A 121896-nucleotide genomic window follows, 5' to 3' on the forward strand; every position below is an offset into this window, starting at 1 on the left:
GGATGCATTACTATTTCCGGGCAAACAATATCACCGAAAATGAGCGCCAGGTGGTCATATTGCTCACCGCCTGTGGCCCGCATACGTTTGGGGCGATTAGGAGCCTTACGTACCCAGCTGCGCCGGACACCAAAACGTTTGATGAACTTGTGAATATAATGGGGCAACATTTTAACCCAACCCCGTCCACGATAGTCCAGCGTTAATGGTTTAATACCGCTGAGAGGACCCCTGGAGAATCCCTTGCCGATTTTCTATCCAGGCTACGCAGGATTGAGGAGTACTGTGACTATGGCCACCCAGAGAAAGTTGTTAGCGGAGCCAACATTGACTTTTCAACAGGCCATTCAAATAGTATTGTCCCAAGATAGCGCAGAGCGAGGAGTACAGGAGCTACAGGGAATGGAAGTGCATGCCTTGGGGCGCAACCCCTTCCGTCCAAAAACGTCCCCCTGAGGTACCTTGGGCGAGGCAACGTCCGGACCGACGCCAGTGGCGGTCGGACATTCCTCCCCGAAGGGAGCCTTCTCCAGAGCCAATGGATGAGGAGCCATGTCCGTGTCAGACTTGTAGGCGCCGACCCCGTCGCGGACGGCGGTCCTGGGGGCGCCAGAGGCGCCGTCGTTCCGACCGAAACTGGGACCAGCCCAGGGGCCGTAACTGGGACCAGCCCAGAGGCCGTACCTTCCATGTGGATGAACCTGCGGCGACTACTCCTGAGGACGTGGAGACAGAGGACGACTGCCTGCAGCTGCATTGTGTGGCAGCTCCCCGTGTGGCCCCCATTAAGGTGACAGTACGGGTCAATGGCCACCCGCTTGAGATGGAGTTGGATACTGGCGCAGCGGTTTCCGTGATCGCCCAGAGGACATTTGACCGCATCAAGCAGGGTATACAGACCCTTACATTAACCGACACACAGGCCAGGTTGGCCACCTACACGGGGGAACCATTGGACATTGCAGTAACTACAATGACCCCTGTTGTCTATGACGCCAGGAGGGGTGTTTCCCACTTATCGTGGTGCGCGGCCATGGGCCCAGCCTGTTGGGTCGGGACTGGTTGCGCCATTTGCGGTTGCAATGGCAGCACATCCTCCAAACAGTTTCTGAAGGGTTGACTGAGGTGCTAGGACGATACCCAGATGTATTCCAGCCTGGTTTGGGGAAAATAAAAGGGGCCGTAGCCCGTATCCAAGTTGAACCAGGAGCCACGCCGCGCTATTTCCGGACGCGCCCAGTGCCTTACGCCTTGCTCGAGAAGGTAGAAGGGGAGCTCACTCGTTTGGAGAGTTTGGGTATTATCAGGCCCGTCCATTTTGCTGACTGGGCAGCACCAATTGTACCTGTAATGAAGCCAGATGCTACAGTTCGCTTGTGTGGCGACTATAAACTTACAGTGAATACGGTTTCCCGACTCGACCGATATCCAATGCCTCGCATAGAGGATCTCTACGCGAAACTTGCAGGTGGACTCTCGTTCACAAAATTAGATATGAGTCACGCCTACCTGCAGTTGGAGCTGGACCCTGCCTCCCGACCATATGTAACGATTAATACACACCGGGGCCTGTATGAATATACACGGTTGCCCTTTGGAGTATCCTCTGCCTGCGCAATTTTTCAACGTGTTATGGAGGGCATTTTGAGAGGTTTACCACGTGTGGCTGTCTACCTAGATGACTTTTTGATTACAGGGACGTCGGAGCAGGAACATTTGGAAAATCTGGAGGCTGTCCTTAGACGCCTTTCAGAGGCTGGAGTCCGTTTACGTTGCACAAAGTGCGTATTTCAGGCAAAGGAAGTAGTCTACCTAGGTTATTGGGTGGACCGCGAAGGTCTGCACCCCGTCGCAGAGAAGGTGCATGCAATTCAACATGCCCCCGCCTGACTGACACTTCACATCTTCGTTCTTTTCTCGGTCTCGTAAACTATTACGGGAAGTTCCTCCCCAATCTGACAACTACGCTGGCCCCTTTGCACCTTCTGCTAAAGAAATATCACAACTGGGTTTGGGGTCAGCCGCAAGAAACCGCTTTCCGGCGGGTAAAGCAACAATTGTCGTCGTCTGGGTTACTAACCCACTATGATCCTGGAAAGCCTTTGCTCGTCACATGTGATGCATCCCCGTATGGTATTGGGGCCGTCCTGTCCCACAAGATGGAGAACGGGGCCGAGCGACCGATAGCTTTCGCCTCCCGCACATTGACTGCAGCGGAGAAAAAGTACGCGCAGATCGAGAAGGAGGGCCTGGCAGTGGTTTTTGCGGTGAAACGCTTCCACCAGTACGTGTATGGCCGCCATTTCACTATCGTGACTGATCATAAGCCCCTGCTGAGACTTTTCAGAGAGGATAAGCCAATACCGCCCATTACTTCTGCACGGATCCAGCGCTGGGCTTTGTTGCTTGCTGCATACAAGTATTCTCTGGAGCACAAACCAGGTACGCAGATAGCAAATGCCGACGCACTGAGCCGATTGCCTTTATCGACCGGCCCCATGTCGACCCCCAAGACCGGTGAGGTGGTTGCAACCCTAAACTTTATGGACACCTTGCCTGTCACGGCATCACAGATCCGTGAGTGGACCCAGACGGAGCCAGTCCTGTCAAAGGTTCGGCACATAGTCCTGTATGGTGGGCAGCATAGACAGCTCCCAGGCGAGTTGCGGGCATTTTCCTCCAAGCTATCAGAATTCAGCGTGGAAGACGGCATCCTCTTGTGGGGGACGCGTGTGATTGTCCCGGAAAAAGGCCAGGAGCTGATACTAACAGACTTGCACAATGGGCATCCAGGCGTGACCAGAATGAAAATGTTGGCCCGGAGTTATATCTGGTGGCCAGGCCTTGACACCGACATTGAGAAGGTGGCCCAAAACTGCTCCATTTGCCAGGAGCATCAGAAGCTTCCGCCGGCCGCGCCCCTACATCACTGGGAATGGCCAGGGCGGCCTTGGGCACACTTGCATGCAGATTTCGCAGGCCCTTTTCAAGGATCCATGTTCCTTCTACTAATTGACGCCCAGTCCAAATGGCTAGAGGTGCATAAGATGCAGGGGACAACGTCCTGTGCAACAATTGAAAAGATGCGTTTATCGTTTAGTACGCATGGTCTCCCCGAGGTGCTGGTCACGGATAACGGCACTCAATTCACGAGTGAGGAGTTTGCGAGGTTCACGAAGATGAACGGCATCCGCCATATCCGCACTGCCCCTTACCACCCGGCTTCAAATGGGTTGGCAGAGCGCGCAGTGCAGACATTCAAAAGAGGCCTAAAGAAGCAGTCTTCTGGATCAATGGACACGAGACTGGCTCGCTTTTTGTTTACGTACAGGACCACCCCCCATGCGGTGACTGGGGTAGCTCCCGCAGAACTCCTCATGGGCCGGAGACTTCGCACCCGCCTTAGTATGGTTTTCCCGGACATTGGCGCAAAAGTACGCCGCACACAAGAACGGCAGGGACAGGGATTTTCTCGGCATCGGCCGATTCGGCAGTTTGCGCCCGGTGACCCAGTGTTCGTTCGGAATTTTGCTGGTGGTGCCCAATGGGTTCCTGGTGTAATCTTTCGCCAAACGGGCCCTATATCTTACCAAGTGCAAGCCCAGGGTCGTCTCCAGCGAAAACATGTAGACCACGTTCGGTCCAGAAGACCATCCCCTCAAAAGATTCCCCGCCCCCGGAGCTCATTTCTACAGCCGCAGAGACCAGAGACAAGGGAAGGTAGTCCTCACAATCTTCCACTGGTGCCTCACTCGAAGCCTGCGCAGGCCGTTACGGGACCGAATGGAGATAGAGACGCTGACATGACGGAGGCAGCAGACTCTGACTCTGAGATGGAGACACAGGATGCATCTGAGGGGGAATCCTCGGGTCCACGGGCCGTGGATGTACAACCGTTGCGCCGTTCATCACGGAAGCGCCGGTCTCCGTCTCGTTACACACCACCTGATCCAGCACCGCGTGCAAATGGTGTCCGGCCTGCGGCCAAACGAGTCTGACTCCCTCCTTCGCCAGGGTCTTCGGTGAATTCCTTGGACTTTGGGGGGGGAGGGATGTTATAACCTGCCTACTTACCATTGGCTGGGGACTAATAACTATCCCACAATCCTGTGGGAGTATGAGCTTCCCCAATTAGGGGGGCGGAGAAACCGCTAGTAAACTCCTAGTATAAATAAAGCTAGCCAGTTCAGGAACCAGCAGGAAGGAGTGTGTAGCAAGGGAAGTTACCGCTACTGTTATGTATATATGTTATAGTAAATAAATGTTATTACTTTGTATCCTTAAAACTCGTGCTGGATTCTTCGTGGCCCTTACAAAAGCGGGATTGTCCATCCCGCCAGCCCTGTTTTCTGGGGCAGTACGCCCCCGCCGGCAGCGGGATCCTCCGTTCCGGCTGCCGGATAATGGGGTTTCCCATCCTGGCCATCCCACGCCGTCGGGATACCCCGCTGGTGCGGGTGTGCTGCCGGCAAAGTGAAAGATCCTGCCGACAGACAATCCCACAGGAAATATCTTGGCATTAGGTCTTCCACGCTGAGCCTTTGGACAACATCTGGACACTGAACGTGACACCGAGTTTCATGTGTGCTGCTTGACCTGAGGAGATACCTCATGTGACCAGGATTTCTGGTCGCAGTGTCTCTCCCTGTTAGCCATAGTTCAGTGAGTAACATGTAACCCCTACCCCCTCACCCAACCTTCATTCAGAAAGTCATCGGTTCAAATTCTGGTCAGGAAACTTGAAAATCTAGGCCAACACTCCCCATGCAGTACTGAGAGAGTGCTGCACACGCACAAACACACAGAAACATGCACACTGCACCTTGGTTTTGATTAAACTTCTTGCTGGAAATGTGAAGTGTTGGATTTTGCTGTTGAAAGCCATTTCTTGGAGCTTTAGTGCAGAGTGAGTCTCACGTTTAACAAGTAGAAGTCCTGAAATGATCAACGTTGCTCTCAACGTCAGCCCAGCTTCTGTTCTATTCCAGGCAGCAAGGGCCAGCTGGGACACGGCTGAAACATCCATCAATGACACAGAATGCTGAGGAGGCTCTGCTGCACTCAATTCACCAACTTAGCACATCCTCACCTCCTGTGCTGACTGCTCCAGGCTTCTGGTGGTGAGGAGATTTGCTGTAATCCCTTCATTCAGGGGCCAAACCATCGAAGCCAAAACTCGAGTTACAATCCTGCGTCTCTGTGTGCAAGCAACCTCTCACCAGGGGAGGAGGACCCAGGAGGAATGAGTTCTTCCTATTCATAGAATTACATAGAATTACATAGAACATACAGTGCAGAAGGAGGCCATTCGGCCCATCGAGTCTGCACCGACCCACATTAATCCCTCACTTCCACCTTATCCCCGCAACCCAATAACCCCTCCCAACCCTTATGGACACTACGGATAATTTATCATGGCCAATCCACCTAACCTGCACGTCTTTGGACTGTGGGAGGAAACCGGAGCACCCGGAGGAAACCCACGCAGACACGGGGAGAACGTGCAAACTCCGCACAGACAGTGACCCAGCGGGGAATCGAACCTGGGACCCTGGCGCTGTGAAGCCACAGTGCTAATCACTTGTGCTACCGTGCTGCCCACTATTCATATACCTCTCCCTCAATGAGGAAATCGAGGCGATGCCACATTGGGAGCCAATGAGGATCAATGAGTACAGGGGTGTTGTGAATGGGATTCAGGGTACAATGAAGCATTTGTAATTTTCACAATTTAACATGTTGCCATTTCTAAAACAACCGCGCAGGTCGACGCACAAAATACCCCCTAAAATAACAACAGACAGCTCAGATTCTTACAGGGCTTGAAATTATAGATGCTGAGAGGCTGATTTAATTTGGCTGTAAAGTGCAGAACTCGGTGGCGTAGGGCTGGAGTTTGGTGACAGAGACGGGGAGCTCGTCAGGAAATTTCTTGACTTGCCAGACTCGCCTTCATTAAAAACGTGTGGTTTTGGCTCTGTGGTTTGGGGGTGTGGGGGTGATGGTGGGTGGGTGGATGCGGAATGGAGTTGAGCCTAACGATCTTGGAGGCAGGGCATAAACGGCCACAAAGTCGCAGGTGAGTTCCGGGGTGAGCTGATTAGAAGGCCTGTCTCTGGGACTGTGTCTCAGTTGGTAGGCCCTCTAGCCCCGCCCAGCCTCATGGCCCCTCATACCCTCCATGCTAATTCCAGAGCCATTCATCCAGTCTGCACCATGGGCAGGCCTCAAGCGCAAAGAAAAATTAAACTTAAAACAATCTTATCCACTTGATAGTAAAAAAAACTCCCATTCATAAAATCCATTCAATTTTCAATCTCTTATAAAAACAAACAAACTTCTATTCAGTAGGCACATCAAAGACAACTAACCCTCGAATAGTCTCTTTCAACTGTCAAACTGTGAATTCAGAATCCCCTACTGAGATATTTGTAGCTTTTAAAACTCAGCCAAACATTCATGATGGCACAATGATAACTTTGGGGAAATGCCAACAAGAGCTTTACTGAAACTGCGTGATTAGATTTTTAAAAATAATGAAATGAAAAAAAATGAAAATCGCTTATTGTCACAAGTAGGCTTCAATGAAGTTACTGTGAAAAGCCCCTAGTCGCCACATTCCGGCGCCTGTTCGGGGAGGCTGGTACGGTAATTGAACCGTGCTGCTGGCCTGCCTTGGTCTGCTTTCAAAGCCAGCGATTTAGCCCTGTGCTAAACAGCCCCTACACCAGCCAATGATGCAGTCCAGCAGAGGGTGTTTTTTTAAAGTTTACAGAGCGGGCATTTTAAGAATTTCCCATCATGACAATTAAACAGATCCACCCTTCAAAAGCATTTATGTCTACTGCAGCCATCTGTCACTTCTACATTTTGGGTTAAGGTCCTTTCAGCAGCCAAAATGGGGTTTGTTTGAACTCAGCACTTGGCCCTGCTGACTTCTGGGGCTGGATTCTCTCCCCCCCCCCCCACCCCCCACCGCACCACATTTCTGCCCTGACCCGGCGGGATGCTCCGTTACCGGCCTGTCAATGGGGTTTCCCATTGTGGGACAGTCCCACACCATCGGGAAAGCCCCGGGCGCCGGCAAAGCGGAGACTCCCGCCGGGGGAGAATCCCGCCTCCAGTTTCCCACCTGTGTGTATCACTCCCTGCCCCCTTTCCTCTCCTGGCAAAAATTCGGATCGGTTGGAAATGGAAGTGGGACTTCCGCATCCAGGTTCCTCCCGCCATTTTTAGACGGAAGAGTCGCAAAGACTCCGTAAAAATTCAGCACACATTCTCAGAATTAGGGGTTCACCATTTCTGACTGAAATTAAGATAGGTTTTTGTAATCTTTGAAATTCTCGACCGCAGAGAGCTGGGAGGGCTCATGTGCCGGATGTCATGACGGAGATAACAGATTTTTGGACATTAAGAGAAGCAAGGGAAATAAGGAGAAGACAGGAAACTGGGGTTCAGGTCGAAGGACAGTCATGATCTTATAGAACGGAGGAGCAGGTTTAGAGGGTTGTGTGGTCCTATTCATTGACGGGCTCCATCAGTTTTAGGATGACAATACATCTGTGCCAGTCAAACTGTAAGTTGGAGGATGGAGTGAGGGTTGGACAAGTGTTACATATGAGTCCTAGTTTAGAAACTTGCTCTCTATAAACCCACTGGCATTTCAGTTTGAAACATTTTTCCACAGCCTGCTTTAAGACAGGAGAATGGGGATGAGAAAATATTAGCCATGATTGAATGGGGGAGCAGACTCGATGGGCCGAGTGGCCTAATGTCTTATGGTCTTATGGTGTGTCGAGATACGAGTGGATGAAATAGCTAACCAGGTATCCAGGTTTAAAAATAATTCTCTAAACATCCAGATGGAAGGAAGTTCATGGGCTAACAGTGGTTTGAAATCTTGTACCTGCACTGTCCAAATATAGGCTCTGCGAACTATACATTGAAGCGATCTTGGTAAATTCTAGTCTTGTCCTTCCGTTGAGATGGGTGATTCTGGCTCTCCCTCTCTCCTCAGGATTCCTGTCAGATTCCAGGCTCTTGGAGAATTGATGAGTTTCACAGAAAGTTCCCCAATAAGAAAAAGGGGAACGATCTAAACGGGAACATTATACAAAACATTGCTTGGGCCACAACTGGAATAGTGAGATCAGTGTGGCTTCAGTAGTGATGTATATACAGAGACATGTAAAGAGTTAATTATTACATCTTAGTGGAGCACAACCACTAGAGGGCAACACTAGATTCTACGATATATATGGGCGGGATTCTCCAATTTGGCGGCAGAGTATCCACGCCGTCAGAAACGCCGTCATGTTTCAAGATGGTGCGAACGGGCCGCTGGGAGTACCGATTCTGTCTCCTACAGGGGGCCAGCCCGGCACTGGAGCGATTCGCACCACTCCAGCTGCAGACCCCGGCGCGAGCTGTGCGCCGCGAGATCCGCGCATGCGCAATTGCGCCGGCGCCAACATGCACAGTGGCCTCCTTCAACGCGCTGGCCCCGACGCAACATGGCGCAGAGCTACAGGGGGCGGCGTGTAGGAAAGGAGGCCCCTAGCCACAGAGGCCGGCCCGCCAATCGGTGGGCCCCGATCGTGAGCCAGGCCCCATCGGAGGAGGAACCCCCCCCCCCCCCCGGGGACGGAGCCCCCCCGACCTTGCGCGCAGAGTTCCCGCCGGCTGCGACCAGGTGTGGACGGTGCCAGCGGGACTCAGCCTTTTTAGAGCGGCCGCTCGGCCCATCCGGGCCGGAGAACCGGCAGCTCCGCCGTGCGGAGAATTGCGTGCCGGCGTCGGGGCGACGTGTGCAGTGGTGGGGATTCTCCGGCCTGGGAGAATCCCGCCCATGAGAACTCAAAGCATCTTGGGGCTCTTCCAACCAGAAGTTACTAGACAGCAGAGTGTTCGAGAGATAGAACACAGCATAGTTGGCACATGAAGTTTAAATTAGTTCATACTTTAATATAGATTACTTGATTACTAGTTATAGTTCTGTAGAGTGTGCAAACTCAGTATTAATCAATACGTTATTCAATAAATCTGTTTGCTTTAAGCTGAAAATTGGTGGCTCTTAAGAATCATACCATCAGACCATTTTGGATATATAAAGCAAAGAGTAATGACATATTGTCAAAGAGTAATCAACAGCTTCCTCATTAGACAAAGACTATTAAAGACATGCAAAACAGAGCAGATACTGGGGCACAGTTCTCCGTAATCGGCGCGATGTCTGCCGACCGGCGCCAAAAACGGCGCAAATCAGTCGGGCATCGCGCCGCCCCAAAAGTGCGGAATCCTCCACATCTTGAGCGGCTGAGCCCTAACCTTGAGGGGCTAGGCCCGCGCCGGACTGACTTCCGCCCCGCCGGCTGGCGGGAAAGGCCTTTGGTGCCCCGCCAGCTGGCGCGGAAATGACATTGCCGGGCGGCGCATGCGGCGGGACCGTCAGTGGCCGCTCACGGCATCCCCGCGCATGCACAGTGGAGGGGGTCTCTTCTGCCTCCGCCATGGTGGAGACCATGGTGAAGGCGGAAGGAAAAGAGTGCCCCCACGGCACAGGCCCGCCCACGGATCGGTGGGCCCCGATCGCGGGCCAGGCCACCGTGGGGGCACCCCCCGGGGCCAGATCGCCCCGCGCGCCCCCAAGCCCGCCCGCGCCACCTTGTCCCACCGGTAAGAGAGGTGGCCTGGCCCGCGATCGGGGCCCACCGATCTGTGGGCGGGCCTGTGCCGTGGGGGCACTCATTTCCTTCCGCCTTCGCCATGGTCTCCACCATGGCTGAGGCAGAAGAGACCCCCTCCACTGCGCCGGCGGGACAGGCATTCATTCCAGCAGCGGGACTTCGACCCATCCGGGCCGGAGAATCGCCGGGGGGGGGGGGGTGGCAGGCCAACCGGCGCTGCGCAATTCCCGCCCCCGCCGAATCTCCGGTGCCGGAGAATTCGGCAACCGGCAGGGGCGGGATTCACGCCAGCCTCCGGCGATTCTCTGACCCGGCGGGGGGGTCGGAGAATCCCGCCTCAGGAATGGGATACTACACTTATGAGGAATGTGTGGGAAATATTCGTTACTGTTCCCACTGGAACAGAGAAGGCTCAGACAAGATTTAATGAGGTTTTAAATTAGGCAGAACTTTGATCGAATGAATAGGGAAAGATCCTTTCCTCTGGAGTCAGTGATGAGGAGTCTTTGATATTTATTGTGAGAAGCTGGGAGTCATTTCTTTATTCAGAAAGCTGTTAAAGAGTGAAATTAGTTGATAGAGGGAGTAGTTGAATATGAATGATTGTACCTTTCAACATTTGATAAATAATTTAATAATTCCATCAACTGGCAGCACAGCGTTGATGGCCCTGGGTCACTGTCCGTGTGGAGTTTGCACATTCTCCCCGTGTTTGCGTGGGTCTCACCCCCACAACCCAAAGATGTGCCGGGTGGGTGGATTGGCCACGCTAAATTGTCCTTTAATTGTAAAAAAAAATTAAATTTTTAAAAAACTGTTACTGATAAGAGGAAGCCAGTTATGAGGTGACGTTTGATAAGGCTTCAGGTGACTCTATCCCTGGGTCTTCTTGCACTGAACAAGTCGCCTTAACATGTGGAGCATGTTACAATCCCATTTGGTGTTATAACTCGATGGGAAGATCTCAGAATGTTCAAAGGGCCTCAACTTTTAATCTTTTTGTATAAAAGGTGGAGGAACAGAGTCCACAGGGTCACTAATTACTTATAACAACAAACAAAGAACATTTATTAAACATGAAAAGTTGGATTATTTTACAATACTCCTTTACTTTCCCCCCCCTTTAGTCTAACAAGTTCACACACATATTTTAAGATTAACAATGATTGGAAAATGCATCTTTTTAAAAAAATATATTTTATTCAGATTTTTTTTGGCCAAACAAAACAATACAAAGGTTTTCCTTTTTACAACAGTAAAACAGGATAAATAACAGTGGCCTTTTTTTAACAAATAAATAAATAATATATAAACTAAACGGCAGCTGCCCTATCAAAAATAATAACTCTCCAGAAATAAAATCAAACAATCCAATATACATATTGCACTGAGTGCCTAATTTGGTGCATTTGAGTGCGATAGTGAGAGTTTGGTGACCGAGGGAGTTAGGTGAGGAGGGAGTAAGGTGCTCCTTTCATTTTGTTTCCGACATTTCCGCAAAGAGTGCGAAGAGAGCCAGGAGTTTACAGAAAGTGTAGCTGACTGGGAGTAGGGTCGGAGGGTGGAGATCTAGTTAGTCCAAAGGGCAGCTATATTCTGTCAGGTAAGAGGGGATGGAGGCTAGGCCAGTTACATGCTCCTCCTGTAGGATGTGGGTGGTGAGGGATACCACCGGTGTCCCCACTGACTATACCTGCGGGAAGTGCACCCAACTTCAGCTCCTCAAAGACCGTGTTAGGGAACTGGAGCTGAAGCTGGATGAACTTCAGATCATCCGGGAGGCAGAGGGGGTGGTGGAGAAGAGTTACAGGGAGGTAACCACACCCAAGGTACAGGACAAGAATAGCTGGGTTACAGTCAGGGGGAAAAAAACAAACAGGCAGAAAGTGCAGGGATCCCTCGTGGCCATTCCCCTTCAAAACAAGTATACCATTTTGGATGCTGTTGGGGGGGATGACCTACCGGGGGAAGGCCCTAGCGGCCAGGTCTCTGGCACTGAGTCTGGCTCTGGGGCTCAGAAGGGAAGGGGGGAGAATAGAAAAGCAATAGTTGTAGGAGATTCAATGGTTAGGGGAATAGATAGGAGATTCTGTAGTCGCGAGCGAGACTCCCGGAAGGTATGTTGCCTCCCGGGTGCCAGGGCCAGGGATGTCTCGGATCGTGTCTTCAGGATCCTTAAGGGGGAGGGGGAGCAGCCAGAAGTCGTGGTGCACATTGGTACCAACGACGTAGGTAGGAAAAGGGGTGTGGAGGTAATAAACAAGTTTAGGGAGTTAGGCTGGAAGTTAAAAGCCAGGACAGACAGAGTTGTCATCTCTGGTTTGTTGCCGGTGCCACGTGATAGCGAGGCTAGGAATAGGGAGAGAGTGCAGTTGAACACGTGGCTGCAGGAATGGTGTAGGAGGGAGGGCTTCAGGTATTTGGATAATTGGAGCGCATTCTGGGGAAGGTGGGACCTGTACAAGCAGGACGGGTTGCATCTGAACCAGAGGGGCACCAATATCCTGGGAGGGAGGTTTTCTAGTACCCCTCGGGAGGGTTTAAACTAATTTGGCAGGGGAATGGGAACCGGATTTGTAGTCCAGCAACTAAGGTAGCTGATATTCAGGACGCCAAAGCGTGTAATGAGGCAGTGAGGAAGGAAACACTGACAAAGGAGAGTACTTGCAGGCACGGAGATGGGTTGAAGTGTGTATACTTCAACTCAAGAAGCATCAGGAATAAAGTGGGTGAACTTAAGGCATGGATCGGTACTTGGGACTACGATGTGGTGGCCATCACGGAAACCTGGATAGAAGAGGGGCAGAAATGGTTGTTGGAGGTCCCTGGTTATAGATGTTTCAATAAGATTAGGGAGGGTGGTAAAAGAGGTGGGGGGGGGTGGCATTATTAATTAGAGATAGTATAACAGCTGCAGAAAGGCAGTTCGAGGAGTATCAGCCTACTGAGGTAGTATGGGTTGAAGTCAGAAATAGGAAAGGAGCTGTCACCTTGTTAGGAGTTTTCTACAGGCCCCCCAATAGTAGCAGAGATGTGGAGGAACAGATTGGGAAACAGATTTTGGAAAGGTGCAGAAGTCATAGGGTAGTAGTCATGGGCGACTTTAACTTCCCAAATATTGAGTGGAAACTCTTTAGATCAAATAGTTTGGATGGGGTGGTGTTTGCGCAGTGTGTCCAGGAAGCTTTTCTAACACAGTATGTAGATTGTCCGACCAGAGGAGGGGCAATATTGGATTTAGTACTGGGTAATGAGCCAGGGCAAGTGATAGATTTGTTAGTGGGGGAGCATTTTGGAGATAGTGACCACAATTCTGTGACTTTCACTTTAGTAATGGAGAGGGATAGGTACGTGCAACAGGGCAAGGTTTACAATTGGGGGAAGGGTAAATACGGTGTTGTCAGACAAGAATTGAAGTGCATAAGTTGGGAACATAGGCTGGCAGGGAAGGACACAAGTGAAATGTGGAACTTGTTCAAGGAACAGGTGCTCCGTGTCCTTGATATGTATGTCCCTGTCAGGCAGGGAAGAGATGGTCGAGTGAGGGAACCATGGTTGACAAGAGAGGTTGAATGTCTTGTTAAGAGGAAAAAGGTGACTTATGTAAGGCTGAGGAAACAAGGTTCATAGAACATAGAACATAGAACAATACAGCGCAGTACAGGCCCTTCGGCCCACGATGTTGCACCGAAACAAAAGCCATCTAACCTACACTATACCATTATTATCCATATGTTTATCCAATAAACTTTTAAATGCCCTTAATGTTGGCGAGTTCACTACTGTAGCAGGTAGGGCATTCCACGGCCTCACTACTCTTTGCGTAAAGAACCTACCCCTGACCTCTGTCCTATATCTATTACCCCTCAGTTTAAGGCTATGTCCCCTCGTGCTAGCCATTTCCATCCGCGGGAGAAGGCTCTCACTGTCCACCCTATCTAACCCTCTGATCATTTTGTATGCCTCTATTAAGTCTCCTCTTAACCTTCTTCTCTCTAACGAAAACAACCTCAAGTCCATCAGCCTTTCCTCATAAGATTTTCCCTCCATACCAGGCAACATCCTGGTAAATCTCCTCTGCACCCGTTCCAAAGCCTCCACGTCCTTCCTATAATGCGGTGACCAGAACTGTACGCAATACTCCAAATGCGGCCGTACCAGAGTTCTGTACAGCTGCAACATGACCTCCTGACTCCGGAACTCAATCCCTCTACCAATAAAGGCCAACACTCCATAGGCCTTCTTCACCACCCTATCAACCTGGGTGGCAACTTTCAGGGATCTATGTACATGGACACCTAGATCCCTCTGCTCATCCACACTTTCAAGAACTTTACCATTAGCCACATATTCCACATTCCTGTTTTTCCTTCCAAAGTGAATCACCTCACACTTCTCTACATTAAACTCCATTTGCCACCTCTCAGCCCAGCACTGCAGCTTATCTATATCCCTCTGTAACCTGCTACTTCCTTCCTCACTATCGACAACACCACCGACTTTAGTATCGTCTGCAAATTTACTCACCCACCCTTCTGCGCCTTCCTCTAGGTCATTGATAAAAATGACAAACAGCAACGGCCCCAGAACAGATCCTTGTGGTACTCCACTTGTGACAGAACTCCATTCTGAACATTTCCCATCAACCACCACCCTCTGTCTTCTTTCAGCTAGCCAATTTCTGATCCACATCTCTAAATCACCCTCAATCCCCAGCCTCCGTATTTTCTGCAATAGCCTACCGTGGGGAACCTTATCAAACGCTTTGCTGAAATCCATATACACCACATCAACTGCTCTACCCTCGTCTACCTGTTCAGTCACCTTCTCAAAGAACTCGATAAGGTTTGTGAGGCATGACCTACCCTTCACAAAGCCATGCTGACTATCCCTGATCATATTATTCCTATCTAGATGATTATAAATCTTGTCTCTTATAATGCCCTCCAAGACTTTACCCACTACAGACGTGAGGCTCACCGGTCTATAGTTGCCGGGGTTGTCTCTGCTCCCCTTTTTGAACAAAGGGACCACATTTGCTATCCTCCAGTCCTCTGGCACTATTCCTGTATCCAATGATGACATAAAAATCAAAGCCAATGGTCCAGCAATCTCTTCCCTGGACTCCCAGAGAATCCTAGGATAAATCCCATCAGGCCCCGGGGACTTATCTATTTTCAGCCTGTCCAGAATTGCCAACACCTCTTCCCTACTTACCTCAATGCCATCTAATCTATTTACCTGGAGCTCAGCATTCTCCTCCACAACATTATCTTTTTCCTGAGTGAATACTGACGAAAATAATTCATTTAGTATCTCGCCTATCTCTTCAGACTCTACACACAACTTCCCATCCCTGTCCTTGACTGGTCCTACTCTGTCCCTAGTCATTCGCTTATTCCTGACATACCTATAGAAAGCTTTTGGGTTTTCCTTGATCCTTCCTGCCAAATACTTCTCATGTCCCCTCCTTGCTCGTCTTAGCTCTCTCTTTAGATCCTTCCTCGCTACCTTGTAACTATCCATCGCCCCAACTGAAACTTCACACCTCATCTTCACATAGGCCTCCTTCTTCCTCTTAACAAGAGATTCCACTTCTTTGGTAAACCACGGTTCCCTCGCTCGGCACCTTCCTCCCTGCCTGACCGGTACATACTTATCAAGAACACGCAATAGCTGATCCTTGAACAAGCTCCACTTATCCAGTGTGTCCAAAACTTGCAGCCTACTTCTCCACCTTAACCCCCCCAAGTCACGTCTAATGGCATCATAATTTCCCTTCCCCCAGCTATAACTCTTGCCCTGCGGTGTATACTTATCCCTTTCCATCCTTAACGTAAACGTCACCGAATTGTGGTCACTGTCCCCAAAGTGCTCACCTACCTCCAAATCCAACACCTGGCCTGGTTCATTACCCAAAACCAAATCCAATGTGGCCTCACCTCTTGTTGGCCTGTCAACAAACTGTGTCAGGAAACCCTCCTGCACACACTGAACAAAAAACGACCCATCTAATGTACTCGAACTATATCTTTTCCAGTCAATATTTGGAAAGTTAAAGTCTCCCATAATAACTACCCTGTTACTTTCGCTCATATCCAGGATCATCTTCGCCATCCTTTCCTCTACATCCCTAGAACTATTTGGAGGCCTATAGAAAACTCCCAACAGGGTGACCTCTCCTTTCCTGTTTCTAACCTCAGCCCATACTACCTCGGAAGATGAGTCCCCATCTAGCATCCTCTCCGCCACCGTAATACTGCTCTTGACTAGCAGCGCCACACCTCCCCCTCTTTTGCCTCCTTCCCTGAGCTTACTAAAACACCTAAACCCCGGAACCTGCAACATCCATTCCTGTCCCTGCTCTATCCACGTCTCCGAAATGGCCACAACATCGAAGTCCCAGGTACCAACCCATGCTGCCAGTTCCCCTACCTTATTTCGTATACTCCTGGCATTGAAGTAGACACACTTCAAACCACCTACCTGAACACTGGCCCCCTCCTCCGACGTCAAATCTGAGCTCCTGACCTCTATACTCTCATTCTCCCTTACCCTAAAACTACAATCCAGGTTCCCATGCCCCTGCTGCATTAGTTTAAACCCCCCCAAAGAGCACTAACAAATCTCCCCCCCAGGATATTTGTGCCCCGCAGGTTCAGATGTAGACCATCCTGTCTGTAGAGGTCCCACCTTCCCCAGAAAGCGCCCCAGTTATCCAGAAATCTGAATCCCTCCCGCCTGCACCATCCCTGTAGCCACGTGTTTAATTGCTCTCTCTCCCTATTCCTCATCTCACTATCACGTGGCACGGGCAACAACCCAGAGATAACAACTCTGTTTGTTCTAGTTCTGAGCTTCCATCCTAGCTCCCTGAAAGCCTGCCTGACATCCTTATCCCCTTTCCTACCTATGTCGTTAGTGCCAATGTGGACCACGACTTGGGGCTGCTCCCCCTCCCCCTTAAGGACCCGGAAAACACGATCCGAGACATCACGTACCCTTCAGACAGGGCATTGGAGGGATACAAGATAGCCAGGAGGGAACTGAAGAAAGGGATTAGGAGAGCTAAGAGAGGGCATGGACAATCTTTGGCGGGTAGGATCAAGGAAAACCCCAAGGCCTTTTACACATATGTGAGAAATATGGGAATGACTAGAGCGAGGGTAGGTCCGATCAAGGACAGTAGCGGGAGATTGTGTATTGAGTCTGAAGAGATAGGAGAGGTCTTGAACGAGTACTTTTCGTCTGTATTTACAAATGAGAGGGGCGATATTGTTGGAGAGGACAGTGTGAAACAGATTGGTAAGCTCGAGGAAATACTTGTTAGGAAGGAAGATGTGTTGGGCATTTTGAAAAACTTGAGGATAGACAAGTCCCCCGGGCCTGATGGGATGTATCCAAGGATTCTATGGGAAGCAAGAGATGAAATTGCAGAGCCGTTGGCAATGATCTTTTCGTCCTCACTGTCAACAGGGGTGGTACCAGGGGATTGGAGAGTGGCGAATGTCGTGCCCCTGTTCAAAAAAGGGACGAGGGATAACCCTGGGAATTACAGGCCAGTTAGTCTTACTTCGGTGGTAGGCAAAGTAATGGAAAGGGTACTGAAGGATAGGATTTCTGAGCATTTGGAAAGACACTGCTTGATTAGGGATAGTCAGCACGGATTTGTGAGGGGTAGGTCTTGCCTTACAAATCTTATTGAATTCTTTGAGGAGGTGACCAAGCATGTGGATGAAGGTAAAGCAGTGGATGTAGTGTACATGGATTTTAGTAAGGCATTTGATAAAGTTCCCCATGGTAGGCTTATGCAGAAAGTAAGGAGGCATGGGATAGTGGGAAATTTGGCCAGTTGGATAACGAACTGGCTAACCGATAGAAGTCAGAGAGTGGTGGTGGATGGCAAATATTCAGCCTGGATCCCAGTTACCAGTGGCGTACCGCAGGGATCAGTTCTGGGTCCTCTGCTGTTTGTGATTTTCATTAATGACTTGGATGAGGGAGTTGAAGGGTGGGTCAGTAAATTTGCAGACGATACGAAGATTGGTGGAGTTGTGGATAGTAAGGAGGGCTGTTGTCGGCTGCAAAGAGACATAGATAGGATGCAGAGCTGGGCTGAGAAGTGGCAGATGGAGTTTAACCCTGAAAAGTGTGAGGTTGTCCATTTTGGAAGGACAAATTTGAATGCGGAATACAGGGTTAACGGTAGAGTTCTTGGCAATGTGGAGGAGCAGAGAGATCTTGGGGTCTATGTTCATACATTTTTGAAAGTTGCCACTCAAGTGGATAGAGCTGTGAAGAAGGCCTATGGTGTGCTCGCGTTCATTAACAGAGGGATTGAATTTAAGAGCCGTGAGGTGATGATGCAGCTGTACAAAACGTTGGTAAGGCCACATTTGGAGTACTGTGTACAGTTCTGGTCGCCTCATTTTAGGAAGGATGTGGAAGCTTTGGAAAAGGTGCAAAGAAGATTTACCAGGATGTTGCCTGGAATGGAGAGTAGGTCTTATGAGGAAAGGTTGAGGGTGCTAGGCCTTTTCTCATTAGAACGGAGAAGGATGAGGGGCGACTTGATAGAGGTTTATAAGATGATCAGGGGAATAGATAGAGTAGACAGTCAGAGACTTATTCCCCGGGTGGAACAAACCATCACAAGGGGACATAAATTTTTTTTTTTATAAATATTTTATTGAAAATGTTTGGTCAACCAACACAGTACATTGTGCATCCTTTACACAATATTATAACAACACAAATAACAATGACCTATTTTATAAACAAAAAATGAATAAATAATAAATAACAAAAATGAAAACTAACCCTAATTGGCCTCATCACAAGTAACACTCTCCAAAAATATAATTTAACAGTCCAATATATAATTATCTGTCGCAATGACCTATACATATTATACAGTATATATTAACAACCCTGAGAGTCCTTCTGGTTCCTCCTTCCCCCTCCCCCCCCCACCCCCCCCCCCTCCCCTCCACCCCCTCCCCCCGATCCTGGGCTGCTGCTGCTGCCTTCTTTTTTCCATTCCATCTATCTTTCTGCGAGGTATTCGACGAACGGTTGCCACCGCCTGGTGAACCCTTGAGCCGACCCCCTTAGAACGAACTTAATCCGCTCTAGCTTTGTAAACCCTGCCATGTCATTTATCCAGGTCTCCACCCCCGGGGGCTTGGCTTCTTTCCACATTTACAATATCCTGCGCCGGGCTACTAGGGACGCAAAGGCCAAAACATCGGCCTCTCTCGCCTCCTGCACTCCCGGCTCTTGTGCAACCCCAAATATAGCCAACCCCCAGCTTGGTTCGACCCGGACCCCCACTACTTTTGAAAGCACCTTTGTCACCCCCATCCAAAACCCCTGTAGTGCCGGGCATGACCAAAACATATGGGTATGATTCGCTGGGCTTCTCGAGCACCTCGCACACCTATCCTCCACCCCAAAAAATTTACTGAGCCGTACTCCAGTCATATGCGCCCTGTGTAATACCCTAAACTGAATCAGGCTTAGCCTGGCACACGAGGACGACGAGTTTACCCTGCTTAGGGCATCTGCCCACAGCCCCTCCTCGATCTCCTCCCCCAGCTCTTCTTCCCATTTCCCTTTTAGTTCATCTACCATAGTCTCCCCTTCGTCCCTCATTTCCCTATATATATCTGACACCTTACCATCCCCCACCCATGTCTTTGAGATCACTCTGTCCTGCACCTCTTGTGTCGGGAGCTGCGGGAATTCCCTCACCTGTTGCCTCGCAAAAGCCCTCAGTTGCATATACCTGATGCATTCCCTTGGGGCAACCCATATTTCTCGGTCAGCGCTCCCAGACTCGCGAACTTCCCATCCACAAACAGATCTTTCAGTTGTGTTATTCCTGCTCTTTGCCACATTCCATATCCCCCATCCATTCCCCCCGGGGCAAACCTATGGTTGTTTCTTATCGGGGACCCCCCCAAGGCTCCAGTCTTTCCCCTATGCCGTCTCCACTGTCCCCAAATCTTCAATGTAGCCACCACCACCGGGCTTGTGGTGTAGTTCCTCGGTGAGAACGGCAATGGGGCTGTCACCATAGCCTGTAGGCTAGTCCCCCTACAGGACGCCCTCTCTAATCTCTTCCACGCTGCTCCCTCCTCCTCTCCCATCCACTTACTCACCATTGAAATATTAGCGGCCCAATAATACTCACTTAGGCTCGGTAGTGTCAGCCCCCCCCTATCCCTGCTACGCTGTAAGAATCCGTTCCTCACTCTCGGGGTCTTCCCGGCCCACACAAAACCCATGATGCTCTTTTCAATCCTTTTAAAAGAAGCCTTCGTGATCACCACCGGGAGGCACTGAAACACAAAGAGGAATCTCGGGAGGACCACCATCTTAACCGCCTGCACCCTCCCTGCCAGTGACAGGGATACCATATCCCATCTCTTGAAATCCTCCTCCATTTGTTCCACCAACCGCGTTAAATTTAACCTATGCAATGTGCCCCAATTCTTGGCTATCTGGATCCCCAGGTAACGAAAGTCCCTTGTTACCTTCCTCAACGGTAGGTCCTCTATTTCTCTACTCTGCTCCCCTGGATGCACCACAAACAACTCACTTTTCCCCATGTTCAATTTATACCCTGAAAAATCCCCAAACTCCCCAAGTATCCGCATTATTTCTGGCATCTCCTCCGCCGGGTCTGCCACGTATAGTAGCAAATCGTCCGCATACAAAGATACCCGGTGCTCTTCTCCTCCTCTAAGTACTCCCCTCCACTTCTTGGAACCCCTCAACGCTATCGCCAGGGGCTCAATCGCCAGTGCAAACAATAATGGGGACAGAGGGCATCCCTGCCTTGTCCCTCTCTGGAGCCGAAAATATGCAGATCCCCGTCCATTCGTGACCACGCTTGCCATTGGGGCCCTATACAACAGCTACACCCATCTAACATACCCTTCTCCAAAACCAAATCTCCTCAACACCTCCCACAAATAATCCCACTCCACTCTATCAAATGCTTTCTCGGCATCCATCGCCACTACTATCTCCGTTTCCCCCTCTGGTGGGGCCATCATCATTACCCCTAACAGCCTCCGTATATTCGTGTTCAGCTGTCTCCCCTTCACAAACCCAGTTTGGTCCTCGTGGACCACCCCCGGGACACATTCCTCTATTCTCATTGCCATTACCTTGGCCAGGATCTTGGCATCTACATTTAGGAGGGAAATAGGTCTATAGGACCCGCATTGTAGCGGGTCCTTTTCCTTCTTTAAGAGAAGCGATATCGTTGCTTCAGACATAGTCGGGGGCAGTTGTCCCCTTTCCTTTGCCTCATTAAAGGTCCTCGTCAATACCGGAGTGAGCAAGTCCACATATTTTCTATAGAATTCAACTGGGAATCAACTGGGAATCCTCGATCGGTCCAGCCCTGGATCAAGCACCGTATTGAAATCTCCCCCATTACCAACTTTCCCGCCTCCAGGTCCGGGATACGTCCCAACATACGCCTCATAAAATTTGCATCATCCCAGTTCGGGGCATATACGTTCACCAGAACCACCGCCTCCCCTTGCAATCTGCCACTCACCATCACATATCTACCCCCACTATCCGCCACTATGGTCTTTGCCTCAAACAGTACCCGTTTCCCCACCAAGATAGCCACCCCCCTGTTCTTCGCATCCAAACCCGAATGAAACACCTGCCCCACCCATCCTTTACGTAGTCTGACCTGGTCTATCAATTTCAGATGCATCTCCTGCAACATAACCACATCTGCCTTTAATTTCTTTAGGTGTGCGAGTACCCGTGCCCTTTTAATCGGCCCGTTCAGCCCTCTCACGTTCCACGTGATCAGCCGGGTTGGGGGGCTCTTTACCGCCCCCGCCCCCCCCCTTGTCGACTAGCCATCCCCTTTTTTAACCCAGCTCCTCACCCGGTTCCCACGTGCCCGTATATCCCCCCGACGGCGCCCTCCCGCCTCGCCCACCCCATCCCATAGCAGCTCCCCCTTCTCCTTAGCAGCAGCAACCCAGTTAACCCCCCCTCCCCCCGCTCCCCTCCGCTAAATCCCTTCCTTGCGTAATTGCACCCCCCATGTTGCTCCCAGAAGTCAGCGAACTCTGGCTGATCTCGGCTTCCCCCCTTGTCCTCGGCCCCCACTGTGCGAGGCCCCCTCCTTCCTGCGTCCCTGTTCCCGCCATAATTACCATAGCGCGGGAACAAAGCCCGCGTTTCCAACTCGGCCCCGCCCCTAATGACCGGCGCCCACAGTTCCCCATACTCCCCCCCCCCCCAACATGGGGAAGAGAGAAAAGTTACAGGATCGCAAGATTAACAAACTGAAAAATCATCCCCCCCCTTTTTCCTCGCCCCACAAAATCACCCCACCACTTTGTCCCAAAAGTTATTTCTCTCGCCAGACTATTTCAGCTTCTCGTCCACAATGAATGTCCACGCCTCTTCTGCCATCTCAAAGTAGTGGTGCTTCCCTTGGTGTGTGACCCACAATCTCGCCGGTTGTAACATTCCAAACTGGATCTTCTTTTTGTGAAGCACCGCCTTAGCCCGATTAAAACTTGCCGTCCTTCTCGCCACCTCCGCACTCCAATCCTGGTATACGCGGATCACCGCGTTCTCCCACCTGCAGCTCCGAGTTTTCTTCGCCCATCTTAGGACCATCTCTCTGTCATTATAGCGGTGAAACCTCACCACTGTGGCTCGAGGTATTTCTCCTGCCCTTGGTCTTCGTGCCATAACTCGATAAGCTCCATCCACCTCCAAAGGGCCCGTTGGGGCCTCCGATCCCATTAGCGAGTGAAGCATCGTGCTCACATATGTCCCGACGTCCGCCCCTTCTACGCCTTCGGGAAGACCCAGAACCCTTAAATTCTTCCTCCTCGAATTATTCTCCAGTACTTCCAGCCTTTCCACACACCTTTTGTGTTGCGCCTCGTGCGTCTGTCTTCACCACTAGGCCCTGTATTTCGTCTTCATTTTCAGCAGCCTTTGCCTTCACGACCCGAAGCTCCTGCTCTTGAGTCTTCTGCTCCTCCTTTAGCCCTTCAATCGCCTGTAATATCGGGGCCAACAACTCCTTCTTCAATTCCTTTTTCAGCTCTTCCACACAGCGCCGCAGGAACTCTTGTTGGTCTGGGCCCCATAACAAATGGCCACCTTCCGACGCCATCTTGCTTTGAGCTTGCCTTCCTTACCGCTGCTCCAGAGGATCCTCCACAATCCGGCTGCTATCCTCTCCTTTATCCATGCGTGTCCGGGGGGATTCCCTTCTAGTTTACCGCACCGTGTTTTTGGCCGTTTAAATTGCCGTTGGGGCTCCTTTTAAGAGCCCAAAAGTCCGTTCCACCGGGAGCTGCCGAAACGTGCGACTTAGCTGGTCATCGCCGCACCCGGAAGTCCTCTGGAAAATGCATCTTAATCTACAGTGGTCTCTTTCACTCACAGTCTCTTTTAATCAGACAAGATGACTGTGGTAAGGCAAACTCCTCTCTGAACAGAAGTGAATGTCTGTGGAGTCCCCCCAAATCCCTCCCCAAATGATTCTCTTTTTAATTATTTTATTGCAGTTTTTCATTTTATGCACTGTTCAGTAGAAAAGGGTATGTGCATCGGGTAAAATATACAATCATTTTCCATTGGTATCGACCCACCTTCCAGAACACCCCCTCCTTAGTCCCCCCCCCCCCCTCCCCGCACCCTCCCATTTGTTGATTGGCCCCGCCCCTCCCCATCATCTTGTTTTTGCTGTTTCTTTGGGGATTGTGTTCTTGGTGGCCTTCTTCTGGGCCCAATAATATCCGTTTTGGTCTTTCTCCAGCCTCCCCCTCCTCTCTCACTGCCCCCCCCCCCCCCCCCCCCCCCCCGTCTGTTCCCTGCTGTCCCGTTGGCTCCCGTGCCAATTGGAATCACAATTGGAATTGAAACCAACCCCCACACATACAAACACCTTTGCCCAGCATGAATCTAACTCTAGGTTTTACCCTTCCAGGCTCAGAAACATTAAATCAACCCCAATTAAAACTATACTTTATTTCTAATGTTTACCAATACAAATATAAATCCCTTAAAATTACCTTTGTTTTCCTAACAAGCAAAAAGTCTAAGCTCAGTGGGTAGCCTTCTCTTCTCTTAATCAGGTGCTTGTGAGTTCAAGTCACAGTCCCAAGACTTGAACACACAATCTAAGCTGCCACTCCTATGCAGTACTGAGAGAATGCTGCACCATCAGAGTTACGATCATTTGAATGAGATGTTAAGCTGAGTCTGTACCTACCATCTCAGATGAGTGTGAAAGGCACTATTGGAAGAGAAGACTTCTCACCTGTGCTCTGGGCCAATATATATCTTTCAATCAACATCATTAAAAAAAAACAATTATTTCCCATTGCTGTCTGTGCCATCTTGCTATGTGAATATTGGCTGCTGTGTTTCCAAAATTACAAGAATTTCTTTTTTACTTTAGAGTACCCAATTTATTTTTTCCAATTAAGGGGCAATTTAACGTGGCCAATCCACCTACCCTGCACATCTTTGGGTTGTGGGGGTGAGATCCACGCAGACACGGGGAGAATGTGCAAACTCTACACTGACAGTGAATCTGGGCCGGGATCAAACCCGAGTCCTCAGTGCCGAGAGTCAGCAGTGCTAACCACTGTGTCACCGTGCTCTGCCCAAAATTACAAGAATAACTGCCACTTCAAAAGTATGTCAATGCCTGTAAAACATTCTGGGATATCCTGAGATGGTGAAAGGTGCCACGGGTATCCAAATCTTTGATTCATAATTATATTAAATCCTAAGTAACTTCTGTGCTGAGCCCGACCTCCACCCATTCGAGTCACCCACCCGGAATGAGTTGAAAGATGGGCTGATTTTAGCCTCTGGCAATTTGAGTTTGTTTCTCCTTGAATGAACCGTTCTGTTTTCTGCAGACCTCTAGCTGTTGTAGAGCAAGTGCTCAGTGCCTGTTGTCTCCAGGCTGCTGTCCCAGATTGGTTTGACATCTTTGGTAGAAAGAGCAGTACAGGTGACACTGGGAAAACCAGCCTCATAACAATCTGGGGCTGTTGCCATTTTCCCGACAGGCTGGAAATGTCGGTTGGGTGATCGTAATGTGTGGCATGTGGTCTGAGCAGGAAGCATGGGTGTGGGTTTTAGCTGCTGACTGTCGAGTGTAAAATGGCATGATGAATACTTTCACTATTGTTCGTGTAATATATCAGCTCTTGGAGTGAATCAGGGGAACACCCCCTCAAACCTCAATACCACCCGACCATCACAGGCAACGGGCAAATATCACGCAGAAAGTCAGAGGGAAAGAGACTCACAGCGACTTAGATGGGAGACAGCAAAAAGAGGTTGAGAGATAGAAGGAGGCACAGGAAGGAGAGGGACAGAGATATTGAGAGAGAGACAGAGAGGGAGGCAGGGGTAGGGGGAGGGGCAGAGACAAACAGAGCCTGATCGCCTCAAATCTATAAAACTTACAAATGGAACCTGGGTTGAGTCTGTATCTGACCTGGCCATAGTACCAACATCCGGAATCCAGTTGTGAAATAATTGTATTATATTTGCTTCTGTTTCTGAGGATTAATTTTCTTTCCCCCGACACAACGTTGAGAAATGTTCCTCACACACTGGGTTGAAACTAAAGTTGTGACCACTGATTTTCTGCATCTTACAGCAGGGACACTAATACCCGGATAACCTGTTACAGAAACCTGGTTATTGTCCAGCTCAAATATATGATTGAAGAAAAAACCACATTTAATGTCAAGAGTTTCCGGTAAAGAATGGTGAGAAGAGTGAAGCTAAATCGAAATAGTTCCTGTTTTTAAAAATAAGTTCTTGTCTTGCACTGATATCAGGAAGTTGCTGTGATGGAAATGATGTCACTCATTCCCCATTCTGTTAAATTTCAGCTTCAGATATGAGTCAGGAAAGGTTCAAGTAGGACACTGTCAGCAAGCTAACTCTGAGATTTCTGGCTGAGTTACTGCAGAAATGCAGCAGCAGATTAACACTCCTGCACTCCTCTCTCCCGGGTATTCTCTCAGATTGCCTTCCTCCCTCTTTTTTATCTCACACCTTCCTTCTTGCTCTCCCTTGTGTTCTGCCTGGTGCTTCCTTTCCTCCTTGTGCCTACTTGCCCGCTATTCCCTCTCTGTTTCCTCACCTCACTTGTGCTGTCTCCTGAACTCTGTTTCCTATACCCCCCCCCCCCTTAGATTGGGGCGGTAGGGACAGCGCATTGGTGTGGGGTCGGGTGAGGATCAAAGTATTGCAGGGTAGGTGGGGAGGATATGCAGAGAGCGGCTGGGGGGTGTCATGGTTGGGATACAGTTCACAATGGCTGACAGTAGCCCAAATTATTTTCATGGCGTGTTCCTGCTACTCTAGGTGTTGGCCATATTCTTAGAAACTTAGAAAATAGGAGCAGGAGGAGGCCATTCGGCCCTTCGAGCCTGCTCCGTCATTCATTATGGCCATAGCTGATCATCCAACTCAATACCCTGATCCTGCCTAACCTCATAACCTTAAATTTCCTCTGCTCCAAGTACTACATCTAACTGCTTCGCTTGAACGGCCTCGCTGCGCCTGACAAGCAGTGCGCCGAGGCACAACATGGCCAATAGAAGCCGGGAGACCCCCAACCTCGGGATCCACCCAGCTTGCAACACCTCGTGACATTTAACGTGATCTGGCGAGACGTTGTGATGTGAATCCCACCCATTGTGGGCGGGATCGCTTTTTGGGACAAATCTGCATATTAGAGCGAGACAAAGAACAAGAACAATAGAACAGTACAGCACAGGAACAGGCCATTCAGCCCTCCAAGCCAATCATGATGCCTGTCTAAACTAAAACTTACTGCACTTCTGGGGTCTGTGTCCCTGTATTCCCATCCTATTCATGTATGGGCTAAATCGCTGGCTTTGAAAGCAGACCAAGGCAGGCCAGCAGCACGGTTCAATTCCCGTACCAGCCTCCCTGAACAGGCGCCGGAATGTGGCGACTAGGGGCTTTTCACAGTAACTTCATTTGAAGCCTACTTGTGACACTAAGCGGTTTCATTCATTTCATTTCATCAAGACGCCTCTTGAACATCACTATCACCTGGGTGGAACGGTGGCGCAGTGGTTAGCACTGCTGCCTCACGGCACTAAGGACCCGGCCCCATGTCACTGTCCATGTGGAGTTTTTACATTCTCCCACTGTCTGTGTGGGTCTCACCCCCACAACCAAAGATGTGCAGGGTAGGTGGATTGGCCACGCTAAATTGCCCCTTAATTGGGAAAAAATAATTGGGTACTCTAAATTTATGTGAAAAAAACATTGCTATCGTCCCTGCTTCCACCACCTCCTCCGGCAGCAAATTCCAGGCTCCCACCACCTTCTGTGTAAAAACGTCCCTTGTACAGCTCCTAGTGGTCCTAGGATAAATGTGCTAAATTGGGGGAAGGCTAATTATAACAATATTAGGCGGGAACTGAAGAACATAGATTGGGGGCGGATGTTTGAGGGCAAATCAACATCTGACATGTGGGAGGCTTTCAAGTGGCAGTTGAAAGGAATTCAGGACCGGCATGTTCCTGTGAGGAAGAAGGATAAATACGGCAATTTTCGGGAACCTTGGATGACGAGAGATATTGTAGGCCTCGTCAAAAAGAAAAAGGAGGCATTTATCAGGGCTAAAAGGCTGGGAACAGACGAAGCCTGCGTGGAATATAAGGAAAGTAGGAAGGAACTTAAGCAAGGAGTCAGGAGGGCTAGAAGGAGTCACGAAAAGTCATTGGCAAATAGGGTTAAGGAAAATCCCAAGGCTTTTTACACGTACATAAAAAGCAAAAGGGTAGCCAGGGAAAGGGTTGGCCCACTGAAGGATAGGCAAGGGAATCTATGTGTGGAGCCAGAGGAAATGGGCGAGGTACTAAATGAATACTTTGCATCAGTATTCACCAAAGAGAAGGAATTGGTAGATGTTGAGTCTGGAGAAGGGTGTGTAGATAGCCTGGGTCACATTGAGATCCAAAAAGAGGTGTTGGGTGTCTTAAAAAATATTAAGGTAGATAAGTCCCCAGGGCCTGATGGGATCTACCCCAGGATACTGAAGGAGGCTGGAGAGGAAATTGCTGAGGCCTTGACGGAAATCTTTGGATCCTCGCTGTCTTCGGGGGATGTCCCGGAGGACTGGAGAATAGCCAATGTTGTTCCTCTGTTTAAGAAGGGTAGCAAGGATAATCCCGGGAACTACAGGCCGGTGAGCCTTACTTCAGTGGTAGGGAAATTACTGGAGAGAATTCTTCGAGACAGGAGCTACTCCCATTTGGAAGCAAATGGACGTATTAGTGAGAGGCAGCACGGTTTTGTGAAGGGGAGGTCGTGTCTCACTAACTTGATAGAGTTTTTCGAGGAGGTCACTAAGATGATTGATGCAGGTAGGGCAGTAGATGTTGTCTATATGGACTTCAGTAAGGCCTTTGACAAGGTCCCTCATGGTAGACTAGTACAAAAGGTGAAGTCACACGGGATCAGGGGTGAGCTGGCAAGGTGGATACAGAACTGGCTAGGCCATAGAAGGCAGAGAGTAGCAATGGAAGGATGCTTTTCTAATTGGAGGGCTGTGACCAGTGGTGTTCCACAGGGATCAGTGCTGGGGCCTTTGCTCTTTATAGTAGGCTTTAGAGAGGGTGCAGAAGAGATTTACCAGAATGTTGCCTGGTATGGAGGGCATAAGCTATGAGGAGCGATTGAATAAACTCGGTTTGTTCTCACTGGAACAAAGGAGGTTGAGGGGCGACCTGATAGAGGTATACAAAATTATGAGGGGCATAGACAGAGTGGATAGTCAGAGGCTTTTCCCCAGGGTAGAGGGGTCAATTACTAGGGGGCATAGGTTTAAGGTGAGAGGGGCAAGGTTTAGAGTAGATGTACGAGGCAAGTTTTTTACGCAGAGGGTAGTGGGTGCCTGGAACTCGCTACCGGAGGAGGTAGTGGAAGCAGGGACGATAAGGACATTTAAGGGGCATCTTGACAAATATATGAATAGGATGGGAATAGAAGGATACGGACCCAGGAAGTGTAGAAGATTGTAGTTTAGTCGGGCAGTATGGTCGGCACGGGCTTGGAGGGCCGAAGGGCCTGTTCCTGTGCTGTACATTTCTTTGTTCTTTGTTTGTTTGTTAGTATATATAAATGATTTGGAGGAAAATGTAACTGGTCTGATTAGTAAGTTTGCAGACGACACAAAGGTTGGTGGAATTGCGGATAGCGATGAGGACTGTCGGAGGATACAGCAGGATTTAGATTGTTTGGAGACTTGGGCGGAGAGATGGCAGATGGAGTTTAATCCGGACAAATGTGAGGTAATGCATTTTGGAAGGTCTAATGCAGGTAGGGAATATACGGTGAATGGTAGAACCCTCAAGAGTATTGAAAGTCAAAGAGATCTAGGAGTACAGGTCCACAGGTCACTGAAAGGGGCAACACAGGTGGAGAAGGTAGTCAAGAAGGCATACGGCATGCTTGCCTTCATTGGCCGGGGCACTGAGTATAAGAATTGGCAAGTCATGTTGCAGCTGTATAGAACCTTAGTTAGGCCACACTTGGAGTATAGTGTTCAATTCTGGTCGCCACACTACCAGAAGGATGTGGAGGCTTTCGAGAGGGTGCAGAAGAGATTTACCAGAATTTTGCCTGGTATGGAGGGCATTAGCTATGAGGAGCGGTTGAATAAACTCGGTTTGTTCTCACTGGAACGAAGGAGGTTGAGGGGAGACCTGATAGAGGTATACAAAATTATGAGGGGCATAGACAGAGTGGATAGTCAGAGGCTTTTCCCCAGGGTAGAGGGGTCAATTACTAGGGGGCATAGGTTTAAGGTGAGAGGGGCAAGGTTTAGAGTAGATGTACGAGGCAAGTTTTTTACGCAGAGTGTAGTGGGTGCCTGGAACTCGCTACCGGAGGAGGTGGTGGAAGCAGGGACGATAGTGACATTTAAGGGGCATCTTGACAAATACATGAATAGGATGGGAATAGAGGGATACGGACCCAGGAAGTGTAGAAGATTGTAGTTTAGTCGGGCAGCATGGTCGGCACGGGCTTGGAGGGTCGAAGGGCCTGTTCCTGTGCTGTACATTTCTTTGTTCTTTGTTTAAACCTTGCCCCTCGCACCTTAAACCTATGTCCCCTAGGTAATTGACTATTCCACCCTATAAAAAGTATCTGACTATCCACTCTGTCCATGCCACTCAGAATTTTGTAGACCTCTATCTGGTCACCCCTCAACCTCCATTTTTCCAGTGAGAACAATCTGAGTTTATCCAACCTCTCCTCAGAGCCTTCATACCAGGCAACATCCTGGTAAACCGCTTCTGACCCCCTCCAACGCCTCCACAGCCTTCTGGTAGTGCGACGACCAGAATTGTACGCAATATAATAATAATCTTCAGAATAATCTTTATTAGTGTCATAAGTAGGCTTACACTAACACTGCAATGAAGTTACTGTGAAAAGCTCCTAGTCGCCACATTCCGGGTACACTGAGGGAGAATTCAGAATGTCCAATTCACCTAACTAGCATGTCTTTCGGGACTTGTGGGAGGAAACCGGAGCACCCGGAGGAAGCCCACGCAGACACGGGGAGAACGTGCAGACTCCGCACAGACAGTGACCTAAGCTGGGAGTCGAACCCAGATCCCTGGTGTTGTGAAGCCACAGTGCTAACCACTGTGCTGCCGTGCTGCCCAATATTCCAAGGAACCCGAGGCATTGGGATCTATCTCTTTCGTTTCGGAGGCCTCGGGCGAGTGCTATTCAGTACTGCTCTCCGCAAACGGGGACCAGATGGAATAGCACTTGTGGGTGTGTCCCAGGGGATGGAAGGCCCCAAGGTGTTTGCCCTTTGGGCAGGGTGGCACCCTGGCACTGCTGGTGTCACCTGGGCACTGCCAGTCTGGGTGCCAACCTGGCACTGCCAAGGTGTCAAGCTGAAATTCTTTGCGTGGCGTCGATCGGACCAGGGGTGCGAACTAGAAGCTATCTCTATGCTTTGGTCTATCTATGTCTCTGCTGAACATCGCACTGACCCAAGGCCCACGTCCTGTGTCTTACATCACTGCGTCGACGGCACTGTACTCAGTTCTATATTAACCCTATATGTGCCAGATCCTTATACAACAATCGCTACCCGCTCCCAGATGTTAATGCCAGGGCTACTCTGAAAATCCGCCAACAATTGGAAAACTGGTGGAGTCTAAAGAATGTCATATGGTGGTGCAATGGTAATGTTACTGGGCTAGTAATCCAGCAGACACTGGTTCACATCCCATCATGGCAGCTGAAGGGATTTGACATCAGTTAATAAATGTGGAATATAAAGCTCGTCTCCGTAATGGTGACTATGAAACTGTCATCAATTGTTGTAAAAGCCCATCCAGTTCACTAATGCCCTTTAGGGAGGGAAGTCTGCTGTCCTTGCCCGACCTGTCTTACCCAGACTCCAGACCCACAGCAATGTAGTTGACTTGAAAAGCCTCTAAAATAGCCGAGTAAATTCAAGAGCAACTGGGGATTGCCAATAAATGCTGGGCCTTGCCAACGGCACTCACATCAACATCCCAAGAAAGTGTGAAGAATTTGAGAGGAGAAAGGTCCCTGCTGCTGCAAGAAGTTGTGAAACTAGAGTGCAGACTGACTAAAAACTTGCAGTAAACTCCTGATACTGGATTGATCTGGTAATGCCACTCATCAAATTGGAACTAAATGAAGATTCATTAAAACTGGTGTCAGCTTTATTCGGGGCCAGTCTGTCTTAGCTTTGATGTAAAATATCAGAATCTGGCATATTGCTCTGGGTTTAATCATTTCTTCCCCCCCCCTCCCCCCACTCGCATTCCCCCCCAACCCCCCGAGTGCCAAATCTCTGTCTCTTACTTCAGCAAACCATGTCGGAATGACGAGTTCTGAAAATCCTCATCCAGCAATTGGGAAGTCGCTGACCAATGAATAATCGCAGGGACAATCATCTCCTCTCTGCCAAAACCCATGGTGCAATCAGGACGTGACGGCAGCCATTCAGCCCACCTTGCCTTTGCCAACTTTGCTCAATGAGTCCCAATTGCCACAGCTCCATCCCGGGTTTCCTTCCTGTTCCAGTGTTCATCCATTTCCCCTTTCAAAGGCAATATTGAATCTGCTCCCACCACCCGGAACGTGAGTCCTCTTGTTCATTTTGATTTTGTGGTGCAGTGCTGCACCTGTACACCGCAATGTGGTAAATCATTTCTGATCACACATGTGATGATCACATTGTGTGTTTAGCTCAGTTACCAGGTGCTATTAGCTTATCTTCACTTTGAGGAAATATCGCAAAGATTAACTCAAACCCATGAAACATTAAATATTCCCACAGGATCTTGGTGATTTAAAATAATTAACACTGTCACTTTAAGAAACCTTTATATTGGTGCTTAGTTGATCATTCCTGATGCATCACTGTCAAGGAGCGTATAATCTAAACTTTCCAGCCAAGTGCAATGAAAATCCTGTTTTTGCAGCATTTCCAAATCCATTGTCAGCATTTCTGTTTTCCACCCTTTCTTTGTGAATACAATGATTAAGTTCAATGTTCTAAAATCGTGATTGTAACAGTATATCACGATGCAAAGTGCATTAAGATCTTCCAACCTCAGCAGTGGTTCAGGTGAGGTTGATATGCAATAGACTGGCCTAGATTCTCATTTTGCCATGGAAAACAGAAGAAAAATATTCTTTAGCATTTGCAATTCCCTCCCCAACAAATATTCTTGTTCCCTCCAGGGCCTTCCAGAGATTAAACAGAGTCAAGGGGTGTGGCCAGGCCCTCCAGCTTAGTCTCCTTTGTTAACACTCCCAGTAATATGTGCCACTCTGCCAATGGCAATGTGACCTGCTGCAATCACTTTAAGGAGGATCGTTTCTGTGCTGCTGTGACTGGAACTTTATTATCCAGATGTCCTTCTTCACAGGGTATTCGAGGGGTAAGTGCAGAGGGGATCAAAATGCAATCGGTCCATCGGCAACAAAGACGGCTCCAATGCGAACGAAGGTCGGGGGGGGGGGGTCATCACTGACTGCAATGGACAGGTGGCGAAATAGGTGGATCATAACCTTGAATTGCGCTCCAAGGAGAACACTGTCACCGAGGAAGCTCTATATAACATAGAAGCCAGCCTGTCATGGCAGAACTGGATTCAAACCCATCATGGAAGAACTTAGCAAAACTATGGACTCATTTGCCATTGATAAAGCTCCAAGTACTGATACTAAACTGCCGGGAACTCATCATGCACCGAAATAAACCTGTTGGCCACCCAATCCTCCGATACAGGGACATCTCTACTGGACCAGAAAATCCAACCCAACATCTTAAGGCAATGACCGTTCATCAGAACGTGTACTGCAATGCAGCACTCCCTCAGTACTGACCCTCTGACAGTGCAGCACTCCCTCAGTACTGACCCTCTGACAGTGCAGCACTCCCTCAGTACTGACCCTCTGACAGTGCGGCACTCCCTCAGTACTGACCCTCTGACAGTGCAGCACTCCCTCAGTACTGACCCTCTGACAGTGCGGCACTCCCTCAGTACTGACCCTCTGACAGTGCGGCACTCCCTCAGTACAGGCCCTCTGACAGTGCAGCACTTCCTCAGTACGGACCCTCTGACAGTGCAGCACTCCCTCAGTACGGACCCTCTGACAGTGCGGCACTCACTCAGTACTGACCCTCTGACAGTGCGGCGCTCCCTCAGTACTGACCCTCTGACAGTGCGGCACTCCCTCAGTGCTGACCCTCTGATAGTGCAGCACTCCCTCAGTACTGACCCTCTGACAGCACAGCACTCCCATTCTACATGGACCAATCCTTCCTTGACACCTTGGTCTACACTTCCAATGCCCCAACCCTTCATCCCCTTCCCACGGCACCTTCCCATGCAAAAGCTGCCCACTTCTCACTGTCCAAAGGGACAAATATTCCTTTCAGGAGAAGCAGCGTTTCGCCTGCACCTCCTTCAATTTGGCCTACTGTCTTTGCTGCTGCCGATGAGGTCCAGTCTACATTGGGGAGACTAAACGCAGACTGGTGACCGCTTTGTGGAACACTTTGCTCAGTCCGCAAGCACAACCCCAGTCTTCCTGTCACTTCCCATTTGGACTTGCCATCTTTCTTACGCCCACGTGTCTCTTCTTGGCCTGCTGCAATGTTCCAGTGTGAAGCCGGATACAAACTGGGGGAACAACACCCCATCTTCCAATTGGGCACGTTACCGCCTCAACACTGAGGGCAACGGTATCAGACTGTGAACTTTCCCCTCCATCGTGACACCCCCACCCCCCTATTTTTGATGAGGGTTTTTTGGTTCCCTGGGCTTGCAGCCACATAACTGTGGAAGGGTCATGTGGATTTGGGCCATAGGCCTGACTTTTGCAGCCATTCAGTCAGTGGGGGAACGGGGAACCCCCATTGACAGTGGCAGGAATAGAAGGATCAATGGTGGGCCATCTCTGCTGGCGGGAAGCATGGAAACTTCCTCATCGGCCCCCTTGGGATGATGGAAGGGGTTTGATGCACCATTGCGGAGCAGAGCAGGAAGCTCTGGCCAGTGTTGTGATCACTGTTTATACCTCAATGAACAGCACTAAAAACGACTGGGTTATTATCTGGTAGCTATTTGCGGAATCTTGCTGTGTCAAAGGGCTGCCTGCTTGGCCACAGTGACCACAGGAAAGCATTTTGGATTGCTCTGAGTTTGTGCAAGTCTCTCTTTCCTTCAGTCCACCTGGATGTGGGCTGGAGACGAGATGCAGCATGCTGCTAGTGCAGACTGCTAAACGCTGCTGTCCCAGCCTTGCTGTGTGAGCTCTTTGCAGCAGTACTCGCTGGACCCTTTTAAGGGGTGGGCCCCACAAGCGGCTCGGGCCAATGAGCTGTGGAGAGGTGGGGGGAGGGCGGAGCTGACTGTCAGAAAGTTCCCATTTGGTGGAGTTTGGTGTTGAAATGAGCAGCGTGGAGCGGTTGGATGGACTGAAGCAGAGAAGGAGTGTGGACGGTGAAGGGATTCTGGCAGAGGTAAGTGTTACTCATTCACTGCCCAACTCAGCAAGCGCCCCATTTCCGCCTGTTGCCAAGGCAGAGTTAATGTAAAGTGCCTCACTGTTTCTGCAGTTGGCTGGATGCATTCCGGGGCTCTGATCTCGTTACTACTCTCCGGCAACCTTTGCAAGTAAGCAGGATTGTCGCGAAGGGCACTGGAAATGTGCAACTTCACTCAATGTCAGCTCCGAGTTTGAGCTGCACACTCGGAATTGCCATTGAAGAGAAGTGAAGTGTGAAAGGTCCCAACTTTGTGGTCGCTGTTTTAAACATGCTCTTTGCTGTGAAGTGTGGGCAGGGTTGTGCCAGTCTGCAGTAGGCAGGATTGGGTGTTCTCAGTCTACCCCTGGACCAGGCTGATGAAGTGCTTGGTGTTGCCTGAGAGTGTGTTGATGTATGTCTGTGCTGTTGTGGAGCTGGTTAGCTGCTTGCAGCTGGCACCGAGGTGGTATCATGCCATCCTTGGTTTAGCTTGCGCCCAAATTAACCAATGCTGGGGGTGGGGAGAGGGGGGCTGAGACACCGCATGGCTGAGATTTTGCTGAGAGAGAATCACTGGTGTAACTCATGGGGCAGCACGGTACAGCACAGTAGTTAGCACAGTTGCTTCACAGCTCCAGGGTCCCAGGTTCAATTCCCGACTTGGGTCACTGTCTGTGCGGAGTCTGCACGTTCTCCCCGTCACTGCGTGGGTTTCCTCCGGGGACTCCGGTTTCCTCCCACAGTCCAAAGATGTGCAGGTTTAGGTGGATTGGCCATGATAAGTTGCCCTTAGTGTCTAAAAGGTTTGGTGGGGTTACTGGGATAGGATGGCAGCATAGGCTCAAGTAGGGTGCTCTTTCCAAGGGCCGGTGCAGACTCGATGGGCCAAATGGCCTCCTTCTGCACTGTAAATTCTATGATACTGTCTATATCACTGTCTGCAATTACATTCAAGTTACCAATCCTGATACCCAGGTACATTGCGGAGGATCTCCTCGCCTCCTCTCTCTGGCTACCTGCTGTGAGCAGTGGGAGGCCCACCACAATTTCCTAATCTTACAGAATGGCAAGTGGAGAGTGAATGGAGTGGGGAGGGAGGGTGGCATCACCATGTGGGCCTCTCACTTCCCGCTTTCTCCTCTCGGTCCTATAGCATGTCTGTAATGCACTGCACCGTGCCAACATTGTTGTAAAGACACTCACAGGAAACTGGGCCAACATGTGACTCAGCAGCCACAGTGGGGTTTTTATTTCGATGTGCTTGTGTTTTTCGAGAAAATGTGGTCATTTCGCTGTAATAAAATTCTGGTGAAAAGTGTTTTGGTAATGTTTACATCAGACACTACAGGGAATAGGAAAAAAAAACCCAGGCGGTTTCAGTATTTGAGGATGATCACCCATCAATTATGTTGATATGATTAGGGGAAGTACTGATCCGCTGGAAGATGGGAAACGGTCAGATGTTACTGAGTTAGAAACAACTGCTCGAGTTAAGTCACTGTGGTTAGTTTGCCTGCTTTGTTTCCAAGAGGTTCAGTGTTGGTCCATAAATGACTGATTGTGGGCCGTTTGATTCTATGGGGCATCGCAGGATTCAATGCTACCTGTTCATGCCCATCATGGTGAATGGGAAGGGTCTAACCCTGCTTGCAGACCTCTTTGTCATTTATGCCCCTCCCCCCGAGACATGGAGAGCATTAGTAAGATCCCTGCTCCCTCCATCCTGGATTCCTTTCCCCAATTGAATGGAGTTTTTTGAGGGCAGCATCAGGCTCTGAACCCAGGACCTTCCCTGCAATGGCTGATTCATTCACCCCATTGAGCCATTGGGTCCCCTTACCCTGGTTAAATCCCTCTGTGGTCACTCCCCTCCCTATCTCTGATACCGTCTCTAACCCTAAAACCCTCTGAGATTTGTACGCTCCTCCAATTCCGACCTCTTGAGCATCTCAGATTCAACTTACTCCCACCTTGGCACTAAGTTCTGAAATTCCCTCCCTACACTTGTCCACTTCTCATTCTCCATTTAAGATGAATCCTAAAAGCTGCTTCCCTGACTATGTCTTTTGTCACCTGTTCTAGATATCTCTTCATGTGCCTTGGTGTCCAAACATTGTCCAGTGATATTCATGCGAAGTACCTTGGGACAATGTGCTGTGTTTATGGGTGTTCTATAAATACAAGTTGCTCAGTGAGTGAGGTTCAGAGCAGGACGGGCTGCTCCCCCACTTTTTCCTTCTCTGAGGAAAAAGGATGGGCCCTGATTTCATCAACGGGGAGAAAGAACAAGAATGGGGTATTATTTTGACCATAGCCTGGCCACAGCTTGCATTGTCTCTGGACTGCATTTCATGTATTGGGTTTCTGAGCTGCTGGAAGTCACTTCTATGTTTGGACATGAAATGGAAATAAAATGTGACAGAATTTAAAAATCAGGCCTTTGTGCAATTGCCACAGATGCGTTACAATGACGAACAGGAAAATTCTCTGTGGTCCACCCAGACACAGTCACCATACCCCAACCAAAACCACGTGATCTCCTGAGAGAGGCAAGACAACGAATCAAAACCAGGCCAATTTGGCAAAAGCAGATTCTTGTCTTTTATATGAAACTTGTCTTCAAACCACACTCTGGCCCCAATCATTCCTGCTCTAGCTCCTCTTTTGCACAAGGTGATCTCCATTCCAGAGAAGCAGGTCCAGCTTGTACTTGAAAGCATTCATCAAATTGGCTTCGGGATTCTCTCCCTGAAGTTCTCTGCTTCTTCACCTCTCTCTCTGATGACCCTCCTTAAAGGCCACCTATTTAGCCACGCTTTTGGACACTGCTCCTTTGGCTCGATGTTAATTTCACTTTCGTCTCATTCCTGTTACGCACTTTGGAGCATTTTTCTTGGTTGAAGGCAGGAGATGACTGCAAGTTTTCGCTGCTGTGAGCAGATCAGGAAAATGTGCGAGCGCTCATTTGTGGTTACAAGCTCACATCCACATCTTCTGAGCATCCCCAAACACATCAGTTTCAGCACATTACTTCTGAAGTGTTGTCACTGCTGTAATGTAGACAATTTGTGCACAGTCAGATCCCACAAACAGCAATGAGTTCGATGACCAGTTAAGTGGATTTTGGAATGATGATTGAGGAATGGTAAGAAGATTCGGGAGGCAGAGTCGGTTATAGATAGAAGCTCCAGGGATGTAGTTACTCCTAAGAATGAAGGTAGCTGGGTGACGTTTAAAAGGAGGGGGAAGAAGCAGTCAGTGCAGGGATCCCCTGCGGTTGTTCCCCTCAATACCAGGTATAGCGTTTTGCCTACTGTTGCGGTGGGGGTGGGGGGGACCTACCATAGGTAAGCCACGGTGACCAGGTGTCTGGCACTGAGTCTGTCCCTGTGTCTGAGAACGGAAGGGGGAGAGCAGGAGAGCATTAGTTATTGGAGACTCTATAGTTAGAGGTACAGATAGGTGGTTCTGTGGCAACGATAGAGGCTCACAGTTGGTGTGTTGCCTCCCGGGTGCCAGGGTCCATGACGTCTCTGATCGTGTTTTCAGGATCCTTAAGGGGGAGGGGGAGCAACGACATAGGTAGGAAAAGGGATGGGGATGTAAAACAGGAATTCAGGGAGCTAGGGTGGAAGCTGAGAGCCAGGACAGACCGTGTTGTCATCTCTGGTTTGCTGCCAGTGCCACGTGCTAGCGAGATGCGGAACAGGGAGAGAGTGCAGTTAAACACATGGCTACAGGGATGGTGTAGGAGGGAGAGTTTCAGTTACTTGGATAATTGGAGCACTTTCTGGGGAAGGTGCGACCTGTACAAACAGGATGGGTTACACCTGAACCCGGGGGGGGGGGGGTGGACACCAATATCCTGGGATACAGCTCTTTGGGCGGGTTTAAACTAATTTGGCAGGGGAATGGGAAACTGATTTGTAGTCCAGGAGATAGCGTTGCTGGAGTTCAGGAAGTTGAGGGTAGTGCAGTACTGAGGAAGGTACCAAGGTCACAAGAGTGGACCTGCAGGCATGAAGGTGGTTTGAAGTGTGTCTACTTCAATGCGTGGAGCATCAGGAATAAGGGGCGTCATTCTCCGACCCCCCGCCGGGTCGGAGAATGGCCGTTGGCCGCCGTGAATCCCGCCCCCGCCCCCGCCGAAGTCTCCGCTCCCGGAGATTGGGCGGGGGCGGGAATCCAGCCGCGCCGGTTGGCGGGACCCCCCGCTGGATTCTCCGGCCCGGATGGGCCGAAGTCCCGCCCAGAAACTGCCTGTCCCGCCGACGTAAATCAAACCTGGTATTTACCGGCGGGACCAGGCAGCGTGGGCGGGCTCCGGGGTCCTGGGGGGGGGCGCGGGGCGATCTGACCCCGGGGGGTGCCCCCACGGTGGCCTGGCCCGCGATCGGGGCCCACCGATCCGCGGGCGGGCCTGTGCCGTGGGGGCACTCTTTCCCTTCCGCCTCCGCTACGGCCTCCACCATGGCGGAGGCGGAAGAGACTCTCCCCACTGCGCATGCGCGGGAAACTTTCGGCGGCCGCTGACGCTCCCGCGCATGCGCGGGGAAACTGACAGCGGCCGCTGACGCTCCCGCGCATGCGCCGCATTTCCGCGCCAGCTGGCGGGGCAACAAACGCCATTTCCGCCAGCTGGCGGGGCGGAAATCCCTCCGGCGTCGGCCTAGCCCCTCAATGTTGGGGCTAGGCCGCCAAAGATGCGGAGACTTCCGCACCTTTTTGCCGGCGCGATGCCCGTCTGATTTGCGCCGGCTTTGGCGCCAGTCGGCGGGCATCCCGCCGTTGGGGGAGAATTTCGCCCAAGGTTGGTGAGCTTGAAGCATGGATTGGTACGTGGGACTACGATGTTGTGGCCATTACGGAGATGTGGATACAACAGGGGCAGGAATGGTTGTTGGAGGTTCTGGGGTTTAGATGTTTCAGTAAGATTAGGGAAGGTGGTAAAAGAGGTGGAGGAGTTGCATTGTTAATCAAGGATAGTATAATGGCTGCAGAAAGGCAGTTTGAGGAGGATCTGTCTCCTGAGGTAGTGTGGGCTGAAGTTAGAAATAGGAAAGGAGCGGTCACTTTGTTAGGAGTTTTCTATAGGCCCCCAAACAGTAACAGAGATGTGGAGGAAAAGATTGTAATGCAGATTTTGGATAGGTGCGGTAGTCACAGGGTAGTTGTCATGGGTGACTTTAACTTTCCAAATATTGATTGGAGCCACTATAATTCGAATAGTTTGGATGGGGCTGTTTTTATCCAGTGTGTGCAGGAGGGTTTCCTCACGCAATATGTGGATAGACTGACAAGAAGTGGGGCCATATTGGATTTGGTACTGAGTAATGAACCGGGCCAAGTGTTGGATTTGGTTGTGGGAGAGCACTTTGGAGATAGTGACCACAATTCGGTGACTTTCACTATAGCAATGGAGAGGGATAGGAACAGGGTAATTACGATGTGAGGGATAGGAACAGGGTAATTACGATGTGATTCGGCAAGAATTGGGGAGCATAAGATGGAGACAGGAACTGTCAGGGATAGGCACAATTGAGATGTGGAGCTTGTTCAAGAAGCAAATACTGCGTGTCCTTGATATGTATGTCCCTGTCAGGCAGGACGGAAATGGTCGAGTGAGGGAACCATGGTTTACAAAAGAGGTTGAATGTCTTGTCAAGAGGAAGAAGGGGGCTTATGTAAGGATGAAATAACAAGGTTCAGTTAGGGCACTTGAGGGATACAAGATAACTAGGAAGGAGCTCAAGAAAGGGCTTAGGAGAGCTAGGAGGGGGGATGAGAAGTCCTTGGCGGGTAGGATCAAGGAAAACCCCAAGGCTTTTTACACTTATGTGAGGAATAAAAGAATGACCAAGGTGAAGTTGGGGCCGGTCAAGGACAGGAATGGGAACATGTGCATGGAGTCTGAAGATATAGGAGAGTCCCGAAATGAATACTTTTCTTCAGTGTTCACAAAGGAGAGGGGCAATGTTGTTGAGGAGGATAGTGCGATACAGGCTGGTAGGCTGGAGGAGGTAGATATTCGGAAGGAATGTGTGTTAGAAATTTTGAGAAGCCTGAGGATAAATAAGTCCCTTGGGCCTGATGGGATATATCCTAGGATTCTTTGGGAGGCGTGGGATGAGATTGCAGAGCCTTTGATCTTTATGTCCTCACTGTCTACAGGAATAGTGCCAGAAGACTGGAGAGAGGCGAATGTGGTCCCCTTGTTCAAGAAAGGGAATAGGTATAACCCTGGGAATTAAAGGCCGCTTAGTCTCACTGCAGTCAAAGGTAAATTATTGGAAAGAGTCCTGAGGGACAGGATTTATGATCATTTGGAAAGATTCAGCTTAATCCAGGATAGTCAGCACGGACTTGTGAGGGGTAAGTCTTGCCTCACAAGTTTGATTGTATTATTTGAGTTGGTAACTAAGTAAATAGATGAAGGTAGAGCAGTTGATGTTGTATACATGGATTTTAGTAAGGCGTTTGATAAGGTGCCCTATGGTCGGCTCATGCAGAAAGTAAGGAGACATGGCATAGAGGGAAATTTGGCCGATTGGATCAGTAACTGGCTATCACATAGAAGACAGAGGGTGGTGGTAGATGGTAAATTTTCATCCTGGAGCCCAGTCACCAGCGGTGTACCACAGGGATCTGTGCTGGGTCCTCTGCTATTTGTGCTTTTTATCAATGACTTGGATGATGGAGTTGAAGGTTGGGTTAGTAAATTTGCTGATGACACCAAGATTGGTGGAGTAGTGGATGAGGTGGAGGGCTGTTGTAGGCTGCAAAGAGACATTGATAGGATGCAGAGCTGGGCTGAAAAGTGGTAGATGGAGTTTAACCCTGATAAGTGTGAGGTGATTCATTTTGGTAGGACAAATTTGAATGTGAATTACAGGGTTAACGGCAGGGTTCTGTAGAATGTGGAGGAGCAGAGCGATCTTGGAGTTCATGTGCAGAGATCTCTGAAAGTTGCCACCCAAGTGGATAGAGCCGTGAAGAAAGCCTATAGTGTGTTAGCATTTATTAACAGAGGGATTCAGTTTAAGAGCCGTGAGGTTATGCTGCAACTGTACAAGACCTTGGTTAGACTATATTTGGAGTATTGTGTGCAGTTCTGGTCACCTCATTTAGGAAGGATGTGGAAGCATTGGAAAGGGTGCAAAGGAGATTTACCAGGATGCTGCCAGGATTGGAGGGTAGGTCTTTTGAGGAAAGGTTGAGGAAGCTAGGGCTTTTCTCTTTGGAGCGAAAGAGGATGAGAGGCGACTTAATTGAGGTGTATAAGATGATGAGAGGGATAGATAAGCGTGGACGTTCAGCGACTTTTTCCTCGGGTGGATGTAGCTGTTACAAGGGAGCATAACTATAAGGTTCATGGTGGAAGATATACGAGGGATGTCAGAGGTAGGTTCTTTACTCAGAGAGTGGTTGGGGCGTGGAACGCACTCCCAGCTATGGTAGTGGAGTTGGACACTTTAGGAACTTTCAAGTGGTTATTGGATCGGCACATGGAGTGCACTAGAATGATTGGGAGTAGGTTGATTTGATCTTAGTTTCAGACTAGTTTGGCACAACATCGTGGGCCGAAGGGCCTGTACTGCGCTGTACACTTCTATGTTCTATAAGGGCCAATATATTGTAGAAAACTCTTTACTCTTCATTCTGTGTGTCAGTCCGATACCTGAGACGACAGACATGGCCTTGGTTTAATCTTATCTGAAAGACCTTCAGATTATGAAGTATTTGCGCCATTGCAGCCGTCTGTTTCACACAGGCTAAGACACTCTGTCTCATCATTCCTATCGCTCACAAGGACAACAGATAAATCTGGAACTCTCCACCCAAAAAAGAGCTTTTAAGACAGATATGTTTCTTCTGGGTGAGTGTATGGAGGAATATGAAGCAAAGACGGAAAAATGGAGGTGAACTCTGATCTGATTCATGGCCTCCTCTTATTCCTTTGTACCAATGACTCTGAAGTGCATGTGTGATAATCATTGACCTCCTTCCTGGTGGCCTTGACCTTCCTTCTTTGGGGAAGGTTCGTGTTCTGACTCTGAACAGACCCTTTACTTTCCGATGACATCCTCCAATGCCAAGTGTTCTGATGTACAAAATTCAAATAATTGCAGTGGGCTCGAACAGCGGAATCGTGCCAATATAAGCAGCTGAGAGAAGTTGATGACGGAAGAAGCTTGTTGCTCCTCACTTATTTTTAGGTCTGCTGTATCAGGAATAGAACTGATTTTCCACAATATTTCACATCACGCTGAGGAGTCATTATGGAGCGTGCGAGCAGACTAAGCAGAGTAAATGGAACTTGAATTGAGACTTGTTGCTGACATTATGGTGGCTGACTAATGAATATATTCAAGAAAGAAAGAATGATTTTGCATTCCTCCAGCTCCTGTCACCACTGCAGATTATCCTAAAGCACAATGTAGCAAATAAAGACCCCTTTGAAGTGTAGTCAAGTGTTGTAATGTTTGGAAACATAGCAGCCAATTAATGCATAGCAAGCTCTCAGAAACATGAACGTGACCAGATCACCCCTGATAAATCATTGACTAGGCTTCCGCTGCGGAATTTTGCTCAATTCAAGACATGACTCTTTTTGAAAGGATGTTCATGTTTTTTGAGAGGGTGCAGAGTAGATTTTCTAGAATGGAGTCAGTGCTGGAGAAGGAGACATTATTGAGGGACATTCAAAATCATGCAGAGTTTTAAGTCAGGTAAATAAAGAGGAACTGTTGGTACTGGTGGGTGGGTTTATAACCAGAAGGTACAGATTTAAGCTAATTGGCAAAAGTACTAGAGGGGAGATTAATTTTTTTACACATCTGGAATTCACTACGTGCAAGGAAGTGTTGAAGGTGATTCAACCATAACTTTCAAAGGGGATTTGAAGAGGAAAGGTTACCGAGCTGGGGGAAAGTCAGAGAAGTGAAATTAGGGTGACATGGGGCTGGATTCACCAATGCCCCAGTCGTGTGATTCTCGGCACCGCGCCGTTCGCTCATGGCGGAATTCTGTACTCCCGCCGCTTGTCAGTGAGCTACTGACCCATTGAAGCTACCCCACGACGCTGGGAAACCCGCAGGCAGCGGTGTGCTGTCAGCGGGAAGAGTGACTCCCAATGGCCGGAAAATTCCGGCCATGAAGTACATAGAACATAGAAAAATACAGCACAGAACAGGCCCTTCGGCCCACGATGTTGTGCCGAACCTTTGTCCTAGATTAATCATAGATTATCATTGAATTTACAGTGCAGAAGGAGGCCATTCGGCCCATCGAGTCTGCACCGGCTCTTGGAAAGAGCACCTCCACCCAACACTAAGGGCAACTTTAGACACCAAGGGCAATTTATCATGGCCAATCCATCTAACCTGCACATCTTTGGACTGTGGGAGGAAACCGGAGCACCCGGAGGAAACCCACGCAGACACGGGGAGAATGTGCAGACACGGGGAGAATGTGCAGACTCCGCACAGACAGTGACCCAAGCCGGAATCGAACCTGGGACCCTGGAGCTGTGAAGCAATTGTGCTATTCACAATGCTCCCGTGCTGCCCACGTAGTAAGGCTTGTGTAGAGCATCCGACCAGTTGGAAGAAATATCCTGTTTCTGTGCTGCAATTTCGACGGTGAAAGAAAATACATATTGTGAGGTCCGCGAATTGACGGTGAAGGCGTGTGGGTTATTGAAGGAGCAGACAGAAATTGCACTCCAGCAGGAAGTCTGAGATGACCTTCTCAATAGTTGTGTTCAGCAGATAAACGGGCTGAATCATTAATCATTACCAGATGCAACACTGGTCAGGGAAACATAAAGAAGTCGGTATTGAGAACTGAGTAATACTGTGTGCAGGATTGGAGATCAGTCAGGTACATTCTGATCAGAAGGAGATTTGCTGAGAGGCTAACAAGTTATCATTTCTAATCATTGAGCCATGCTTTCAACAAGGCCGCACGTCAGTTCAGCGACAGCTGTGATTTTTGAATACTTGAGTTTAAAAACAGTTATGATGACCTTAAATGATGCAGAAAATGTGCAGTGTGTTTAGAAACTAGCACCGTTGTGTTTCTGTACTTTTATCTTTCTTTTTCCAAAGAGGAAATGAGTAATAAAGGGAAATTCTACAGTATATATTTAACAAAGCAACGGTGAGATAATTGTGTGAACAGATAGTGTTGAATGTGCCTGTGTCTCTTTGTGGTTCTTGCTGTTTGTGGGGTGTCTGTCTAAATGTTTGTCTCTGACAGTAGATAGGGGAGGAAGGATGTATATCTGCCAAAGTATCAGGGGTAGGAATGAGTTTTTGTTTGCTTTCTACCCTCCCAACAGCCAACAATGTGGCAGTGAAGGGACCTGCATCCTACCTGTTCTTGTATAAAAACGTTAGTCTTGATCCGGAATAACTGCGACCCAATATCTGTGAAGGTCAAATGGGTCTCCAGACAAATAGGGGCTGGTTTAGCACAGGGCTAAATAGCTGCCTTTGAAAGCAGACCAAGGCAGGCCAGCAGCACGGTTCAATTCCCGTACCAGCCTCCCCGAACAGGCGCCGGAATGTGGTGACTAGGAGCTTTTCACAGTAACTACATTTGAAGCCTACTTGTGACAATAAGCAATTTTCATTTCATTTCATTTCCACCCCATATTTGTGAGGATCAACATTCCTGTTCCAATTGGCTGCTTCATTAGCCTGTGTGACAGCAGTGACAACATGTTAAAATCCCTTAACTGACTGTGAAAGGTTTTAGATAATCCTCAGACGGTGAAAATCTGTACAAATGCACGTCTTCTTTTCCTGTGCTCCTCTGTTTTGCTGTCCCTTGTACCTGGTGAACCTTTGGGCTGACTCAGTGATCGGGGAACCACGATCCACTCGGGTATGGGAGAGTTGGGGTTTCAGGACAACACTATGGAGACCTTCCGCACCCCCTTCCTCCATATGAGAGTTCACTGATCTCTTCCTGCCCTCCTCTGTTTCAGAGATCGGTTGTGGAGGGAACGTGGAGAAAACAGGGTTAAACTGGAGTGAATTTGGGTGTGTTTGTGGCAGAGATGGGATAAAACTGAAATGAGATTGGGGGAGAGTTTGGAGGAGCCTGAATAAAGCTTGAATTGAAGTCGGGGAGGGGACGGGTCAAGTTGGAGTGAAGAGATGTGATTAATTGACAGGGTTTGGAGGAGACACATTCTTGGGGTGTTCAAAATCCAGTGAATGCAAGCTTTCTTCTATTCGGGAGTCATTGAAGAGTTTTTTTTTAAGATTGTCACTGAGAGTGAGGAAAAGTTAGAAGAAATTTCTTTACTCCGAGTTGGCAAATGAATGCTTATCCACAAACGGTGTTTAGGCAGAGACCATTGCAACTATTGAAGGATAAGTGGATAATTACTTGAAGCCCAGAAACCAACTTGTGCAGAGAAAGGTACACGGCAGTGGGGAGAGCAAGACAGTGGGATTAGTTTGGGGTCAATTCGGGTGATGGGGAGGGAGGGTTTTCAGTCAATGTGGTAGATTTTCCAATGTCAATTGAAGGTTTGGGATTAACTGACTGAAATTGGAAATGGGACTGCACCCGAAAGCTGTGACTGATGGATACATCGTCTGGTGTTCTCTTGATGATTTTCCCCAAGGAAGCAACTCAAAAATGTTTTTGTTTTATTCATTCATGGGATGCAGGTATCACTGACTAGGCAACATTTATTGCCCATCTCTAACTGTGCTTGAGAAATAAAGAAGAATAAAAAAGCTGAACACAATTTTCTCACTATCTTTCTGATTCACATGTAGAGCCCAGACTGGAAGGAAGGTCTTTGAGGACTATCTATTGTAACGGACGAGATCTTGTTGCTTCAGGCATTATCACTGCTGACTCGGATAATCCCCAGATCACCAGGCTGAGGTACTTACCGCCTATCACTCACATTTCCTGTAATCACATGCATGAAAGACATGCTTGTTTTTCACCACAAAATGTAACTTCGGAATTCGAGAACATGTAATGTGAAAGACCAGGCAGTTTCAGTGGTCGCCTTGACTTTTGAGGTAATATTTGATGCTGTGATGATTTAAAAGCTCGGAAACCAAGGTGTTTAATGGACAAGACGTGGTAAATGGAAACTGTTTCTGTTCATTTCCTTGTTGTCTTTGAGCTTGAGAAAAGCACAGTGTTTATTCCTTCAACAGCCAGTTACACAATACTACCAAGCTCTTTGTTCAAATATCACGGCATTACAGATTGCCCCGATAAATCTCATTCCCATCGCCATAACTCCCCACCATGTGGCGGGGTGAGTATCCTGACTTCCATGATGGCTCCATTGGGTTGAAGGTCAAGAGTGAAAGTGGGTGCTGCACAAAATCCAGCTTTTGGCTTCCATTGACAACCAGTGAAGATCTTCCCTAACCCTTCATTGAGTTTTCCTAGTATCTGGTTCCCCCTCATCAGTTCAGTCACCAAAATACAGCTGATCAGAATGGACATTGATAGCACAGATACATGGAACTGATCATCCATGTGGTGAGGTGCAGCTAGTATTCAAAATATCTGTAACTCTCTCCAGTATCCGCTCTTCCACATGTAATCAGCTTATTTGAGATTATATTTTATCCTCTATCTGCCCTCGGTGTTGCAACACTCTGCCGGTGAGAACTGGCTCCGCTCATCCCTTCTGCTCTTTTCCCATTCCAGATGCAATGCGAATTGAAAGAATTTCCCACTGCATTGGTAGAGGACAGTGGAATGGATGGAGAGATCCTCGAGGTGAAGGATCTGGCGCCCAGCGACTTGGGGCAGCAGAACTTCCTTGTTGATCTGTACAAGTTTATGAAGGAGAGGGGCACTCCCATTGAGAGAATCCCGCACTTGGGGTTTAAGCAAGGTGAGTTTCATCCATCCTTTGAGTAATGGTTGGAAGCCACTGGATCTGCAGGAGCTGCCTGTCAGTGCAGATGCTGAGAAGATAGGGCAGCGTCGCAGATTGAGACATTTCTCTCTGCATTGGACGGACAATGCTTCCATCACAAACCTAATGAAAAAGTAAAATTTATTCAGCCCCTTTCCCAACCTCAGAACAACCCAACACTTTACACCCAATGCAGTACCTTTGAAGTCTAGGTCCTGTTGCAAGATAGGAAACACAGAAGCCCATTTGCGCAAGATTCCATAATAAAACTGATAATTATCTGTTTTGAATGTTGGTTTGGGGATGAACATTGTTCAGGGCACAAAGAATGTTCTTCTATTAATAGTATTGTGTGATCTTTCTTTTATTGAGATGGGAGCCAGGGCCCTTAGTTTAACATCTCATCCAAAAAAGACACCTCCAATTGTGCAGAACTCCCTCAGTGCTGCACAGGGAGTGTCAGCATAGGTTATGGGTTTAAATCTCTGGAGAGGAGGCCTTGAATTTACATCCGTCGACTCAGAGGAAAGAATGCCACCCCAGAGCCAAGGCTGATATTTGATCTTACCGGTGGCATTTATTATCCATCCCCATTGCTCTGAATTACAGTTAATATTCCATGTCCCGCTGATGTCGGCTGGAATTGAAGGCCAGGCTTGTGAAGGTAGGAGGGTCCAAGTGTTCTCCTGGAGGGCCAGGTCTAAATCAGATTATAAGCTGTCCCATGGACGATACAAGGTTATCTGTGAACTGCGTGACTTTTCATCATTTTGCACTTCACCACATTGGGTGTTTTGGATCTTGCTGACACTGTGAATCTTTTTCTGTCTACAGTTAACCTATTGACGCTGTACAAGGCAGTCGAGAAGCTGGGTGGTTACGAAGCAGTAAGTAATCTTTCTATTCAGCACCAATTCAGGATTTTCTTCCACTGGGTAAAGATGAGGCCACTGTCCATCTGCAATCCCATTAAACTATCCATTGCTGGTTTTGTCTTGTTAATCTTGTTAACCTGTTGGACAGCTGATACTTGACCTCCCAAAGACAAGATAAGCATCAGTCAAACCTTGAAATTCACTGTCTTGAAAGATTTTGTGGTAAAACCCAAGTAGAGTTGAATCAATGTCTCACGCATCCCCAATTTCCTTCATTCGACATTGGCAGCTGAGCCTTCAGCTACCGAAGCTCAAACCCTAACCCTGTCACTCCTTACATAAACCTCTCCGTCTCACTGGGACTCTCACCATCTTGAAGACGCTCCTCAAAACACATTCTTCGACCAAACATTTGACAGTCTGTCCTAATCTTGGTTAATGTGGCTCAGAGACAAGTTTGATCTGTTAATGCTCCTTGGGATGCAAGGGATAACTGCCTGGATCAGGCGTTCTGTAGTTGACAGTAAAGAGTTGAGATATGTGATGGGGGGAATTAGAAATGGACTTGTCCAGTTGCAAGTGGAGGAATAATTGTGACAATGCTGTTAAATCCTTTGGCACCCATGCTAAAAATAATTTAGGCATGGCAGTTTTCAAGCTCATCCATGAATGTGACCCACATGGAATGCACCTTTTTAATACATTGTTTAACAAAAAATGGCAGGAAACATTTAAGTGATTAATGATCACTTGAGGGGCCAGAGCAGAAATGTTCAGGTTTTTGAAAGATCTTTCTGCTTTCCTTTTCCCCTCTCTGATTAGATCTCATGAGGAAGGAAGGTTTTTATATTTTTTAAACATCCCCAATTGTCCTCGAGAATGTGGCTGTGAGCTGCATTCTTGAACCTCCGCCAACCATATGGTTTGGAGTGGGGGGATACTGTTGAAGAATGTTTGGTGAGTGGCTCCATCTTGTAGTTGGTACACACTGCTGCTGTGTGTGTCAGTGGTGAAGGGAGTAGATGTTTAAGTTCATGGATGGCATTCCAATCAAGAGGGCTGCTTTGTCCTGGGTGGTGTTGAGCTTCTTGAGTGTTGTTGGAGCTGCACACATCCAGGCAAGTGGAGAGTTTTCCATCACATCCCTGACTTGTGCCTTGTAGATGGTGGACAGGCTTTGGAAAGTCGGGAGGTCAGTTGCTCACTGAAAAACTCTCAACCTCTGACCTGCCCTTATAGCCACAGTGTTTATATGGCTAGTTTAGTCCAGTTTCTGGTCAATGGTAACCTCCAGGATATCAAGGGTAGATGGTTAGATTCTCTCGTGCTGGAGATGGTCATTGCCTGGCACTTGTGTGGCACAAATGTAACTTGCCACTTGTCAGCCCAAGCCTGAATATTCTCCAGGTCTTGCTACATATGGACACGTAGTGCTTCAGTATCTGACAGGTTACAAATGGTGCTGACCATTGTGCAATTAACAACAAACATCCCCACTTCTGACCTTATGATGAAGGAAGATCATTGGTGAAGCAGCTGAAGATGTTTGGGCCGAGGACACTACCCTGAGGAATTCCTGCAGTGATGTCCTGGGGCTAAAATGATTGACCTCCAACCACTACAACCATCTTCCTTTGCGTTAGGTATGACCAACCAGTGGACAGTTTTCTCCCTTATTTCCATTGGCTCCTTTTTTGCTCGGGCTCCTTGATGCCACACACAATCAAATGCTGCCTTGATGTCGAGGGCACACTCATATCACCTGTTTAATTCAGCTCATTTGTTCATGTTTAGACCAAGGCGGTAATGCAATCAGCAGCCAAGTGGCTGTGGCAGAATCCGAATTGAGCATCAGTGAGCGGGTTATTGCTGAGTAAGTGCTGCTTGATATTACTGCTGATGATCCCACCGATCACTTCATTACTGATCGAGAGTAGACTGATGGAGTAGTCATTGGTCAGGTTGAATTTGTCCTGCCTTTTATGTATAGGACATGCCTGGGCAATTCTCCATGTTGCTGGGTAGAAGGCAATTCTGTAACTGTAACTGTACCCGAACAGCTTGGCTAAGAGCTCGTTCTGCAGATCAGGTTTTCAGTACTTTTGCCAGAATGGTATCAGGACCCATAGCCTTCGCAGTGCCTTCAGTTGTTTCTTGATATCGCGTGGGGCGGGTTGAATTGGCTGAATGATGGCATCTGTGCTGGCGACCTCTGGAGGAGGCTGAAATGGATCATCCACTTGAGATTTTTGGCTGAAGATAGTTGCAAGTGCATTATCCTTTGCATTGGTGTGCTGGGCTCCCATCATTGAAGATGGGATATTCATGGAGCCTCCTCCTCCTGTTAGTTGTTTAATGATCTCCACCACCACCCACAACTGGATGTGGTAGGACTGCAGAGCTCATATCTGATCCGTTGATTGTGAGATCACTAACGCTGCTTCTGCTGTTTGGCATGTATATGATGAGGGAGTGTTCGGTTGTAATGCTCCATTGCATTTTCCTTTCTTTGAATCCAATCACGGCATTTCAATAAGAGACTGAGCCCTGACCAGTTGTGATGCTCCAGCCATCATGGCATGTGGGGGAATGTTTGGTTTTGAAATGCAATCAGTATCAGGGCGGCACAGTGGTTAGCACTGCTGCCTAACCACGCCATGGACCCGGGTTCGATTCCAGCCTTGGTGACACTGTGTGGAGTTTGCACCATCTCCACCTGTCCACGTGGGTTTCCTCTGGGTGCTCCGGTTTCCTCCCACAGTCCAAAGGTTAGGTGGGTTTATGGAGTTGAGGGGCGAGGGAGGAGGAGTGGGCCTGGGTGGGGTGCTCTTTCGGAGGGTCGGTGCAGACTCAAAGGGCCAAATGGCATCCTTCTGTTTAGTGAGACCAGAAGATCCCGCCAGCAGAAAGGGCCTGAAAACCCCACCCCCACATGAACGTAACTCAATCTAAAAAAAAAAAGGCCCATTGATCAGTATATGAATCATGTGCATTTGGGAAACTAAAAGGTGATCTCATTAAAGATAGAACTGTCTTAGGAATAAGGGATCTGACAGTGAGAGTAAGTCTACTGAGACTGGAACAACTTATTCTGAAAAAAGCGATAGACGTGCATAGAAACATGGAGGTTTCAGAACATCACCAGGAGCATATGTATATGGCAGAACAGACCAGGAGATACATTATGTTGAGAGACATTCCAGGTCAACAGAGCAGAACGATTATGGACAAAGAGCAGGGTACAAATATTCTGCGGGACATCATACAAAGGAAAAGAAGGATCCAGCTTGGGAAAATCAGTATTTTAACTGCCAAATTCCCTGTTAAACCTTCTGCCCCTCACCTTGAACTTGTGTCCCCTCGTAACTGACCCTTCAACTAAGGGGAACAGCTGCTTCCTATCCATCCTGTCCTTGCTCCTCATAATCTTGTCCGCCTCGATCGGGTCACCCCTCAATCTTCTCTACTCCAGTGAAAACAATCCAAGCCTATCCAACCTCTCTTCATAACTTAAATGTTCCAACCCAGGCAACATCCTGGTGAATCTCCTCTGCACCCCCTCCAGTGCAATCACATCCTTCCTATAATGTGGCGACCAGAACTGCACACAGTACTCCAGCTGTGGCCTCACCAAAGTTCTATACAACTCCAACAATGACCTCCCTGCTTTTGTAATCTATGCCCTGATTGATAAAAGCGAGTGTCCCATATGCCTTTTTCACCCCCCTATTAACCTTCTGCCTTCAGAGATCTATGGACAAACACGCCAAGGTCCCTTTGTTCCTCGGAACTTTCAAGTTGCCTTTTTTTTATTCCCTTTGCATTAAGATTGACAACCCTCCAGGACTTCTTTGGAGTCTCCAGGACTTGAAGATTAATCTCCAGGACATTGCTTGGAGAAAAATCATTGGCTGTATTGCTTTAGTTATAAAAATATTGGGGGAAGAGAGAAAGGCAATTTGATGGACTCTTGAGAATTATCTATGTGGCCAAGGGGGAAATCTTACCATTTCTAATTGGTGCAGAAAGTGGGAGGGGCATCTCCAGGACAGATGTGTCAGGTGACCAGCATGGGGCATTTAGCCATGTGACCAAACCTCCTGGAAGATGTTCAAGCAGAGTTGGCAACCCTGACCTGTGTGGACGACATACTGGAAAGAATGTTCTGAACTCTGAATTAGAAACTGAAGTCATGGGTTTCAGCTCTGCCCTGTCCCTCCAGGGATTGAGTTCCCATCTAAGAAAAACACAGGCCACAAAGGCCTCCTTTCACCAGTCAGAGTCTTGATAGGTCCAACTTTCCTCTCACTAACCTGGCTTTAAATGCAGCTGGATCTAAATCTCTGCATTCCAGTTAGAGATTGAACCTTGGCCTTTCAACTCTAGGTCATGGGTACACATCCAAGCTCTGGTTCCCAGGATTCCTCGGCTCAGAATTGCCAAGAGGTATCAAGCCTCTAATATGTTGTCAGCAATATGTCTATCTCTTGAAGCATTCAGCTTGCCGAGCAGAGGAAATGGGATGGCCGGCTCCAGAGTTGGCAGCAATCAGCTCCTGCCTGTTCTGAAATAACAGCACTCACATGAATCTCTCTGATAGTAAACCAGACTCTGATTTGGCAGGCCCCAGTCTTCTCCCCATTGAGCCTGAAGGCTGTTCAGCTCCAAGGGAGATAAGCCTCGCAGTCTCGGGATTCTGCACCCCACCCCTCTTGGTCAGCCCAATTGCTTGTGAAACCTGTTTACTCTCAATTCAACTTATTCTATGTGCACCTCTGTGGGAAATAGAGAGGAGGAGATCCCTTTGTTTGGGATCGGCGGATATGCCTTTCAGAGGGATCTGACAGTGGCTGTCAACCTCTTGGCCTCTATTCCTATCCGTGCACCAGGATCCTTGTGTATGGGGAGGGATGGACTAAACAGGCACCCACTCAGTATCCAGGTCTGGATGATCCCCCCCCCCCCCCAGTACCAGTTCAGAAAGTCCATTATCTTCCTTTCCTCTGTGATATTTTGCAGCTGTAGCATCTTCTGAGCAGCACGATGACAGCTGGGGACAATGTCACTGCTGTCTCCTTGGTCTCCCTCCCTCGGCAGGTGATCACTGTAAGATTTGCAGCAAAAGCACAATTTTTGGCAGCTGCGCCATCTGCATTGAGCATAGGATATAAATAAGAAACTGCTGTCAGCAGTATTTCGGGACAGTGGGGAGCACATCATCAGGCTCTCGCTCGCTCTGGCTCTTTCTCTCTACTTTCCGATGTGAGACAGAAGAAACTAAGTGCTCTATTCGCACCCGCATGTTTGTGCTGCTGATGCGTGGATAGATCCCTGTGTTTTCCCTTTTAGGGGTGGCTGAGGTTGGTTGGGGGGGGGATATATTTTGCACATTTCATTAGGAATAGCAAGTCTCTGGGAAGGAACGACACATGTAAGATACAAAGTCAAACTCCCTCCACATTGTCACGTCAAACACTCCAAGGGTAGGTACAGCACGGACGACACACTGATCCATGTGAACAGACCCATTCAGACTGTCAGTGGACTCAACATCAGAGAATGAAATGGCCAGTCACTCAAAAACCTTCAGCAATCTCTATTCTTGTCCCCTTCTGCCCCAAGAGGATCATCACAACCTCTTTTACTGCTAGAATGATCAGCTAGTCTGATGCTGACACCGAATTCTGTGGTCCCTCAGTATCCAAATGCTGATTGATGCTGCAGTCTAAAGTATTGTCAATCAGCGTCAGGATTGCTTGTTTCCTTCTCACTGTGAAGTGGAAGAAAAGGTTTTAACACCGGAAAGAGTCTGAAACAGACATTTCCTGACTGATTTCTATGGGAAAAGTAATTTACCAAGTGAGTGGCGAGGTGTGCAGGTATTTCCGAGGCCTCTGAGGCTGTGGCAAGGGGCAGAATGAGGTGACAGTCAGTCGAAAGCAGTGCTATACATTGGATAAAGGCATCAGCATGAGATAGCTCACCGAGATGGCTCATGAAGAGGACACACTATCCGCTGTGTGTTAACTACCTAGCTGATCTGTATTTGCACTACGAGGAGAGGAAGTGGCCTACTGGTATTGTCACTAGATTAGTAATCCAGAAACCCAATCTATGGTTCTGCGGACCCAGGTTCAAATCTCACCATTGCAGGTGGTGAAATTTGAATTCAATAAAAATCTGGAAATAAAAACCTAAATAAAACCATTGTCGATTGTTGTAAAAACCTATCCAGTTCACTAAAGTCTTTCAGGGAAGGAAATCTGTTGCCCTTACTTAGTCTGGCCTACCTGTGACCCACAGCAATGTGATTAACTCTTAAATACCCTCGGGGATGGGCAATAAATGCTGGCCCAGTCAGCAACGCCCATGAACGAAAAAAAAAAAAAAGCATTCTTTGCCGGTGACGGGCATTGCCCACTGAGAATTGAGTTCAAAATCCAAGTTGTTCTTTAGCTTTTCAGATAATCTGTTACTCATCAAATGATGTACGACGAAGACATGAAGTGAGAAGACATTCTAGCTGTCAAAAATAGTACTTCTATGTTCTATGTTCAAGCACCTTTTGGTCCATCTAGCCTTCCTAATCATAGTCATCCCGATGGTACTTTTCTGATCACCCTGGATCCAATCTGTTGACCAGAATCTGGTGTAGAGTTTCATGAAGCTCATTAAGGTTCTTTGATCCACCCCAGTGCCGCCAATCCATTCCACGCTGCCACAGACCTCTAGTGAAAGGATTTCCTGCTCCAATCCCCATTCTGTTGCCTTGCCCTTAATTTAAAAAGTGCGCACCTATACGTGGCAACACAACTTTCTCATATCCAACTGGTCTAAACCTTACCTAATTTTAAACACCACCATAATATTTCACAACCAACACCAGTGAAGCAGGTGATTTGGACATTATCTCCTCGTTGTTTTTGGGATCTTACTATCTGCCAATTGGCTGACCCATTTCCGACATTTCATCAGTGACTACATCTCAAAAAATCTTCATTGACTTTGACGTTCTTTGGGATAAGAAAGGGACGTGTCCTTGTTTCTCTGCACCCTTTTCAAATAGTGAGATGACAATGGCTTGCAGACTCCAGGTACAGTCTCAGCAGGGCTGATACAGTTTGAAGACAGCATCCTCAGAATGAAACAAACTCCTCCACAGAGGACAAACCAGCACTGGCTCCCTCCCTGCAGTCTGGGAATTGGCGCTGCCGATATTCGGTAAACTTGTCACAGCGTGGTTCACGATGTTTGACGAGGGGTTCTGGGTGAAGTCCGGCACGCCGGGTAACTAAGAGGGAGAAAAGCTGAAGGAGGCAAGCAGCGATCTGAGGATAAGAGCTGGTCATCAAACGTTGTAAAAGTGGAGAAAGAACTTGCAGGAAGCTGAAACGAATGGGATGATGCAGAGCTAAGGAGACTCACCAGGGTGTGGATGGTGGAGCTGAGTGTGGGGCACCTACAGTGTCAACTGACTAGAGCCCCTGAATGGCAGCTGCCCACTATTGTCACACAAGTGGGGGGATCAGTATTCACACAGGAAAAGACAATGTTGTCGAGGAGAATACTGAGATTCAGGCTACTAGACTAGAGGGCTTGAGGTTCATAAGGAGGGGGTGTTAGCAATTCTGGAAAGTGTGAAAATAGATAAGTCCCCTGGGCCGGATGGGATTTATCCTAGGATTCTCTGGGAAGCTAGGGAGGAGATTGCTGAGCCTTTGGCTTTGATCTTTAAGTCATCTTTGTCTACAGGAATAGTGCCAGAAGACTGGAGGATAGCAAATGTTGGCCCCTTGTTCGAGAAGGGGCGTAGAGACAACCCCGGTAACTATAGACCAGTGAGCCTTACTTATGTTGTGGGCAAAATCTTGGAAAGGTTTATAAGCAATAGGATGTATAATCATCTGGAAAGGAATAATTTGATTAGAGATAGTCAACACGGTTTTGTGAAGGGTAGGTCGTGCCTCACAAACCTTATTGAGTTCTTTGAGAAGGTGACCAAACAGGTGGATGAAGGTAAAGCAGTTGATGTGGTGTATATGGATTTCAGTAAAGCGTTTAATAAGGTTCCCCATGGTAGGGTACTGCAGAAAATACGGAGGCATGGGATTCAGGGTGATTTAGCAGTTTGGATCAGAAATTGGCTAGCTGGAAGAAGACAAAGGGTGGTGGTTGATGGGAAATGTTCAGACTGGAGTCCAGTTACTAGTGGTGTACCACAAGGATCTGTTTTGGGGGCACTGCTGTTTGTCATTTTTATAAATGACCTGGAGGAGGGCGTAGAAGGATGGGTGAGTAAATTTGCAGATGACACTAAAGTCGGTGGAGTTGTGGACAGTGCGGAAGGATGTTACAAGTTTCAGAGGGACATAGATAAGCTGCAGCGCTGGGATGAGAGGTGGCAAATGGAGTTTAATGCAGAAAAGTGTGAGGTGATTCATTTTGGAAGGAATAACAGGAAGACAAGAGTACTGGGCTAATGGTAAGATTCTTGGCAGGGTGGATGATCAGAGTGATCTCGGTGTCCATGTACATAGATCCCTGAAAGTTGCCACCCAGGTTGAGAGGGTTGTTAAGAAGGCGTACGGTGTGTTAGCTTTTATTGGTAGAGGGATTGAGTTTCGGAGCCATGAGGTCATGTTGCAGCTATACAACACTCTGGTGCGGCCGCATTTGGAGTATTGCGTGCAATTCTGGTCGCCGCATTATAGGAAGGATGTGGAAGCATTGGAAAGGGTGCAGAGGAGATTTACCAGAATGTTGCCTGGTATGGAGGGAAGATCTTATGAGGAAAGGCTGAGGGACTTGAGGCTGTTTTCGTTAGAGAGAAGAAGGTTAAGAGGCGACTTAATTGAGGCATACAAGATGATCAGAGGATTAGATAGGGTGGACAGTGAGAGCCTTTTTCCCCGGATGATGATGTCTAGCACGAGGGGACATAGCTTTAAATTGAGGGGAGATAGATATAGGACAGATATAGGTCAGAGGTAGGTTCTTTACTCAGAGAGTAGTAAGGGCGTGGAATGCCCTGCCTGCAACAGTAGTGGACTCGCCAACACTAAAGGCATTCAAATGGTCATTGGATAGACATATGGACGATAAGGGAATAGTGTAGACGGGCTTTAGAGTGGTTTCACAGGTCGGCGCAACATCGAGGGCCGAAGGGCCTGTACTGCGCTGTAATGTTCTATGTTCTAACAGTCAGATATTGAAATGAAAGTGTTACTGAGAAATAGTGAGTGCAGATCAGCATTGCAACAGGAAGTGCGCATTGACACAAGCTGATAAAAATAGGTAGGTTAAGGCCTCTGCTAATCTATTAAGGCAGGGATACTACATCAATGCGGTCAACCTACCGCCACTAATATTGGAAACAAGAATTTTCCACATTAATCTTCTGATGAAGAATTTGTTTGCTTATCTAAGAGGATCTGTGACAGATTGCACCTGATAAAATAATTATTCGTGCTTTACCAATTAGATAATTATTATTAGAAGATTTGTTTGGCTGGAGATTGTCCTGACTACAGCTAGACTTAATCTCTTTAGTTGAATTTGTTAGTGAACAACTCCATTATTGTCGTATCGTACAACTACCAGGACAGTAGAAGGTGAACTGGATGAGCCTTGGGCCTGAATGCGGTCACAATTACAATGCAGGAAACAAGGCAGCCAATTTGTGCGGGATGATAAAGTGAACTAAAGGGGCAAAATGATGATAAGGAGATAATCTGTTTTGGTGATGTTGGACGAAATTAAGTATTAGGCAGGACCTCTGCTCTGCTTCAGACAGTGGCCGTGGAGTCTTTTCCATTCCCTGCGGGCCAAAGTGGGCCTCGGTTTAACATTGCATCCTCCAACAGTGCAGCACTCCCTCAGTTGCACAAAGGGAGAGAGCGAGAGCATTGGCCTGAATTATACATTCCAGTCTCTCTCGAGTGGGATTTAAACACATCACATGAGAGTGTCACCCTATGAACTATAGCTGGGACATCAATCATGTGTTGGCAGAAGCCGGAAAGGAGATGATAGATTCCTTTCCCTCAAGGGTGTGAGTTTGTGCAACAATCGAGCAGCTTCTATACTTTCTATAGAGTGCTATTTATTCCCAACCTGGAGCACTGCTATTTGGATTCACTGGCTGTTCATTGTGAGCTCTAGACTATAATCATGAGGGACAATTGTACCCGTGCGCTTTCTACTTGCAGGTTACGACCAGCCGCCTCTGGAAGAATATCTACGACGAGCTGGGTGGAAATCCTGGGAGTACCAGTGCTGCTACGTGTACCCGGCGCCACTACGAGAGGTAGGTGGCACTGACCCTTGCAGCAGACCAAGGCACTTGAATGTGTCTCTTAACTACTGAGCGACGGTATTTGAATTTCAGGCTTACATCAATTATTCCTTGTCAATGTATTTTCAGAGTCCCGACTACTATCAGATAGTTCAGATTCCCAGCAGTCCACCTTTTAAATTGTACAATTCCAGAACAAAATGGTCACATCCTAGTACCACTCTCCCGTCAACCAACCAATCAAATTCCAAAATTGGGGTCTATTTGGATTGCAGGTGCTGTACCTGTCCTGGGAGTATTTGATGGGGACAGTGTAGAGGGAGCTTTACTCTGTATCTAACCCCGTGCTGTACCTGTCCTGGGAGTGTTTGATGGGGACAGTGTAGAGGGAGCTTTACTCTGTATCTAACCCCGTGCTGTACCTGTCCTGGGAGTGTTTGATGGGGACAGTGTAGAGGGAGCTTTACTCTGTATCTAACCCCGTGCTGTATCTGTCCTGGGAGTGTTTGATGGGGACAGTGTAGAGGGAGCTTTACTCTGTATCTAACCCCGTGCTGTACCTGTCCTGGGAGTGTTTGATGGGGACAGTGTAGAGGGAGCTTTACTCTGTATCTAACCCCGTGCTCTACCTGTCCTGGGAGTGTTTGATGGGGACAGTGTAGAGGGAGCTTTACTCTGTATCTAACCCCGTGCTGTACCTGTCCTGGGAGTGTTTGATGGGGACAGTGTAGAGGGAGCTTTACTCTGTATCTAACCCCGTTCTGTACCTGTCCTGGGAGTGTTTGATGAGGACAGTGTAGAGGGAGCTTTACTCTGTATCTAACCCCCGTGCTGTACCTGTCCTGGGAGTGTTTGATGGGGACAGTGTAGAGGGAGCTTTACTCTGTATCTAACCCCGTGTTGTACCTGTCCTGGGAGTGTTTGATGGGGTCAGTGTAGAGCAAGCTTTTCTCTGTATCTAACTGTAATAACCTGCACAGGACTCATCTACCTGGGAATGATTGTTCCCCGTGTTCAGATTATTACAGTAACCCTGTCCTGGGAGTGTTTGATGGGGACAGTGTAGAGGGAGCTTTACTCTGTATCTAACCCCGTGCTGTATCTGTCCTGGGAGTGTTTGATGGGGACAGTGTAGAGGGAGCTTTACTCTGTATCTAACCCCGTGCTGTACCTGTCCTGGGAGTGTTTGATGGGGACAGTGTAGAGGGAGCTTTACTCTGTATCTAACCCCGTTCTGTACCTGTCCTGGGAGTGTTTGATGGGGACAGTGTAGAGGGAGCTTTACTCTGTATCTAACCGCCGTGCTGTACCTGTCCTGGGAGTGTTTGATGGGGACAGTGTAGAGGGAGCTTTACTCTGTATCTAACCCCGTGTTGTACCTGTCCTGGGAGTGTTTGATGGGGTCAGTGTAGAGCAAGCTTTTCTCTGTATCTAACTGTAATAACCTGCACAGGACTCATCCACCTGGGAATGATTGTTCCCCGTGTTCAGATTATTACAGTAACCCTGTCCTGGGAGTGTTTGATGGGGACAGTGTAGAGGGAGCTTTACTCTGTATCTCACCCCGTGCTGTACCTGTCCTGGGAGAGTTTGATGGGGACAGTGTAGAGGGAGCTTCACTCTGTATCTAACCCCGTGCTGTACCTGTCCTGGGAGTGTTTGTTGGGGACAGTGTAGAGGGAGCTTTACTCTGTATCTGACCACGTGCTGTCCCTGTCCTGGGAGTGTTTGACGGGGACAGTGTAGAGGGAGCTTTCTATGTCTTACAGCATGATTTAGTGTTTAAGGTCCCTCTATGCTGTCCCACCAGTGAAGCTGCATTGACTCTGAAATATCCAGGTGCTTTGAGAGCCAATTGGTAATTTCCAACTCATTACATTGAAAAACCGAGTCGCACATCGAGATCTCAAAATGAAGTCAGATTTTTATTCATGGTGCCAGCTGAGGGAAAGATTCGCTGGATTTTTTACATCCAGGGGGTAGAGATCTGCATTCCAGTCCTTGGCCCAGTTAGCAGAGGGAGTGACACAGGGCAAACGGCGCATAGTGGAAACCTGCTCTGACCATCCTTCTTCTCTCTCTGGCAGACTGGTCTTACCGTACGAACGTCACATGAAAGGAGAGGAGAACAAGCCACTGCCAGCCTTCAAGCCTCGGAAACAGTACAATGTCATTCGAAACAAAGAGGGGAAAGGATCCAGTACTGGAGAGAAGGAAAGAAGCAAACGTAGACGGCCAAAAGACAGCACGCAACAGAGCAGCGAGCCTAACGAGGTATGTTAATGGGGTGAGCTAACTTCACCAACCTGAACCGTTGACAATGCTTCTTCATCTCCAGTCTCTATTTGTAACAAATGTGACACGAGAGGTGGTGTGGCTACACTGCAGGTAGCACGAGGTTACAAAATTGGCTTGAAATGGTCTTTATTTTGAACATGACATGACCATCCAACATACACCGGAGAATTTAAGGCTCTGAAATATTAGGTGTGGAGCACAAGACCAGGGCCGGGATTTTCCCCACGCCGCGCCAACCACTCCGGCGTCACAGCCCCCGAAAGTGCGTAATGGGGCTAGGTGGACCCCGGAGAGGTTGACGCCGCTCCAGCTGGCGGCGAGGGGACAGCGCGAGTTTACGCATAAATCGAAGGGACGGCGTGATCTCGCGCATACGCAGAGAGGCCGCCGTATTTTGGGGCATGCGCGGGGGGGATTCTCGTCTCTGCGCCGGCCATGGTGGAGCCCTACAGGGGCCGACACGGAAGAAGTGTCCCCACGGAACAGGCCCGCCCGCAGATCGGTGGGCTCCGATCGCGGCCCAGGCCACTGTTGGGGCCTCCACGAGGACCGGCCCCGCTGATTTACCTGCCAAGTCCCAACGGTACTTGAGTTGAGTGATTCACGGCGGCGGGACTGGCCAAAAATGGACGGCCGCTCGGCCCATCGGGGCCCGGAGAATTGCCAGGGGGGGCTGCTGCCAACGGCCCCCGATCGACGTGGCATGAATCACGCCCCCCGAAAACCGGCGCCAGAGAATACGGCAGCTGGCGTCTGGGCGGGATTTGCGCCGCCCCACGGGGATTCTCCGACCCAGCGGGGGGGTTGGAGAATCCCGCCCCGAATATTCCCACCATTGCCCTGTACCCCATATCTCTGCATCACAACAATCTATCAATGCCAGATTGAGTTCCCAACTCGGACCACCCTCTGTCGGTACAATTGTTATTTATCTTACTGTCATTGTCAGACTCTTCCCTCGAGGTCTCGATTTCATAGACAGCAAAAACACTTTCTCTCCATCTTCCCCATCTGTACCCCTGAAGAGTTCAAATGTGGATCAAATTACTCCTTAACCTAACTTTCAGGGACTAACATCCTGAGTTTGTGCAATCTTTCCTCTTCACAGGCCTGTTATCCAGAGAATGCTTGACCCTTAGGGCTACGAATTGGTTGTGTCACATTTAATTCTTTGATCATCTCCTCCGACTGATTTTCTATTGATTTGCCCTTTTACTGCAGACAGTCCATGTAATTTTGGGTACGATTGGCGGGGTGTTTCTCGACAGTGAGATTGCGGCCCATATTTAACGGCACTTAGTGCCGGAAATGGGCCACCTGTTGTGTTAGGTCTTTTCTAATGCACCGCTCAATGACAGCATGAGCGACGGATGAACTTGTGGGCTGTCGCTTGGGAAATGATGCACAAGTCCCTGCTCGAGCCCTGGAATGAACCGGTTGCATCGAGGTTCCAGGCTTCAGTGTCCTTCACAACCACTGAGAGCGGGTGTCCTCCTCCTCCACGGGATACCAAGTCTGCGAGGACTGTCTCTTTGTTGAGACGGAGTATCCTGAGGCACATGCTGCCCTTCATCTTCTCGAATGACCAACAATGCCTCTGTACCATGCGCTGTCGCTGGTGTCCCCCTCTGGGTTCCTCCTTGGTCTGATGGGCGGCCGGGTCTTCAGGGTGTGCACATCGGGTGCTGCCTCCAGCCTGAGTTGACCCCGCTGCTTTCCCTGGCATCTGACTGCCTGGGCTGCCACCAATCAGTGAGGGCAGCGTCTGCGGAACTGACAACCAGCCGTATTGTTATGTCTGTAAGGAATTGGAGATGGAGAGATGCCAACAATCAGTAAGGGACCCTCACGACTCTCGAGCATTCTCCCAGAGTGCCATCCAGCGAGCCAGTTGTGCTGGAAAACCTTGCTCTGCACACTCGCCCCTAGGAGCCCCTAGACCCCAGATGCCTGCCGGGAACATTAGGGAGAGTGTGGGCGAGTGCCCTCTTCTGATCCGTACTTACCCTATGGTCGCAAGGACTTCCCAGTGCTGAAGCCCTGCTCTTTAGTGTTTGATTGGTGGCTGCTGCCTCTGTGGTGCTGACGCTTCTCGAGGTCAGGCAGACTCTTCAGGCTTCAACGTCTGATTGAAATGCGATGCAATAATCATCGTCCGAGACACGGCACATGCACCCATGAGAAGCCATTTGAGAGCTGTGATTTGCTCTCGCGAATTTCTCGTGAGCAATAGCCTTCAGCTGTGAAGCGAGAGGCTGCTCACAGTCAAAGGGAGTTAAAGTGACCTTCAGCATAGAACATGGAACAGGGCTCCGTCCTGAAAGTGTTTGGTGGGACAGACCGGCAGCAGCTGGAGTTGTCCCTCTTATGGTTCTCTACAATATTCAAAGATGGCTTGAAGGCCTCACAGATGAAAAACCCCTCACCCCCCCGGCCCAGGGGTGACCCCTGACCTGCAACGCTTCAGCCCCGACCAAGCCCAATTTCCTGCCCCCCCCCCCCCCCCCCCCCCCACCCGGCCGAGCACTGGGGCAGCAGCTCCGGTCCCCTTGAGCTGCGTGGCCGGAAAATGGAAATGGTTCCTCACCTCCTCAGTTCCCCTCAGCAGCCACTGCTCCACTTTCACGTTTTTAAAAAGGAGTACTAAACGACACCCGAGTGATATCTCGTTGGGAGCGGTTAATTCAGCATCAATCTCGCTAATGAGATGGAAATTAATGCAAATGAGGGTTAACAATATGCTCGCCATATTTGGGTGAGATGTGGAACTTGCCACCGGGAGCGGTGCTGGTTAGATGACAAGTTGGATAGCACCTGGTGTGAATCTCGATTTTGGCCTGTCCTGCTATTTAACCAGCGTGCCCAGATCTGCTCCCATGGTAAAGCGGTGGTTAAATCGTGCCCTATGTCTAATTCTATCAAGTCAAGCATACCTAAACCTAGAATCTGACAACCTGTTTTATGTTTCTCACTTTCGATCACTACGTTGAAACTCAAAGGTATTATGATTGCTGTTAAACAAATATCCCTGCTTCATTAGGCTGTTAAACAAACCTAGCTCATCACTTCAGCCTTGCCGAATCTAAATTAAGTAAGCTCCAAACCTATAGAAAACCAGAATTCTGCAAATGCTGGAAATCTGAAATGAAAACAAAATTAAACCTGGAAAATCTCTGCAAGTCCAGCAGTATCTGTGAAGGTCAGTGAGCTGAAACAAAAGGTTCAGATAATGTTCACTCCGCTCATTCTTGGGATGACAGGCTTATCTTCTCGGCAAAGATCCACTGGAGTTTAGAAAGAATGAGAGGGAAAGTCGACCATTTAAGACCCAGATCATTGATTGTTTTTCAAGGCAGCAGAGTTAGATTTCTGATAGACGAGGAAGTTGAGAGTTGGGGGGGGGGGGGGAGACAGGAAAGTGGAATTCACACCACCAGGTCAACCCTGATCTTTTTGAATGGGAGAGCAGACTTGAAGGGCCCAATGGCCAACCCTAAGTCTTGTTCCTACGATTAGTATTATTTTGGGAGGAAGCTCATATGGAGCATCAACATCAGCATGGACCCATTCAGCTGAAGGGCCTGTTTCTAGGCCATAAATATTATCTGAGGTGAATTAACTTTCTTTTGTAGAAATAGCATCACCTTCCTTCTTGTGCGACACAAGAAAGTTGCTTCTCAGCTATGTTGACTTTCACCTTTACCTTGTTTTATCAGCTGTTCCTTACCCTTGTGCTAAAGACTTAATGCTTGTGTCTCCCACTCAGATACTTCCTCAAGTGCTTTCTGAAGATGTAGAAAAGGATGAGACGGAACAAGTATCTTTGGACAAAGAGTCCCCAAACCCAAGAAACACTACAACTGGGAGTGAAGACTCTAAAGAGCAGCCACTAAATGGACTCTCACTCCAGAATAGCTGTGGGACCAAGTCCCCAATGCAAGACGTGACGAGGGCCAGCGAGAATGGGATATCCGAGGAGGTCCGGGATTCTAATGGCCCTTCACCAGAAGCAGTCTCCAAGGCACTGATGGGCAACAAGGTTGTGGGTCATAATGGACACTGCGTCACTGCAGATGTGGCCATGGGTCTGTCAGAAGAGATGGCTGGGGGACACATTGCCGTTTGCGAAGACGACAGAGATGCTTCTCACCAGCCCCAAGCATCGCCGGCCAGTAAGGATGAGCGTCCAGCACAGTTGTCGCATGAGGTGGATAAAAGTCGTCCGTCCATGCTTCGCTCCAAAAGAGACCAAGAAATAATGTCCCCTTTGGCCAAAAAGAAATTCCTTGCTCAAGGCAACGACGCAACATCCCTCAGCTTTAACACTGCTGGCATCGCCTCGGCCCCTGCTGGGGCCACGTCAGTACAGAGCAGTGAGGTCCAGCACTCACCTCCTGCCTCTGGCTCCACTCCAGAGGTGAGCATTCACAGACCGACTGTCATTCATCACATTCAACCCCCGCGACAGGGCCACCTGGATTACCATTTGGAGTGGCCCTTTGGCAGCACCCCAGCCAAATATCACGTCTACTCCTTGGACCGGGTGACCCCAGTTGATGGCCAGAAGGCACCGGAAGAAAGGGATCCAAAAGGAAGAGCGGTTGAGCATTCCCACCCCCCTCAGTGCTTTGGGAATTTTTGTTGCAGCCCATACATGCACGGACTGGTGAAGCCCTTTTTTCATTACCCCAACAAAGGGAGTCCTTTTGATTGCTGCACCAGTCAGAGAAGCTTCAGAGAGCTGAGCAGCACTGCAGTCCCCACCCTGACACCTGATGCGCACAAGTTGACGAGGCACTATGGCAGGGCACTTGCTTCAAACGATCAACCAACAGACCTCAGCCTCCCTCGAGCCAGCGCAGCCAATACACCCCAGACCCAGGTGTCCTGGGTCACAGAGACCAAGAGCAACTCCTTGCCACTGAGGAAGAGTTCATTTACTGGCCAGGCCTCCTCTTCCTCTGACAGCCATCCCAAAGCTTGCTGGGTCCCCCCCATCAGTGTCGCCCTCCCGCGGCGGGTTCCAGCCAAGCGGGCAAAGAGCACCGTGTCGCCGACAAATGTCAAGAGTGGGCCCCCCAGCTGCCTACTTTCCCAGCCCACACAGAGAAGCCAGAAGGAGCTGGATGCAGCCTATGGGAAGAAGCTCCGCATTGTCTCCCCTCTACTCATTGCCAAGGATCTGGATGGCAATGACAGCCATGGTGATGGTAAGGACCAAAAGTCCTCGATACCTGATGTTCCTACCTGGCTGCCAACAACAATGAGGCCTCAGGATCCTGCCTTCTACGATGGAGTAAGGACATGTTTCCCAGCCAGCTATGGGCATCACTTGAGCCACGTGAAGAATCCGACCCTCTACTCACCATACATCCCCTCATTCACTGTAAATTCTTTCATGGTCCCAGCCATTCAAGGTCAGGTGCTGAGCTCCCCCGGGTATCCTCTAGATCTGTACAAGCATTTGGCTGCGGGCACATCCTATGAGAATCTTCTTCGTCACAGACTGTACTCCTCTCCACACCTGACCTCTTTCAATGCTGGTCACAAACTATAGCTACTTGAGCTCTGGTGTGATGACAGGTTTCCTCTACCACTTTCCCAATGGCTGTCATTCCTCTGGTTGAGGAGACTCCAGGACTTGCGTTGTGAGCCGGAGCAGGGTTTGTGAGGAATGGATTCAGAGGGAGGAACAGACCAATGCAGACTTTAATGGGTGGAGCTGGAGCTCCCCCTAAACCTCAACTCCACAGCCCGTGGGCCTCGCGTAGTTTGTACTCTGGGCAGGATCCCAAAAACCCGGTGCTCATCAGAAGTTTGCGAAAGTTTTGAAAATGTAAAATTGGACCAATTGTGCCATGTTTGGCTGGTGGAGCCATTATTTTACTTTGCAATACCTTGATTCTGACCCTCTCACCTTCAACTGTGCAGAGATAGGAAAAAAGCTGCTTTCATCGTGCAGAAGTATTTAAGGGACTTTAATTGGCCGAGAACTTGGGAGGCGGAGACCTTTGACACCCAAGGGTAAAGCAAGGGATCAGAACATAGTCAGAAAGTGGCCTCATGGACCAATTTCAGCAGCTTCTGTGTAAATAATCCTCACAAATATAATGTCAAAATGTCTAGAATCAAAGAAGCTTGTTGAGATTTTTTTGTTGAACTTATTGTTTTTGTTTTTCTTTTCTCACAACACAGAAACAAACGATTAAAATGGTAAAAGAGTTAGAAATGCGTATCACATTAATCATCAGTGCTGTTGACAGAGATAGAAAAGGCACAATATTACAAAGGCACTTTTAGTTTAGAGAAGATAAACAAGGATTTGATGATGATAACTGGTCTGTATAAAAGTTGCTTCCTTGCAGAGAGTTCCTGTGGAAAATGACTACAGGAAATACTTGGGAAAGCACAGCAAACAAGGAGGAAACAAATGAAATATATATAATGACTGGTTTTGGGTTAGGGTGGGGAGTGCTCTCTGTGGTTTCGTTCATGCTAACAATATTCCCATTACTGGGATCCCGCTTTGAAATAATTTTTTGCTGTGTAAAGTGTAACGTGTGCGTGATTCTTTTCAACTCAAATGACTTTGGATCATCAGGGTTCTGCATTTGGACATGTGGGTTTCAGCCAATTGAAGGCAATTACCCTGCATGGCAGCTAGAAGCAAAACTTGTAACAGATAGCAATGTTCTCTTCCATCCCTTCTGGAACTGTACCTAGAGCGGGGGGGGGGGCTCTGTGGGATGTCGATGTGGAATACCTCGGCAATGTTTTGAATAGCGAATATCTTACCCCAATACTTTGGGCATGACCAGAATGTGTTAAAGTAATGGTCAACTGGTTCCTCACAGCCTCCCAAACCACTACTACAGTAATATGTATGTTATTAAGTACCTAGTAATGAGCTTCCATTTATATTCCCTCCAGGTATTTGAGTAGGTCCCAAGATGGGCCCTAGTATAAATTTAATTCCACCGGTATCTCCTGTTGCAGTTCAACCTCCCGTTTCCTTTTAATGCATAAGGAATTTCTAGGCAGAGTGGAGAGTAACGTCTGATTAATACAGGATATTACTATTCCCCCAGCGACACTTCGTTCGATGTTTACAGAGAATGACTCAATTGGAGATAGACTTCTTACTTTGTTTAGGTCTTCATGTTTCAAAAGAAAATGTCTTATCTGAACGTACTGAAAAAGTCAGTATTTGGAAAGCCAAACTCCTCTTTGATCTGCTGAAATAGATGGTGAAGGAGGGTGAGACAATATTCAGACCATTTCTCAAAGCCCTCAACATGCATGGCGGTATGACATTTTCTATAGACTCAATCGTGGTCAGATTATTGACAGTCCATTCACTCACTCTGCAGTCCCTTAGGCTCATAGATGGCAGTGCTGTTAATGGAAGTTGGCGTGTTGCGAATTCAGATTCAGCCACTCTGGCGGAGTGGGCTCCAGGGGCTGAATTGCCCACTCCTGCTCCTAGTTCTTATCTACTCAGTCTGTTAACCAACCTGTCATAGACTTCTCAAAGATTTTCTGAACTTGGAGCAGGAATTTGATGATGTTGAGAGCCTGTCTGCCATTTGAGATATAATACAATTAAAATCCCCACCCAATAAGATAAATCCTGCACTTGTATCTAAGATAAGCTTATAAACCTTTCTAATAAATTGTGGATCATCCTCATTCGGGCATTTATCACAGAATCATTGAATCCCTACAGTTCAGAAGGTGGCCGTTCCGCGTATCGAGTCTGCACCCACCCTCTGAAAGAACACCTTACCTAAGCCTACTCTACCACCCTATCTCCGTAACCCCACCGAACCTGCACATCGTTGGACTGTGGGAGGAAACCCACGCAGGCACGGAGAGAACGTGCAGACTCCACACAGACAGTAACACGAGGTTGGAATTGAACCCGGATCCCTGGCAATGTGAGACAGCAGTGCTAACCACTGTGCCACCGTGCTGCCCAAACAATGATACCTCTGATCCATCTACTGTTGCATTGAGCAACATGAACCAATATGAAATGCAAGTTTCTCCATCTCTGGTTTGCTCGCAGCATCTTCAAATCCTGGTGTCCCTGCCACTTGACTAGTGAGTGCCAGCACTAGGAAGCTGGTACCTTGTCTATAGGAAAGGGTGTTGCCAATAATGTTGGTGTTTTTCGGTCCCACCCAGCAGTGTCGCCAAAACTGTGGATATTTCTATTTATCTTGGTAAACCACAAGCCTTCCCTTATATCGATCAAATGACCACACAACCAGTTAGTTCAAAAGATGGTTTATTTACATACACAACAGTTATCTCAACATGCAAACACAATATCTACTACGAGTTAAACTGCACCTATCAGCTACAATAACCTATAGTTAACTTCAGGGCGACCGGCACTGTGCAAATGGATAAGGCCTTTATCTGGATTTCACTTGGCTGGTTCGAAGAAAGTGGCTCTGTCTCTGCTGGGCTCATCTGTCAGGTAGCGATCGTTGGTCTTGAACTTGGCTGGCTGTTCCTGCTACGATTGGGTTGACACAGGCCGGATCCAAAAGAGACAGAACAAATGGCTGTGTCCTCTTTAATCCCTCTGAGATTTTGCGCTCTTTGGGGTGGTCCTTAACCTTGGACCCAATTGTTCGACAGGGCTCTGATCACTGTCTTCGATTTCGGCCAATAAAGGGGCGGGTGCCTTGGTGGCTGGGCGGGTCCTTAGTGGTCATTGACCTTGGCAGCTGTGCTTTCTGAGTAAGGGGAGTGGCACCGATCAGTCTGTGGCTGTACCGGTTGCTTGATTGGAGTTCTATTGTTCTGGGGAACGGGCCATTAAAATGCAAACGAGCGGGGGTTTCGATTAGGTCTGGTTACTTGTGTTTCAGATACACATGGGCTCTGTATCTGTCTGAGTCCTGGGTTGGCCATAATTCCCATAGTCCTTTGCAGGTGGCCATCTTAGATGGCTACAAGGGAATGGGTCAGATTGAGGAGGGATGGGTACAGTGATCAGCCTGTGCTGTATCCTCACTGGGATAGGGGATTGTGGTTTACCGGCTTTGACAAAGAGTCATTGGACTCGAAACGTCAGCTATTTTCTCTCCCTACAGATGCTGCCAGACTTGCTGAGATTTTTCAGCATTTTCTCTTTCAATTGTGGTTCACCGTCCTGACTGCTGAATGATTTTCAAACCTCCACATTAAGGGCACTACCTGCTGTTCGCCCTGTATCTTTCCACCCAGAATTCAACTTTAAAAACAATCTTTTAATTCTTCCTCATGCGAACGCAAGCCAATGTAGAGTCTTTCTGATTGTTAAACAATTTCTCCATCCTCGTGAGTATGGTCTCTGTGTCTCTCTTGTGATATCTGCATTTGGTGGGTGAGGTGAAATCATATCTATATTATGGTTCTTCGATTGGGGCAGGGCCTCCAACTCCATTTTACCCCCAGTCTGTCTCTTGTCTGTTTTTACTGTGGAGTCTATGAATGTGGAGCTGCTCCCTGTAGATTTAGGACTGGAGCAGGATGGCCGTTTCACATTCCTTCTTGTTTGTGTCATGTGAGAGTACCTTTAAGAAATGTGTTTTTATAAATGGGTGTGTATATAAATAGCAGTAGTGAGAGTACCTTTAAGAAATGGGTGTTTACTACTGCAGTGATGTCAGAGAGTGGGTGGAGCTGGGCTGTCTGTCAGCTTTTTACCTTTGTTTTAGGCTGTTTGCTGCAGGGTGTGTTTTAGTTTCGTTTTCAGTGTTGGAGCTGAAGCCAGACATAGCAGGTGTACTGTTGATCTCTCTGCCATGAAAAGATTATCTCTTGATCATTTGGTGAATTCAGAATTATAAATGTTCTCAGTAGTGAATGTAAACCTAATGTGCTTCTGTTAAAAGGTGTTTCTTTTGTCTTCTGGATATTGTTTGGGAAGTTATTAAGGATTACTTAGTGTTGTATTCTTTGGGGGTTGAATTGATGGTTACTAAGATGTTTACTGTATGTTTTAAAAAGGTTAACTTGAGTTCATAGAATAAACATTGTTTTGTTTCAAAAAATACTTTTCCATTTCTGCCGCACCACACCTGTAGAGTGGGCCTTGTGCTCCCCATACCACAATCTATTAAAAGTTGTGGGTCAGGTGAACTCCATGATACACTCCGGGGTTCTCTAAACCCTGGCTCATAACATTTGTTTGCGTGTTCAGTAGGCCTCACAGATTCTTAGTTTTGTTGAACACTGAAGTGAGAACACACAACTATGTACATATACACAAGATATAGCTAACTCCGTGCTTGCTTCTACACAAGTCTCTGTTTAGTTCACAATTAACTCTAGTCTCAGGTTCTGTGCCTCTTTACATTACACCGTATTGTTTCCCAGTCTCACATTAACCCATCCTATGCCAGATACCCTTACACTATAATCCTGATTTACGTACTTGAATATCTCCTCATTCAAAGAGTGTGGCAAAGACTATAGAAAGAACAGTATAGCACAGGAACAGGCTCTCCGGCCCTCCAAGCCTGCACCGATCATGATGTCTGTCGAAACAAAAACCTTCTGCACTTCCGGGGTCCCTATCTCTCTATTCCCATCCTATTAACGTATTTGTCAAAATGCCTCTTAAATACCGCTATGGTGTCTGCTGTGGTGATATACGTCACAGTAAGTACACACAGGGTTAATGTACATACACTACACCTAGCTAGACACCAGAGGGAACACCAGAGACATGACACACAGACAGTCAACCAATAGGTCAGTAAGATAGGACACGACCAATGGGCAGTCACGATACACACAGAGGTGACACTACCACAGGAGGACATTACACCAACCCATATAAAAGGACACATCACACATGCTCAGTCTCTTTCCAGTGGAGATACTCAGTGAGTACAGACACAGGGTTGATTGAACATCACTCCCACCACACGAATTGTAGCAGACTGGTTCGTCAGTCTGAGTAGCTATAGAAGGATTAACAGTAGCGTCAAATCCAAGTAGGAGAATTGTTAATAGTTTAATAAACGTGTTAAAGCTATCTCCAAGTCTGAACCTTCTTTTATCAGAGTGCACTTCAAGGAAGCAGCTTATGCTACGACAAGAGCATAACAAAACATCTGCTTCCACTACCTCCCCCGACAGCATGTTCCAGCCACTCACCACCATTCCTTCCCGATTGCTGTGACCCATCCACTTACATGCTCAAACAACCTGAACATTGACACTTTCCCTTGCACACACACCTTGTTGTATCAGGTTCCCTTGCACAATCTCAGTCAGACATATATCACATTTACTGATATAACATGTCTCCTCACTTCTTCCTCTAACTGTTGTGTCCTTTGATGTGTTTCAAAGTCTCTCTTATCAAGCAGGGAATGATGTGGAGCCAGTGTTTAGCAGCTGAGTGCTGCTTTGTAGCTTATCCTTGCATTCTGCTCAGTGGATCAGTTGTCTATCTACTGATCCATCTTCTCATTGCCCTCGTGCTCTCAATCAAGTCCCCCATTTATCCAGAGTGTCGTTTCAGCACAGTCCAATTGTGGACACTTCAAGACTGGTGAATTCTTCTGTCACACTTTTGGAAATGCTGTATATCACTCTCGCTTCCATGGGCTTGACTGGGTTCTTACTCACCTTGTGCTAATGATTACTGAAGTCCACTTCAGAATGCACATTAACCTGAGATCTGCCTGTCAGGAATTTATTCTGCGTGAGGCATTTTTGAAGCTAAAAGACTTTGCACCGTTTCCTCTTCCTGAACAGAGTCCTGGTTCCCGAATGAAAATTTCACAAGTGCCAAAAGTACCATGTGTTCAAGGCTGAAACCTGAAACATGTCAGGCAGAAAGTAGCTGTGGCCATCAATGACAGGTAAATGGTAATGTTCCTGTGGAACCAAGAGGATCAGCAATGCTGCCCCAACTCCAAAGAAGTCAGAGCTTCTCTTCATATCCCTAGAACCCATTCCCCTCCTCACTCAGCCAAACAAGCGGTGAAGCTGCGACTTGTATCAGTGTCTCCATGCTGCTTCGAGGACCAATTCGCAGTCTGAGGGTGCACTGCTGACCCAAGCCAAGAAACGCACTCTCCTCCAGTGTCACAAATCTCAGCGAACACACAGTGGGAAATGGTTTGAAACTGCACTTTATTTGTGTGTTACAAGATGGCCATTCTTCCGAGGGCCTGACCGACGGCCCAATTCCTTCAGGACACATGAACTGATGACTCGTCAGCACAGAAAGAGTCTTCCTCCGTGACCTTTACAATCTAGGAGAAGGGCAGTGAGGGGATGGAAAATGTTAGCGATTCAACAAATGGATCAAAGTAAGTAATCCTTTGACTGCATCTTGTAGCCTGCCATCTCCTTGGACCTGGAGACGTGCTGTAATTAGCTCCATGGGTACTGTGCTTCTTGTAGTCTATCTTTATTGAGAAATTAATGTGTCATGGCTGCTCCCAGTCAGTGCCTCATGGCAGAGGTCAGCTGACTACAGCAAGCCAAGTTACCCTCAGTTAATGATTACACTTCGATCCAAACAGATGCCTTGCTGTTCATCCAATCACACAGTGATGGCTTTGCTGGAGAATTAACTCAGAGAGGTTTTACTGGGAGATTTTTATTGAGATGCTGGGTGGAATTTTCCAACAAAAGGCAACGGTTCCCATTGGTTAAGCCCCTGCCAAATTCTCGGTTCCTGCGGGGTGGATTCTGAATAAAGAATCTCGGCCGGCGATGCTGCTTAACGCTGCTTTTAATACGCTGATTGGTTCACGGACAGTGAAGGTGTGATCAGCTGCAGCCGGCTGGCAGCATCGCGCACTGTTCGGTGCCCAGCGCAGATCCTGTTTCGGCCCTTTCCAGCTATTCTCCCGGCATAGTAGGATTTGCGGTGGGCGCAAGGCAGCTGGAAAATCGTCCCCAATGTGTTACCAGGGTCACCCCAGCCTTTTAGCAACTTTGTTTAACAGCTTCACTGAGCTGGAGGTGTACGTGGAACTTGGATTCTGAACCTGTCTGGGGAAAAAAGCTGGCCCCCCGATTCGACTCCTAGATTACTACTTTCGCCATCAATGCTTAAAAATCATACCGTGCACAATTTTTATTGAATATCTGCAGTTTCACATACTTGCCAAACACTTCCCAGCATGTAAAACCTTGAGTTGAGTGGCCTCAACACAGCACCAGGAGAGGGGGGCAGAGGCTGTTTAAAACTATCCCATGGAGCCAGCATTGATCTCCGGGTAAATAAATCCCTTACTCTGAATTATTGTGCATGGGTTAAAATCCAGCTCCTATTCTGCTGGCCTCCCTTTATTGCTGAATCCCCTTTGCTACTCAGGACAATAACTTGAGAAGAGAAAGTGCAAGAGAAAATGTTGTGGCTGAGAATTGAGAACGGGCGGCATGGTAGCACAGCGGTTAGCACTGTTGCTTCACAGCGCCAGGGTCCCAGGTTCGATTCCCGGCATGGGTCACTGTCTGTGCAGAGTCTGCACGTTCTCCCCGTGTCTGCGTGGGTTTCCTCCGGGTGCTCCGGTTTCCTCCCACAAGTCCAAAGATGTGTAGGTTAGGTGGATTGGTTATGCTGAATTGCCCTTAGTGTCCAAAAAGGATGGATGGGATTGCTGGGTTACGGGGATAGGGTGGAGGTGTGGGCTTGGGTGGGGTGCTCTTTCCAAGGGCCGGTGCGGACTTGATGGGCCGAATGGCACTGTACATTCTATGATTCTAATTGGGTGGAGCAGATTCCCGACATGGAGTTGGGTGGTGGGTTAAGGAAGCTGAATGTGTTTCAATAAGAAACTCAGCAGCTTCTTGTTAGTAACACACCAAGAAATGTAGCAGGGATCTAGTGTCGATAAGCAAGCTAGCCGGAGCAAAAGCTCCCTGACTGGAACTATGACTATGTTACATTTTGAATGCCAGTTCTAACATCTTTCTTGTAGTTTTGTGTTGAATCTTGCTTTCTTACCCTCCTGTGAGCTGCCTTGTAAAATCACAAAATCTTACAACATTGAAATAGGCCATTAGTCCAGTCGTGCCTGTGTTGGCTAGGGTGAGTGAGCTGTTTAATTTAGTCCTAGTTCTTTCCCCACAGCCTGTAAATTAGTTTTGCTCCAATAAAGAATAAACTGAAAGTTCCGTACGAATCTGATTCAGGTTCTCGATCCTAACACATGGAAGCTGCTGTCTAAATTCCAGTTATCTGTCACATTTGCTTAAATAAAACACTCCATGCACATCAGAAAGTTCATTGCCTGCTAGACACTTTGATATATCTGTGAGGTTGAGTGGGTGCTATATAAATGCAACTTGCACCATTTATCTTTGTCACATCAGGGGCGTCATTCTCTGACCCCCGCTGGGTTGGAGAATCGCCGGGGGCTGCCGTGAATCCGGCCCCCGCCGGTTGCTGAAGTCTCCGGTACCGGATATTCGGCGGGGGCGGGAATCGTGCCGCGCCGGTTGGCGGGCCCCCCGCTGGATTCTCCGGCCCGGATGGGCTGAAGTCCCGCCGATAAATTGCCTGTCCCGCCGGCGTGGATTAAACCACCTTTTGAACGGCGGGACAAGGCGGCGTGGGTGGGCTCCGGGGTCCTGGGGGGGGGCGCGGGGCGATCTGGCCCCGGGGGGTGCCCCCACGGTGGCCTGGCCCGCGATCGGGGCCCACCGATCCGCGGGCGGGCCTGTGCCGTGGGGGCACTCTTTCCCTTCCGCCTCCGCCACGGTCTCCACCGGCGGAGGCGGAAGAGACTCCCTCCATTGCGCATGCGCGGGAAACTGTCAGCGGCCGCTGACGCTCCCACTCATGCGCCGCCCGGAGATGTCATTTCCGCGCCAGCTGGCGGGGCAAAAAAGGCCGTTTCCGCCAGCTGGTGGGGCGGAAATCCCTCCGGCGTCGGCCTAGCCCCTCAATGTTGGGGCTCGGCCCCCAAAGATGAGGAGCATTCCGCACCTTTGGGGCGCCGTTTTGGGCGCCAGTCGGCTGACATCGCGCCGTTTGGGGAGAATTTTGCCCCTGATCTTGCACAGGCTGATGAAAAAGATATGGAAACTTGACCACTCATCAGTCAAAGCGATGAGAATGAGGAACTATCTTGTACTTACTGAGCACGCTGCTCCAGAATGAAGTATATGTTGCCATGCCTGTCACTTCCCCTGGGGGAGCTGGATTCCTCCGGCTAGTCTTCACTGTGAATTCATGCCCTGCGGACTTGTTCACTGGACCTGTAACTTCGATATCCACAATGTGAAAGTTCAATAGACTGCAGGGTCAGGAGAAATTCCAAATTATTAAAGATCTCATTCAAAGGAGATTTGAAAATACCTTGAGTAAAGGCTCCAGTTCTGGGGTCACACTGCACCTTGAGCACTGGATCCAGTCCTGGTAACACTGCACCTTGAGCACTGGATCCAGTTCTAGTCACACTGCACCTTGAGCACTGGATCCAGTCCTGGTAACACTGTACCTTGAGCACTGGATCCAGTTCTAGTCACACTGCACCTTGAGCACTGGATCCAGTCCTGGTCACACTGCACCTTGATCACTGGATCCAGTTCTGGTCACACTGCACCTTGAGCACTGGATCCAGTCCTGGTAACACTGTACCTTGAGCACTGGATCCAGTTCTGGTCACACTGCACCTTGATCACTGGATCCAGTTCTGGTCACACTGCACCTTGAGCACTGGATCCAGTTCTGGTCACACTGTACCTTGAGCACTGGATCCAGTTCTAGTCACACTGCACCTTGAGCACTGGATCCAGTTCTGGTCACACTGCACCTTGATCACTGGATCCAGTCCTGGTCACACTGCACCTTGAGCACTGGATCCAGTCCTGGTCACACTGCACCTTGATCACTGGATCCAGTTCTAGTCACACTGCACCTTGATCACTGGATCCAGTTCTAGTCACACTGCACCTTGAGCACTGGATCCAGTTCTGGTCACACTGCACCTTGAGCACTGGATCCAGTTCTGGTCACACTGCACCTTGAACACTGGGTCTAGTTCTGTGGTCACACTGCACCTTGAACACTGGATCCAGTTCTGGGGTCACACTGCACCTTGACCACTGGATCCAGTTCTGGAGTCAGACTGCACCTTTAATACTGGATCCAGTTCTGGTCACACTGCACCTTGACCACTGGATCCAGTTCTGGTCACACTGCACCTTGAACGCTGGGTCTAGTTCTGTGGTCACACTGCACCTTGAGCACTGGCTCCAGTTCTGGGGTCACACTGCACCTTGAGCACTGGCTCCAGTTCTGGGGTCACACTGCACCTTGAGCACTGGATCCAGTTCTGGGGTCCCACTGCACCTTGAACACTGGGTCCAGTTCTGGGGTCACACTGCACCTTGAACACTGGGTCCAGTTCTGGGGTCACACTGCACCTTGAACACTGGGTCCAGTTCTGGGGTCACACTGCACCTTGAGCACTGGATCCAGTTCTGGGGTCACACTGCACCTTGAACACTGGGTCCAGTTCTGGGGTCACACTGCACCTTGAGCACTGGCTCCAGTTCTGGGGTCACACTGCACCTTGGCATGAGGTCACAGCGACGATGGTTCGCTGGGTGATAACCCATGCTGCCAAACATGGGGCTACGGACCCAATATCAGATTTTACCTTGAAATGAATTTTCTGTCTTGAATTAATCTTTAAACTTTACAGGGACATAGGAAAGTAGTCCCACTGCTGCTTAAGTTAACCAGCTGTCGAAGTGCTCATCCATGTTGTTAGCACCTGCCTTGATGGTTCCTGACCAGCATCCCATCTTTCACCCTCCATAATCTTGTGTTCATCCAAAGCTCTGCTGTTCGTATTCTTGCGCACCCAAGTCCTTGTAATCACTGAATGACATTGGCCACTGCTCTAGAAACGCCACAATTTGAATTCTCCGCCTTGTGCCAACAACTCCACGGTCTTGCTCCTCCCTATTTCTGCAGCCCGCTCCAGCCCTGCAACCCTCCAAGATCTCCAATTCTGGACTTGCGCAAATCTCTGATTTCTTGCAGTCCCGCATTATCAAATGTTCCTTCTGCTGCCTGCTGGCCTCAAAGATTTGGAATTCCCTCCCTAAACCTCTCAGCATCTCTACATTCCTTTAACAATCCACGATCAAGATTACCTCTTCCAACATCCCCTGATGCGACTCAATGCCAGTGTTGTCTGTTAACACCCTGTCGTGTCTTTCCTATGTTAAAGGCACCAAATGTACCTACTGTTGTTGTTTTGTGTTAACTTTATGATGGCCAGGCCTTCATACTGATCAGACAAAGACATCTGTATGCAAAAAATACCTTAGGCATTCGCACGTTTTGAAAGGACTGTGGCTCTGGCTAATGGAAAAGTCAGATTAATTTTTGATAGTTCATGAATTTCTCTAACTGTCTTCAGTCTGAGTTTACAGTTCAGTCAGGATCTGTTTAACTGAAGCAATTGACAAGGACGATAAGGGATTGAAAGATTTTTTTTTACACGAGTCGTGACCATGAGAGAGAGTTCAGGACTCAACAGGCAGCGGAAAATCTCAAATGTATGGATTCACTGGTAATCTTGCCAGATTTGCTGACTAAGTATGTGCTTAATTATAGCTAATAACAGTTCTTATCAAATGCTTCCTGACTGTAATGGTGTGAATTCTATTATCTTTTTTGGCAACGGATCTCAATCAGATTGAAAGGTTACCTTGGCTCGGAAGTCTCTGAAGCAGTACCTACCTGGGGTCAGCTACCAGGCAGCCCTGCACCCGCTCAAAACCCAGGTTATGCCCGGCCAAAGCTGCAGCTGCCATGGTGTTGACATTGTTCGGTGCAAGAGGACACAGATTCCTCACTGGTCCATCGTACAGCACCGTCCGCTGGCCCTTTGTCCTTTCCTTCAGCTCGTGCATGTGTCCCTGCAGCATGAAGCTGTCCGGATGTTTGCTCATTGTCACCTTCAGGGCCTGTGGGAAAGGGCAAAGGTCAACTACCAGTAGGTCCCCTTGACCACTCAGTCCTGCCCAATCAGACCTCTTGCATCTATCATTTATCAATGTATCATCTACGCCCCCCTCACAGACTGTCCCCCATCCAACTCCCCCCCCTCCCTCACCTGAGCAAAGATGGCTACTCCCCTCCTCGATTCCCCACAGAAGCCCTTCCACCGGGTTCATGTTTTTCAAAAGGAATACTAATCGGTATAAATGGGGAGGCCGCTGAATGAAAGGAGGCCGCTGGATATGGGGTCTCTCCCGTTAATTGTATGGAAATGGGGCTCAAGTGGTGATAATTGGTTTCTTGCCAAGCTACGTCGAGATCCCAATTTCGGCTAGGGGAGCGGGCCAATTGCATCGCAAACTGTTTGGCGCCTGATGCGGTTCTCATTTTCGGCCTTTCCCACTATTCACCAGCCTCGCTTCACTCGAGCGAGAGCGCAACGAGGTCGGAGAATCGTGCCCATGAACATACGAATTAACAGCGGGAGGCGGCCACTCAGCTCCTCGAGCCTGTTCTGCTATTCATTAAGATCAAGGCTGATCCGACTGTAGCCTCAACCCCAAATTCCTGGAGACTCCCAGATAACCTTTCACCTCCTTGCTAACCAAGCTCTGGCGTTGGTTATGACAAGGCTGTGTTCTAGGCATTTTGGGAGGAGCAGGCTACCGTTGGTGTTGGATTTCTCGATCTCCTCCCTGCTGATTACACCTCCCAGAGGTCTGTCTCCTTCCCAACTCTGGTGCAGAAGTTAACAAGGAGGATCAGCTTGTCGTTTGTTGGCACTCTTGTCAAGGATTGTTTGAGGCAGAGTAAAATTCCTCTTTGGACCGGTCTGTAGTTTCCAGTGCTGGGGCATACAGGATTGTAGCGCACTGGTTCTGGGCTAGAGTGAACCAAGGGTCATACTGCTTCAGGTCCTGAACTTCATTTGAAGAGGTGGAAGATGCCTGAGTGTGAAGTTTTTTTTTAACGTGGGATAACATCCCTGGCAAGAGGGTTCAAGATGACTGGAGACCAGGCTTCAAATTCCCACCCTGCCTCACACGGTTTCCCATCCAGCTCTCCACCTTTTCACATGTTCTGTTACTCCAACCCTCCCTGTTCAGATTATCGCCTCCTTTCTCAACTCACACAGTTATTCTTTTGTACCTTCTGACCCAGTGAGACCGCTGCTTGGAGTACTCAGGAACTATACATGTCCAGTAAGACAGGGATGAAGAAAAATCAACTCTTCTTTGACCCTATTGAGGAGCACGGCCTAGTTTGCATAGCCCATGACTGCTCACCTTCAGCGTCCCTCTGTTGGCCATTTTCTGGATATCCAGTGCCCCCCAGAGTGCCCCACTGGGTATGTACAGAGTATGTCCGTATCTCCTTGCAGCCTCTCGACACCTGGTGTCCACTTCCTGGTCAGCAAACGCTGTTGGAGAACCAACCTGTAGGCCAGGGATTAATTATTCCAGTGTGAAGAACAATGTGGGAATTTCAATAATTCAGCACACAAGACACCATCCCAAAACGTGTCATCTCCCTCATCAGTTGGAATTTCTTGGTGTTTGGGAAGGAACGATCAGTCTCTTTAATTGTTTAGTCTGTGAGGTTGGAAAGAGCTACGTAAATGCAAGTTCTTTCTTTTCTTTGAGGCCTAATCAAAGACATTGCAGCAGCGAAGTAGCCCAATATGCCCATTGTGCCAATGCTGGTATAATAAAAGCAAAACACGGCAGATGCTGAAAATCTGAATCAAAAACTGAACATGTTGGAGAAACCTGGCAGGTCTGGAATCGCCTCTGGACGGAGGAACAGAGTTAAAGTTTCCTGTGGACAGAGGAACAGAGTTAACGTTTCCTGTGGACGGAGGAACAGAGTTAAAGTTTCCTGTGGACAGAGGAACAGAGTTAATGTTTCCTGTGGACAGAGGAACAGAGTTAAAGTTTCCTGTGGACAGAGGAACAGAGTTAACGTTTCCTGTGGACAGAGGAACAGAGTTAATGTTTCCTGTGGACAGAGGAACAGAGTTAAAGTTTCCTGTGGACAGAGGAACAGAGTTAACGTTTCCTGTGGACAGAGGAACAGAGTTAACGTTTCCTGTGGACAGAGGAACAGAGTTAACGTTTCCTGTGGACAGAGGAACAGAGTTAACGTTTCCTGTGGACAGAGGAACAGAGTTAATGTTTCCTGTGGACCGAGGAACAGAGTTAACGTTTCCTGTGGACAGAGGAACAGAGTTAACGTTTCCTGTGGACAGAGGAACAGAGTTAATGTTTCCTGTGGACAGAGGAACCGAGTTAACGTTTCCTGTGGACAGAGGAACAGAGTTAACGTTTCCTGTGGACAGAGGAACAGAGTTAACGTTTCCTATGGACAGAGGAACAGAGTTAACGTTTCCTGTGGACAGAGGAACAGAGTTAACGTTTCCTCTGGATGGAGGAACAGAGTTAAAGTTTCCTGTGGACAGAGGAACAGAGTTAATGTTTCCTGTGGACAGAGGAACAGAGTTAAAGTTTCCTGTGGACAGAGGAACAGAGTTAACGTTTCCTGTGGACAGAGGAACAGAGTTAATGTTTCCTGTGGACAGAGGAACAGAGTTAATGTTTCCTGTGGACAGAGGAACAGAGTTAACGTTTCCTGTGGACAGAGGAACAGAGTTAACGTTTCCATCTGTGGACAGAGGAACAGAGTTAACGTTTCCTGTGGACAGAGGAACAGAGTTAACGTTTCCTGTGGACAGAGGAACAGAGTTAATGTTTCCTGTGGACAGAGGAACAGAGTTAACGTTTCCTGTGGACAGAGGAACAGAGTTAATGTTTCCTGTGGACAGAGGAACAGAGTTAATGTTACCTGTGGACAGAGGAACAGAGTTAATGTTACCTGTGGACAGAGGAACAGAGTTAATGTTACCTGTGGACAGAGGAACAGAGTTAACGTTTCCTGTGGACAGAGGAACAGAGTTAACGTTTCCTGTGGACAGAGGAACAGAGTTAACGTTTCCTGTGGACAGAGGAACAGAGTTAACGTTTCCTGTGGACAGAGGAACAGAGTTAACGTTTCCTGTGGACAGAGGAACAGAGTTAACGTTTCCTGTGGACAGAGGAACAGAGTTAACGTTTCCTGTGGACAGAGGAACAGAGTTAATGTTTCCTGTGGACAGAGGAACAGAGTTAACGTTTCCATCTGTGGACAGAGGAACAGAGTTAACGTTTCCATCTGTGGACAGAGGCACAGAGTTAATGTTTCCTGTGGACAGAGGAACAGAGTTAACGTTTCCTGTGGACAGAGGAACAGAGTTAATGTTTCCTGTGGACAGAGGAACAGAGTTAACGTTTCCTGTGGACAGAGGAACAGAGTTAATGTTTCCTGTGGACAGAGGAACAGAGTTAACGTTTCCTGTGGACAGAGGAACAGAGTTAACGTTTCCTGTGGACAGAGGAACAGAGTTAACGTTTCCTGTGGACAGAGGAACAGAGTTAACGTTTCCTCTGGACGGAGGAACAGAGTTAACGTTTCCTGTGGACAGAGGAACAGAGTTAATGTTTCCTGTGGACAGAGGAACAGAGTTAACGTTTCCTGTGGACAGAGGAACAGAGTTAATGTTTCCTGTGGACAGAGGAACAGAGTTAATGTTACCTGTGGACAGAGGAACAGAGTTAATGTTTCCTGTGGACAGAGGAACAGAGTTAATGTTTCCTCTGGACGGAGGAACAGAGTTAACGTTTCCTGTGGACGGAGGAACAGAGTTAATGTTTCCTGTGGACAGAGGAACAGAGTTAACGTTTCCTGTGGACTGGACAGAGGAACAGAGTTAACGTTTCCTGTGGACAGAGGAACAGAGTTAACGTTTCCTGTGGACTGGACAGAGGAACAGAGTTAACGTTTCCTGTGGACAGAGGAACAGAGTTAACGTTTCCTGTGGACGGAGGAACAGAGTTAATGTTTCCTGTGGACAGAGGAACAGAGTTAACGTTTCCTGTGGACTGGACAGAGGAACAGAGTTAATGTTACCTGTGGACAGAGGAACAGAGTTAATGTTTCCTGTGGACAGAGGAACAGAGTTAATGTTTCCTCTGGACGGAGGAACAGAGTTAACGTTTCCTGTGGACAGAGGAACAGAGTTAACGTTTCCTCTGGACGGAGGAACAGAGTTAACGTTTCCTCTGGACGGAGGAACAGAGTTAATGTTTCCTGTGGACAGAGGAACAGAGTTAATGTTTCCTGTGGACTGGACAGAGGAACAGAGTTAACGTTTCCTGTGGACAGAGGAACAGAGTTAACGTTTCCTGTGGACAGAGGAACAGAGTTAAAGTTTCCTCTGGACGGAGGAACAGAGTTAACGTTTCCTGTGGACAGAGGAACAGAGTTAATGTTTCCTGTGGACAGAGGAACAGAGTTAATGTTTCCTGTGGACAGAGGAACAGAGTTAATGTTTCCATCTGTGGACAGAGGAACAGAGTTAATGTTTCCTGTGGACAGAGGAACAGAGTTAACGTTTCCTGTGGACAGAGGAACAGAGTCAATGTTTCCATCTGTGGACAGAGGAACAGAGTTAATGTTTCCTGTGTACAGAGGAACAGAGTTAATGTTTCCTGTGGACTGGACAGAGGAACAGAGTTAACGTTTCCTGTGGACAGAGGAACAGAGTTAATGTTTCCTGTGGACAGAGGAACAGAGTTAAAGTTTCCTGTGGACAGAGGAACAGAGTTAATGTTTCCTGTGGACTGGACAGAGGAACAGAGTTAACGTTTCCTGTGGACAGAGGAACAGAGTTAATGTTTCCTGTGGACAGAGGAACAGAGTTAATGTTTCCTGTGGACAGAGGAACAGAGTTAATGTTTCCTGTGGACTGGACAGAGGAACAGAGTTAACGTTTCCTGTGGACAGAGGAACAGAGTTAACGTTTCCTGTGGACAGAGGAACAGAGTTAATGTTTCCTGTGGACAGAGGAACAGAGTTAACGTTTCCATCTGTGGACAGAGGAACAGAGTTAATGTTTCCTGTGGACAGAGGAACAGAGTTAACGTTTCCTGTGGACAGAGGAACAGAGTTAATGTTTCCTGTGGACAGAGGAACAGAGTTAATGTTTCCTGTGGACAGAGGAACAGAGTTAACGTTTCCTGTGGACAGAGGAACAGAGTTAATGTTTCCTGTGGACAGAGGAACAGAGTTAATGTTTCCTCTGGATGGAGGAACAGAGTTAACGTTTCCTGTTGACAGAGGAACAGAGTTAATGTTCCCTGTTGACAGAGGAACAGAGTTAACGTTTCCTGTGGACAGAGGAACAGAGTTAATGTTTCCTGTGGACAGAGGAACAGAGTTAATGTTTCCTGTGGACAGAGGAACAGAGTTAACGTTTCCTGTGGACAGAGGAACAGAGTTAATGTTTCCTGTGGACAGAGGAACAGAGTTAACGTTTCCTGTGGACAGAGGGACAGAGTTAATGTTTCCTGTGGACAGAGGAACAGAGTTAACGTTTCCTGTGGACAGAGGAACAGAGTCAATGTTTCCATCTGTGGACAGAGGAACAGAGTTAATGTTTCCTGTGTACAGAGGAACAGAGTTAACGTTTCCTGTGGACAGAGGAACAGAGTTAATGTTTCCTGTGGACAGAGGAACAGAGTTAAAGTTTCCTGTGGACAGAGGAACAGAGTTAATGTTTCCTGTGGACTGGACAGAGGAACAGAGTTAACGTTTCCTGTGGACAGAGGAACAGAGTTAATGTTTCCTGTGGACAGAGGAACAGAGTTAATGTTTCCTGTGGACAGAGGAACAGAGTTAATGTTTCCTGTGGACTGGACAGAGGAACAGAGTTAACGTTTCCTGTGGACAGAGGAACAGAGTTAACGTTTCCTGTGGACAGAGGAACAGAGTTAATGTTTCCTGTGGACAGAGGAACAGAGTTAACGTTTCCATCTGTGGACAGAGGAACAGAGTTAATGTTTCCTGTGGACAGAGGAACAGAGTTAACGTTTCCTGTGGACAGAGGAACAGAGTTAATGTTTCCTGTGGACAGAGGAACAGAGTTAATGTTTCCTGTGGACAGAGGAACAGAGTTAACGTTTCCTGTGGACAGAGGAACAGAGTTAATGTTTCCTGTGGACAGAGGAACAGAGTTAATGTTTCCTCTGGATGGAGGAACAGAGTTAACGTTTCCTGTTGACAGAGGAACAGAGTTAATGTTCCCTGTTGACAGAGGAACAGAGTTAATGTTTCCTGTGGACAGAGGAACAGAGTTAATGTTTCCTGTGGACAGAGGAACAGAGTTAACGTTTCCTGTGGACAGAGGAACAGAGTTAATGTTTCCTGTGGACAGAGGAACAGAGTTAACGTTTCCTGTGGACAGAGGAACAGAGTTAATGTTTCCTGTGGACAGAGGAACAGAGTTAACGTTTCCTGTGGACAGAGGAACAGAGTTAATGTTTCCTGTGGACAGAGGAACAGAGTTAACGTTTCCTGTGGACAGAGGAACAGAGTTAATGTTTCCTGTGGACAGAGGAACAGAGTTAACGTTTCCTGTGGACAGAGGAACAGAGTTAATGTTTCCTGTGGACAGAGGAACAGAGTTAACGTTTCCTGTGGACAGAGGAACAGAGTTAACGTTTCCTAGGAACAGAGTTAATGTTTCCTGTGGACAGAGGAACAGAGTTAATGTTTCCTGTGGACAGAGGAACAGAGTTAACGTTTCCTGTGGACAGAGGAACAGAGTTAACGTTTCCTGTGGACAGAGGAACAGAGTTAACGTTTCCTGTGGACCGAGGAACAGAGTTAACGTTTGCTGTGGACAGAGGAACAGAGTTAACGTTTCCTGTGGACAGAGGAACAGAGTTAACGTTTCCTCTGGATGGAGGAACAGAGTTAACGTTTCCTGTGGACAGAGGAACAGAGTTAACGTTTGCTGTGGACAGAGGAACAGAGTTAACGTTTCCTGTGGACAGAGGAACAGAGTTAACGTTTCCTCTGGATGGAGGAACAGAGTTAACGTTTCCTGTGGACAGAGGAACAGAGTTAATGTTTCCTGTGGACAGAGGAACAGAGTTAATGTTTCCTGTGGACAGAGGAACAGAGTTAACGTTTCCTCTGGATGGAGGAACAGAGTTAACGTTTCCTGTGGACAGAGGAACAGAGTTAACGTTTCCTGTGGACAGAGGAACAGAGTTAATGTTTCCTGTGGACAGAGGAACAGAGTTAACGTTTCCTGTGGACAGAGGAACAGAGTTAACGTTTCCTGTGGACAGAGGAACAGAGTTAATGTTTCCTGTGGACAGAGGAACAGAGTTAACGTTTCCTGTGGACAGAGGAACAGAGTTAACGTTTCCTGTGGACAGAGGAACAGAGTTAACGTTTCCTGTGGACAGAGGAACAGAGTTAACGTTTCCTGTGGACAGAGGAACAGAGTTAACGTTTCCTGTGGACAGAGGAACAGAGTTAACGTTTCCTGTGGACCAAGGAACAGAGTTAACGTTTGCTGTGGACAGAGGAACAGAGTTAACGTTTCCTGTGGACAGAGGAACAGAGTTAACGTTTCCTCTGGATGGAGGAACAGAGTTAACGTTTCCTGTGGACAGAGGAACAGAGTTAACGTTTGCTGTGGACAGAGGAACAGAGTTAACGTTTCCTGTGGACAGAGGAACAGAGTTAACGTTTCCTCTGGATGGAGGAACAGAGTTAACGTTTCCTGTGGACAGAGGAACAGAGTTAATGTTTCCTGTGGACAGAGGAACAGAGTTAACGTTTCCTCTGGACGGAGGAACAGAGTTAACGTTTCCTGTGGACAGAGGAACAGAGTTAACGTTTCCTGTGGACAGAGGAAGAGAGTTAACGTTTCCTGTGGACAGAGGAACAGAGTTAACGTTTCCTGTGGACAGAGGAACAGATTAAAGTTTCCTGTGGACAGAGGAACAGAGTTAACGTTTCCTGTGGACAGAGGAACAGAGTTAACGTTTCCTGTGGACAGAGGAACAGAGTTAACGTTTCCTGTGGACAGAGGAACAGAGTTAACGTTTCCTGTGGACAGAGGAACAGAGTTAACGTTTCCTGTGGACAGAGGAACAGAGTTAACGTTTCCTGTGGACAGAGGAACAGAGTTAACGTTTCCTGTGGACAGAGGAACAGAGTTAACGTTTCCTGTGGACGGAGGTACAGAGTTAATGTTTCCTGTGGACAGAGGAACAGAGTTAATGTTTCCTGTGGACAGAGGAACAGAGTTAACGTTTCCTGTGGACAGAGGAACAGAGTTAATGTTTCCATCTGTGGACAGAGGAACAGAGTTAAAGTTTCCTGTGGACAGAGGAACAGAGTTAATGTTTCCTGTGGACAGAGGAACAGAGTTAATGTTTCCTGTAGACAGAGGAACAGAGTTAACGTTTCCTGTGGACAGAGGAACAGAGTTAACGTTTCCTGTGGACAGAGGAACAGAGTTAATGTTTCCTGTGGACAGAGGAACAGAGTTAACGTTTCCTGTGGACAGAGGAACAGAGTTAATGTTTCCTGTGGACAGAGGAACAGAGTTAACGTTTCCTGTGGACAGAGGGACAGAGTTAATGTTTCCTGTGGACAGAGGAACAGAGTTAACGTTTCCTGTGGACAGAGGAACAGAGTCAATGTTTCCATCTGTGGACAGAGGAACAGAGTTAATGTTTCCTGTGTACAGAGGAACAGAGTTAACGTTTCCTGTGGACAGAGGAACAGAGTTAATGTTTCCTGTGGACAGAGGAACAGAGTTAAAGTTTCCTGTGGACAGAGGAACAGAGTTAATGTTTCCTGTGGACTGGACAGAGGAACAGAGTTAACGTTTCCTGTGGACAGAGGAACAGAGTTAATGTTTCCTGTGGACAGAGGAACAGAGTTAATGTTTCCTGTGGACAGAGGAACAGAGTTAATGTTTCCTGTGGACTGGACAGAGGAACAGAGTTAACGTTTCCTGTGGACAGAGGAACAGAGTTAACGTTTCCTGTGGACAGAGGAACAGAGTTAATGTTTCCTGTGGACAGAGGAACAGAGTTAACGTTTCCATCTGTGGACAGAGGAACAGAGTTAATGTTTCCTGTGGACAGAGGAACAGAGTTAACGTTTCCTGTGGACAGAGGAACAGAGTTAATGTTTCCTGTGGACAGAGGAACAGAGTTAATGTTTCCTGTGGACAGAGGAACAGAGTTAACGTTTCCTGTGGACAGAGGAACAGAGTTAATGTTTCCTGTGGACAGAGGAACAGAGTTAATGTTTCCTCTGGATGGAGGAACAGAGTTAACGTTTCCTGTTGACAGAGGAACAGAGTTAATGTTCCCTGTTGACAGAGGAACAGAGTTAATGTTTCCTGTGGACAGAGGAACAGAGTTAATGTTTCCTGTGGACAGAGGAACAGAGTTAACGTTTCCTGTGGACAGAGGAACAGAGTTAATGTTTCCTGTGGACAGAGGAACAGAGTTAACGTTTCCTGTGGACAGAGGAACAGAGTTAATGTTTCCTGTGGACAGAGGAACAGAGTTAACGTTTCCTGTGGACAGAGGAACAGAGTTAATGTTTCCTGTGGACAGAGGAACAGAGTTAACGTTTCCTGTGGACAGAGGAACAGAGTTAATGTTTCCTGTGGACAGAGGAACAGAGTTAACGTTTCCTGTGGACAGAGGAACAGAGTTAATGTTTCCTGTGGACAGAGGAACAGAGTTAACGTTTCCTGTGGACAGAGGAACAGAGTTAACGTTTCCTAGGAACAGAGTTAATGTTTCCTGTGGACAGAGGAACAGAGTTAATGTTTCCTGTGGACAGAGGAACAGAGTTAACGTTTCCTGTGGACAGAGGAACAGAGTTAACGTTTCCTGTGGACAGAGGAACAGAGTTAACGTTTCCTGTGGACCGAGGAACAGAGTTAACGTTTGCTGTGGACAGAGGAACAGAGTTAACGTTTCCTGTGGACAGAGGAACAGAGTTAACGTTTCCTCTGGATGGAGGAACAGAGTTAACGTTTCCTGTGGACAGAGGAACAGAGTTAACGTTTGCTGTGGACAGAGGAACAGAGTTAACGTTTCCTGTGGACAGAGGAACAGAGTTAACGTTTCCTCTGGATGGAGGAACAGAGTTAACGTTTCCTGTGGACAGAGGAACAGAGTTAATGTTTCCTGTGGACAGAGGAACAGAGTTAATGTTTCCTGTGGACAGAGGAACAGAGTTAACGTTTCCTCTGGATGGAGGAACAGAGTTAACGTTTCCTGTGGACAGAGGAACAGAGTTAACGTTTCCTGTGGACAGAGGAACAGAGTTAATGTTTCCTGTGGACAGAGGAACAGAGTTAACGTTTCCTGTGGACAGAGGAACAGAGTTAACGTTTCCTGTGGACAGAGGAACAGAGTTAATGTTTCCTGTGGACAGAGGAACAGAGTTAACGTTTCCTGTGGACAGAGGAACAGAGTTAACGTTTCCTGTGGACAGAGGAACAGAGTTAACGTTTCCTGTGGACAGAGGAACAGAGTTAACGTTTCCTGTGGACAGAGGAACAGAGTTAACGTTTCCTGTGGACAGAGGAACAGAGTTAACGTTTCCTGTGGACAGAGGAACAGAGTTAACGTTTCCTGTGGACAGAGGAACAGAGTTAACGTTTCCTGTGGACAGAGGAACAGAGTTAATGTTTCCTGTGGACAGAGGAACAGAGTTAACGTTTCCTGTGGACGGAGGAACAGAGTTAATGTTACTGTGGACAGAGGAACAGAGTTAACGTTTCTTGTGGACAGAGGAACAGAGTTAACGTTTCCTGTGGACAGAGGAACAGAGTTAACGTTTCCTGTGGACGGAGGAACAGAGTTAATGTTACTGTGGACAGAGGAACAGAGTTAATGTTTCCTCTGGATGGAGGAACAGAGTTAACATTTCCTGTTGACAGAGGAACAGAGTTAATGTTCCCTGTTGACAGAGGAACAGAGTTAATGTTTCCTGTGGACAGAGGAACAGAGTTAATGTTTCCTGTGGACAGAGGAACAGAGTTAACGTTTCCTGTGGACAGAGGAACAGAGTTAATGTTTCCTGTGGACAGAGGAACAGAGTTAACGTTTCCTGTGGACAGAGGAACAGAGTTAATGTTTCCTGTGGACAGAGGAACAGAGTTAACGTTTCCATCTGTGGACAGAGGAACAGAGTTAATGTTTCCTGTGGACAGAGGAACAGAGTTAACGTTTCCTGTGGACAGAGGAACAGAGTTAACGTTTCCTGTGGACAGAGGAACAGAGTTAACGTTTCCTGTGGACAGAGGAACAGAGTTAATGTTTCCTGTGGACAGAGGAACAGAGTTAACGTTTCCTGTGGACAGAGGAACAGAGTTAATGTTTCCTGTGGACAGAGGAACAGAGTTAACGTTTCCTGTGGACAGAGGAACAGAGTTAACGTTTCCTCTGGATGGAGGAACAGAGTTAACGTTTCCTAGGAACAGAGTTAATGTTTCCTGTGGACAGAGGAACAGAGTTAACGTTTCCTGTGGACAGAGGAACAGAGTTAACGTTTCCTGTGGACAGAGGAACAGAGTTAACGTTTCCTGTGGACAGAGGAACAGAGTTAACGTTTCCTGTGGACCAAGGAACAGAGTTAACGTTTGCTGTGGACAGAGGAACAGAGTTAACGTTTCCTGTGGACAGAGGAACAGAGTTAACGTTTCCTCTGGATGGAGGAACAGAGTTAACGTTTCCTGTGGACAGAGGAACAGAGTTAACGTTTGCTGTGGACAGAGGAACAGAGTTAACGTTTCCTGTGGACAGAGGAACAGAGTTAACGTTTCCTCTGGATGGAGGAACAGAGTTAACGTTTCCTGTGGACAGAGGAACAGAGTTAATGTTTCCTGTGGACAGAGGAACAGAGTTAATGTTTCCTGTGGACAGAGGAACAGAGTTAACGTTTCCTCTGGACGGAGGAACAGAGTTAACGTTTCCTGTGGACAGAGGAACAGAGTTAACGTTTCCTGTGGACAGAGGAAGAGAGTTAACGTTTCCTGTGGACAGAGGAACAGAGTTAACGTTTCCTGTGGACAGAGGAACAGAGTTAATGTTTCCTGTGGACAGAGGAACAGAGTTAACGTTTCCTGTGGACAGAGGAACAGAGTTAACGTTTCCTGTGGACAGAGGAACAGAGTTAACGTTTCCTGTGGACAGAGGAACAGAGTTAACGTTTCCTGTGGACAGAGGAACAGAGTTAACGTTTCCTGTGGACAGAGGAACAGAGTTAACGTTTCCTGTGGACAGAGGAACAGAGTTAACGTTTCCTGTGGACAGAGGAACAGAGTTAACGTTTCCTGTGGACGGAGGTACAGAGTTAATGTTTCCTGTGGACAGAGGAACAGAGTTAATGTTTCCTGTGGACAGAGGAACAGAGTTAACGTTTCCTGTGGACAGAGGAACAGAGTTAATGTTTCCATCTGTGGACAGAGGAACAGAGTTAAAGTTTCCTGTGGACAGAGGAACAGAGTTAATGTTTCCTGTGGACAGAGGAACAGAGTTAATGTTTCCTGTAGACAGAGGAACAGAGTTAACGTTTCCTGTGGACAGAGGAACAGAGTTAACGTTTCCTGTGGACAGAGGAACAGAGTTAACGTTTCCATCTGTGGACAGAGGAACAGAGTTAACGTTTCCTGTGGACAGAGGAACAGAGTTAACGTTTCCTGTGGACAGAGGAACAGAGTTAACGTTTCCTGTGGACAGAGGAACAGAGTTAACGTTTCCTGTGGACAGAGGAACAGAGTTAACGTTTCCATCTGTGGACAGAGGAACAGAGTTAATGTTTCCTGTGGACAGAGGAACAGAGTTAACGTTTCCTGTGGACAGAGGAACAGAGTTAATGTTTCCTGTGGACAGAGGAACAGAGTTAATGTTTCCTGTGGACAGAGGAACAGAGTTAACGTTTCCTGTGGACAGAGGAACAGAGTTAACGTTTCCTGTGGACAGAGGAACAGAGTTAACGTTTCCTGTGGACAGAGGAACAGAGTTAACGTTTCCTGTGGACAGAGGAACAGAGTTAACGTTTCCTGTGGACAGAGGAACAGAGTTAACGTTTCCTGTGGACAGAGGAACAGAGTTAACGTTTCCTGTGGACAGAGGAACAGAGTTAACGTTTCCTGTGGACAGAGGAACAGAGTTAACGTTTCCTGTGGACAGAGGAACAGAGTTAACGTTTCCTGTGGACAGAGGAACAGAGTTAACGTTTCCTGTGGACGGAGGAACAGAGTTAATGTTTCCTGTGGACTGAGGAACAGAGTTAATGTTTCCTGTGGACAGAGGAACAGAGTTAACGTTTCCTGTGGACAGAGGAACAGAGTTAACGTTTCCCGTGGACAGAGGAACAGAGTTAATGTTTCCATCTGTGGACAGAGGAACAGAGTTAAAGTTTCCTGTGGACAGAGGAACAGAGTTAATGTTTCCTGTGGACAGAGGAACAGAGTTAATGTTTCCTGTGGACAGAGGAACAGAGTTAACGTTTCCATCTGTGGACAGAGGAACAGAGTTAACGTTTCCTGTGGACTGAGGAACAGAGTTAACGTTTCCTGTGGACAGAGGAACAGAGTTAACGTTTCCTGTGGACAGAGGAACAGAGTTAACGTTTCCTGTGGACAGAGGAACAGAGTTAACGTTTCCATCTGTGGACAGAGGAACAGAGTTAATGTTTCCTGTGGACAGAGGAACAGAGTTAACGTTTCCTGTGGACAGAGGAACAGAGTTAATGTTTCCTGTGGACAGAGGATCAGAGTTAACGTTTCCTGTGGACAGAGGAACAGAGTTAACGTTTCCATCTGTGGACAGAGGAACAGAGTTAATGTTTCCTGTGGACAGAGGAACAGAGTTAACGTTTCCTGTGGACAGAGGAACAGAGTTAACGTTTCCTGTGGACAGAGGAACAGAGTTAACGTTTCCTGTGGACAGAGGAACAGAGTTAATGTTTCCTCTGGACGGAGGAACAGAGTTAACGTTTCCTGTGGACAGGACAGAGGAACAGAGTTAACGTTTCCTGTGGACAGAGGAACAGAGTTAATGTTTCCTCTGGACGGAGGAACAGAGTTAACGTTTCCTGTGGACAGGACAGAGGAACAGAGTTAACGTTTCCAGCCCGTATAATTCTTCTTCAGAGCTAAAGAGAGTGAGAAATGTGAAGAATTGTATATTGATAGAGAGGGGTTAAAGCAGATGGAGCAAAATAGAAGGTCAGTGATAGGTTCAAGCCAGGAGATATTTTTCAAAATTCATTGATGGATGTGGGAGTCTCTGGTTAGGACAGCATTTATTGCCCATCCCTAGTTTCCCTTCAGAAGGTGGTGGTGAGCTGCAGTCCTTGAGGTGTAGGTACACCCCCAGTGCTGTTCAGGAGGGAGTTCCAGGATTTTGCCCAGTGACAGTGAAGGAACGGCAATATATTTCCATTGGGGTGGGGAGTGGCTTGGAAGGAGAACTCCAGGTGGAGTTTTTTATCACACTACATCATCTCTCCACTTTTCATCTAATTTCTTTCTTTGATCCCACCCGTTAGGTGCTTGGCAATATTTCTGCATGTTAAAGGCCTTAAAAATGGGTGTTGTCATCCACGGGATGTTCTTTGAGGAATGGGAGTTAGGGTTGGTTTTCAATGAAGGACTAAGAGAGGTACACAGCTTTAGTTTATCTGCATCTCCCCCTACCACACCACTCAGAGGAATGTACTTTTATTCAGTATCATTGAACTTCAATCGCAAACGTACCATGCAATCTGCATGTTTGAGGAACTCCTCGCCATAGTCCTTTATTATCTGAGGATGAGCAACTTCTACAATAAGGTCAGCGCATCTGGAGAAGAGAAACAACCATTAATCGTGAGCCTACACAACGAGAAACTTATCAAATAGCAAAAACCTCCATCGCTACATTTCCATTACGACAATACCTGAGACAGGGCCTGAGCTGGCCCTTCCTTGCTCTTGGAAGAGAGGGAGAGCAATAAGGCAAGGAGCAATGACAATACACAAATCCCAGTAAAACACGATGGTGGGTTTGCCAGCCCATTGCCCCTTCATTTCCTGGGTAACCGAGGACATAATCTCTTGGCAGGTTGACCAATCACCATTTTGTCTTCCGCTCAGTTAGCCGCATCATTTAACCCCTCCATCCTGCTTCCACTCATTCCGGTAACCCTTCCCAAGGTCCATGAGATCCTTCTTAAAGGGTGATGTTCCATTCTGGCTACAATACACACGCTCTCATATGAAGGTGGGATCACTCACCTCGCAACAAACTTGTTCAGATCCTCCAGCTGCAATTCCTTACGTACATTCCCGTCCATCTTTTTCTGGTGTCTATTCCACACAAAGGCCAGTTCAAAACCATGTTGATGCCCTTCTTCCTCAATCATACCTGCCAGGTACTGACCTGTGAGATATGAAAAGAAGGTTTTAAGCTTGCATATATACTGCGCTTCAACACCATGAAGCCTTTGCAAGCAGCAAGAGCCAGTAAGTCTCCTATCTTCAGGATTTCATCTGAATAGGAAGTATCCAGAGATTTCTCTGAAAACCAATCAGTGGTGCAGGGGTAGAATCACTGGACTGGTAATCTAGAGACTCCTCTGGAGACGTGGGTTTGAATCCCGCCACGGCAAGTGGTGGAAATTGAATCCAATAAATATGTGGGATGAAAAAATTAATAAGGATCATGAAACCATTGTTGATTGTTGTAAAAATCCCAACTGATTCACAATTGTCCTTCAGGGAAGGAAATCTGCCAGTAGTAAGGTTTATCCACAATGACAAAGTATTCCTTTGTTTATGTTTGAAAGTTTCCCAATCTTCCAGCCTGCCACTAGCCTTTGCAATATGATATACTTTAGTTTTTGCCTTTATAATGTCCTTGACCTCCCTGTTTAGCCATGGATGTTTTTTACCCCTTGTCATAATATGCACTCATGCACATCATGAGGTATAGACAGGCAGTGATAGACACCCAGGTTAGCCAATCAACACACAGGACAGAACACAACCAATCACTAGACAGAACACTAGAGGGGTGTTTCCTACTATAAAACACACGAGGCATCAGCACTCCACCTCTTTCCACTGGTGACAACTGTAGTGACAGTCAGGGTGTATATATTAGTTAGCACCTTCTACACGTGGCTCAGAGTTAGTCTGGTCTAGTTAGTTAGAGTTAGCATCCTTAGAGTTGTAGAGTGTCAACCCACAGCTAGCTGTGTGCCTTGTTACAGAAGTTCAATAAATCGTATTGAACCAACTTCGAAGTTTGGTGTCTGCTTTCCAGTCTAACTGCATCCAGTGTTACCCCAGGGTCAATAACACGATACCGCTCTTACCATCTTCCTCACTGGGATATATTTTAGTTGTGAGGCATTGACTAGCTCCTTAAACAAAACTGCCACTGCACATCAGCTGTTCTCCCTTTTAGCCTTCCTGCCCACGGTACTCGGGCCAAACCTGTCCTCCAGCCGATGTGATTACCTTTGTTTAATTCCATAACGCTAGTGTGGGACGCCACATTCTCGCCCCCAAACTGAATTTTTAATTAATCTGGCGAGTGCAGCCAGAGCCAAGTCCATGACACCACGGATGGCTCAGCTATATGGGGGGGTTCACATGGAGGACTGGAAGAACAATATTGGTCGGTGATTTGATGATATGGGGAATAGATAGGTGAATTCAGGATCATGTTGCGTCTCTTGTGCCAGGCAGCAGAGCACCCTGAGACAGCCAGCAGTCATGGGGCAAGATTCCCTGACCCCCCGCCAGGTCGGAGAATCGCCGGGCGGCGGCGTGAATCCCGCCCCCGCCGGCTGCCAAATTCTCCGGCGCTGGGGATTCTCCGGCCTGCGATGGGCCGAGTGGCCGCCCGTTTTCGGCCAGTCCCGCAGGCGTATGTTATACCAGGTATTTGCCGGCGGAACCTGGCTGCGCGGGCGGCCTCCAGGGGTCCTCGGGAGGAGGGGGGGGGGATCTAGCACCGGGAGGTGCCCCCACGGTGACCTAGCCCGCGAACGGGGCCCACCTATCCGCGGATGGGCCAGTGCCGTAGGGGCACCCTATTCTTCCACGTCGGCTGCTGCGGTCCTCCGCCATGGTCGACGCGGAGATGAACCCCCCCCCGCGCATGCGCTGGGATGACGCCAGCACACGCTGGCACTTCCGCGCATGCTCCAACTCGCGCCGCCGGCAGAGGCTCTTCGACGTCGGTTGGCGTGGCGCCAAGCCCCTTCTCCGCCAGCCGGCGCAGTGCAAACCATTCCGGCGTTGGCCTAGCCCCTGAAGATGCTAGGATTCCGCACCTTTGGGGCGGCCTGACGCCGGAGTGGTTCATGCCACTCCTCGGCGCAGGAGATGCCCGCCGGGCCGATTCCCACAGAATCACGTCCCAGATCCACATGGGTAGAAAGAGGGATGTGGTCCGACAGTGAGACCTTTGGGAGTGAGACAGGGAATCAGCATGGCAAAACTCAAACGCAGTAACACCCCGAATATCATGCAGAGAAATAGGAGGCTGGAGCAGGTGAATGTGGTGCAGGAGGAGGGGGCTTCAGTTTCCTGGGACATTGGGATCAGCTCTGGGGAGGGGGGAACCTGGAGAAGCTGGACATCCTCCAAATATCATTGAGGGGAGGTTTGCTGGTGCTGTTGGGCAGGGGGATGGGAATCTGAGGGTGTATTCAGATGGGCTAAAATCAGAAATAGAAGTAGCAGGCAGAAGATTAAATAATAAATCTGAAGGGCAGAGGAAACAGAGGTTAGAAAACTGGGAACAGAGTTTGGCAGTGTTCAGAGGTATATACTGCAATGTAAGGAGTATAGCCAATAAAGCAGACAAGCTGAGGATACGGAAAGAAAAGCAGCAGTATGATATCATTGGTACAGAAACATGATTGAAGAGGAATGGCAGCGTACCGATCCTGCTTATAGGGTTTTCAGATCTGATAGAGAGGGGGCGGTGGCATCAATTACAGCTGTGAGGAAGGACGGTATGTTCAAAGGATCATCTAATTCGGCCAATTGGATTGAGCTAAAGAAGAAAAAAAGGGCAGTGACATGACTGGAATTGTACTGTCGGCCTCCAAACTGTCAGAGGGAGAGAGAAGAGAAAATAGAGGTAAATCTCTGAGTAGTGGAGAAACAGCCGGGCAGTAAGATGAACACACAGACAAACATACCAATTCGGAGAGGAGTGAGGCCACTCGGCCCCTCGAGCCTGCTCCGCCATTCAGGAAGATCAGGGCTGATTTAACCTCGACCCCACATTCCTGTCGACCCCTGTGGTAATACCAGGTATTGCAGTACCTGAGAGGTGGATGACCATTGGCTAGACCTAGGAGTCTACCATTGGCTAATGTGCATAGCTCCGCCCTGAGAGGAGGGGTATAAGAACCAATGCCGTCCCAGCAGCCTTCACTTTCTGTATCGAAGCTGCTGGGTACAGTTCTAGCTGGTTAAAGCCGATTAGATATGACTCCTTTGTCTCGAGAGTATTGATTGTGCATCAATTTAATCAGCTATTGCTTCTGAAAGGATGGATCTCTGCATCAAGCCGGAGTGCCTTCAGCTCAACCCCCACGCAGACAACTCCGCTGCTATCTTCAAGCACTGGCTGGCGTGTTTTAAGAGCTTCATCGACACGGCCGCCGACACCCCCACGGAAAGGCAGAAAATGCACTTTCTACGCTCCCAAGTCAGCCCTGCAATCTACCCTCTGATCGAGGAGGCGGAGAATTATGCTGCAGCTATCGAGCTGCTAGAAGGACATTACATCCTCCCTCTGAACCAGGTCTACGCCCGTCACCTGCTGGCAACTTGAAGGCAAAGCCCTGAAGAAACACTGGAAGACTTCTATCGGGCACTGCTAGTGCTGGGCCGGAACTGCGGATGCCCGCCAGTTTCAGGGAACGAGCACACGGAACTTTTGATTAGGGATGCTTTCATGGCAGGTATGACTTCTCCCAATATCCGCCGAAGGCTCCTAGAAATGGACACACTGGGACTTACTGAGGCACGGGCCCTGGCGGGGTCTATGGACATTGCGTATAAAAACGCGCTGGCTTTTGCCCCCGGATGCGCGGCGCCCCCCTGGGCTGCGTGGCACCCCGTAACGGCAGCCCCCCAGACCTATCCCCTAACCCCGCAAACCTGCGCGACAAGACGGCCCGCTATCGCTACCGGCCAACGCTACTTTTTCTGCGGGCAGGCGAATCATCCCCGCCCGCGCTGCCTGGCCCGCACCGCCACCTGCAAAGGGTACGGCCACTATGTTGGGGTCTGCCAGGCCCGTGCCGTGGCCGCAGTCTCCAGTGACTATCGGCAGCCTTTAGTTCAGGTCCCGGCCGTCCAAAGCCCACCGCCGCCCTCCTATCCCCAGGCCGCGTGCGATCCACGGGCGCGGCCATTTTGCCCCCCGGCCACTACGCGGATGGGTGGGTGCCGCAACTTTGTCCCTCGCTGCCGCCATCTTTGGCATCCCCGGACTCCATGTGCGACCCGTGGCTGACGCCATCTTGGATGGGGCCTCAAGCCCCCAGCACAGCCGACTCCACGCTGCCTGACCAGAACTTCCCCTTGCTGCAGCTGGCCTCCATGACCCTGGACCAGAGTCGGCCCCGGACGCTAGCGAAAGCCACCACAGCGATCGGCATTAACGGCCACGTGACGTCGTGCCTGATCGACTCTGGGAGCACGGAAAGCTTTGTCCACCCCGCCACGGTAAGGCGCTGCTCTCTTGTAACCCATCCCGTAGCCCAACGGATCTCCCTGGCCTCCGGGTCACACGCAGTGGAGATATAGGGGCTCTGCCTAGCGAACCTCACTGTCCATGGCAGGGAATTCCGCAACGTTCCCGTATCTTGATAACATCACCATCTGCGGCCATGACCAGCAGGACCACGACACCAACCTCCGGAAATTTCTCCAGACCGCGAATATCCTTAATCTGACCTACAATAAGGATAAATGCGTGTTTAGCACCGACTGTCTAGCCATCCTAGGCTACGTAGTGCGAAATGGAGTCATAGGCCCCGACCCTGAACGCATGTGCCCCCTCATGGAGTTCCCCCTCCCTCACTGCCCCAAGGCCCGAAAGCGCTGCCTCAGCTTCTTTAGCTACTACGCCCAGTGGGTCCCCAATTACGTAGACAAGGCTCGACCCCTGATCCAGTCCACAACCTTCCCCCTGTCGACGGAGGCCCGCCAGGCCTTCTGCCGCATCAAAGCGGACATCGCAAAAGCCACGATGCGCGCCATCGACGAGTCTCTCCCCTTCCAGGTCGAGAGCGACGCGTCCGACGTAGCTCTGGCCGCCACCCTCAACCAGGCGGGCAGGCCCGTGGCTTTCTTCTCCCGCACTCTCCATGCTTCCGAAATTCACCACTCCTCGGCCGAAAAGGAGGCCCAGGCCATAGTAGAAGCTGTACGACACTGGAGGCATTACCTGGCCAACAGGAGATTCACTCTCCTCACGGACCAACGGTCGGTGGCCTTCATGTTCGATAATGCGCAGCGGGGCAAGATTTAAAACGACAAGGTCTTACGGTGGAGGATAGAACTCTCCACCTATAATTACGAGATCTTGTACCGTCCCGGGAAGCTGAACGAGCCTCCTGATGCCCTGTCCCGCGGCACTTGTGCCACCGAGCCCTCCACGAGGACCTCTGCCACCCGGGGGTCACTCGTTTCTTTCATTTCATTAAGACCCGCAACCTGCCCTACTCCATCGAGGAGGTCAGGACAGTCACCAGGGACTGCCGAATCTGCACGGAGTGCAAACCGCACTTCTACCGGCCAGAGAGAGCGCACCTGATAAAGGCTTCCCGTCCCTTTGAACGCCTCAGCATGGATTTCAAGGGCCCCCTCCCCTCCACCGACCGCAACACGTACTTCCTGAACGTGATTGACGAATACTCCCGGTTCCCATTCGCCATACCCTGCCCGGACATGACCACGACCACCGTCATCAAGGCCCTCCAGGGTATTTTTACACTGTTCGGTTTCCCCGCATACATTCACAGTGATAGGGGGTCCTCTTTCTGAGCGACGAACTGCGTCAATTCCTGCTCAGCAAAGTCATCGCCTCCAGCAGGACGACCAGTTACAACCCCCGGGGAAACGGGCAGGTAGAAAGGGAGAACGGAACGGTCTGGAAGACCGTCCTGCTGGCCCTTCGGTCCAGTAATCTCCCAGTCTCCCACTGGCAAGAAGTCCTCCCAGTGGCCCTTCACTCCATCCGGTCGCTGCTCTGTACTACCACAAACTAGACACCTCACGAACGTCTCCTTGTTTTCTCCAGGAAGTCCTACCTCTCTCCCAACCTGGCTAGCGACACCCGGAACCGTCCTGCTGCGGAAACCTGTGAGGGCGCACAAGTCGGACCCGTTGGTCGAGAGGGTCCACCTGCTGCATGGCAACCCCCAGTATGCCTACATAGCGTTCCCCGACGGCCGCCAAGACACGGTCTCCCTTCGGGACCTGGCGCCCGCCGGAGCCCCACGCGCACCCGCACCATTGCCCCCAGCCCCACCCTCCCCGCAGCATCTGACCGAAGGGTCAGTACTGCCGCCGCCCCGACCCAGCGCCGAACAGGCACCGACGCCCCCTACAGACGCCCCTCCTCCTGCCCACTTTTCGCCCAACAGCGCCGCCTAGGGGTGGCGAAGCTGCCTGGGAAGAAGACACCACGTTCCCGGAGCCACAACCGCTGGGGCCCCCACCAGGATCATCGCCGAAGCCCAGACGCTCCAGAAGGATGACCAGGCCACCCGATCGTCTGATTGCTGCACCATAAAACAACAAAAAAAGAACTTTTTCTGTTACCCTCGACATATCGGTACCTCCATACCTGGTCCTACTATGCAAAAGGCGACAGTAACGCTGGCCATCACCCGCTGGGTTATTTTTTTAACAGGGGGTGAATGTGGTAATACCAGGTATTGCAGTCCCTGAGAGGTGGATGACCATTGGCTAGACCTAGGAGTCTACCATTGGCTAACGTACATAGCTCCGCCCTGAGAGGCGGGGTATAAGAACCAATGCCGTCCCAGCAGCCTTCACTTTCTGGATCGAAGCTGCTGGGTACAGTTCTAGCTGATTAAAGCCTATTAGTTATGACTCGCCTTGTCTCGAGAGTAATTGATTGTGCATCAACCCCCCAATAGCCTTTCACCCCTTTTGTTAATGAAGAATCTATCTACCTCTGCCTTAAAAATATTCAAAGACCCTGCATCCACTGACATTTAAGGAAGAGAGTTCCAGAGACTCTCCACCTTCTAAAACTGGAAATGTTAGCTGCGGAAAATGATCTTGAACACATTCCTGGATCTCATGCCTCCCTTGTCCCTTTGCACAATTCCTATCCCATTCTATATTTGGATAACTGAAGTTCACCACTATAGTTACTCTTGGAAGGTCCCTTCCTGTTGATTCTCTTATTCCCCATGTCTTTTATTTTGCCGTTATCATTTTGATCTGGGTGACACGGTAGCACAGTAGGTAGCACAGTTGCTTCACAGCTCCAGGGTCCCAGGTTTGATTCCCGGCTTGGGTCACTGTCTGTGCGGAGTCTGCACGTTCTCCCCGTGTCTGCGTGGGTTTCCTCCGGTGAGCCAGTTTCCTCCCACAGGTCCCGGAGAAGTCAGCAGCCGGCGTTGGAGTGGCGGGGTGGGATTCAGGCCCCCCCCCCCCCCCCCCCCCGGCGATTCTCCCACCCGGCGGGGAGGTCGGAGAATCCCGCCCTCTGTTTCTGTAGTTCACCAATCTTATTAACCACACCCTGTGCATTCACACACATGTACATTAACCCTGACTTCCCCATCACTCTGATTTCATCTAATAATTGCTTATTAATTCTATCAAACTCTCCAAGTATTCTATTTACCTTGAGACTTCTCTCTGATACAGCCCTGAAGGAAATCAGCTATTTCTGATAGGTAAAAGGCCATTTTAATGTAAATATTAAATCCCAGTCTTTAATACCCATTTTAAAATAAGGATTTCAGTATTCATAACCTTAGGTCATTGATGCACGATCAATAACTACTAAAACGAGGTTGTAGTACAACTGAAGGCTTTAATAAGCCAAAAGTATTCCCCAGCAGCTCAGGTACAGAATGAGGGCTGCTGGGACGGCACAAGTTCTTATACCTGCCTATCGGGGCGGAGCTACCATACTCTACAGCCAATGGTAAAACCCCTAGGTTTAACCAATGGTACTTCAGCCTTTCAGGTACCATAATACCTGATAATACCACAGTCATGACAAAACACATAACTTAAACAGAAGTACAAAGCTTGACACATCCACAAACTAATTGAAAGAGAAAAGCGACATTTTTACTGACAATATGAACGGACTATTGTTCTAATGAGCAGATTTCAAAGTAAGTTTCATATTAAGAAATGAGCTGTACCAGTAATCAAGATCAAGGTCGAAATAAGCACCATAGCAACATGAAGCCACCATTGTTCAGAATATGGATAAAGTGAAAGTCAGCAGGAAACCAGTAAAAACCAGACTTGATTGCAGCACAAAATCAGATTCCATAGCACAGACAAATATTCAAACATGAAACATTTAAAACTTATGTTGCACATTGAGGATTGACAGTTAACCATCAAATCAAATGTATTTGAAACTCACCCAAACCAATTAGGACGACATAGAGGTATGGACAGATGGCCTCAGACTGATAACATTTTCCTTAAACACGACAGCCATTTTCTATCCAGGATCACTCTATACTTTGATCTAACTACTTGCTATCCTTTTTTTTGTATTTTCACTTTTCCACTCTAACTCTTGAAGTTCATGCAAGCTGTTTTGCTTTAAGCAAGAAACCATTTCTGTATTATTTTTGAAGGTTCAAATTGTTTTATCAATTACTTCTCTTTAAGTCTTTTGCTGGCAAGGCTTTATTGAGAATAGATTTAAGTTTCTCTCAATTGTAATCAGTAGGGGCAATAAAAGATTCTTACTTGCATCCGAGAAGTGTAACTCAAATTTTTACCGAGTTCTATAGTGTTTGCGAGACTGCACTTGAACCGCATGGTAGATCTCTACAAGCCTCCTCATCAGTTAATACTTCTCCACTTTCCACTGCTAGTTTTTCTCCTCGACACTCTGACTTTCCCCTCTAGTTCCATCTTCCAGCCAATCTAATTTAAATTCTCCCACTAGCAACCCTCCCCGTGAGGACATTAGTCCCAGTCCTGTTAAGGTGTAACCTGTCCTTCCTGTACAGGTCTCACCTGCCCCTGTGCTGATCCCAATGCCTGGGGAATCTAAAGTCCTCCTACTTATTCCACATGTTGAACTGCTCAATCTTCCTTTCCTTATACTCACTAGCTTGTGGCACTGGGAGTAATCCAGAGATTACTGTTCTTGAAGTCCTGCTTTTTAATTCCCTTCCTAACTTCCTAAAATCTGCTTTCAGGATCTCATCCTTAACCTACCGACGTCATTGGTCCCATTGTGAAGCATGACCTTTGGTTACCCCTCCTCCAAATGAAAGTCCTGCAGCTGCTCTGTAACATCCTTGACCCTGGCACCGTGCCACTCTGGAGTCACATCAACAGCCATAGAAAATACTGTATGCTCCCCTAACTATGAAATCCCCCACCACTAAAGCACTTCCCCCTGTGCAGGCTCTTACTACAGTCCTTTGAGGAACTATCTTGCTCCCCAGTAATCAAAATGGAAAAGCAGTTAGAAAGCGAGAGAGCCTCAGTGGATTCCTGCACGACCTGCCTGTTTGACGGTCACCCATTCACTCTCTGCACGTCTTACCTGTGGTGTGACTATCTCCCAAAATCTTCTAACCACATAATCCTCAGCCTTACATAGACGCACCACAGTGACTCCAGCCACCACTCGACGTCCACAACCTGGGGTTCAGACTTCTGCAGCTAGTGACACTTTCATATCTAGGCTTACTCTCCAGTTAGTGCCGAGGGAGTATTGCCAGAAGTAAAGGCATTCTGATGAAATCCATAGAAGAATCCATAGAATCCCAACAGTGCAGAAGGAGGCCATTCAGCCCATTGAATATGCACTGATCCTCTGAAAGACCTATCTATGCCCACTCCCCCATCCTTTCCCCGTAACCCCAGCTAACCTGCACACTAGCTATGAAATTCTTTGAGGATGACCAGAGGTTGTGAAAGGGGGTATAAAAATGCAATCTTTTTTTCTTTCAAACTACCTAAGTGACCAAACCCGATTATCCCAATTCTCCGAACGTTCCTCTCTTGAGCCATTGAAGCCTCTGGACTGATCTTCCCCCGAGGTCTCTGCTGGGAAACTCTCCTGAAAGACACAATTAAAGGAGAAGGTGAAGGCCTGCTATCCCTTGTCTCATTCAACACAGGTGAGGGAATCCCACTCAATGTTGTCAACTTTTAATGGCAGCTCATTGGTCTCGAGTGTCAAATCCACATGGCCTTCGGCCCACGTCTCAGTGCCTCACATGAATACATTTCTATTTGTGGGAGCTTTGTGTGTACAGATTGGCTGCCATGCTTCCTACATTACGCCACTGAGTATTAACGTTCCTGTTTGTCTGCCACACAAAAAACTGAAAGCTTCATGTACAAAGAAAATGGACTACTTTCAGAAGTAGTTGATTGTGTAAAATACTTTGGGCACCTGAGCCAGGATTCTCCAATCCCGCGGCATAGTTCTGTCGCCGGCGTGAAAAGTGGCGGCAACCACTCCAGCGACAAAGGTCCCCAATATTGAGGAATGCTCCCCTACCTAAGGGGCAAGATGACCACCGGAGTGGTCCCCACAGCTCCAGCCGGCGCGGAACGGCCGGCGCGAGTTCGCACATGCACGTGGGTTCCCGTCTCCACCCGGCCCCCGGGCAATATGGCGGAGCCCTACAGGGGGCCGGCACGGAGGAACATAGGACCCCATGGAACCAGCCCACCCGCCGATTGGTAGGCCCCGATCGCGGGCCAGGCCATCGTGGGCCACCCGCCCCCCCCCGGGGTTGGATCCCCCCGCCTCCCCCTCCAGGACGGCCCCCGGAGACACACCTTCCAGGTCCTGCTGTGTGGGACCTGAGTAACCCACGCCTACAGGACTCGGCCAAACACGGCCGCCACTCGGTCTGTCGGGGCTCGGAGAATCGCCGGGGGGGGGTTGCTTTCAACGGCACCCGACCGGCGCGGTGGTGATCCCATGGGCGCCCGAGAATCAGCGGCGGGGTGCGATTCTCGCGTCCCCCCGGGGTTTCTCAGACCCGACGGGGGGTCGGAGAATCCCGGCCCATTGTGAAAGGTACTTGAGGGGGATGATTTAACCAACGTGTTGCACCATCGCGAATCTGGGCTCAAAAGGTAAATAGCGGGAAAGGCCAAATTCGAAATTCATGCCGGGCGTGAAGCACTTCATTCCGCCCACTCCTGATGCAGAGTTCCGGATCACACGCAAAGATGCTGAGAATGTCATTAACCCTCATTTGCATTCATTTCAATCTCATTAATGAGATTGAAGTCAAATGCAGCCTCCTGGGAATTAACCGGCTACCCAGCGCGAAATCACATAGGCGTCATTTAGTACTCTGTATCTGTGAGGCCTTCAAGCCATCTTTAAATATTGTAGAGACCATTAACAGGGGCAAGCACAGCTGCAGCCTGTCTGTCCCACCAAACACTTCCAGGACAGAGCCCTGTGCCTGGTACTATGCTGAAGGTCACTTTAACTCCCTTTGACTGTGAGCAGCCTGTAGCTTCATAGATGAAGGTGATTTCAAATGAGGAATTAGCCTTGCTAGCTGTGTTAGCACTTCATTCTCCTCAATGCTCAAGTGCCTTCTCGGGGGCACACGGGCCATGTCTCAGAGGATGATTAGTGCACAGCATTTCAAGCAGACTTTGACAGCTGAACAATATGCCTGAACTCTAGGAGTGTCAGCACCATCTCCTGCGCCCAAAGCCTTTGGGACTCCTCCAATTGGCTACGCAGTCACTGGAATCTCGCTGACATCCCCTCCTGAATGTCATGGCTGTATCCTATCATCTGCATCAGCTCCGGGAAAACCTTATCCAGAGGTTCGGCCTCTAACTGGGTCCAGGGATCCAGCAGACCTTCGACTGCTGTCGCCCTTGGATGTTCCTGCCTCCACCTGGTGTTCAGATTGTGCCCCAGACGCCTGCCCACTAATGTCGCCCACCGAGATGTGAGTCTCTGCGATGGTGGAAGGTACGGGTGATAGCGAGGATGTCTCAATGGTGGTCACCTCAGAACTCTCTGCCAAGGTGGTCTCTTGGGTGGCGGGAGTGGTGGGGGGGAGAGGGTATGACTCTGGATAAGGTTTGACAGAAATCTTTGGATCCTCGCTGTCTTCAGGTGATGTCCCGGAGGACTGGAGAATAGCCAATGTTGTTCCTCTGTTTAAGAAGGGTAGCAAGGATAATCCCGGGAACTACAGGCCGGTGAGCCTTACTTCAGTGGTAGGGAAATTACTGGAGAGAATTCTTCGAGACAGGATCTACTCCCATTTGGAAGCAAGTGGACGTATTAGAGAGAGGCAGCACGGTTTTGTGAAGGGGAGGTCGTGTCTCACTAACTTGATAGAGTTTTTCAAGGAGGTCACTAAGATGATTGATGCAGGTAGGGCAGTAGATGTTGTCTATATGGACTTCAGTAAGGCCTTTGACAAGGTCCCTCATGGTAGACTAGTACAAAAGGTGAAGTCACACGGGATCAGGGGTGAACTGGCAAGGTGGATACAGAACTGGCTAGGCCATAGAAGGCAGAGGGTAGCAATGGAGGGATGCTTTTCTAATTGGAGGGCTGTGACCAGTGGTGTTCCACAGGGATCAGTGTTGGGACCTTTGCTGTTTGTAGTATATATAAATGATTTGGAGGAAAATGTAACTGGTCTGATTAGTAAGTTTGCAGACGACACAGAGGTTGGTGGAATTGCGGATAGTGATGAGGACTGTCAGAGGATACAGCAGGATTTAGATTGTCTGGAGACTTGGGCGGAGAGATGGCAGATGGAGTTTAATCCGGACAAATGTGAGGTAATGCATTTTGGAAGGGCTAATGCAGGTAGGGAATATACAGTGAATGGTAGAACCCTCAAGAGTATTGAAAGTCAAAGCGATCTAGGAGTACAGGTCCACAGGTCATTGAAAGGGGCAACACAGGTGGAGAAGGTAGTCAAGAAGGCATACGGCATGCTTTCCTTCATTGGCCGGGGCATTGAGTATAAGAATTGGCAAGTCATGTTGCAGCTGTATAGAACCTTAGTTAGGCCACACTTGGAGTATAGTGTTCAATTCTGGTCGCCACACTACAAGAAGGATGTGGAGGCTTTAGAGAGGGTGCAGAAGAGATTTACCAGAATGTTGCCTGGTATGGAGGGCATAAGCTATGAGGAGCGATTGAATAAACTCGGTTTGTTCTCACTGGAACGAAGGAGGTTGAGGGGCGACCTGATAGAGGTATACAAAATTATGAGGGGCATAGACAGAGTGGATAGTCAGAGGCTTTTCCCCAGGGTAGAGGGGTCAATTACTAGGGGGCATAGGTTTAAGGTGAGAGGGGCAAGGTTTAGAGTAGATGTACGAGGCAAGTTTTTTACGCAGAGGGTAGTGGGTGCCTGGAACTCACTACCGGAGGAGGTAGTGGAAGCAGGGACGATAGGGACATTTAAGGGGCATCTTGACAAATATATGAATAGGATGGGAATAGAAGGATACGGACCCAGGAAGTGTAGAAGATTGTAGTTTAGTCGGGCAGTATGGTCGGCACGGGCTTGGAGGGCCGAAGGGCCTGTTCCTGTGCTGTACATTTCTTTGTTCTTTGTTCTTTGTTGGATGGCCAGACTTAATCAGATGGAGATCCTGAGGGATAATGGACATGTGGTCAGTGAGAGGGAAGGATCATTTTGTCTGACATGAACAACTCACTTGAGACAGGCCGTCTGGGTGACGGGTCAGTGGATCCTCACCTCTGTGGAGCAGGCCAACCTCGCTGTCGGTGACTGCTCTCTCCTCGGACAACCCCGGAAAAGCTGGGTCCATTCTTTATAAGGAGGGAGGACCCATTCCCTGTGTTGCCTCTTTCTGCTTATTATGGGCTATCTTCTCCTGCAGGGGTAAAGGGAAGGCATTGTAAGCCTCAAGCTTGATGGGTTAGGTGGGTCTATAGCAGGTTGCATGTGGACATGAAGGGGTTGTGCTGGTACGTACCAGGAGTGTTGAGGAACAAGCAGGAAGGTCGGATGTGGGGAAGGTGTGAGGTGTCAGCCAGTGATTTGTGTGTGTGGGGGGGGTTGGGAATTCTGAGATGTGGCAGATGTAACTGATGTGGAGAGAGGTGGTAACTTACCCTTGCAGCTGGGTGGAGGTCACTGGTCTTCTATCTCCTTGTCACGCTGCCCTCCTAGGCGGCATTGCTGAGCCAGCTACTGGTTGGGAGAACAGGGTGGATGTCTCTCAGCAACGCCGTTGAGAATCCTGACCAGGTCAGCAGGCCTGCGCGCTGCCACACTTGTTTGTTGAATAGGAGTGAGTGGTGAGGAAGCATTTAAAAGCAGCTCCCTCTTGTTAATGGCAAGTTACTGACGCGTGAGCCCGGCGAATCAGACCGCGAAGGAACCAGTAATGGTAAGAATCTCGTGGGGGCTCATTTTTGGCATTAATTGCCATTGAATACAGGCCGCGAGCTCGCCACGCTGCCATCGAGAAACACCCACCAAACACACCCAAAATCACACTTAGAAATGTTTCCGTGAATCGCACCCCAGAAATATGTCTTTTCTTACAAAATCCAGCACGAATTCAGAAAGTGACAAGAGGAAGCAGAACACCAAACCTTCACAGTGGCCAGCACAAACCTCAGCAATGAACGATGAGCTGTAATCCTCTGTACTCTCAAGCTTCACTTTCTTTCAGAGTCTGCCGGACTCTATAAAGGTTTGAAAACTGCTGATAGAGCTGCAGAGATGTACTTTAACCCAGGCAGTTAATAATAAATTGGCCGAGTGAAAGAAGACTGGTCACACTGTTTGTTTAGTTTGTTGACTGCTTGCCTCACATCTTTTTTAAAGCAATACTTCCACCCCACTTCCCGCCGCACTGTTGTGTTTGGTCGCAGTCCCTCTTCTTCATTGACTGTGGGGTTCCCAGCTCCACTTGAACATACTCCTGGAGGCTTCACTGTATGTTTTTTGCCATGCAACCATCCCAAATTCCCGTTTCCATCCAGGAAGTTCCTGGGCTGATTGGAAAACCAACAATACTCCATTACATGATTCTTGGCTGTCTTTTGGCCACAATATATTTACAGATTATTAAAAAGGGGCGGGATTCTCCGACCCCCCGCCGGGTCGGACAATCCGCCCGGAAGGGCGTCGCGAATCCTGCCCCGCCACCGGCTGCTGTATTCTCCGGCGTCGGTTTTTGGGCGGGGGCAGGGTTCATGCCACGCCGGTCGGGGGCTGTTGGCAGCAGCACCCCCGGCAATTCTCCGGGCCCCGATGGGCCGAGCGGCCGTCGGTTTCTGTTCAGTCCCGCCGGCGTGGATTAGACATGGTCCCACATGGCGGGACCTGCCAGGTAAGTCAGCTGGGGCGGTCCTCGTGGTGACGCGGGGGGATCCGACCCCGGGGGGGGGGGGGGGGTGACCTGGCCCGCGATCGGGGCCCACCGATCTGCGGGCGGGTTTATGCCATGGGGGCACTTCTTCCTTCTGCGCCGGCCCCTGTAGGGCTCCACCATTCCGTTAGAGCAGTCATTTTCAAAGTCAGGGTGCCAGAAATGTCGCGGGGCCATTGGTCACCAACGACCATGACGGCTTCCAGAATGCCGGCCATCCCGCCATGCGTGGGGCACGCCTCAGCAGTGCGCAGGATGGGAGCCCAGCGAGGCAGACCTGACGTCAGCGGCTCACCCAGGACCGGTTTTTTAAATATAAATTTAGAGTACCCAATTTTTTTTTCCAATTAAGGGGCAGTTTAGCGTGGCCAATCCACCTACCCTGCACATCTTTGGGTTGTGGGGGTGAAACCGATGCAGACACAGGGAGAATGTGCAAACTCCACACGGACAGTAACCCAGGGCTGGGATTCAAACCCAGGTCCTCAGCGCCGCAGTCCCAGTGCTAACCACTGCGCCACCGTGCCGCCTGGGAACAAACTTTTAAAAAAATCGATGGAGTCTTCTTGCCTGGAGCGGTGGCAGACAGCAGGTCACACTGACGTCACGTGCTCTGGGCGTGAGAGAGATTCTTCTATTTTGGATCTGCTAGCAGTGAAGGTGTGAGGTCTCGGGCTTCTGATGAAGAAGAAGAAGCTGAAACAGGAACAAAGCAGCAGAAAGATGATTTCTTTAGGTCAGGGTTTATTAATTGTGCCACTGCAAATCAGGATGCAAAGCCCATGGGTGTTATATGCAGGGAAGTACTGACAAATGAAAGATTAAAATCCTTTAAACCTCAAAAGCATTTCAAGACTAAACATGGCGAGTTTGAGGACAAACGTCTTGGTTTTTTTCACCGGATGCAGTGAGAGCTTAAATCAACAGTGGAAGTCCTCGGCAGAAATGTACCATTGAACGAGAAAGCAAGTGAGATTGTGAGGACCAAGCAGGCTCACCTTTTTTTTTTTCTGTTCAAATTGATTTATTTGGAGATAAGCCAAAGAACACTTTCTACAAGTACACTTCAAAATCCACCAATGTATAACTCAATCGAACCCATTCATGTTTACGTTGGTACAATCAATTACATAATTGGGACAGACTACAAACATAAGTTAAACATGCAGAGCTTTAGAGTGCTGCAAGCAGCAAGGGATAGACAGTTCAGGTGTTCAACTGCTGTCTTTACCCAAGGTGTGCTTGTCAAATAAGTACTCAGACATTCCGTTTTCAGGAGCACCCAATCTCCGCAGGTTGGTTACATGGTCTCCGAGTAGCTTGATCGATTTGACCTGTTCATCCAGATAGTGGGTCTCCAAAAAATCACAGAGATGTGGGTCATTCCTGTCTGTAGCCAGTTTATGCAATTCTAAAAGTGACTGGTTCACACTCTTCTCCAGTTCCAGAGAGCACACCATTGAATCCAAGCCACTCCCCCATTCGTCACGATCTGGTTTCTTGATATCCTGGAGTAAGATGCGCCCTCCTCGCTGGTTCTGTAGTTTCATGAGTTTCTCAGCATGTTCACGCTCTTCATGAGATTGCTCCAGAAAGAATTTGGCAAAATTCTTCAATGCAATATCATCTCTATCAAAGTAGAAGGACATAGAGAGGTAGACATAAGACACGTAGAGCTCCAGGTTAATCTGTCGGCTGATGGCGGCCTCGCAGTCATGGTGATAATTCTGTCGGACCTGGGAACTCATGACGATGGAGCAGGATATAAGGATGCTGTGCGGCGGACGGATAAAGTAGTTGGGAATGAAGGTTGAGTTCAGTCACTGTCGCTCCCTCAGACTCTCCTTCAATCTGATTGCAAACCCCCCCAAGCAGGCTCACCTGATACATTAGAGGTAAGCGAAAATGATGGGTTGCAGAGGTCGGGTGACATGGTCCCGAAGGATGGCCGGTTGTAAAAATGTGTTCCGGGGAAAAAGTTTGAGAAGCACTGATTTAGAGTGCCACAGGGATACTGATGAGTCACCCTAGAGCAGGAATATTGTGCAACTCACTCTGCCTGATTCGGATAGTGTTTGACCGATCACATTACACAATTCATACTCCAATTCCACTGCTGATATTTTCCTTTACTAAAATCATTGAATTAAATCCAGTGTGTCAGATGAAGAGTGTGCTGTTTGAAATGAAATGAAAATCACTTATTGTCACAAGTAGGCTTCAAATGAAGTTACTGTGAAAAGCCCCTAGTCGCCACATTCCGGCACCTGTTCGGGGAGGCTGGTACGGGAATTGAACCATGCTGCTGGCCTGCCTTGGTCTGCTTTCAAAGCCAGCGATTTAGCCCTGTGCTAAACAGCTCAAACAGTTTGAGTGTGTCTCTAAGTGTATTGGATGTCTGAAGTAAAAGGGTTAAATTCATCTGCGAGTTGTCAGGTGAGTGGACGGTATCTCTGAGCATGTGCTGTCTCTGTATCTGTGACTGTGTCTGCTATGTGTCGGTCACAGTTCTCTGCGTGACTCTACATTGACAAGACTGGAACATAGGAATAGTGTGCGGGTCCTTCCTATCCATCCCCTTTTCCTATTTCTTTTATTATGTCTGTATCACTAATGTCACATTAACATGGATAGTTAATGCAGACATACCTTTAAGTTGAGCAGAGGAAATGTGAAGCCACGGGACCCTCAATGTGTACGCAGTTCTCTCTCTCTCTCTGCTCTGCTGCCTGCTGTCTGAAGGCAGAAGCTTCTAGACCCTGAAAGAAGGATCTGTCTCTCTCTCTCTCTGGGTGCCCGATATTCTCGTAACAGCCGTGCCCCGATGTGGCGACTAGGGGCTTTTCACAGTAACTTCATTTGAAGTCAACTTGTGACGATAAGCGATTTTCATTTTAATTTCTGTGTAATGGAGTCAGGTTTAATCAAGGCATTTAACAGGTGATTAATTTGAATAGAAATAATGTGCAATGGCTACAGGGAAAAGGCAGGGAAATTGGACAAAGCCACAATGCTCATTTGAAGAGCAGGTGCAGAAACGATGGGCTGAATGGACTCCTTCTGCACAGCCTGTACCAGCCTCCCCGAACAGGCGCCGGAATGTGGCGTCTTGGGGCTTTTCACAGTAACTTCATTTGAAGCCTACTCGTGCCAATAAGCGATTTTCATTTCATTTCATTTTCAGTAACAATTCTGTGACCTTGAAACTGGCAGTGCCAGTGTGATGTGATACACATAGACCATGTTGAGGAGGGTGCAGGGACAGAAAGGGCTGCATGTGCACATCCACAGATCTGGCAAGTGGGTCTGTAATCACAGCTCGTGGGTTTCAAAAGAACAAGAGGATAAATGAGGAAAACAAATTCACACAGAGGGTTGGTCAGACCAGGAGAGACCATCTGAAAGACATGTGGACTTCATAGATATCATAGAATTTACAGTGCAGAAGGAGGCCATTCGGCCCATCGAGTCTGCACCAGCCCTTGGAAAGAGCACCCCTACTTAAGCCCCCACCTCCACCCTATTCCCGTAACCCAGTGACCCCAACTCACCTGTTTGGTCACTAAGGGCAATTTATCATGGCCAATTCACCTAACCTGCACAGCTTTGGACAGTGGGAGGAAACCGGAGCACCCGGAGGAAACCCACGCAGACACGGGGAGGATGTGCAGACTCCGCACAGACAGTGACCCAAGCCGGGAATCGAACCTGGGACCCTGGAGCTGTGAAGCAACTGTGCTAACCAGTGTGCTTGTATTTGAGTTGACAGAGTTCTTGGGAAAGTGTTGGGTGCTGCACCAAGGAGCAGGCACAGCCAAGGGCCTGGGTCAAATGGTTTCTTTATCTGTGCTGTCAGATTCCATGATTCTAAGAGTGACTCACAATGGGGATCATTGATAACATCAATGGGTTTGAGGAGTGGCTCAGTCGGGGCACTAAGACAGTGTGAATTTAGATAGGGAAGGTGATACTGTCATGTCAATTAACAGTGACAACAATACTGATCCGATCAGCCACCTGGTTTTCGGTGAAACCACAAATGACATCAGGAAGCCAAGTCGCAACTGCCGGATCATGAGTCAGGACATGTGGTGGGGTGCTATAGGGTCCTCCTTTACAGTCTTCCTCGGAGGCATACTCTTCATCCTCTTATATCGAGGCCTGCGCTACTCGTGGATGGTTCTGAGACAAATATCTCGCGGCAAAAGGACTTTGGTAAAGTGTAAATTATGTGGTGTTTGCTTAATGAAGGAAAAGCAAATTTCTGCATTTCTATCATCTTGTTTAGCTTACACAAGTGTACCAGTGGAGACTACTATAAAGACCCTGGAGGTTGAGTCGTCGAGCAAACGCTAGTTTAATCACGATCAAAGGAAACGGCCGCTTCGGCGGCATATATATATAGGTTCCAGTCAGAACTGCCAACATGCCTGTCCCTGTCCAGGCCAGCTCCTGTTCAGGTTAATTAGGAGCTCCAACTGGGTGGGCCTGCTAGCGGGGAATGTCGTACTTCACCAATTCCACGGGCAGATCGATCCCTCACGAGGGTTATTACACCCTTCCACCACCCAAGTCTGAAAGATCCCAATCAGTAGCTGTCAGGCCACACCTTCTTTGCCAGCGGTGGGTCTGGGCCGGGGAACGTGTTGCGATCCGTTGATCGCCTTTTTTGCGATGAATGACAGAGGGACACTGCCTGGGGTTTACTCTGGCCACAGCATCGTCATGTTTCCGTGTCCACATCCGAGGCCAAGTGGTCATCGTCCAGACGGTCCAGACGTAGGACCACGGTGGGTTTGCCCCTTGATTACTCAGTGATACTAGAGGCAGTGGAGGCACCGATGTGCCTGGAGAGCTTCCTCTGAGGCTGACTCTGTGCCCTTGAGGTGATGCACATGTCTCCATACGGTCTTTCCTCGGGTTCTGTCCTTGTACAATACGGGCCCTGTTTCTCCAGGGAGCCAATAGATGAATTTCTGGACATATATAGGCGTCCGGTGATGTGATATTTCTTCTGGCTGTCCCGTTTTGATTCTAGTTTTCCGCAAGACTCGGAAATGTCAGGCTCAGGAGAGTTTGGAGGTTCCGGTCAATCAACAGCTCTGCTGGTGCTGCCCCTGTTGTGTCATGAAGCATGATCCGGTAATGGAACAGAAACCTCGCCAGTCTTGTATCCAGGAAGCCCGTGGTCTGTTTCCTCGTGCCTCATTTAAATGTTTGAACTGTTCACTCTGCCAAACTAATCGAGGACGGCTGGGACGGGGCACTCCTCGCTCGTTAACAGGGTCCCATTATCCGTGACTAATATCTCTGGTGTCCCGTGGGTTCAAAATGAGTGAGTAATTATGCCACAGTGACTCTCGAGGTGGTGGTGGGTGTCTGGTGCACGCCCAGCCACTTAGAGTGGGGCGTCTACGAGGCCGAGAAACATGAATCCCGTGAAAGGTGCAGATACTCACACCTCGGTGGCAGACTCGCAGCTCATGATCCTGTGGAGGCAGGGACACCCCAGGGATTCGGCCTTCAGAGGGATGCTGGAGCTGGAAAGGCAGAGTCATGAGCATCAGGTAGGGTTGACTGCATCCCTCCTCGGATTGCTGGGTGACTGGAGAAGCTCAATCACCCTATGTCCGAAGAGATGGTGCCGCCAGTCCAACACAAAGACAACATTGTGAGGGTGGCATTCACGGTAGAGATCTTGGAACAGGATGTGCATTCCACGGCAGGGGATGTCCGTCCGCTACGTGGTTCAGCTCATGACCTCCATGGCCGAGGACAGGAGCTCCATGGTGCAGGGCTTTAACCACATGGTGCAAGCACGAGTGGGAATCCACAAGTGTCAGTGCCAGAGGACGGTGGTGCGTCCAGATCTCAATCCAGCTGCCCCTCTGTTCCATGGTGGAGCCCAGGGGCCCACGGGATCGGCACAAGCTCAGTACAGGGCCTTCCACCCAGGAGGGGAAGGCAGAGGCCCGTGGATGCAGCAGTCGATGACACTCTGCATCTCGGGCAGGTCCACCATGTGGGCAAAGCCCATGGCCCAGTTGTACCGACCTGAGAGACTGAGGCAGTTAGGACCATACTCGCTGGAGTTCAGGAGAATGAGGGGCCTAGAAGGCCTGTGAGCGATCCCAGCCCTGAGATGCCAATACTGGCACCAGGTTGAACCATTTGTGTCCCCCTTGTCCTCTTTGTTGCTCCCTCTGCCACTGGTACCCTGGAGGGTAATGGTGACCTGAGAGCTCATCTCTGATATCTGCTTCGGAGGCGAGGTTGGCAAGTTCCCGTTTTTATATAGCTGTAGTAAATCGCGCTAGCGTGGTCCATGACTATTCAGTGAGGGAGGGGCGGAAGGGAAGTCCCAGCAGGAGGGCTTGCTGAATGATATTATCATGTATTTAAATTAGGTTTCTGACTTTCCGTGGCAGGAGCTCAATAACTGTAGCCTGTGTTAACTCTCAGAACCAGTTGACTCTACCTTGCATTAATTTCTCCCTTTCTTTGCCTTTGAGCAGTGGAGGAACATGGGGAAGAAAAGCATGTTACAGACTCACGAAATCACCATCAGTGGAAAGCACAAGATCAGCCATCTTGTCCTGGACCAATTGAGAAAAAGCTTGTCAGAAGAGGTATTCTCTCACCACGTCTAGCTGCTACGCTTAGAGGCAACAAAGAAAGAATTTGAGCACCTTTCACAAACCCAGCATATCCCTGATGTTTTGTAAGAAATATTGCACAATCCTAAAAAGATCAATTGTATTCTAGAACAAAGAACAATACAGCACAGAAACAGGTCCTTCGGCCCTCCAAGCCTGTACCGGTCACGATACCACTCATGGCCAAAACCCTCAGCACTTCCTTGTGCCGTGTCCCTCTATACCCATCCTATCCATGTATTTGTCAAGGTGCCTTTTGAACACCGTTAATGTATCTGCTTCTACAACCTCCCCTGGCAACGCGTTCCAGGCACTCACCGGCCTCTGTGTAAAAAACCTGCCTCGCACATCTCCTCTAAACTTTGCCCCACGGACCTTAAACCTATGCCCCCCGGTGACTGACCCTCCACCCTGGGAAAGAGTGCCTGCCCATCCATTCTATCCATGCTCCTCATAATCTTGTAGACCTCTGTCAGGTCACCCCTCAACCTCCGTCTTTCTAATGAAAACAGTCCAAGTCTATTCAGCCTCTCTGCACAGCTCACACCCTCCACTGCACCCTCTCCAAAGCCTCCACAGCCTTGTGGTGGTGTGGTGACCAGAATTGTGTGCAATATTCTGTGTGCGGCCTTTTTTGGAAACAAGTTAACTCGACGAATAGGGCCAAGTAGAATTGGCAACCCCAGCCTCCCATTATTGGGATACTTCCAAATCCCAACAAGTTTTTAAAAAATTATTTTTTTGTTGAAAATTTAGATTCTTTTTTATTTCCAATTAAGGGGGAATTTAGCCACAGTCAGGGGAGGGTCAATCTGCCGGCAGGGGGGGGGGGGCTTTATTTGGGGCTGGGGGCACTGTTGGGGGGGGAGGGGGAGCGGTCTGGGGCGTGCAAGCCGACCGAAGGGGGACTATTTTTGCGGTCCGGGTCCACGTGCTGCGTCCGGCATGAAGCAGGGCGTGGCCGCTGCAGGCCGCCACCGTGCGTGCGACCACGGAGGAGGCAATCATCTGGGCTGTATCGGCAGCAAGAGCCGGGAGCTCTACGGTGCCTGATTCCAACCCCCCACCCCCAGGAGCAGGGTGGCCGTTTTGCGCCAGTTTTCCTGGCATAAAAGACCACAGTTTTCATGCCGACGTGGGGACTTAGTCTCCAAAACGGAGAATCAGCCTGAGGTGTTCGTCTGTGGAGATTGGTGGAGCCCGCAGCACAGGACTTGTAGCCTCTCAAACCAAGACAACTCTCCCAATAAAGCGCAGTCTGACGAAAACCAAAACAGTTTACAGATTGATGATTCCGAGTGTCACTTTGCCGAACTTGTTGACCCTCAATGTGTTCCAGGAGATTGAAGAACTGGATGCCAGGCAAACTTCGAAAGTAAAGGATGCCAGTCTGTATTTCGAAGTGCAGGAATGGGCGCAGCGAATGGTATCAGCTCAGTCACTGACTGGCCGAGTGCTTGTGAGTAACAGGAATGAAAGGTTTCACCAGAGACATCTACGTTTAAGTGCACATGCTTCAAACACGAGATGAGTAGAACCATAGCTCATGTGGGAGGCGAAGAACAGATTCCAATATCCTGGGAGAAGATCAGTGACTTGGGACCCTCTCCCCCTGGTGACTATACAGTAACTGGTTAAAATGGATAAACCCATGGGCTCTTGCCTGAGAATCTGATCAGGTTGGGGGGCAAATCCTTGTCCTTTGGGGTCAAATTTCACTAGCTGTGTTCATATATCCCGAACTGAGCTTCTAAAGAGAGCAGCAAATGTTGGGAGAGGAGGGTCAAAACTCAGTCCAAAATAAAAGAGAAAATAAACTCATGTTATTGCATCTCTAATGATAGATTCCAGTATTTTCCTACTATTGATATTAGACTAGCTGGCTTATAGTAACCGATTTTCTCTCTCCCTCCTTTCTCGAATAGTGGTGTTATGTTTGTTAACTTACAATTCACGTGGAAGATTTTGAATCTCACAAATTCTGAAAGATCAAAATCAATGCATTTCTGCCGACACTTCTAACAACCTGAGGGTGTAGGCTGTGTAGCTCCAGGTGATTTGGTGGCTTTAGTCCCATTAATTTCTCATTAATATGGTATAAAGGGAAATCTATTGAAGATTCTGAGGATGTAACTTGCAGGGTTTGTAAAGAGTGAACCAGTGAATGTTGTGTATTTATATTTTCAAAAGCAACACACTTGCCTTGGAGTCTTACAATCCATTTTTTAGAAGAACATGAGAACTAGGAGCAGGAGTAGGCCATCTGGCTCCACGAGCCTGCTCCCGCCATTCAATAAGGTCATGGCTGATCTTATTGTGGACTCAGCTCCACTTTCCTGCCCGCTCACCCTAACCTTTAATTCCTTTACTGTTCAAAAATCTATCTATCTTTGCCTTAACGAGGCAGCCTCAACTGTGTCACTGGGCAGGGAATTCCACAGATTCACAACCCTTTGGGTGAAGAAGTTCCTCCTCAACTCAGTCTTAAATCTACTCCCTGTTATTTTGAGGTGATGCCCCCTAGTTCTTGTTTCACCCGCCAGTGGAAACAACCTCCCTGCTTCTATCCAATCTATTTCCTTCATAATTTTATGTTTCTGTAAGAGCCACCTGATTCTTCCAATGAGTATAGTCCCAGTCTACTCAGTCTCTCCTCAAACACCAATCCTCTCAACTCCAGAATCAACCTCGTGAATCTCCTCTGCACCCCTTCCAGTGCCAGTACATCCTTTCTCAAGTAAGGACACCAAAACTGTACACTGTACTCCAGGTGTGGCCTCACCAGCAACCTATACAGCTGCAACATAACCTCCCTGTTTTTAAACTCCATCCCTCTAGCAATGAAGGACAGAATTCCATTTGCCTTCTTAATTACCTGCTGCATCTGCAAACCAACTTTTTTGATTCATGCACCAGGTCCTTCTGCTCAGCAGCATGCTGCAATTTTTTCCACTTTGCTATTATTCCTACCAAACTGCATGACCTCACATTTACTAACATTGTACTCCATCTGCCAGGCCCTTGCCCACTCAATTAAACTATCTATATTCCTCTGCAGACTTTCTTGCTAGTTTATTCTCAGGGGATATATATTTGTTGAGATTCCAGTCCACCTCCTGGGTCCTCACTGTGGAACCTGAGTAATCAGGAGTCGATCAAAACAGGGTGAAGTACGTTGGGATTCTTTATGTCCTGGGTTGCTTTTGGTGACTGTGAAGCCCTGTTCGGCACCCTAGAAATGCTCAGCAGATGGGGCTCTGGCGAGCATGTCCTCCACGACAGAGGAACGAGAGGAAGATATTACACCTGGACAGAGGCTGCAGCTGAACAACCTCCAATCGTACCGGTTTCCTTGCCATTGGATCAAGATTGCATTCTGTCATAAATGTGAAGCTGGTGTGCACAATTTCTGTCCCGAGCTTCAGCAGTGCGTTCCAGACTGCCATGGCTCTCTGGGTGAAAACAAACATTCCTCAAATCCCCTCAAAACCTCCTGCCTTTCACCTCAAAATGATGCCCCCCTGTTATTGACCCTTCAAGTAAGGGGAAGAGCTGCTTTCTATCCACCCTTCCCCTGTCCCTCATCATCTTATCCACCTCAATCAGGTCCCCTCTCCAGCCTCACTTCACAGCTGAAACGCTCCATCCCAGGCAACATCCTGGTGAATCTCCTCTGCACCCCCTCCAGTGCAATCACCTCCTTCTTATAGTGCAGTGACCAGAACTGCACACAGTACTCCAGCTGTGGCCATACCAAAGACCTGTACAGCCTCAACATGACCTCCCTGCTCTTATAATCTTCTTTTAAATAAATATTTTTAGTGAAGTTTACACGTTTGCACTGTACAGGAGATGACTGAAGTGGTTATTATTTACAATTGACATTGTGTTCCTTTTAGTCACCCCCACACTCCCCCTCCCCTCACCTCATATTTTCAGGCCCTGTCTTAGGCCCTTTCCTCCGCTGTAGATGGTTTATTTGGCGTTCGTTTTGGTCTTACAGCTTTATGGGGGGGGGGCCTTCTGGCCCCGTCTCGGTCTCTCCCTGGATTCTTCCTGGCGTTTCCTTGGGTTTCTCCCGTTGCCCTGGTCACCTCCTCAAAACATTCAATCAAATTTGTGAGGCATGACCTCCCTCCGACAAAGCCCTGCTGACTATTCCTGATCAAACCTCGCCTCTCCAAGTGGAGATAGATTCTGTCCTTCAGTTTTCTCTGATAGTTTCCCCACCACTATGTGAGATTCACTGGTCTGTAATTCCCTGGTTTATCTCTCCCACCCTTCTTGAAAAGTGGAACCACATAAGCTGTACTCCACTCCACTGGTACCTAAACCAGCACCAGTCAGCTCTCCCTCTCACAGGGGAAAGCAGCCTATAGTCATCTGGGACTTTGGGGACTTTTATTTCCTAGCTCCTTTCCTAGGTGGAAGGGCAGAACCCATGAAAGGCTAGTGAGCAGGTACAAATCATTGTGAAAAAGGCTAAATGTATGTTTTTTTTTTAACACAAGGTAGCTGGAATAAAATGGGATGGAAATTCTGACATAGTTATTCAAAACTCTGATTAAACCACACAGGGATGACTGAATATTGCACTTCAGGAGGTGCAGAGCAGATAGAGAATGAGGGAGTGGGATTGGGGTAAGTGGGAGGTGAGATTTATGTGTGTGGGATATGGGAGAGGGTGAGTGGGATGTGGGAGGGTGAGTGGGATGTGGAGAGGGAGAGTGGGATTGGGATGAGTGGGATGTGGGAGAGGGTGTGGGATGTGGGGAGAGAGTGAGTGGGATGTGGGAGGGTGAGTGGGATGTGGGATTGGGGTAAGTGGGATGTGGGATATGGGATTTTTGTGCGTGAGATATGGGAGAGGGTGAGTGGGATGTGGGATTGGGATGAGGGATATGGGATTTGTGTGAGTGGGATATGGGAGAGGGAGAGTGGGATGTGGGAGAAGTTGAGTGGGATGTGGGATTGGGATGAGTGGAATTGGGATGAGGGATATGGGATTTGTGTGAGTGGGATATGGGAGAGGGAGAGTGGGATGTGGGAGAGGGTGAGTGGGATGTGGGAGAGGGTGTGGGATGTGGGGAGAGAGTGAGTGGGATGTGGGAGGGTGAGTGGGATGTGGGATTGGGATGAGGGATATGGGATTTGTGTGAGTGGGATGTGGGAGAGGGAGAGTGGGATGTGGGATTAGGATGAGTGGGAAGTGGGAGAGGGTGTGGGATTTGGGGAGAGTGAGTTGGATGTGGGAGGGTGAGTGGGATGTGGGATTAAGGTGAATGGGATGTGGGATATGGGATTTTTGTGAGTGGGATATGGGAGAGGGTGAGTGGGATTGGGATGAGTGGGATTGGGGTGAGTGGGATGTGGGATTAGGGTGAGTGGGATGTCAGGAGAGGGTGTGGGATATGGGATTGGGGAGTGGGATGAGGGTGAGTGGGATGTGGGATTGGGGTGAGTGGGATGTGGGATTGGGGTGAGTGGG

General features: G+C 48.7%; 2 protein-coding genes and 1 pseudogene across 9 annotated transcripts; 1 reads left to right on the plus strand and 2 right to left on the minus strand.

Annotated features, from left to right (window-relative positions):
* The first annotated feature begins 34698 nt into the window (after positions 1-34698).
* LOC140396809 (AT-rich interactive domain-containing protein 5B-like) lies at positions 34699-71238 on the plus strand. Of its 2 annotated transcripts, XM_072485556.1 has the most exons (7): positions 34699-34803; positions 46608-46719; positions 47509-47698; positions 48557-48609; positions 58806-58903; positions 60979-61165; positions 64956-71238. In XM_072485556.1, the coding sequence occupies exons 3-7, from the start codon at positions 47509-47511 to the stop codon at positions 66744-66746; spliced, it is 2319 nt and encodes a 772-aa protein (XP_072341657.1). In that variant the 5' UTR covers positions 34699-34803; positions 46608-46719; the 3' UTR covers positions 66747-71238. The 2 variants fall into 2 exon arrangements, with proteins under 2 accessions (XP_072341657.1, XP_072341658.1); XM_072485557.1 differs by lacking the exon at positions 47509-47698.
* A 2079-nt stretch (positions 71239-73317) lies between these two features.
* On the minus strand, positions 73318-120354 carry aspdh (aspartate dehydrogenase domain containing). 7 transcript variants are annotated; one of them, XR_011936637.1, is made up of 8 exons: positions 120335-120354; positions 104343-104446; positions 94393-94537; positions 93874-93958; positions 80468-80617; positions 78921-79147; positions 76301-76426; positions 73318-73458 (listed from the first exon to the last, which is right to left on the minus strand). XR_011936637.1 is itself a non-coding variant. In XM_072485558.1 (8 exons), exons 1-8 carry the CDS (start codon positions 120337-120339, stop codon positions 73421-73423), a joined length of 912 nt encoding a protein of 303 aa, XP_072341659.1. In that variant the 5' UTR covers positions 120340-120354; the 3' UTR covers positions 73318-73420. The 7 variants fall into 7 exon arrangements, 6 of the variants coding, with proteins under 6 accessions (XP_072341659.1, XP_072341660.1, XP_072341662.1 ...); XM_072485558.1 differs by having other exon boundaries at positions 76301-76458; XM_072485559.1 differs by lacking the exon at positions 120335-120354 and adding an exon at positions 108993-109125 and having other exon boundaries at positions 76301-76458.
* On the minus strand, positions 110752-111588 carry LOC140396811 (ferritin heavy chain pseudogene; annotated as a pseudogene).
* Positions 120355-121896: the final 1542 nt, after the last annotated feature.

Source organism: Scyliorhinus torazame, chromosome 20 (assembly GCF_047496885.1).
Source record: "Scyliorhinus torazame isolate Kashiwa2021f chromosome 20, sScyTor2.1, whole genome shotgun sequence".
NCBI lineage: Eukaryota > Metazoa > Chordata > Chondrichthyes > Carcharhiniformes > Scyliorhinidae > Scyliorhinus > Scyliorhinus torazame.

Excerpts from the sequence above, each read along its gene's own strand:
- LOC140396809 (XM_072485556.1), top strand. The coding sequence starts at position 47,509 with ATGCAATGCGAATTGAAAGAATTTCCCACTGCATTGGTAGAGGACAGT. Across the intron at positions 48,610-58,805 it reads AGCTGGGTGGTTACGAAGCA|GTTACGACCAGCCGCCTCTG; the intron begins GTAAGTAATCTT and ends TTCTACTTGCAG. Across the intron at positions 58,904-60,978 it reads ACCCGGCGCCACTACGAGAG|ACTGGTCTTACCGTACGAAC; the intron begins GTAGGTGGCACT and ends TCTCTCTGGCAG.
- aspdh (XM_072485558.1), bottom strand. Across the intron at positions 80,618-93,873 it reads TCAAACATGCAGATTGCATG|GTTGGTTCTCCAACAGCGTT; the intron begins GTACGTTTGCGA and ends CCTGGCCTACAG. Across the intron at positions 76,459-78,920 it reads TGCCTGGTAGCTGACCCCAG|TCTATTGAACTTTCACATTG; the intron begins GTAGGTACTGCT and ends CTGACCCTGCAG.